This window comes from Hemitrygon akajei, chromosome 10, assembly GCF_048418815.1.
Source record: "Hemitrygon akajei chromosome 10, sHemAka1.3, whole genome shotgun sequence".
Taxonomy (NCBI): domain Eukaryota; kingdom Metazoa; phylum Chordata; class Chondrichthyes; order Myliobatiformes; family Dasyatidae; genus Hemitrygon; species Hemitrygon akajei.
The window spans coordinates 38,840,473-38,964,581 of record NC_133133.1 but is presented as its reverse complement, the minus strand read 5'-3'; the positions used below and the strand labels follow the sequence as shown (position 1 = coordinate 38,964,581).

General features: G+C 39.4%; 1 protein-coding gene across 2 annotated transcripts; it reads right to left on the bottom strand.

Moving 5' to 3' along the window:
• Window positions 1–3,677: 3,677 nt before the first annotated feature.
• Window positions 3,678–116,919, bottom strand: zc3h12b (zinc finger CCCH-type containing 12B). Of its 2 annotated transcripts, none has more exons than XM_073058055.1 (6): window positions 116,534–116,919; window positions 18,247–19,031; window positions 13,566–13,705; window positions 12,110–12,344; window positions 11,023–11,129; window positions 3,678–10,094 (listed from the first exon to the last, which is right to left on the bottom strand). In XM_073058055.1, exons 1-6 carry the CDS (start codon window positions 116,702–116,704, stop codon window positions 8,668–8,670), a joined length of 2,865 nt encoding a protein of 954 aa, XP_072914156.1. In that variant the 5' UTR covers window positions 116,705–116,919; the 3' UTR covers window positions 3,678–8,667. The 2 variants fall into 2 exon arrangements, with proteins under 2 accessions (XP_072914156.1, XP_072914157.1); XM_073058056.1 differs by lacking the exon at window positions 116,534–116,919 and adding an exon at window positions 28,035–28,123.
• Window positions 116,920–124,109: the final 7,190 nt, after the last annotated feature.

The window sequence follows — 124,109 nt, the reverse complement described above, 5'->3', positions numbered from 1 at the left end:
GAGGTAGGCCATTTAGAATGGAGTTCAGGAAAAACGTTTTCATCCAGAGAGTTGTGGATCTATGGAATGCTCTGCCTCAGAAGGCAGTGGAGGCCAATTCTCTGGATGTTTTTAAGAGTTAGATAGAGCTCTTAAAGATAACGGAGTCAAGGGATATGGAGAGAAGGCAGGAACGGGGTACTGATTGTGGATGATCAGCCATGATCACATTGAATGGCGGTGCTGGCTTGAAGGGCTGAATGGCCTACTCCTACATCTATTGTCTATTGCTTTAAGTTTTCCGTATAGCAGGGCAAGCGTATCTGAATTAATACTCTTAAGTGCAACCACATCATGACCTCCCAAATTTTGTGCTCAGTGCCCTGCGATACTACCCTTTTGTAGAAGACATTCTTGCATATGAGTGAGATAATAAACAATTTGTAAGAAAAGTGGAAAAATGTGAATAGGCTCTTGAGGATGAGGCTTGATTATTATGTAGGTGGGAAATATTAAAACTGATTGCATATTTTCACATATATCAACAAACTTGGATAATTATAAATCAAATTAATAGAATTGGGAAAACATTGGCAAACTGAAAGATGTATTGCTTAAAAAGTTAGCTTTGTCACATGTACATTGAAACACAGTGAAATGTGTCATTTGTGTCAACAACCAAAAGTCAGAGGATATGCTGAGGGCAGCCAGCAAGTGCTGCCATCCTACCAATACCAATATTACATGCCTACAACTTACTATCTCTAACCCATATGTCTTTAGAATGTGGCAGAAAACCAGTGCACACAGAGGAAGCCCATAGTCAAGAAGAGAACTTGCAGTCTCCTTACAGAAAGTGGTGGGAACGGAACAGAGTTTGCTGGTGCTGAAAAGTGTAGTGTTAACTGTGCTGCTCCTGTCTACATAGCTTCAGAAGGGGAAATTCTGCTTAATAAATGTTTTTGAACTGTAATAAGCATGGGTTGCCAAATTGACTTTGGTATGCTCCAAAACATGAAGCTCCAGCATCTGAAACCTTCTGCAAGTCTATGATATGGAAGGTTAAATGAGCTGGGAAGTAAATAAAGAACAGCTGAATGCAAAATAGCAATTTCACTTGAAAGACTGTTGGGCCATTGTAAGGTAATTGGGTGATTTGGAGATGAGAGCTGGATTCTAATCATTTGTTCACTGTACATGACAGCAGACTAACATGTTCAACTAAATGAAGTGAAGATTACAAAATTTACAGGTCTGAACTCTAACAAATGGTATTACAGCCATGGATGGAAACTGCAGATTATTCTTCCAGGGCTGAGGCTTGAATTCCAAACTGCAGGGCAATAATCTAGTAGTTGCATTTCAGCTGAATTCATTTATGAGGCTGTGCGGCCCCTTGAGCATAGTCTGTCATTCAATAAGATAAAGACTAAACTTGTACATCAGCAAGTGTTATAACTGCCCCTAGACCACCTCCCTCACCACCATTCAGGACTCCAGTTGGGGCAACACTTCATCTGTGAAATTAAAAAGCAAACATGAGGAAATCTGCAGATGCTGGAAATTCAAGCAACACACAAAATGCTGGTGGAACGCAGCAGGCCAGGCAGCATCTATAGAGAGAAGCACTGTCGACGTTTTGGGCCGAGACCCTTCGTCAGGACTAACTGAAAGGAAAGATAGAGATTTGAAAGTAGGAGGGGGAGGGGGAAATGCAAAATGATAGAAGACTGGAGGGGGTGGGGTGAAGCTGAGAGCTGGAAAAGTGGATGGGGTAAGAAGGGGAGGAGAGGCATTAACGTAAGTTAGAGAAGTCAATGTTCATGCCATCAGGTTGGAGGCTACCCAGCTGGTATATAAGGTGTTGTTCCTCCAACCTGAGTGTGGCTTCATTTAACAGTAGAAGAGGCCATGGATAGACATATCAGAATGGGAATGGGACATGGAATTAAAATATGTGGCCACTGGGAGATCCTGCTTTCTCTGGCAGACAGAGCGTAGGTGTTCAGTGAAACGGTCTCCCAGTCTGTGTCAGGTCTCACCAATATATAAAAGGCCACATCGGGAGTGCCAGATGCAGTATACCACACCAGCCAACTCACAGGTGAAGTGTCACCTCACCTGGAAGGACTGTCTGGGGCCCTGAATGGTGGTGAGGGAGGAAGTGTAAGGGCAGGTATAGCACTTGTTCCACTTACAAGGATAAGTGCCAGGAGGGAGATTGGTGGGAAGGGATTGGGGGGGGGGGGGGGGGAGAATGAATGGACAATGGAGTCGCGAAGGGAGCGATCCCTGCGGAAAGCAGGAAAGATGTGCTTGGTAGTGGGATCCCATTGGAGGTGGCAGAAATTATGGAGAATTATATGTTGGACCCGGAGGCTGGTGGGGTGGTAGGTAAGGACAAGGGGAACCCTATCCCGAGTGGAGTGGCGGGTGGATGGGGTGAGGGCAGATGTGTGGGAAATGGGAGAGACTTCACCTGTGAGTCTGTTGGAGCCGTATACTGTGGCCAGTGCTCCTGGTGTGGCCTCCTGTATATCGATGAGACCTGACGTAGATTGGAAAAACCATTTTACCAAGCATCTATGCTCTATCCAGCAGAAGCAGGATCTCCCAGTGGCTGCCCATTTTAATTCTACTTCCCATTGTCACCATTCTCTTTTCCCCCTCTCACCTTATCTCTTTGCCTGCCTGATGCTCCTCCCTCCTTTCTCCCATGGCCTTCTGTTTTCTATCAGACTCGCTATTCTCCAGCCCTGTATCTCTTTCACCAATTAACTTCCCAGCTCTTAACTTCATCTCTCCCCTCCCCCCCACCTTTTAAATCTACTAATTTTTTTCTCCAGTTCTGCTAAAGGGTATTGACCCAAAATGTTGACTGTACTTTTTTTTCCATAAATACTGCCTGGCCTGCTGAGTTCCTCCAGCATTTTGCTTGGATTTCCAGCATCTGCAGATTTTCTTTATGAACCATATTTTCTGCCCCCTCGCTATCTCCAAATTTCTCCTCATCTCAACAAAGACAGAGACTGAACTCTACCAGATTTTCCAGTGAGAGACAAGTAACATTTGATGCTTTGCTTTGGTTACTTCATCTAGACTATAAATGATCAAGAATGACACATTAATTTGGAGGTACTACAGTATATTAATTGCAGACTATCACAACCCAAAATAGCTAATTTTGATTTTTCCCTGAAATTTCTCAGTTTTCCTAATCTTTTACAGTTGCTGTTTTCTGATATTATCAGTAACAAAGGAAGTACTTGAGCCTGAGAACTGGTGCGAGGGTGATTGCAAGACCTGAGAAAATTTAAAATGTGAATTAATAGAAACAAACAAAATAGAAACATAAGGATATTCTGTAAAGATTTTTACTCCTCGTGTATATGAAGGATGTAAGTAATAAAGTCAATTCAATTCATTGAACTGTAAGCCAATTGATAAACACAGGGCAATAAGCTAAATGTAAATAGCTGTCTCGATAATGCAAAAAATATTAATCAGGAAGATGCCAGATAACTTGAAATTTTGAATTTTTTCTCCTCTACTTTTAAGGATCACTAGCAACTCATGAATCAGAGATTTTGTAGTGCAGCTTTAGCTTAATTTGTGGTGCACACATTAGTAAGATAAGATTTTCTATCCACTACAAATGATACAAAAACATTAATATGATTTCCAGAAATTAAGTTTTATTGAAATACATGTCACATAAATTGAGTATTAAATTACAGTTTTAGAATTTATTTACTACAGTTTGGTTATATATGGCACTAATAATAATCGTGACCATGTAGGGGATTGTTTTTGGTAATTATAATCTTCATGCAAACATCAAACACTAAATTTCAAACATTCTTAAATTGCACACCTCATGGAACACATTCCGATGCACAGAGGTACCAAACTATTTAAAGTTGTGTCCATAATCCTTCTTGAAAAGGCACGGAAATCAATGTCACAACCCTGCTACTCCTAGAGTGCACTCACCATAAAGCTGTGAATATATTAATTACCTGAATACATACTCCATATTATCATTTTGATCCAAGGAAGGCAGCACTGCAAAATCATTGCTTGTATGCAAAGTAGGTTTTGAAGGCCACTTTCAATTAATGCCAAAATGACACTGATAGCCATGAAATATGATGCAAAATACTGTATTAAAGATTGCCAATCTTGCAGTGTTATCCTAAGACTTGTGTAAATTGTAGTTAGGAACGGTGAGGGCACTGTGTAATACTATCTACAAAGTGTGAAGCACATTGTACCATACTAATTACAGGGAGAACTGCCCTTTCTTAACTAGGACATAAAATACTGGAGTTTACAGGTCTGCCACTAATGGTTATTCAGATGGCATATCACACAGACATGAGTATTGCACACTAAACATATTTTAGCTATAGCAGACAAGTACAGTAAAGCTAGTGACAGCATGACTCATTTTAGAAATGGTCACTGAAAAATAAAACACTTGCAGTCTTAACAAGTTGCTACTGTGCAGCATAAACAAGCAACTGTAGTGATCTCTTATGAATGCACCCATTTTAATATTTACATTGTACAAAAGCCGCTTAGGCAAAAAAATTGCATTATGACAATGTGAAAATCATTAGCAGCCTTGTTATATTTATTAATACAATTAAAATAACAGCTAGTCAGCTGTGTGTTCAAAATTAGGAACATAATTATACCATTCAACACTTGGCTCAATTTATCACACATTATCCATAACGTGTTGTGCATTTAAAGGTACTGATTATATATAGAGCGCTTAAAAACATCTGCTTTTTTAATTCTCAAAGAGACAGAGACACATTTTGTCATTAAGACTTACATTTTGTTTGGGACTACAAACCCAAAGTTTTTTTTTTGTTTTACTACAGATAAAAGCCAACATGTTCATTTTTTATGGAGCAGAACAAAAACTAGATCAACCAGACTAATCTAATAAAATATATATATTATGTATATATATTTTTCCACACAATACCAAGCTATCTGTACGTAAGTTATCTAAACACAGCATATTTACCACAAACTATATGATCTCTTCAAACAAGATTCACTGAAAATTATACACTTCTTAGATTCTATCTGGGAACATGTACAAACTCCAGATATCTAGCAAAGAGAAAGCAGTTAATCAAGCAAAATAATTTTTACAAGCTTTTTACAGGAAAAAATAGAAGTCATTCAAGCTATTCTCTTCCTATTAATAGACAAAGATGTAAATGGGCTGAATGGCCTAATTCTGCTCCTATGTCTTATGGTCTACATGCAACCTGAAAAAGCAAGAACTGCAAGGGTGTCACTGAACAGCATTCAGAACATTCTACTAGTGTTTAACTTGAACAGTACAGTGCTTATTTTGCCCATGTTGCAGTTAATGCCATTCTTGCAATTGGTTGAAGAGACCATCCAACCCTCCTCACTTAATGCAAAAATAACCATTCCCAAATTGTAACAGGAAGGTTTAAAAGTATTGCCCTTTCACAGGGTTGCTGAATTTTTACATAGAATAAGGTCAGGTATTTAAGGGTACAGAATGTTCTATGCAAATACAGGGACAAAACAAAATCTCATTCTTGATATCAATATGTTGCTTAAAGCTGTAGCATTCCTTTTGTTTGGCTTCACCAGGATTTTTAAACCTACATGGAATTTCCTATACATTAATATAAGTAGCTACACATAGTTGTGTACTTACTTTTTTGACATTCTTTCCAAATTAATTTCTAAAAATCAAAAATATTTTAACTGTCATAAAAATTGTTTGAAGAGGCAATATAGATTCATGTCTGGTATTCTAATTAAGCCAACCAAAAGAAGAGGCTGTAGCTTGCTTAAACTTAGCCATATTTCTTTTAAAGAAACTTTTAAAAGATTTCCTTGCAGAGAGAGGAGCCCTCTGTTTCATAATAAGAGCAAGCATTATGCAGACAGTAAGTTTAAAAATATTGTTTCCATTAAAATTGACTGATTTTAATTATGTACATTAGACATCAATAAATGCAATAACCTAGTTCTGATACACAAAATTCAAGTCAACCCTACATGAATCTTTATATTGCAATGTTTTGAACAAAAAGTAAACAAAATACAAAACTCTGAATCATGTAACTCATTTTCTCGAAGAGGCTAAATGCATGATTCCCTGAGAGGAGGCAGTGAGTCTTAGACTAACACATACACTTAACCAAATGTGCTTATAATATTACATGTCATATTTTAATTTAACAATGTTCCACTTAAGGTAGATTAAAATGGATAACTTTATTAAGTAAAATATTCTTCATTGATTGGAACTGTGAAAAATATCCAGAAATATAGTTAAGGGCTCTCTCTCTCTTCTTCCAAAGTGAGGTGCAACAGTATTTTGATCCGTAAAACATTTTAATGATTTGGTAATTCTTTAAAAATTCTGAAGCAGGGGTGTTAGTATCTTGGCATGACACGAGAAACAAAGCAAAAATAAACCTTTTCAGGCATTTTTCCTGTAGAATAGTAAATAAATTCAGCTTAACAATTCTACTGAATTAACTGTCCATATTTCTCATGTCAGAGCAAATGCCTTTGTGAAATAGGTACACATTTATGGCATTAACAATCCTCATCTATGACTAAGATTTGCTGAACTCAGTCTGTAAAAAGAGGGGTACACAGAGAGAACAGGATGAGATAATGTCAGTGCATTATAGAATAGTGTCGAGTAAGCACACATGTGAAGGTGAAATTTTAAAAACATTGGTGGTTGGGGTATATCTGGTTTTAGTTTCAGATTTTAGGCTGCTAAAGTGAATATGGCTATTTAAAATAGCCAAGTGTTACATGAGAATAGCTGGTTGAGGTATCAATGGAAACAATATTTTTTAAATCCTAATAAATACATAACAAATAATGATACTAACACTGTACACAATGTGTGTGCACATATGAACATGAATTAAAAATTCAGGTCTACAAACTATTATGCCCAGTAAAAATTCATACATACCCATGGGCTACTCCCAGTGACACACAGTGTCACAACATTGTGGCAAGATTTGATAAAGCTATTCTACCGATGATAACTGTACATTTAATAAATAGTTTTCTACAATCAAGAAAAGAGATACAATTTGTATCAACAAACAAAGGTCATTTCTGATCATTCGAGGCATTGCTGTTTGCTGTATCGAATTGTAAATTACAAAATTAGCTTTGCTGTGTGTGTAACAAAATAACTGGCATCATTTTTAGATATCAACTCTATTATTGATTTTTACTACTCTTGTGCTGAACGTTGTTGGCATTAGCAGCACGCTAGAAAACTCACTGAAGTAAACAGTATATAGAGAATGCTAGAAACCGATGCAAAAGCAGGAAAAATCAAGTTGAAGCTGATGCTTTCCATGCTCTACACTGATCTTCACGATCTCTCCACAGGGAGTAATGAATACTCATCAGGACCAGGGTCCTGAATAACTTTATTGCCCCCCTTCTCTGAGGCACCTTCTACCTGTCTGGCTAGAATCAGCCAAATCAGCAGACCAAGATCTTAACCTTGGACTCTCATGGTCTTTATTCAATTACTAGTCATTACAAGAGCAAAGCAATTAGAACCATCTGCTAATTAGGTACAGAAAGGCCCAGATAATATTGGAATTTTAATCTATTCCTTCTATTTCTGGATAGGTACTAATTTAAGATGTTTACATTTTATAAATGTTAACATTTCTGTCAGTGTAATTTTTAAAGTAAAATTATATGACAAATTGGTAGTTCTAAGTTTAAACGATTGCAATATTATTGTAAGAAATACTACACAGCATTTGCAAGCCATTGGCAAAATGTCAGAAACAACCCTGACTGCAGCCTCACATTCCATGTGTTTCACAGTAAGAAACATTTAGGCAGTGTCAGACCTTCTCATGAAGAAACAAAGGCCCCTAAAGACCTCAACTTTCATGAAAAACTTTTTTCACAGACCTAGCTTGAAACATATCAAGCTCGTCAGATTTTAGCAATATACATTGCTTTTTAAAGATAGTGGCACATCAGTGCAGCCTGAAGACAAAAAATATAATGCTTTTAAAAAGGTGTTTTGGCTGCAAATTTTCCAACTGTATAAGGAGATTATGGTTTAAAGGAAATGGTGTGACATGCCATACACCAAGAAAGCTCTTTTTGTTGGAAACCTTAAACAGAAAATGGATACCTTACTGAACATGTAATCATGAAAATCTGAGTGGATACTTAAATATTTCTGGATTAGATTTTACACCGCCATCTTTAGCTTTTCAGTGCTTTCTTTTCTGCATGAGTTCCAAACATTGTACTACTAAAGATTTCATTTTATTTAGAATTTGTATTGTTTTAATATATAGACTTTGTTATTCATAAATGCTGAACACATTTTGAAATCAGACTGAATGGGAAATTCAAGAAAAAAAAATCAAATGGAGGGCAAATTTAAATTAGTTTAAAAAATTGATGAGACATAGCTCAAAAAGAGTGTAAGGTATTCATTTCCTCTTCAAAGCTGCCTTAACTCCCACAGATAATTGAACACCATTAAGATATTTATAACATTTCAAACCCACTGTGTTAGGCAACTCATATTTCACAAATGTTGTGCATTAAACGGACTTCTTTTTGTCTGTCCTGCATTTGGTCCTCAGCCTTCAAATAGTTTGTGTTTTACCTCCCAGATCGTAGTTGCTTGGCAACAATCTCTGCAGCAAGATGCTGCGGGTCAGTCACATGGGGGTTCTTTTCCATTACTGCATGCACTATGTCTGCTGGAAAGATGTTACAGAGGTTTCGATAGGTTTGGTACTGATGTTCTCGGATTGTCAGATGGTCCTGTTGCTCAGCAGGCATTCCTTGCCATGGTGACCTCCAGATCTGCTCTATCTTTTCTGGCATACTTCTGAACATGCCAGGATCATAATTGGGCTGCATCAGGTTATTAGTCAAAGGATATGAAGGGTACCTATAAGAGTCTGTAACACATGGCAAGTGGTCCCAGCTAGTATGCTGCTCTCTGCAGAGTGGAGGTCTTCGCTGTCTCATTGGATTACTCTCATACAGTCTTGAATCAGAAATACTGTCTAGCCTAGTCATGACAAGAGCCCGTCCTGTTTGATTATTAGTAGATGGATGAATTTTCTGAGGAAACGGATAATCTCCAGGACAACTGGAACGAGCTCCAACTGCAGAATGCTGGATATGAGGTACCAAGTGGGAGACTGACTGCTTACGCTGGGGCTGCTTTGGCTCCTCGGGCCCATAGCTCTGTACTCTTGTTATGGGCTCATGGTAACCATGAACAAAAGGTTGGAGTCTATTATGTGTCTGTGGTTGATGAGCTTTCACATTCTCTTCTGGGCCTGTATCCACAGTGCCTAGGTATGCCAAGTCATTGTATGAAGAATAGGAGTCATTTCCTGCAATGCAGGTTTCTGAATGAGGACTGGGGTTTCTGGAATACAAACCATGATCCGAATCTAACCCATAATAACTGTCGTGGTTACGCAAACTATTCATACTTAAATTTGAGAAGTCATTTATCATGGAATAATAGCCAGTGTCCAGAGTCGAGTCATATTTTGGATACTGCTCTGTGTAACTCACAGAATTCCCATGGCTGTTGGTTACAAGGATGGGAGGATAATGCAAGGTGGATATATGCTCTTGTGAAGATTTCTGGTGAGTGAATTGCTTGGAACATGGCACAGGGCTGCTTGCAGATCTTGTACTCATGGCACTGGCTGCGTGGTTTTTATTAGCTTGAAATGCAGGTACACTAGATGCAGTGACCAAAGAAGGCACAGAGTTAGTCTCGAGTCTGTGAGCGGGTGTCAGTCGCTCCTCTGGCTCACAAACAACAGATCGTATGCTGGGGTCAGACTGGCGCTTTGGTGCGACGCGCTTGATCTCAGAGACCGCTTCACCTTTCACACCAGATATAGCGATGCCACATTTTGCCAGGGCTCCTTCACTCATAGTTTTCACAGCAGATAACTTAGCACTTGCACGAAGCTCATCGGCAACTGAGCGCTGTAGCTGGTTAACACGTTCAGGGTGGTAGTATTTACACTTGTGTCCATAAGTGCACTTCTTCCCTATAAATCATAAGCAGAGCCCAGAATGATCAATACTGATAAGCATACTTCCCATCACCTGACATTCATCATCACAAGCTTGCAGGTGACACAATAATTGGCAGAGTTATGGATAGTGTGGAAAGTTGTCACAGGATACAGATCAATTGGAAATAATGGCAGAGAAATGATAGATGTAGTTTAATCCAGATAAGTGTGAGCTGTTGCAATTTGGGAGGTCATATGTAAGAGAAAAGTGTACAGTAAACGGCAGGATTTTTAAAAACGTTAATATACAGAGGGATCTTGTGATGTGAGTTCAGGAAAAGTGAAGTAAGCAGATGTGACAGCAGAATTTGAGGCACTTAAGACAAGCACACAAATAGATGATAGGACGGAGGGATGTCGATCATGTGCAGGCAAATGCAATTACTTTAAATTGGCATGATGGTCAGTAAAGGTGTCGTGGGACTAAGGACCTGCTGCTGTGATGTAAATAAATACTATCTTTAAAAAGAATTATTTCAAAATGTATTGATAAGGGTGATTTCTTCTTGCCTTATGGCCTAATGATTAATGGTATCACTCAAATCTGAAGCTTAATGCTTGATCATTTGGATCACTGGACTAGTGACATAGTCTCTTTTTTTTTCCTGATCATTATTGATCCCTCCATGTTTCATATCAAAGATTGTTTTTTGTAATTAATTGTGAACCATTTCACAGAAGAATACACCTGTACACATGTAACTGTTCGGTCATATATTTATGGAGTCATCACTTGGATGTGGCAAGACAGACAGCCAGCACCCATCAGGAGAGGAGAAGAGAGTGGTGTATTAAACCAGAAAAATTCTTGATACTTAGTGAACAATTGCAAAATTAATCAAAAGAGTGATTAGGTAACTAGATTTACAGGTCTAATTTGCAGCAAGCAGCTAATACTCACCATAAGGGCAAGGCTGTTTCTTATGTTCAGGAATAACGGGACGCTTTCGCAGGAAATTATCCAAGCTGGGACCATGACGTCCTAAAGGATCATCAGGTGGCATAAACCTTGAAGTGGTGAAACGACACTTTGGTCACTTACATTCAAAATATAAATTTTGCTTAGTGTAATGTTTACCCTACTAGCTTTCATCTTGTAACTCAGACTGAGCAAATGGCTCTATGTCACAGTTGAAAAGAAATTTACAATATTGTGCTGATGTCACATTTTTATTCATCTAGAAATATTAAATTGCAAAGGAGTTACAGCACAGAAAGGACCAATAAGCCTGGCATGTCAATGTCAGTAGAAAAACGTTCACTTTCAAAACTGAAGCTGAGCTTTCTTATTGGGGTACAGGTGTCCCCCGCTTTACAAAAGTTCGCTTTACGCCACATCACTTTTACGAAAGACTTACATTAGTACCTGTTTTCGCTAACCGAAAGAAATACGAACAGGATTTTCGCTTTTACGAGAAAAGGCGCCTGCTTTAAACTTGTGTTTACCCCGAGAAAGACTACCATGACTGTGAAGCCTTGTGTGGGCAGGTGTGTGCACGTGTGTACATGCCGATTTTTTTCTACAAATCGGTTTTGGTTGAATCTTCCCAATTCTAGTAAGTGAAACTACACTGTACGTATATAATTTCTACTTTATATAGGCTGTGTATTTATCATATTATTCCTGCTTTTACTATATGTTAGTGTTATTTTAGGTTTTATGTGCTATTTGGTATGATTCAGTAGGTTATTTTTTGAGTCTGGGAACGCTCAATAATTTTTCACATATAAATTAATGGTAATTGCTGCTTCGCTTTACGCCATTTCGGCTTATGAAAGGTTTCATAGGAACACTCTATTTTCGGATAGCGGGGGAAACCTGTAGTAATTTCTATCCCATCTATATCTTTATTTCATTTGGAAGGTTTTGATATCAGCACTAGATGTTTGAAATTCAAAGCTTTTCATTCAGCAGGCATTTTGATGAGTGTAATTTAAGAAAAAAATACTGAAAATATTTTAAAAATCCTTGTATCAACCTTACTCACTTATCATTCACGAACGAATACATTAGAAGACGTTCCTCTATAAATTTCTTCCACTCAGGTTTCTCATTCTGCAGATCCCTGTAGTTATCATTTGACACAATAATGCCATCTGATTCAAAGGCCAGCTTTACTATGAATCGATCGTCATAGCAGACCACTCTTCTCCCTTGCACCCTTCGGGATGGTGTAAAGACCAGGATTTTCTCTTTCTCAAGTTTCCGTAATATTTCTTGATCTGTAGAGTTAAGGAATTATTTGGCATTTTAGAAAATGCACGCACATTCAATATGGTAATAGTAGGATAGTCTTAAGTGCAACTCTTTGAATACACTAAAACCGTATGCATCAACTTATTCTCTACAATGCTCAGAAACAACTCTCATTGTCCCACTCTTGTATAAAACATAAAATGTGAAAATAGAAAGTGCAAAATGAAGATCCTGATCAGTTATCTTTCAGCTTGGAAACCTGACCAGTGCAGATTTAGCAAAATTTAGTTAGTGTTTTGCTAATGGTCTCTGGGATAGGGACAGATCAAAATAGATCTTTAACACACTGTAAAATATCTTTAACATTAGCCACTGTAGTTAATGGATTTGGGAGGCAGAGTACAACACAGTAACATGCTATACTATTCAACCAAAGGATGATTTTCTAGGCATCTTGATGTTGTAAATGATGTTACCTACAATAAATAATGCAAGTTAAGATTTGTGGACTAATTTTTGGTGACTATTCATTTGGATTGGTTCCACCATCTGCCAGCCTTGGCTGCCCTGATTCTTCCATACCTTCAGAAGGAAGACTAATTTGATCTTATGAAGCAGATTGTATTTCAGAAAACCTTTCCGCCCTTTATGGCTATACAATATGGCAAACCATGTAGGAATAAGAAATACATTTTGTTAGAAAGTAGCACTTCCATACAGCAGTAAGCATGTGATATAGTAGAAATACTCATTGAACTTAGCTTCCAATAACTTAAATAGAACTTAATTTCAAATGTTCGATTCAAAGTATAAAATTTAATACAATGTATAACTAGGGAACATAACAGTTTACCTACTCCTGCCCTTGTTTTTAAATGTATTTTAACCTTTCATTACAATAGGTTTTTAAGAAGTTATTTATCTACTCACTATTAGTGCTGGAAGCCAATGCCTTTACTACAGCCCGTCTAGATCCTACAAATGGTACATACCCACTAATAATGAGTGAGTAAACGTGTTCTCAGACATGTTCAGTGATAGTGAGTCATAATGCTGCCCATTATCCATTCTGAAACTGTGCTGATGGTCCCCGTTTGGAGAGTTAACCTTCCCCCACTCCACCCCAGGTCTCTTTTCAAATACAGTACTGCTGGGATAGAAGTACATTTCCAACCTTTTCTATTTTTACTTCAGGTCATTTTTTGAAATGCCATCGATTTTACGTGATCATGTTGATGCTGGACTACCTTTGATTGGTGCATCTGGTCTGGACTGTTCTTTTCTCCAAGCAGGAACAAACACTGTGATGTCCTTGTGTCCTTTTTCCAGGAAATACTCTGCAGCTAGCTGAATTCCCAGGCAAGAGAACACTTCCTTGTTTCCATGACTACAGGAGGAAATTAAGGTTTTAATCAATTGTGCTCTAAGTGTGACCTTGGCTGACATTCAAACTAATGAAATTGGTAAGCCACATAAGTGGAAAAACATGGGCACAAAGAATTATTTTAATTATTCAACATTTGTATGACAATTAACATAAATAACTACATTTTTCAAATGAAGAAAGGAAAGAGTTTTTAGTAAGAAATAATGTTTCATTATATAACATGAAGGTTTCATAATAGGATTTTAAATTAGATGCACAAGTTAATTGCAGTTTACAAGAAAAAGCTTCACGGTTTGTTTCAATAAATTAGGTTGCTTGGCATCTCATAGTTACATTCTGATTATGAGAAAAGGTTTGCGAAGACACAAAGAAATCGGTTAACTCAGTCACTCCAGAAAATTAGATCTAAGAGAAGAAATGTCTATTTCATTACCGAGTACCCAGAATTTTAGGGAAGACACAGATGATGTCATGAAAAGCATCACTATGCGTAGGCCTTTGTGGGAGGAATTAATTATATTCTCTGGAATATCAAAGAATCTATAAAAATAGATCCAGCTGGGGTATTATACGTTTCATGGCGTCATATTCAACCATTTTCTGCCTTCATTTTTTAAAGGACTGTTAATGCACCATCAACAATATATTATAGTCCTGCTTGTCACTATTTCTTGTCAAAGGATTTTTCCCTTTTGGTTTTTCATTTTTATTTTGTTGTATTTTATATAGCCCCTGGCCAGAAATGTGTTTTCCAGACAGATGTTGTATAGTCCATCCTAACTTCTACCAGTGGACATCTTGAGGGCTTGGATCGTAGGAAAAGAATTACACACAGAGGGCAAGGTGAAGTATCAATCAGGAATACAGCTTTAAAATAAGAAACAGAAATCATAGATATGCAACAATCAAATGTTGTGAGTATGCATGAAAAAAATTAAAAGGGAGTGGAAGTCTATAATAAACGTTCACTTTATTTGTTTGATAAGTTTCTCCTCTCTGGCTTGTTTAACCTTTCATTTATAAGCCAGGACAGAGTTAGCAGCCCACCATCACAAGCATAGTGCATCAGAGCCAAGCCTAAACTGTCTTCATGTGGCACCTACATTCACATGCTTTACAAGAGAAGAATGAAGATGATTTCAGGATAGCAAATAGATTTGTTCATTGTCTCAGTAAGTGGGTGTGAGTCGTACTACACCACCCACTTACTGAAATCAGCCACCTCAGCACAGAGGGGACAACCTAAGTGTGGCCTTATCACGACAGTGGAGGAAGCCATGGATGGACATAACGAAATGGGAAGTGGAAGTGGAATTAAAATGGGTGACTATCCTTTACTATCCAGGGCCCTTATTAGATATTCCAGGTGAGGCAACACTTCATCAGTGAGTCTGTTGGTGTCTTATACTGTGTTTGCTGCTCCTGGTATGTCCTCCTGTATACCCAGTGGAGATTGGGAGCCTGCTTCGCCGAGCACTTACACTCCATCGCCAGAACAAGTGGGATCTCTCAGTGGCCACCCATTTTAATTTCACTTCCCATTCCCATTACGCTATGTCCACCCATGGCCTCCTCCAATGTCACGAAAAGACCACACTTAGTTTGGAGGAACAACACCTTATATTCCGTTTGGGTAGCTTCCAACCTGATGGCATGAACAGTGATTTCTCAAACTTCCAGTAACGCCAACCTTATCCCCCCACATCATTTCCCATCCCCCTTTCCCCCTCGTATGCTATCTCCTTGCCCATCACCTCTCTCTGGAGCTCCTACCCCACCCCCACCTTTTTTCTTTTTCCTTGGCCGTCAGTATCTTTCACTAATCAACTTCCTAGCTCTTTGTTTCATCCCTCCTCCTCCTAATTTCACCTATTGTCTGGTGTTTTTCTCTCCCTTTCTCCCTCCCCCCCCCCCCTTTCAAATCTACTCTTCAGCATTTTTCTCAGTCCTGCTGAAGAGTTTCGGCCTGAAATGTCAACTGTGCTTTTTTCCACAGATGCTGCCTGGCCTGCTGAGTTCCTCCAGCATTTTGTTTGTGTTGCTTGGATTTCCAACACCTGCAAATTTTCTCTTGTTTGGGATTCCCAAATTAGTTTTTGGCAGAGAATAGGAATCAAAGCTGCTTTTTTTAAATTTAAGTTTGTAGAGAGCTGCACAAGATTAACAAATTATAACAGTATTTCTTAAAACAGAAACAAAATAATATTCATGTCACTGAAAATATGATATTAAACCAGAAAATACTGTAAGTATTCAGCAATCTGAGGGGATCTGTGAAAAAAGTAACACAGTTAACTTTTCAGATCAATGTTCTCTCATCAGTGTTGAAAGCATCAGGTGACAATACAAACTATAAAATGCAGAGGATGGCAGGTGAGATTGCAACTGTGGAAAAGAAACGGAGACAACCTTTCAGCAGATCTGGATTACAGAAAAAAAAAGTTCCATGATTCTACAAATAGCATTCTTCCACTGAAAAGTCAGAATCAGTATTGACTTCAAAGTTACAAATTAAATTTATTATCAAAGTACATGCATGTCACCATATACAAGCCTGAGATTAATTTTCTTGTGGGGATATTCAGTAGATCCAAGAAACACAATAGAATCAATGAAAGACCACACCCAACAGGACAGACAGACAAGCAATGTGCAAAAGACAACAAACTGCACAAACAAAAAATAATAAATAACTCAATGTGCAACACTTCATCACTATGTGCTCGCCACTCCCTCCTACAATTTAAAGTGTCCACAGGGCCCACATGTCCAAAGACAAGCTATCTTGTTTTTATCCGGATATATCTCCCTATTGCGATAGATGTAACAATGGAGAGGCTTCATTAATCCATATGTTTTGGACATGTCAGAGTCTTGAAAAATACTGGAAGGAAGTATTCCACACTTCTTCTGTACTTTTTAAAGTAAATTTTAAGCTTAACCCTTTGACTGCCTTGTTAGGTATTGTTGGAGAAAAAGGCATAACTTTGGAGACATCTGATTTGCATATACTGGCTTTCATTTCTCTTATAGCTAGGAGGGCGGTGTTGCTTAAATGGAAGGATGTTGCTCCGCCCACTCACGCTCAATGGTTACGTGATGTTATGTCATGCTTAAATTTAGAGAAGATCCGTTGTTCAATTTCTGATTCTAACCAAGATTTTCAAACATTGTGGGGACCATTCTTGAACTACTTTCAAAACCTTTGATTTGGTGATAAAGTACAGATGTTAGCTAATAACATAAATCACTATGTGATAAGGACTTTTTTCCGTCTTTCTTTCTTTACCATACAGCTTCGACTTTGGTAGAGGGTTTAGATTTTTTTAATAATAAAATTATTACAATTCAAATTACAATTTAATTATTGTACGTATTTGATTATGAATATAGGGTACTACAATTGCAAGTGTGATTTAAAAATAATGTATTCGGTACTATTCTATCTTTTTTTATTCATAATATATATCCTCATGTACTCTGTATTCTTCTATGTGAAAATTAATAAAAATATTGAAAAAGAAAGACCATAAGATGAAGAGTCTTGAAATTGAGTCCATTTGTTGTGGGAACAGTTCAGTGTTGGGGGCGAGTGAAGTTATCCCCACAGGTTCATTTTAACTGGTGAATTTTAACGATAAATAAAAGAGATAGATGTGAGTATTAGCATGTTCTTTAATTCGAAGGAATTTCAAGGGCAGGTAAAGATTATCCTGTGGAAGATCTGGTGCATTACAATAATACAACAAACCCAGTGTGGGCAAGCAGTAGATTAATTTAAGCACTCATATCTTTGTTTCCATTAGTCAGTGTTATGCTTGTGATGGATCCATGACTGGAACTGTACCTGTGGTGTATGGGATGAATAGAATTTACTTTGTATTGTCCATAGTCATGTGTACAAGCTAAGCTCATGTACCCATCTTCTCACTTTGCTGGAAATGTGCACAGGAAAAGTTGGAAGAGAGGGGTTGCAGAATTCAGTTGCCATGAGAGCTAACCATGACTCTGGCGAAGAAGAGCTTAATTATTCTATTCTGGGAGTGATCATTCGTAAATGAAATAATGACTTTCTGTATGGTAATTTCCCATGTTACACATGTAGGTAATACTGGATATCCAGTATTCTGGCTGCTGGAGGTGGGATAGAAGACTGGTGAACTGCATGATACACTGGGGGATCATAGTGATACCCCAGGAGTGCCCAAAGAATGTAAAAGTTACAGTTAATAACATTTTTAGCCACCAGAAAAGCATGGTCACCTGCAACCATCCAAAAAAAGAAACAAAAAAATTAGCGGGGTTTTTAGCTCCTACAAAATACTGTATCTACTGGCCATCTGCTACACATGAATTGTATTGGGTGGGATTCTGATGAACGTGTGTACAAAAGAATAGGTGATCCCCAATAATAGACCTATACCCCAAAGAGGAATCAACAGCTTGGAAACAAAATACAAAATACTCATTATTTTGTAAAAACAATAAAATAAAAATATACACATGCAGTGTGACATAACTTAAATTTGGTTTGGACATACCTCATTGCCACATTACTTCCATCGATGACTATAGGTCTCAAGTTGTCAGAATCATCCACCACTTCATCCTCCAAAGACAGTTCTGGGCTAGTGATCTCCTTCACACACTGGCCCCTTGGTACAAGGGTACCGGAATTACCCATGCTATTCGGCTGTGGCTCCGATTCACTTTTGTTACCAAGTCTGACCAGTTCCGCTAAAATGTCATTAATAAGAGCATCTGACCCCAGTTTATTGAGCACAGTTTGTATCTGTTCTCCTGAATATCCTAGCTTTAAGGCAAACTCCATCTTGGCCTGGTATTCTTTATCTAAACTTGTAGACTTGCAGCCTTCATCAAATTTGGATTTATTATCCTCACTCTGAAAATCCTGCAGGACACTGCACTTGGAAAGAACAGGTCGTTCAAGACAAGGAGAACGGCAGAGTTGTCTGTGTGGTTTGCTCACAATCTCATTCCCTTTTTTCTTATTAGGGAGTTGTTCTGTATCACTTTCGGAGCTTGTCCAGTCCTCAGAATCTGACCTGCAGTCACCAATGTCTAGATGAAGCTTCCTGTCTTCTTTGGAGGAGCTGTTCTCCATATTCAACTTCTCAAACATTGACCAGGCAGTCATTACGTTAATTTGTCCACCTGTTATTTCAATACTCTTCTCTTTTATTTCTAGTACGGCTTGACTTTCATATTCAATTGTATCCTTGAGCTCAATTAATTGTTTCCGCAAAGTTGATGTAATAATCTCGCACTTCTTGTGGTCTGGAGAGCACAAGGATAATACATAATCCTGGAAAAGGAAGGAGGATAATTTAGAAAAGTCTGTTAAATCCCCCAAGAAAACACACATATAAATTAGGAATTTTTATCCATCAGCCTTTTAACTTCACCTCCAAAAGATCTTGATATAAAACAAGAGGTGCACACAGTATTCTGGCAGGCAGATTTGACACTGAAATTACAGACTGAATGAATCAGCTGGCAGATACTGTAGAGTTCCTTCTAACTCCACATCGATTTCAGCCATTCAAAACAGTTCATTGCCATTTCTCAGTGATTAAAAATGAACAATAAATACTGATCTTAGCAACAAGAATCATAGCCTTGAATGATTAAAAAGTCAAAATGAGGTGGATGGAGAAGAATAGAAAATAGAAATGCTTAAAGATTATGAATAGAAGTTTATAATACAATCAAGTTTATAATATGAAGTTTACTGCAGAAAGGTTTTTATGAAACTTTTCCTTTGTTTTGTTCATAGCTTTTCAATTCTAGAGCTCCCTTTAAAATTAGTATGTCACCATAAGTAGTGCATAACCTTGTGATGACAATGTCATGATGAATATTGAACACTGACCTTGTTTGTGATATTCAGTGTATGACCACTAAGGAAAAACTACACCTAAAGTGGATTTTACGCACTGCTCTCTGCTTGCTGAGTGAAAAAGGAAGATGTGGTGAAGGCGCTATGTCAAATCATATGAGAAGTGAACTCAGGAAGAATTTGTTTCCATGATCTATTCAGCAACATTTTGCATTCCACCTTAATTAAACTACAAGAATTTTGTTTAATATTGTTCAGGTAATTTACTATTTCAGTGTTAAATGCTTAAATAACTGAAGTTGCCAAACTTCAAAATAATTATCTGTAGTGTGACATTTATATGATAAATCTGTCTTTAAAATAGTTTCTAAATCTGTATAATATAATAAAAAATCATTTAAGATTCACAAAGCAAATGAGGCTACCATTTAATCTACTAAGTCATTTCTAGGTTTAGTATCACTTCTCTTTGATTCCAAAGGTCAATCAGTAATAACTTTAGTGGTATTCTCTATATTTTGGAGATACATTGGGGGACAAGGAGAGAGAAGGTGGAAAGAGAGAAAAAAACTGAGATTGTTCAGTACCAGAAAGTTTTTTCAGGGAACTAAAAATAAAAGTGGCTAACTACTGTCAAATTACATCAGAATTTTGCAAAGCTATTGCAGTTTTCATCTATTTCCTAAATTTTATAAGGTTATATCTATAATTTTAATGATCAAGGCACAGGGAAACACTGAAGTTTATGTTGTGTTTCCTGACTGTCTAACAATAAAATAAATAGGAGTTGGTTCTAATTGGAATATAACATACCATTAATTCTTTATTACTTATTTATTCTTTGAAAGATAACTTTAATTGCCAAATTCTTTACTGTTTTAACCTCTGTTCTTATAATTAATTAAAGATTGTGTCTTAGAAAATTGACTTGCTGGCAATTAAGATAAATAGAAAACTTTTCTAATTCTCTCCCTCTCCCTTGCACACACCTGATGGGATTACCACCAAAACATCAACAACTCTCTCAACTCTTTACATATATTGGCAGGGCTGCCATTTCTGTCCAGTATTGCATACAAAATGCTGGGGGAAATCAGCAGGTCGTGCAGCATCTATTGAAAGGAACAAACAGTTGATGTTTTGGGCCAAGGCTTTATCACGACTCGAAAAGAAGGGAGAAGTTAGAATAGGTGGGGGAAAAGGAAGGAATACAAGTTAATAGGTGATAGATGATGCCAGATGAGGGGGAAGGCATGTGGGGAAGGAGGGTGAATTGAGAAACTATGAGGTGAAATGTGGAAAAGGTAAAGAGCTGAGGAAGAATGTATCTGATAGGAAAGGAAAGTGAACCGTGGGAGAAATGGAAGGAGTAGGGAATCTTTCCAGTATTTTATGGTTTCTGAATAAGAAAATAATCTGCACGAAATGTAAAACGTTCCCTATACAAGAAAGCTATTCCAAGTGGTATAAAGAAAATAGTCTCAGCGTTTTACTGCATGTGATAACATCAACCACATTTATTACAATAGCATGAATAAGATTTTATTACTGTGGATTCCAGTTAATTGGGACACGTCGGGACAGTGCATTTTCACCCAAATAAACAGCTGCCCAATTAGCTGAAGTTTCATGGAAGCAGTTAAAAAGGTATAAAAAAAAGGCAGGCTACCATTTAATTGAGTAACAAATTACATATTTAAATAAAGTACAGAACAAATTAGGATACTACCAATTCTACTACAGTATTATAAAGTTGTATATCGGTTCCTAATAGTTATCAACAGAGGAATTCATCCAGTGTACACTGCCGTTCTTCTGATTGACTGTAAATGAACAAAATCAGTGTAGACACACAGTGAAGATAATGGACTGCCTTCATACAATGCTATTGAGATTGCATCTTCCAAATCTTCATTTTCATTGTAACATCCAAGATCATTGTCAATACCTTCAAATTCTTCATTCTTCAACTTGCTGAAGTAGTGAAATAATTACATTTTCACTCCCTTAAGTTGCTGGCATTCCAAGCCAGAATGGTTAAAACTGCAGTGAACAAAACAGTTCTGGATTGTCTTACTGCTTGTTTCTCTCCAACTATCAGTGACAAAACTCACTTGTTTTAAAAAACACAAACGTACACAACTGATGTTATTTAAAAATTATTTGCTCTAAGCATGATGTAGTATCTTAATGCCCAGTCAGGTGCACGCGACTGATACTAATTAGAAACTGTTTGGCAACAGTCTTCTGTCCCAATTAAGCAGCAGTGTCCCAAATAAACAAAGGGAATTCTGGCTATTTTTTTCCAAATAATTTTTGTTCTTTAAGAGTTGTCCCAAATAAGCAGCTGCCCCAATTAACTGATAGCCCAGTTAACCGGAATTATCTGTATAGTATTAAACTGCAGCTGATAATACAAATATAAGAATGATATCTTTACAGCAGGTCACAACAGTAGCCAATAATTCTGAAACTGGTAGTCAGATAGATTATAGCCACTTTTAGAGGAATCCTATGTAAGAAACGTTTAGCTGGCATAAAAATGTGTTGCAAATATGACCTATTTAATAGCTACATATGAACTAGCAGGTTGTTTATAGATGTTATCTGTATTTTTGTAAAAAGTTGCAATTGGATGTTTTAACCTCTAGATTTTATTGAAGAGACTGCATAGGACTGTGAATTTCCTCATTTTTTGTTGATTATTTCCACCATACTGTTACAGTATTGGTTGTTTCATTTCAGGTTGAATAAGTGCACAATTAAAGCTTTAATTCCAAATCCCCACCCACATGAATTTATGGAGCAGACTCGATGGGCCAAATGGCCTAGTTCTGCTCCCAGATCTTATGGTCTTAAAACTGATATACACAGGACCCCACCGGCTCACCTCTCAGCCAATACCAAAGGATCTGGGTGGGCTATTGATGGCCATTAGTGCTTGCAGAACTGTGGCCTAACCAAACTTAATGTCTTCAGGTGTATCAAGAAAAGAGAAAACTGAAGTGAATATGAAAAGTGACTATCTTTTATCCATATAGAGTTAGAAGAAACAAGTACATGGCCTAAAGATTGTTCAGGAAGTTTTATTTTCTCTGCTTTCAATGCCATGAAATGCGTGTAGTGATCTTGTACTGTGAATGCATCAGCTGAGTGTGATTCACTCTAAATAATTATTTTGAAGACTAATGTCCAAGATATTCTGTATAGTTAATTGACAGATTCACTTCAGGATAAATTCCATTTTGTCAATGTACGACATAGGAGCAAAATTAGGCTATTTGGCACACTGAGGTCTGCTCTGTTATATGATCATGGCTGATTAATTTTCCCTCTCAACTTATTCTCCCTGGATTCTCCTGGCTTCTCTCTGTAACCTTTGATGCACTTACCCAATGATTTGGCTTCCACAGCTGTCTGTGGCAATGAATTTCACAGATCTAACACCCCCGACTAAAGAAATTATTCTTTATCTTTATTCTAAATGGGTGTCCTATTCTGAATCTATGTCCTCTGCTCTTAGACTCTCACTATTGTAAAAATCTTCCCCACATTCCACTCTATCTAGAATTTCTATATTTGGGAGGTTTCAATGAGATTCACCCTCATTCTTCTAAACTTCAAATGCTCCTCATACTTTAATCCTCTCATTCCTGGGATCATTATTGTAAACCTCCTCTGGATCCTTTCTCCAGTGCAGGCACATTTTTTCTTAAATATGTGACCCAAAAACTGCTCATAATACTCCAAGTGTGCTCTGACCAAAGCCTTATAAAGCTTCAGCTTATACTTATATTGCAACATCCCATCTTACTTTTGCAGTGATTGAATAAGTTTGATTCTGAATTTATCTCTTTCCTGCTAAAGATGTGATTACTAACCAGAGACCCAAAAGAGAGTGCAGATGCTGGAAATACGAATCAACACATACAAAATGCTGGAGGAACTCATAGGGTCAGGCAGCACCTATTAAGAGTCTCAGTCCAAAACACTGACTGTTCATTTTTCTCTATAGAAGTTACTTGACCCTCTGATGAAGGGTCTCGGCCCAAATTGTTGACTGTTTACTCTTTTCTACAGATGTCACCTGGCCTCTAACATTTTATGTGTTGCTTTGGATTTCCAGCATTTGCAGATTTTCTCACATACAGGTTTCCCCTGCTATCCGGAAGTAGAGTGTTCCTATGAAACCTTTCGTAAGCTGAAATGGTATAAAGCGAATAAGCAATTACCAGTAATTTATATGGGAAAAATTTTTGAGCGTTCCCAGACCCAAAAAATAACCTACTAAATTATACCAAATAACACATAAAACCTAAAATAACACTAACATATAGTAAAAGCAGGAATGATATAATAAATACACAGCCTATATAAAGTAGAAATAATGTATGTACAGTGTAGTTTCACTGACCAGAATCAGGAAGATTCAGCCAAAAAACGATTTGTAGAAAAAAATCGGCACATACACACATGCACATGTCACACATGTGCACACACCTGCCCACACAAGACTTCACAGTCATGGTAGTCTTTCTCAGGGTAAACACAAGTTTAAAGCGGGCACCTTTTCTCATAAAAGCGAAAATCCTCTTCGGATTTATTTCAGTTAGCAAAAACAGGTACTAATGTAGGTCTTTCGTAAAAGCGAAGTGACGTAAAGCAAACTTTCGTAAAGCGGGGGACACCTGTATGGACTTCTTCCAGCATTTTCTGTATGATTATTTATCAATCTCTTTTGAATCTGATGACTTCAATATTTCTTTTTCAACTTTTTTTTTACACACACTGTCAACATTTATAAAGTATTCTGTAATTTTCCTCATTCAAACTCAAGGTCAATGGATACTAGAATTAAAATCATCAATATATTGTCACCCTACCTACAGCTTCTCTGCATCAATCTGTCACTAATCACATAACTGAAGAAATTACACAAGCAATCTGGAAACATTGGTAGTTTCGTAATGGCAAATTTTGAACTGTAACAGCTGCTTTGGTAATATAGTTCCCAGTTATAAATTTGAATTGACTGATGACTATCAATTCTTGATCCTCTTCTGAAAGCCACAGTGCTTTCAAAACAATAATCATTTACTAAACGTACAAAATTCTAAATTCCTCCCCCACTTTAATCTCACAAAAATAACCCTAATTGCTTAGTAGGATATCTACTCTGCTGGGCAGTGTTTTCAATTACGTTTTCTTTCCCTGAATTTCACACTTGCACTTCTATAAAAATAAGTATCGCATATAACCTCATCATATTCATCATGAAACAGCATGAAGTTAACGAAGAGCGAAATTAAAAACACGCAAATTGATCCCCTTAGAAAGCCTATTTTTGCAGTGACATAAATCAAATTTCTCTAGCACTTAACAATTTTGAAGAAATCTTTGTCATCTTGATGTCAATAACACTCCCACATACACTGTATGTACTTCAGAAATCCTGTTGTTAATTACTTTAAAATTATGAAATATAAACTCACAACATTAGGACCAACAGAAATGTACTCATCAAGTTTAACTGTAATATTCAGCTGTTGACTTCAGCTCACTTAGATTAACAGGTACAAAAAATAATTTACAAATCTCAAGATATATTTCACATGGATTTGACGCAGGCAGTCAAAGTGTGGAATACAGAAGAAAAATTCAGCAAGAGTGGTCAAATGGTTCCATGTGAGCTTTTAGAATGAGGAATGCATTACCACAATGATTACTAAGCATTTGAAAAATTACCAAGTGCTGTGGGGAAAGGCCAGAAAGATTAATCGGCTCCAGTGAAGAGCTAGTATTGGTACAAGTGGGCTGAATGGTTTCCTCCAGTTCTACAACTGTTATTGATTAGTTTAGCACTTCTCATTCTCTTGACCAACAAAGACAGTTAAAACAAAAAGCCTCTTCTTAGGAAATAGAATAACATTAGGATACAGAGGAAAGGTAGTATCAGATGAACTAAAAACCTACTCTCCCTAATAAAAACACAAAATGTTGACAGAACTCAGCGGGCCAGACAGCATCTATGGGAGGAGGTAGTGACGATGTTTCGGGCCGAAACCCTTCATCAGGAGTGAAGTAATATGGGATGGTCGAGGGGGGAACAAGAAGTAGGGGGAGGGATGAAGTAGATAGCTGGGAAGTGATAGGCTGAAGGGAAATGGGCTAGGGGGAAGGTGGAGAATTATGGGAAATAAAAGAGAAAGAAAGATAGAGCTGGGGGAGATTATAGTGAGGGGGGAAAGAGAGAGAGAAAGAGAACCAGACTAAAATAATAGATAGGGATGGGGTAAGGGGGGGTGCAGGGGTATCAACGAATCTGCATCCGCAGATTCACTCGTGTTACCTACTCTCCCTAACTGCTCCAAACCATCCACTAGGCAAGGCAAATTCAAATCACTCATTCTCTAAAACTAGAGAACCTAGGCCTCTGTACCTCCTTCTGCAACTGGATCCTCGACTTCCTAACCAGAAGACCACAATCTGTGTGGATTGGAAATAACATCTCCACCTCACTGACAATTAACACTGCTGCTCTACTGGGATGTGTGGTTAGCCCACTGCTCCACTCTCTACACCCATGACTATGTGGCTAGGCATAGCTCAAACAGCATCTACAAATTTGCTGATGATACAACCATTGCTGGCAGAATTTCAGGTAGTGACCAAAGGGCGTACAGGAGTGAGATATGCCAGTTAGTTGAGTAGTGTCACAGCAACAACCTTGCACTCAACGCCAGCAAGACCAAAGAGCTGATATTGGAGATGAGGAAGGGTAAGACAAGGGAACACAAACCAATCCTCATTGAGGGATCAGAAGTGGAGAGAGTGAGCGATTTCAAGTTCCTGAGTGTTAATATCTTTTAGGACCTAACCTGGACACAACATATTGATGCAGCTATAAAGAAGGCAAGACAGTGGCTGTATTTCATTAGGAGTTTGAGATGTGGTTTGTCAACTAAAACACTCAAAAACATCTACAGACATACCCGTGGAGAGCATTCTGACTGGCTGCATCACTGTCTGGTATTGGGGGGGGGGGGGGGGGGTGCAGGGGGGGGGGGGGCTACTGCGCAAGATCAAAGTAAGTTGTAGAAACTTGTAGAATTAGTCAGCTCCATCATGGGTACCAGCCCCTGTAGTATCCAACATATCTTCAAGGAGCAAAACCCAGGACATGCCCTCCTCACACTGTTACCATCGGGAAGGAGGTACAGAAGCTTCAAAGTGCACACTCAGTGATTCAGGAACAACTTCTAAATTTCTAAATGGACATTGAACCCATGAACACTACTTCACTACTTTTTTATTTGTTATTTTGTGCTACTTATTTTTTAACTTAACTGTTTAATGGACATAAATATACTTAATGTAATTCATTTTTTCTCTATTTATTTAACATGCATTTCATTGTACTGCTGCCATAAAGTTTCAAATTTCATGAAATATGCCGGTGATATTAAATCTAATTCTGTTTCTAAAATATTATATTTGTGAACTACAACAAGCATTTAAAAAACTGAACAATAAGAACATCACTGTCTACATGCTTCAGATTTTAAATCTGGTGTGCAGCGGTGTATTAATAGTAGAACAGAAGATGCATTTACATTAATAGCCACTTAGTGAATCCATTAAAATAAAATCATTAGTAGTGTACTCGCTTTTAGTAAACTTTTTAAAGCTCAAGTTGATATTTAACAAGATATATTAAAAGTCCACCATTACATTTTACTGAAATGCTAATATATTAATATATCACAAGCAATATTTATTCATGAAACTTACAATATAACTCAGTGATCAGTATTATTAAACAGTTGGACAATAACATCAATATCTCTGTCATCAATAGCATTTTTAGAACTGCAGGAAGCCATTCAGTCTATGTATACCAATACTAGCTCTTCAATTGGAGCTCTTCTTTTGGGACTTTTCCATAGGAACTTATATATACAGTATTTTTCAAATGCTCAGTAGACATTGTGGTAGTACATTCCTCATTTTAAAATTTGGATCAAAATGTCTTTCACTTTCTTTTTTATTCTCTTAGTGAATACGTCAAAACTGTACTGCCTCCTATCAGAAACAAACTAGAGCAATACAACCTTTCAAAATAGTTTAGAATTTCAAAAATATCTGAAGCCTCTGGTTCAACATTCAAGCTTTTCTTCATAATAAAACCTAAGATCCTTGGAATTATTCTAGAGATCAAAATAAGTAAACAGAAAGTACAAGTAGGCTGCTGCTCTGCAAACTGAAATGTTAAAACCAAAGGAACAGAAGCCCTTTATATTTTAACAGATTAAAACAATTGATATAGTTAATTTCTATGTAATACTATTTCCACATGTTCCATTGCCTAATAATATATATTCTTTTAATTCTTGATGTTGGGGTGGAGGGAAAAAAAAAGCAATCTAAGTCTATTGAAAATGTATAGATGTTAGACCATAACATACTCACAGTAAAGCAGCAGGTCTAACCAGTGCTTTGTGGATCAGTAATTCGTGCTTGAGTACTATACAACTGTGCTTCTCCCGTTCTGGCAGGCAATCTCTAAATGCTTTGGGGGATTACCGGTCATTCCCCTTTATTACACTAGCATCCGCCCACGGCTGTGACGCAACTTAATTCACAACAACGAATCGTGCTCCTGAGCTATTTCTGTGACGTCTATATCTGTATCAGCACTTTCACATGCCAAGCCCTAAGATAAGTAATGAATACTAATTTGCTGTGGCTTACTCACAACATTGAGAAATAATTAGTGGACAGAAATTGATCAAATAGGCAATCTTAATTTGAGGAAAAAAAATAACAAGATTTCAACATTTAATGATTTTAGTATTTTCTACTAAACCCATAGTTTGTTACGCAATAAATCATATAGCTCATTCTGCTATATTGTTTTACATACTTGTGCATCTTCTGCTGGGAAGTATTGTTAGGATATAAAATATATAGAAGTTTCAACTTCTTTGCTCTTTGTCAAGTTGACAGATCTCAGCATAGTTGTCAATCATAAGCTCTAAAATGCAAACTTTTCCTGAGTTAAGTCACGTTGGGAAATGGACTAATGTAAATCATACAAGGACTGCTACAGCTGTGACGCCTTCCACAGCTGAATATCTCAACATTGTATTGACGTTTTCAGAAGCCCTGTCATCTAGTCCATATAATAAGTGACTTTTCAGGAAGCTGTGGCTTCAGCTATGTCTGCATTAAAAACAGAAAAATCTCAGGCCATTTCTCACAAATGTCACTTCCCACTGAGAGTGCCAAGCCATACAAAATCAACTCACATGCTCTAATATTTTACAAACTTAATACAAAGTATCAAGACAAATGAAACTCCAATTCTTGTATGTAGAATTTTTAGCACACAAGATAACTGACTATATATCAACTAATTCACCACAAATTAGGATCTGAGCCTAAGTAATTTCTGACTTTTCAACATGTAAATATTGTACATAGTTTTATTTGCTATAAAACAGTACTACCACTTGCCAGAATAAAAACTGCACTTGCAAAACATTATTGAGTATTTAATTCATTAAACATTCACAGCACACTAACACAGCTTAACTAGAATCTCCCATGCGACAGCAATCAAAACTAGTCAAGTTAGCAGGGGAACACGATAATGTAACTAAGAAAACAGTACCCACCTGGCTTCACCTACCACTTTCTAGTTCTTTTCCTTCCCCTCATCCCACCTTTTTATTCTGGCGTCTTCCTCATTCCTTTCCAGTCCTGAAGAAGGGTCTCTGCCTAAAGCATCAACTGTTTATTCATTTTTATAGAAGCAGCCTGACCTACAGAGTTTCTCCAGCATTTTGTGTGTGTTGCTTAAGAAAACAGTAATGTGACTCAAAATTAATTAATGTTAACAAAAGTCATTTAGAACTGCAATTTGCACATTTCATACTAATTTATATACAATTTTAACCAAATAAAATTTTCATTTCTAAAATAAATGACTGAAAAAGTTCCCTCTCTTTTAATCAGTTGTGCATCCTGACGAAGGGTCTCGGCCCGAAACGTCGACAGCGCTTCTCCCTATAGATGCTGCCTGGCCTGCTGTGTTCCACCAGCATTTTGTGTGTGTTGTTGTTTGAATTTCCAGCATCTGCAGATTTCCTCGTGTGTGCATCTGAGAAGCCTGGTGTCATCCTTAAGAATGGTTAAATTAAGCTGAGTACTGTATTTAGCAGGGCAGGACAGCAGAGATGGCATGCCAGTTGTGTGTGGCAGTCTGGCTCATCAAATATTAAAATACAGCTTATGATAATAAATTTGCACAAATATAATGTCATTGTGGATAATTAGGATAGATGATGGCTCAGGCTTGAGGGTATGGGTTTGGCATATTTAGAGAGGGACAATGGGTGGAGTGAGAACATTGTATTGTAGGGTGTTGTTAGGGGATTCTACTGTGAATACAAATATTGAGGACTATGCAATTGGCTATCAACAGCAGCAATGGAAATAGCAAAAGATGAAGATGGGATGTGGATGTCAGAGGTTGAGTGAGATACACAAAATGCTGGAGGAACTCAGCAGGCTAGACAGCATCTACGGAAAAGAGTATAGTCGACAGGTAGCTGTGAAAGTCCATGGATTTGTAATAGGCATCAGTAGATAAGCTGTTCCCAGAGATAGAGAGAGAGAGAGATTGAGAAAGGGGAGGGAGGCTCCCTTGTCCACTCATCCCTCCCCACTGATCTCCTGCCTGGCACTTACCCTTGCAAGCGGAACAACTGCTACACTTGCCCCTACACCGCTCCCTCACTACCATTCAGGGCCCCAAACAGTCGTTCCAGGTGAGGCGACACTTCACCTGTGAGTCTGTTGGGGTCATATACTGTGATGCTCCCAGTGTGGCCTCCCATATTTCAGTGACATCCGATGAAGACTGGGAGACCACTTGGCTGAGCACCTACGCTCCATCCGCCAGAAAAAGCAGGATCTTCTAGTGGCTACCCATTCTAATTCCACTTCCATTTCCCATTCCGATATGTCTATCCATGGCCTCCTCCATTGGCATGATGAGGCCACACTTAGGTTGGAAGAACTGGGTATTCCATCTGGATATCCTTCAACCTGTTGATTTCTTGAACTTCTGGTCATACCCCCCTCTCCAACCCTTCACCATTCCCCACCCCCTTTTCCCTCTCTCACCTTATCTTCTTGCCTGTCCATCGCTTCCCTCTGGTGCACCTCCCCCTTTTCCTTCTTCCATGGCCTTCTGTCCTTTTCTATCAGACTCCCCCTTCTCCAGCCCTGTATCTCTTTCACCTACCAACTTCCCAGCTCTGAACTTCATCCCTACCCCTTCTGGTTTCAGCTATTGCCTGGCGTGTTTCTCCCCCCCCCCCCCCCCCACCTTTTAGATCTACTTCTCAGCACTTTTTTCCAGTCCTGCCAAAGGGTTTTGGCCTGAAACACTGACTGTACTCTTTTCCACAGATGCTGTCTGACCTGCTGAGTTCCTCCATCATTTTTTGCATGTTGCTTGGCTCTCCAGCATCTGCAGATGTTCTCTTGTTTGTGATAGGATGAAAATAGACCCTTTTGGCCAGATCATCCATGTTAGTCACAGAAACAGGATTTTCAGTCCAAGAAGTCTGCAGCAACTATCAATCATTCATTTGCACTAACACTACATTAATCCTATTTTTTAATTATTCTTTCCACACTTCTATCAATTGCCTCCTGATTCTACCACTCACCTACACACCAGGGACAACATACAGCAGCCAACCAAGCTACAAATTTGCATGAATCCAGAGCACCTGCAGAAAACCCATATGGTCACAGGAAAAACATGCAACTCTACACAGAGGTTAGGATTGAACCTGATTCTCTGGTACTGTAGGAATGTCTGGATACCTTAAAAATCTTCCTGGCAAGGCAAAAATAGGCTCCACCCACAGGAAGATATGACTTTAACTGGCGGACTTGAGTTACAAGCAGAGACAGACCAGTCTGAGATATTGATTGTAGGAGGCTGGGTGGTGATTGTATATATGTGTGGCCTCCATCAGTCATGGTGGACCATGGGTACTGCACCCCTGGTAGTCACTGGTTTGTCGAGCAGTGTCGACTGCGGCTATTGAGGCCGATCCCGGAACGGTAGGCTCTACCACAGTTGCTGCATGTGTAGGGCATCATGGAATTGTTGCCCGCTGTCCATTGTGCTCTCCGTTTAGCTCTCTGCTGCTCAAACTGCCTCAGGATCACTTTTTCGCCTTGCTCTAGGTGTTGCTGAAGAGTACCTCGCCATTTGTTGCAGTCACCTGCTGTATCCTCCCAGCACTCTGTGTTGATTTTTAAGGCTTTCATGTCGCGCTTACAGAGGTCCTTGAAGCGAAGCTGGGGTCTACCAACGTTCCCCTTGCTGGTTGCTAGTTCTCCATAGAGGATGTCCTTTGGCAGTCTACCATCCTTCATACGACAGACATGGCCCAGCCAGCGCAGTCTACGTTGTCTTAAAAGCGTGAACATTGTGGGAAGTCCAGTGTGGGAGAGGACCTCAGAGTTTGGGACTTTGTCTCTCCAGGTTATGCCGAGGATGTGGCGAAGGCTGTGCAGGTGAAAACTATTGAGTCTCCTCTCCTGCTTGGAGCAGATGGTCCAAGTCTCACTACCATACAGGAGGGTGTTGATACGCATGCATTGTACAGGCAGGTTTGGTCTTTGTAGCAAGTTTCGGATTCTCCCAGACCCGCAAGGAGAGTCGAGCAAGGATTGATAATGCTTTGCCAATTGTTGATGGTAATGACTGGTGTCTCCACTACGTTCTGGGCAAGGACATTTGTTTTCTTTAGGCTGATGGTAAGACCAAAGTCCTTGCATGCCTTAGAGAAGCGGTCCATGAGAGTTTGTAGTTGCTGTTTGGTGTGCAAGGTTATAGCGGCGTCATCAGCAACGAGCATGTCACGTATTAAGATCTTTTGCACCTTTGTTCTTGCTCTCAGGTGCACAGGGTTGAACAGCTGCCCATCAGACCTGGTGTGCATGTAGATGCCTTCTGTCTATGTCCCAAATGCGTGCTTCAATAGCAGAGAGAAGATGCCGAATAATGTTGGGGCCAACACGCATCCATGTTTGAGTCCACTACGAGTAGCAAAGGGTTCTGATGAGCTGCCATAGTACTGAACAGTAGCCTCATGTCGTCATGGAATGACTGGATGATACTTCGGAGTTTTGGGTGATAGCTGATCTTGAGGAGAATCTGAACGAGCCCATCCCTGCTGACAAGTACTGGCTCCAGCTCAGTGAGGACATTCAGACAGCAGCTGTGACAGGCAACATCAGATCGATGTATGATGGTATCAAGAAGGCCCTTGGCCCATTGCAGAGCAAGACAGCACCCCTGAAGTCATCCAGCAGTGAAATAATCACTGAAAAAAGCAAGCAGATGGAACGCCGGGTAGAACATTACTCTCTCTACTCGAGGGAAAATGTTGTTGTTAGCTCAGCCATTGATGTCATCGATTGTCTACCAGTCATGGATGAACTCGACTCTGTACCAACCATTGAGGACCTCAGCAAGGCAATTGACAGTCTGGCCATGATGGGATTCCTCCAGACCTGATCAAACACTTCAAGAGCTCACTCCTCCAACCTTTACACGAGGTCGTCCGTCAGTGCTGGAAGGAAGGAGCTGTACCACAGGATATGCACAACTCCAAAATCGTCACTTTGTACAAGAACAAGGGTGATAGGAGCGACTGCAACAACTACAGGGGTATCTCCCTCCTCAGTATTGTCAGCAAAGTCTTTGCTCGTGTAACTCTGACACATCTACAAACTCAGGCAGAACAGGTCTACCCTGAGTCCCAATGTAGTTTTCGCGCAAGGTGGTCAACTGTCGACATGATTTTCTCACTCCGTCAACTTCAGAAGAAGTGCAGGGAACAATAGAAACCCCTCTATGTCACTTTCATCAACTTGACCAAGGTGAGTGTATACAGGTTTATAAAATCATGAGAGGCATTCATAAGATGAATGTCAGTGTTTTTACCAGGGTAGGGAAGACTAAAACTAGAGGACATAGAACAAGTACAGTACAGCAGAGGCCTTTGGCCCACAATGTTGTGCCAACCTTATAATCTACTTTAAGATTAATCTAACCCTTCCTTCCCACATAGCCCTTCATTTTTCTTTCATCCATGTAAGAAACTGTTATATGTCCTGAATGTATCTGCCTCTACTGCTACCCCTGGCAGCCTGTTGCAAGCACTATACATTCTCTGTGTAAAATCTTACCTCTGATATCTCTCATATACTTTCCTCAATCATCTTAAAATTACACCCCCTCATATTAACTATTTCCTCCATGGGAAAAAAATCTATGGCTGATTAATGCCTCTTATCATGTTGAACAGCTCTATCACGTCTCCTTTCATCCTCCTTTGCTCCAAAGACAAAAGTCCTAGCTTGCTCAATCTATTCTCATAAGAAAAGCTCTGTAATCCTGACAGCACTCTGGTTAAGTCATCTCTGCACCCTCTCCAAAGCTTCCACTATCTACACTGTCCATAACACCATCAACCTTCATATCATCCTTAAACCTACCAACCCATCCAAGTCATTTATAAAACACAAAAAGAACAGGAATTACAGAACAGATCCCTGCAGAGCACCAATTGATCATCAATCTCCAGGCAGAATACACTCCATCTACTACCACCCTATGCCTTCGACGGGCAAGCCAATTCTGCAACCATGCAGCTAAGTTTCCTTAGATTCCATGCCTCTTGATTTTCTGAATGAGCCTAGCATGTTAATCGCCTTACTAAAACCCATATATACCACTTCCACTGCTCGACCTTCAATTTGCTTTGTCACTTCCTCAAAGAATTCTATCAGGCCAGTACCAGATGCAGTCTGCCCTCTCCTCCATTCAGCCTGTTTGCCTTTGTGTCAGGAATCCTTATTGGACAGACCTAACAAATTCTGCCCCATCAAAACCCTTTCCACTTAGGAGGTGCCAATCAATATTAGGGAAGTTGAAGTCACCCATGACAACACCAGTTATTTTTGCATTTTCCAAAAGGTGCCACCTGATTTCCTCCTCAGTATTTCTGTTCATCTCTTCCTGTTTCTGTCTTCCACCCACACTGACTCAGTATATGACCCCTCATGAGATCTTCCCTTTCTGCAGCTGTTAGTACTAGCAATGCTGCTACCTCACCTCTTTTACCTTTGTCCCTGTCCCCTTTGAAATGCATGAACCCACAACATCCGGCAGCCATTTCTGCCGTTGACTGCCAAGTCTCTGTAATGGCCAGAATGCTGTAGTCCCATGTACTGACTCTTGTTCCTGATATATCTTGCATTAAAGTAGACACACTTCCATCCATCCAACTGACTTGCAATTACTCCACTTCCTATCCTGAAGACACACACTCAGAGATTCAGGACAGCTTCTTCCCTCTGCCATCCGATTCCTAAATAGACATTGAAGCTTTGGACACTACATACAGTATTTCTGTTTTTGCACATTTTTTAATAATCTATTCAATATACATAATTGATTTACTTGTTTATTTATTACGTTTTATTTTATTTATTATTTTCTTTCTCTGTCTGCTAGATTTATGTTTTGCATTGAACTGCTGCTGCTAAGTTAACAAATTTCATGTCACATGCCGGTGATAATAAACCTGATTCTGATCCTTCTTTACAGTCTCTCTATACACTGCATCTACCTTTACACCAACAGGTCCATCCTCTAACCTGTCATCTCTGGCTCCCATTCCCCTGCAAACTAGTTTAAACCCCCCCAACAGTCCCAGCAAACCTGCCCGCAAAGAAATTGGTCCCCCTCGAGTTCCGGCCTTTTTATACAGGTCATACCTACCCCAGAAGAGATGCTAATCATCCACAAATCTAAAACAATGACCCCTACAATAATTCTTCAGCCACACATTCATCTGCAAAATTATACTATTGTTATCCTCACTAGCACATGGTACAGGCAGCAATCCAGAGATTACAATGCTGGAGGTCCTGCTTTTCAGCTTCCTACCTAGCTCCCTATATTCCATCTTCATGACTTTATCCCTTTTCCTACCCATGTCATTTGTGCCAATATGAATCATGAGTTCTGGCTGCTCACCCTCCCTGTTAGAATGCTGTGAACCTGATCTGAGACATCCCTGACCCTGGCACCTGGGAGCAACACAGCATCTTGTTGTCTCTTTCAAATCCATAGAATCCTGTCTGTTCCCCTAACTACTGAATCCTGAATCCCCTATTCCCACTGCTCTCCTTTTCTCCCTTCCCTTCTGATCTGCATTGCTAGACTCTGTGCCAGAGAACACACAAAATGCTGGAGAAACTCAGCAGGCCAGGCAGCATTTATGGAAAAGAGTAAACAGTCGACATTTCAGGCTGAGACCCTTCATCAGGACTAGAAAAAACGATGAAAAGTCAGAGCAAACTTACCTTCTTGCTCTGACTTCTCGTCTTTTTTTCCAGTCCTGATAGAGGGTCTTGGCCCAAAGCGTCTCCCAGTTACTCTTTCCCATAGATGTTGCCTGAGTTGCTTCAGCATTTTGTGTGTGTTGCTTGGATTTCCAGCATCTACATATTTTCTCGTGTCAATGCCAGAGAGTTGGTTGCTGTGGCTTTCCCCTGGTAGGTTGTACCCCAACAATGTCCAAAATCATATACTTATTATTGAAGGGACAGCCATGGGACTACTCTGCAATAACTGACTATTCCCTTTCCCTCTCCTGAGAGATACCCAGTTATCTGCTTCCTGCAACTTAGTTGTGATACCTCTTTGAAACTCTTGTAAATCACCTTCTCTTTCTTCCGAAGGAGCCAAAGATCCTCCAGTTCCAGCTCTCAGATCCACTTCACGCAGACACTGCAATCTATATTTTTTTCTGTGTTTCAATGGCTCACAAACTAAATTGTTATTTATTAACTGAGCAGCTGTTGCTTATAAATTCAGTGACTTTTCCATGATGCTGTTAAACACCGTGGAGGATAAGGAAGTCAGAAAATAGGATGGAGTTGCCATATAGGGTGGACAGGTTTAAGGTGAGAGGAGAAAGATTTAAAAGGGATCAGAAGAGAAACTTTTTTTTACACAGATGGTGAGGGTGTGAATGGAACAAACTGCTAGAGGAAGTGGTGAAGATAGATATGATTACAATGTTCAAAGGACATTTAGATACGTACATGATAGGAATGGTTTAGAGCAGTGGTTCCCAACCTGGAATCCACAGACTCCTCAGTTAATGGTAAAGGTCCATGGCATAAAAAAGGTTGGGAATCCCTGGTTTATAAGGATATGGGCTGAATGCAAGCAAATAGGACTATCTCAGGTACACCTCTTGGTGAGCATGGATGAGCTGGGCTGAAGGGCCTACTTCTGTGGTGTACAGCTCTACAACTCTATGACACACCCAAGGTCTGAAGTACATCACAAAAAGACTGAAGAGAACTCGCCCTGCTCTGCCAGCTCCAACCCATTGTCTGACCTCTACTTTGGAATGTAACCTTCACAGTGTTTACTGGCATCTTGCAGAGGTCACTGCGTTAGTATCAATCAGCAACTGGAATCTATAAGCAACAGCTGGGCAGTAAATAAAAAAACAAATTATTTCATGACCCACTGCCACGCAGAAAAATTATAACTGGATCAACATAATAATTGTAAACCTGGGTACAATGCCATTATCTTCCTATTGAGTGAATGAATGCTCCAGTGAGCAGAGTACAACAAATTATAACATTGCTTCAATGGCATATGTTTATATTTCTGCAACTAAACTGAGAGAACAAACCCCTGATTATATGAACATATGATCTAATTCTCAGCTTTTTTAGTTACTTCAGCAGCCTTTCCTCAGTTTTTTCACATAAGCTATAAGCAAACAATTTTTATCTGGAGGATATGCTGCAGGATAGGGAAGGGACAATCACTTTGGAGCTCTCGCTGTGTCAGGCATGTGGCAACAATCTACTCCAGATTATAACAAAATTATCTTTAAAAAAATCCCTGATGAAGATGGCTGAGTTTGTCATCAAAATGTTGGTTAAAATCAATACCTGTACCCAGCTAGAAGCCCAAGAGTTTATTTGATCAAAATTATCTCTGTTACAGAGACATCCCTCAAGCCTGCTCAGGAAAGCAAGGAAGCATTTGCTTAAAAAAAGAATGACCTTTTAAAAATAATTTCATAATCCATGTGACATTAATCCCAGAAACTAGAGGTACTCATTCGTAGGGTGCCTAGGGCAAATATCTAGGGCAAAATGAAAAACTAATAATGACCTTGAATGAAAAATGAGCATCAGAATCCCATTTTGACAAGTCCAATTTGAATTATTACGCTGAAAGTGGGGATTGGAAAAGTGAAATCGTCATGACCACTGTACATGCTTAATCACTTAGTTACAGTGCCAAATATAACCAAGTGTTACAGATATAGCAGTCAGATAGATCAGAAAGTTAGTGAGCCACCTATAATCGACGAGATTGAAGTGATAAATTTAAATTGACACCTTTAAACAACCACTAATGACACCTTCCTGACCAGTGTCTTGATCATTATTAGCAAAGACTAACTTTACAAGCAATTCTGATGAGGAGTCCAGGATGTGATACGTTAATTATTAGTCATTCCACAACCTCACAATCTACCTTGTTGCGATCTGGTGTCTCATTGTTTACTTGCACTGCACATTTTATGTGTTTGTTACTCTTTATTCTGGATTGCTATTGCTTTACTTTGTTCTACTTCAATACACTCAGTAGTGATTTGATCTATATGAACTGTAGCTCGGTACATATGATAATAATGAACCAATTTTTGCTGCATGCTACTTTGACTTCAGATTTCCAGTATGTGGGTTTTTTTAACATTTTCATTTCCAGGGAATTTGCTGATGTCATTCCCACAGTATCAATAGGAGTATTAATTTCACAGTCCAAGAAGAATGAAAAATGAATAATCAGTTCTGAATGGTGATGTAGAGAATAAATATCAGAACATCCAAACATCATAACACTGAAAGAAGAAGCATACAAATATCATTTACAGGCTTTAAAATGCCAAAATTAATAGAACTTCTTTACTATTTTTAGTGTCTGTTGCTCATTTTGGTGTTTTTTTTACTTTTTGGGAGAATGTCCAAGAGACAAAGGGTTAATCTCTCAACCCCATCACTGATCTTTTTCTCCACGATTACAGTTATAATGTGTGCAATTTGTTGAATTCTTAAGATCCTGGCGAACTTGTGACATTATTGGGTGATTCATTTTATTGTGCTCTTGTTTTTCAGCATTTGTCTGCTAAAGCTCAAGTAAGTTTTAAAATAGCCATTTGTAAATTTTAATGCTTTTAAAGTACAATTTCAGCAAGGAAATTATAACAATCACTGTACCTTTAGAGAATTATGGGAAAAAGTGCAAACATGATTCAGATCACCACATCTCTCAATTAGTCTTCTGAATATAAAGCAAAATAACAATTGGAAAAATGATCTAAAAAAAACCCAAATGCTGGCATAACTCAGCAGGCCAGACAGCATCTATGGGAGGAGGTAGTGACGAAGTTTCAGGCTGAAACCCTTCATCAGGAGTCAGGAGGGTTTCGGCCTGAAACGTCATCACTACCTCTTCCCATAGATGCTGTCTGGCCTGCTGAGTTCTGCCAGCATTTTGGGTTTTTTATTTATTTCCAGCATCTGCAGATTCATTTGTGTTGCCTTGGAAAAATGATCTACCAGTCTAGATTTGCTATCAATTATCATATTTTAGCACAGCAAGATGGCAGTAAATTTAATTGTTCTTGACTACAGAAGCACCATGCAAGGTTTGCTATGAATTAGGAGATATACATTTTCAGTATGTTCTGAAATACAATGCCAACAAAATGGAAGAACATTATTAACAATTTCATAAGCTTTAATTTCATGGATGGTGTCCTTATTACCTAGTATCTTGCATGCAGGCAGTCTGGGGACACAAAAAATCCTCAGAAAATAAGCAGGAAAACCAAAAAGATTGTTTCAGGAATGATCACCAGAAATTCTCATTGCTGATCAGTACCACAAGATAGGACAGGTAGTACTGAAGAAGCAGGGAGTCTGCAGAAGGACTAAAACAGCTTGCGAGAATGGGCAAAGAAGTGTCAGATGGAATATACAGTTGCAAGAAAGTTTGTGAATCCATTGCTATTTCCTGGTTTTCAGCATTAATTACTCATAAAATGTAGTCTGATCTTCATCTAAGTCACAATAATAGACAAACACAATCCACCTAAACTAACATCACACAAACAATAATACTTTTCATGTCTTTATTGAAGACTTTGTCTAATTATTCACAGCCCAGGCTGGAAAAATTATGTGAACCCTTGTATTTAATGACAGGTAGAAGAACATCCTTAACCAGCAATAACCTCCATCAAACGTTTCCTGGAGCTGCTGATCAGACTTGCACAACAGCGAGGAGGAAATTTAGACCATTCCTCCATACAAAACTGTTTCAGTTCATCAATACTTCTGGGATACCTTGCATGAACAGCCCTCTTCAGGTCATGTCACAGCATCTCAATTGGTTGAGGTCTGGACTCTGACTCGGCCATTCCAAAACATTTTTTTTAAACCATTCTGTTGTTGATTTACTCTTGTGTTTCGGATCATTGTCTTGTTGCATCATCCAAATTCTATTAAGCTTCAGGTGACAGACCACTACCCTGACATTCTGCTGTAAAATGTCTTGATACAATTTTGAATTCATTGTTCTCTCAAAGATTGCAAGCTGTCCAGGTCCTGAAGCAGCAAAGCAGTACTAAACCATGATGCTCCTTCCAATGTGCTTCACAATTGGGATGAGGTTTTGGTATTGGTATGCAGTGCCCTTTTTCCTCCAAACATAGCAACTATGCATTTCTACCAAAAGTTCAACTTTTGCCTCATCTGTGCATAGAACATTGGCCCACAAGCACTGTGAAACATCCAGGTGATCTTTTGCAAACTTGATACATGCAGTAATGCTTCTTTGGAGAGCAGTGTCCTTCTTGTTCAGTGTTTTTTTATATAGCAGACACATGAACAGAGACTTTAGCAAGTTCTAGAGATTTCAGCAGATATTTTGCTTTTACCCTTTTACTGGGTTCTTTTTCATTTCCTTCAGCAATGCACATTGTGCTCCTGGTGTGATCTGTGCAGAATGCTCACTCCTAGGGAGAGTAGCAACAGTACTGAGTTTCCTCCATTTGAAGACTATTTCTCTTACTGTGGACTGATGAACACTCAGGTCTTTAGAAATGCATTTGTAGCCCCTTCCTGCTTCGTGCATCTCTACAGTTCTTCTATGATCCTCTGAAAATTATTTTGATCGAGGCATGGTGCACAGAAACAGACCTTTCTTGAGAAGAGCAGGCTCATCTCCAATCTCATCTCACTAATTGGAACACCTGACTCCAAAGAGCTTTTGTAGAAGGCTTTACCCCGGAGGTTCATATAATTTTTTGAACCTAGACCATGGTTGTTTAAATGGAGTACTCAGTATTGACGAGAAGTAGTACAATTGTTTGTGTTATTAGTTTAGGCAGATTGTGTTTGTCTATTGTTGTGACTTAGATGAAGATCACACCACATTCTATGAGTGGTTAGAAACATAGAAACATAGAAAATAGGTGCAGGAGTAGGCCATTCAGCCCTTCGAGCCTGCACCGCCATTCAGTATGATCATGGCTGATCATCCAACTCAGAACCCTGTTACCTGCTTTCTCTCCATACCCCGATCTCTTTAGCCACAAGGGCCATATCTAACTTCCTCTTAAATATAGCCAATGAACCGGCCTCAACTGTTTCCTGTGGCAGAGAATTCCACAGATTCACCACTCTCTGTGTGAAGAAGATTTTCCTCATCTCAGTCCTAAAAGGCCTCCCTTTTATCCTTAAACTGTGACCCCTCATTCTGGACTTCCCCAACATTGGAAACAATCTTCCTGCATCTAGCCTGTCCAATCCCTTTAGAATTTTCTACCTTTCAATAAGATTCCCCCTCAATCTTCTAAATTCCAGTGAGTATAAGCCTAGTCGATCCAGTCTTTCTTCATATGAAAGTCCTGCCATCCCAGGAATCAATGGTTAATGCAGAACACCAAGTAATTGCAAATGGTGCACAAACTTTTTCTTGTAGCTGTAGTGTAGGGAAATGTATGGCCATGCACATTGATAGAAGGAATAAAAGTGCACACTATTTTCTAAACGGGGAGAAAATTCAGAAATCAGAAGTGCAAAAGGACTTCAGAGTTATTGTGCAGGATTCCTTGAAAATTAACCAGCAGGTTGCATCAGTGGTTAAGAAAGGCAAATGCGATGTTATCATTCATTTTGAGAGGACTAGAATATAAAAACAAGGATATAATGCAAACACGAGGAAATCTGCAGATGCTGGAAGTTCAAACAACACACACAAAATGCTGGTGGAACACAGCAGGCCAGGCAGCATCTATAAGGAGAAGCACTGTCGACGTTTCGGGCCGAGACCCTTCGTCAGGACATAATGTTGAAGCTTTATAAGTTTTTGGTCATGTTGCACTTGGAGTATTGTGAGCAGTTATGGTCCCCTTATCTAAGAAAGGATGTGGTGGCACTGGAGATGGTCCAGAGGAGATTCATGAGAATGATCCCAGAAATGAAAGGGTTAACATTTGGGGAGTATTTGTTGGCTCTGGGCCTGAACTCACTGGAGTTTGAGGAAATTTAGAAGAATCTTGTTGAAACCTATCTGATACTGAAAGGCCTAGATAGAGTGGGGGCAGTATATAATGCTGGCATTGGAGCCTGCTGACACCGAAGGAGCAGCTGCTTAGCATGATGTGGATATATCCTGCATTGCCACAGTCCACAGCTGCCAATAGCAGGGCAGCTGGTATTAACAAAACCGTTTAACACTGGCAAGCCCCTAGTATTGTGAGTTTCATTTATACCCATTGCATTAGAAACATCAAATCCCACTAAATTTGCATACAGAAGTTACAGGCTTCTTGAAGGCACACTTGTTCAACAATGAGGCCAATCTTGACATACATGACAAAAGGAACACCAATTACACCAGTACCATTATGCAGGCAGGCCATGTATATTAACTCACTGAATCCTGACAAAGCAGTTGATTAATGCGATGGGTCATCAGTAATCCACTCAAATCAGAGTAAAACACATAAGGAATACCTGGAGCAATTGACCAAAGCAGTGGATCACCAAAACAAATGCACAGACTATTCAAATCAAGGCATAGGTACTGGCAGTCATCTCTTAGGCAAATATCGTGTCCACCCTTGGTCCCAAGTTGCATGCAGCCAGACGTTGCAGCTGGGGTATGGGCTGTTGCTATCATCTTACTACCTCAGGCCACCAGACACCAGGCCAAGAGATCAAGCAGCTGGGACCTTGAGAAAGGCTGGAAAAAACAGTGATGAGGCCAACATGTGAGCTAATATCCTTGCAAGTGGAACAAGTGCCACACCTGCCCCTTACTGCCATTCAGGGCCCCAAACAGATCTTCCAGGTGAGGCAACACCACCTGTCAGTCTGTTGGGGCCATCTATGTATCCTGTGCTTCTGGTGTGGCCTTCTGTATATTGGTGAGACCCAACGTAGACTGGTAGACCATTTTGCTGAGCACCTACACTCTGCCTGTCAGAAAAAAGCAGGATCTCCTGGTAGCCACCCATTTCAATTCTCATTTTCATTCTGACATGTCAGTCCATGGCCTACTCCATTGCCATGATGAGGACACACTCAGATTGGAAGAGCAACACCTTGTATTCAATCTGGGTAGCCTCCAACCTGATGGCAGAATAATAATTTCTCGAACTTCCGGTAATTCCCCCCTCCCTTTTCACCATTCCCAATTCCTATTTTGTTCTCTCCTCATCAGTCCATCACTTCCTTTTGGTGCTCCTCCTGCTTCCCCTTCTTCCATGGTCTTTTATCCTGTCCTATCAGACTCCCCCTGCTCCAGCCCTTTATCTCTTTCACCAATCAACTTCCCAGCTCTCACCCCTTCCCCTCTCTTAGTTTCACCTATCACCTACCACCTTGCACTTCATCCTCTACTCACCCCACCTTCTTACTCTGACTTCTCATCTTTTTTCCAGTCCTGATGAAGGGTTTTGGCCCAAAATGTTGACTATTTGTCTTTTCCATAGATGCCGCCTGGCCTGCGGAGTTCCTCCAGCATTTTATGTGTGCTGCTTTGGATTTCCAGCATCTGGAGATTTTCTCATGTTTGTGCAGTTATTACTGTTGTTCTTTAAAGGTGGATGAGATATTTGCTCATGGATATCTGGCCACTATTGAAAATGTGGATTTTGCATAATAAGTGGACATGAACGTCAGATTTTTTTCAATGTTATCTGTACAAGAAAGTAACAATGTACTGAAAATTATTACAGTATTTCTGAACTTTTCAAAAAGGCTTCACAGAAGAAAAAGTTCACTAAATCTGGCACCATCACGAAGTCAAACAGTCATAGAGAAAACCAGCACAGAAACAGGCCCTTTGGTCTGTCACTATCCATATACCTATCAAAGCTTCTCCTAAAAGTTGAAATCAAGTTTGCATGGACCACTTATGCTGGCAGCTCATTCCACACTCTCATAACCCTGAGTGAAGAAATTTCCCCTCATGTTCTCATTAAACTTCTCACCGTTTATCCTTAAACCATGACCTTTGTTTGTAGTGCCACTCAACCTCAATGGAAAAAGCCTGCTTGCTTTTACCCTATTTATACCCCTCATAATTTTGTATACCTTTATCAAATCTCCTCTCAATCTTCTATGTTCTAAACAATACAGTCCTAACCTATTCAATCTTTCTTTATAACTGCACCCAATACTCTAAATTAGACCTCACCAATGTTTTATAGTACAATTTCAACATAACATCCCATCATCTGAACTCAGCACATTGATTTATGAAGGCCAATGTGTCAAAATCTGCCTGTGACACCTCTTTCAATGAATTATGTACCTGTGTTCCCAGAATCCTTTATTCTTTGTTCCCTTTGTTCAAACACACTCCTCAGTGCCCTACCGTTCACTCTGTAAGACCTACCCTGGTTTGTCCTGTCAAAGTGTAAAACCTCGCATTTGACTGTATTAAATTCCATCTGCCATTTTATTAGCCCATTTTTCCAGCTGATACAGGTCCCTCTGCAAGGCATGATAGCCTTCTTCACTATGCAGTACAGCCCCAGTCTTGGTGTCATTCACAAATTTGCTGATCGAGTTAAACACATCGTCATTTAGGTCATTGATACAGATGACAAACAACAAAGGACCTAGCACCAATCGCTGCAGCACACCACTAGTCACAGGCCTCCAGTCAGTGAGACAACCCTCTACTTCCACTTTCTGGCTTCTCCCATAAAGCCATAAGTCCAAGTAGACAACATCCACTGCCTTGCCTTCATCCACTTTCCTGATAACTTCCTCAAAAACTCTGTAAATTGGTTAGACATGACCTACCATTCACAAAGCCATGCTAACTATCCTTAATCACTTCATGTCTATTCAAATATTTATATATCCAGTCCCTTGGAATGCCTTCCAATAACCTTACCATAACTGGTCAGACACACTGGCCAAAAATTTCATGGTTTTTGTTTAGAGCATTTTTTAAACAGTGGAACAACATTGGCTATCCTCCATATCTGTGTTTTAAATATCTCTGCTAGGGCCCCTGCACTTGCCTTTGGTAAGGTCCGAGGGAACATCTTGACAGGCCCTGGGGATTTATCCACTCTGATTTGCCTCAGGGTAGGAAACATCTCCTCCTCTGCAATCTGTACAGGATCCATGAAGTTAATGCCACTTTGCTTCACTTCTATAGACTCTGTATCCGTCTCCTGAGTGAAAGCAGATGCAAAGAATGCATTTAACATCTCCCCTATCTGTTTTTGCTCCACACATGGATTACCATTCCGGTCTTCCAGGGTACCAGTTTTGCCCCTAGCAATCCTTTTGCTCTTAACATACCCATAGAATCCCTTAGGATTCTCCTTCATCTTGTCTGCTAGAACAACTTCACACCTTCTTCTAGCCTTCCTGATTTTTTTCTTCAATGTTCTCTTGCATTTCTTGTACTCCAAAAGCACCTTATTTATTCCTACTTGCCTATACCTGCTCTGCACTTCCTTTTTTTCTCTTAACAATATCTCATGAAAACCAAGGTTCCTTATACTTATCTTTACCTTTTATTTTGACAGGCACATACAAGCTTTGTACTCTCAAAATTTTGTTTTTGAAGGCCTCCCACTTTCCAAGTACACCTTTGCCAGAGAACAGCCTGTCCCAATCCACACTTGCCGGATAATTTCTGATACCATCAAAATTGGACTTTCTCCAATTTGGAATCTCAACCTGCGGACCAGACCTATCTCTTTGCATATTTACTTTGAAATTAAAGGCAGTGTGGTCACAGGATACAAAGTGTTCCCCTACACAAACTTCTGTCACCTGTCCTATCTCATTCCCTAATAGGAGATCCAGTATCGCACTCTCTCTCTTTGGGCCTGATGAAGGAAACTTTCCTGAACTCATTTGAGAATCTCCATCCAACCTAGTCCTTTACAGTTTGCGAGTCCCAAACAACATGTGGAAAGTTAAAATCATCTGCTATAACAACCTTATGATTCTTGCAAAAGTCTGCAAGCTCATAACAAATTTGTTTTTCTAAATCTCAGGGACTGTTGGGTGGTCTGTAATAGTGCTCCATTAATGTGGTTATATCTTTCTTACTTCATAGTTCCACACAAAATGGCTCACTAATCTGTCCTGAAAAGAGGACTGCCATGACATTTTCCCTGACTAGTAATGCCACAACTCCTCCTTTAATCCCTCCTGTTCTGTCACGTCTAAAACAACAGAACCCCAGAATATTAAGCTGCCAGTCCTGACCCTCCTGCAGCCAAGTTTCACTAATCACTACAATGTCATTATTCCAGACGATGATCCATGCCTTGAGCTTATCTGCCTTTCCTACAATTCTTCGTGCATTGATATATAAGCCGCTCAGGACATTAATCTCACCATGCGCAACCTTTTGATTACTTACTTTGTCTGAGGTCTTACCAACATCTGCCTCCACAACCTCCTCACTACCTGTTCTGGCACTCTGGTTTCCATCCCCCTGCTTCTCTAGTTTAAACCCCACCATGCAGCACTAGCAAACCTTCCCACTAGGATATTATTCCCTATTCCAGTTCAGGTGCAAACCATCTCTTCTATACAAGTCCCCCATTCCCTGGAAGAGAGCTCAATGAGAGCTCAAAAATCTGATGCCCTCTCGCCTACTCCTTTGCCACATGTTAAACTGTATAATCTTACTATTTCTGGCCTCATTAGCACGTGGCACATGGTTGTAAGCGTGAAATCAGAACTCTGGAGGTCCTGCCCTTTAACGTAGTATCTAATTCACTGAACTCACTTTGCAGAACTCTGTCACTTCTCTGGTCCAGATTCCAATATCTGCAGTTCCTTGTGTCTCAAAGGCCTTTGTTTCTTGTTTTTCATTTACATTAATAGAGGGACAAATAATTGTCAGATGAAAACTCCCCTGCTCTTCAAAACCAGTCTTTATATCTATCTGCATGACTGGGTAGGATCTCAGCATAGCATCTCACCTAAGAGGCAATAAATTAAACAATGTTGTATTCATAGGTGTTCACATCCAATGTTAATAGTCAATCCCATACTTGGTGCCATGGTAGCATAGTGGTTAGTACGATGCTATTACAGCACGGGGCATCCCGGAGTTCAGAGTTCAATTCTGGCACTGTTCTTTAAGGAGATTGTATGTCCACCCCATGGGATGCATGGGTTTCTCCTGAGTGCTTCCCTTCCTCCCACAGTCCACAGACATATTGGGTAGGTTAAGTAGTCATTGTAAAATGTCCCGGGATAAGGTTCGGCTTAATTGGGTTTGTTGGGGTTGCAAGGGAGACGAGGCTCAAAGGCCCAGAGGGGCCTCCTCCGCCCAGTATTGCTAAATAGATTAATATCCATTTAAATAGTTTTATATGCTTGATTCCAGCAATGCTGTAAATAGATATTACTGAAGTGATTCATTCTGAATCTATTGCGACAGTTCAACAAACACAATAGCTTAATTCTTTCTATGTTTCTGAATTTTGGATCTGATGGAAACATTTTAAATTGTATTGTGCAAAGGGAAAGATATTAACATGTATACATGTGTGACTGATGGTTATAGATGCAGTTAAACCAGGAAATAACAGATGCAGCCTATATAAATGATGCGACTAAAATATGTTTTTTATATTTGTTCAGACTGGTTCGGCAATCAGCACCTCCACTACTTCAGGTACTTTTTTCTCTAAAACATTGATAGTGAAACTATGATAAATCTGGTAAGTTTAGAAATTCACATAATCACTAGACATAGTTAAAAGCATATTATAATGTGTCATCCATATGATTAAAAACTCTGGCACATTGGCAACCATCCCAATACTGCTGAATTGTCTGTCGTTTAATCCATAGATACAATTAGTGGCTGGAATTCCAAATGATTGAAACTGCATCGTAATTTTACATCAGCATTTACGGATCTATCCATTTGGAATATATCACTGTGAAGAAACACAGGGAGTGACAAAGGGAATACCTATTAATGAATCATGAGGCAAGAATCCATTCACAAGACTAACATACAATTACAAACCAGTACACCTAAGGCTGAACCAGTGGCTGAAATAAAAGACTGTGTTTTATTGTAACTGTTCTATAAATATACATGATAATCTTTTAATGTTTTTAAGCACCTGAAGTACTGTAATCTACATTACAACTGATGAATGACTAGAAAGTGGGATTAGTCTGGGCAGCTCTACTCATGTTGTCATGAACACAACAGTTTTATTCTGCACCAGCAAAATGTATATGCTACATGCTAACATCCTTCAAGTAATTAAAGCGGCCATTCTCACTTCAAGCAGTGACTGGAACAAGCTGTTCAAATACTCAAATTACTAAAAATAAGTGCATATGCTAATAAAATGATAACTCTAAAATCAAGAGGTTGAAATGAGGAAGTGAATAAATTCCTCATGAACCTGTTAGTTAATTTTTAAATACCTTATCTCTTTGATAAAGAGGAACAGTGCAGATTCACTAGAACGAGCGCTTAACTGTCAGGATAGGAAAATCTGCATACATTCAGCTCATATTAACCTGAATTTAGAAGACCAAAGGGTGATCAAATTGAATGCTTGAAACAAATTGACAAGTTGAAAAGGATGAACATAAATAACCTATTATCTATCTCCAACTTCAACCTCTATTCCCCTGACCTGACTCTGTCAGCTTCTCCTTATTTGCCTTCATCTATCATTCACCTGTTTTATTCTCCTTCCCCTATCCCAATCAAGCTTGACCTGCCCATCATCATTCACCTCTCCTCAGTCCACCAATTACCTCAGGCTTCAATCTCACTGTTCCCTCTCTTCTCTTTATCCTGGCTATCTCCACTCTATCATCTCAATGCAGGATTTTGTCAACAATTTCTTTTCCAGCACAGATGCTTTTCAACACCCTGAGATCCTCCAGCAGACTGTTCACTGTTCTAGTTTACACATCTGCAGCCCCTTACATCTCCAATCAATCCTCTCCATCTGAAAAGGGAGCAGCTGCCAAATCTAAATCTTACTATCTTTTATCTCAGCTAATCCTTTCAAGGTTTTAAAATCCTATTGATAGCCATTGGCTTCTTCAGCTTCCCTAAGCATGTGCCTCATGTTAAACACTGCAGGAAATAAAGTGACAACACTTTCATTTGAGGAATAAAACAGAGAGGTGAACAAGACAAAAAACATGAAATAACAAGAGAGAGAGTGAAGTGAGAGAGAGAAGAGAGACAATAATTTGTAAAAAATAAACTAAGAATACAAAAACCTGGACAAAAATGGACAAAGGTGAAGAACAGTAAATGCAAAACAAAAGAGGAACGAATGTTCAGAAACTGGGGGGAAAAACTTTTATTTTTTGCTGACTTGATACTATTAGGAAGTGACGCATAGGAAGTGATGATTTTTGGGTGAGTTCCTTTCAAAAAGTCTGGGACATTTATTATCACCTATATCAATGATCTGGATGATAATGTGATAAACTGGACCAGAAACTTTGCAGATGATACCAAGATTGGGAGTGTAGAGGAGAACAAGGAAGACAATTAAAGCTTGCAATGGGATCCGGACCAGCTGGAAAAATGGGCTGAAAAATAGCAGGTAGAATTTAATGCAGACAAGTGTGAAACATTGTACATTGGAAGGACAAACCAAGGTAGGACTTGCATGGTGAGTGGTAGGGCATTGAGAAGTGCCGTAGAATACAGATCTATAATTCCTCAAAAGCAGTGTCACAGTGTCCAAAAGGAGAGCTTTTGGCACATTGGGAAGTAATGTTGAAGTTATATAAAATGTTGATAAAGCCTGATTTCGAACGTTGTGAGCAGTTCTGGTCATCCACACACAGGAAAAATAAGATAGAAAGTGTACAGAGAAAATCTCTTGCAGAAAGATTGAATGGTTTAGGAGAAAGAGGGCACCATGGTAGTACAGTGGTTAGGACAACACTATTACAGCTTGGGGTATTCCGGAGTTTGGAGTTCAGTTTTGGCACCATTCTGTCTCTGTACGGACTCCCCGTGGAATGCGTAGGCTTTCTCCAGATCCTCTGCTTTCCTCCCACTGTCCACATATGTATGGGTAAGGTAATTGGTCATTGTAAATTGCCCCATGATTAGGTTAGGGTTAATCGGGTTTGTCAGAGGTTGCCGGGGCTCCAAGGGTCGAAAGGACCTATTCCACACTGTATTGCTAAATAAATACATAAATAAAGGTATACAAAATATAAATCATGTAGGCTTTTTTCCACTGAGGGTGGGTAACACTAAAATTAGAGGTCAGAGGTTAAGGACAAAAGGTAAAACAGTTGAGGGGAACCTAACCAGGAACTTGTTCACTCAGAAGGTGGTGAGAGTGTGGATCCAGCTGCCAATGATGTGGTGGGTGCAGATGTGATTTCAGCATTTAAGAGAAATTTGAATAGGTACATGGACGGGAGGGGTATGGAGTACTAGGGTCCTGGTATGGATCAATAAGACGGCAGAATAACAGTTCAGCATGGACTAGATGAGCCAAAGGGCCTGTTTCTGTGCTGTGGTACTCTATGACTCTATTTCCTCTTCAAATGCTCTACCAGTTACTTTAAGGTTCTGATTCTTTTGTTAAGGAAGGAAGGTCCTTTCCTATTTACTTCTCAAAGAGGCTCATAATTTTTATAGCTCAAGAAAACCCCCCTCAGTCTCCTTTTCTAAGGAATCTATTCTAGTTTACCTGACTTTTCCTCATGACTAAAATACTCCAGTTCTGACACATCCTAGTGAATCTCCTTGACAACTTTTAAAAAACAACCAGATTTTCCCCAATATAGTGACCAGATTTTGGAGTACTCGGTGTCCAACTAATGCTCAATGTCATTCTAATATAATCTCCCTGCTTATACGTATATCCTATGTTACATAAAAGGAAGCATCCCATTTATCTTTTTAACCATCTTATTGACCAGTCCAGCTATCTTTAAAGATCTGTGGGCATAAATTTCAAGGCCCTTGTGTTCACTCACATCGCTCAATACACTTGCATTTATTGTATAATACCTTGTCTCTAGTACACCCTCAAACATTGTATGTCCTCACTTCCCTGTATTGTATTCTGTGCCATTTTGTTCAACTGATCAGACCACCTGCACTACCCTGCAGTCCGGAGCCTTCAGGCACAGCTATAATCATCTGATTATTTCTGCTGCCAGAGTCCCGAGCCTCCATCTTAACTACTTTAAGGTCTCTAACATGCTGCACAGAGCTCATCTCCAACTCAGGTCCCAGACTGGCCATTTTTTTTATAGAAGACCTTGAGAGACAAACCAATCAGTCCCCACATGTGAGCTATAAACTGACCTATATCAAGGAATCTCTACAAAAAAGTTGTAACTAACATAAAACTGACCCACAAACATAATTTCAATGCATAATCTAAGCAGTATTTCCTCTCCAGCAATAAACATGCTGACTGGCATTTGCAAATTAACACAATTAATGATTCTTCTAAACAATTTTATCTGTCTGCAACTGAGCTGCTGCTTTATTCCACAATTTTACTTTGTCTCAATCCAGTAAAACTAACATTTCTCCAATTTAAAATCTTCACATATATTTTAACTTTGTCCTTTTCTATAACTATACTTAATCTTATTGAGTTACAATCATGACCACAAAAATGCTCCTTCCACCAGCCCAACTTCATTCTCCAAAACCACATCCAGAATTGCAGCCACATGCCATCTTCATACTGTTTGACTGGCTACATATTGTGTAGAAAAAGTTTCCTGAACCCAATTAAAAAATTCTGTGTCCTCTGCGCCATTTACACTGATTACATCCCAGTTAATGTTAGAAGAATTGAAATCCACCATTATTAATATCCTGCTAGTTTTACACTTAACAGAAATTGGCCTGCAAATTTACTTTACTATCTCCCTCACACTACTTGGAGGTCAAAAGTATATCCCAACACTAAGTCTCCCCTTTCTATGTTCTTTTGTCCAGCAAAAAGCTTCATATTTGATGATCCTAAAAATATCAACCCTACATACTTCTAAATCCACATTGATGTTATTATCAGCTCGTTCCACACTCACACCACTCTCTTAAGTTCCCCCTCATGCTCCCCTTAAACATTTCACCTTTCACCCTTATCCCTTGACCTCTAGTTCTAATCTCACCGAACCCAGTGGAAAAAGTCTACTCGTATTTACCCTGTTTATGCCACTCATAATTTCATATACCTCTATCAAATTTCATGTACCTCATTCTCTTATGCTCCAGAGAATAATGTCCAAACCTATTTTACTTTTCCCTGTAACTCAGTTCCTCAAGCCCTGGCAATATCCTTGTGAATTTTCTCTGTATTCTTAATCCTATTGATAATTTTCCTGTATGTAGGTGACCAAAATTGCACACAATACTCCAAATTCTTAGACCAATGTCTTAGACAACTCCAACATAACATCCCAACTCCAAAACCCAATGTGCTGAAGGTTCTCATCATGAAGCGAACCTATAATGCCACTTTCAAGCAATTATGGATCTGTATTCCCAGATGCTTCTGCTCAACTGCACTCCTCAGTGCCCTACCATTTACTGTGTAGGTCCTACCCTGATTTATCCCCCCCGTCTGCATTTGAGGGATGTCACAGTAGCATCGCGGTTAGCATGATGCTATTACAGCCCAGAGCATCGGAGTTCAATTCCGGTGCCGTTTGTAACAAGTTTGTACGTTCTCCCTGTGATCTGTGTGGGTTTCCTCTGTGTGCTCTGGCTTGCTCCCACAGTCCAAAAACACCACTTGGTAGGTTAATTGGTCACTGTAAATTGTTCTGTGATTAGGCTAGGGTTCAATAGGTGGGCTGCTGGGTGACATGGCTCTTTGGGTCAGGAGGGGCTGTTCTGTGCTGTATCTCTAAATAAAATTAAAAATGAATTCTATATGCCATTTCTCAGTCTATTTTTCCAGCTGTTCCAGTGTTAAGTTCTTAAACATCTGTGGAAAATGAGTAATGCAACCCACATCATTGCAAGATCCATGGGCCTGTTGCACCTCCGATCGACCATCTGTATGCTTCCAGCAAAGGCCAGGGGCTGGACAACGGTGACAATGTGGGATAAGGCCAGGAATAGGGCCTAGTATACAGCATGGAGCTGGAATCTAGATGGTATCAGAGCCAGTCTTTGACAAGGAATATGGGTAATGCCTAAATTCAGAGAATGCAGAGTGCCACGGAATGTGGGCAGGTGTCCTTGTGAGGGAAAGTGTGTAAATGCTGAAAGTCGAGGATCTCTGAAACTACTTCATTAATCCACTTTGATTCCTCCCAGTCATATTTTGCTTTTCTCAGTACTTGATCTGTAAGATTCCAACATTTTCCTTCATATTGACATCAGACATATTAAACCAAAGTTCCTTTCTCTTCTCTCACTATTCTTCTAAATAACTGGAAACAAAGCACAAATTTTCTACCAACTTTTCTTTTTCCTTAAGGTTTCCCAGTTTCCCAAGGAGCATATAATCTCTAAATTTTACACCTCTCTGGAAACTTTTATGATCTGTCATCCTCTCAATGCTTTACTCTCACATTGTTTTCTCATTATGAATTAATTGTTCATAATTTACACATTTCCAAAATTCCCTTAAGCATTGCTTTTTTTGTACTACCGGTAATATTATCAACGATGCCGACAGCATTGCACAACGTGTTTAGTGGTATTTTATTCCAAAGTAATGAGTGTTCCTTATGAATCATGAGTTGTGTCTAAGAGATGGAGTGATGAAATGAGAGAAGGAAATGAAAAGAGAGAATAGGGCTCAGAAAACAGTAGGATGTAAGGAAGAGCAAATAAGATACAGAATGAGAAAAGAGTCTGAAAGAAAAAGAGAGAAGGCAAATACAAAATAATTCTGAGCAATGGGAGTGGGATAATGTGAAAGAGAAGGTAAAGAATGCACATAGAGAGACAGAGAGAGAGAGAGGAGAGAGAGGGGAGAGGGAGGGAGAGGGAGAGAGAGGAGAGAGGGAAGGAGAGAGAGAGAGGAGAGAGGGAGGGAGATAGGAGAGAGAGGGAGGGAGAGGGGGAGAGAGACAGAGAGACTGAAACAAATCTAAGAAGTGATAAACGTATACACAGGGACACAGATATGTACAAGGAAGAAAAAGTGAAAAAGGGCAATGAGAAAGTGAGGCAAAGAGTTGGGGGCAAGACGAGGAACGGGGGATGGGGTAGGAAGAATGGGAAAAAGGTACTTCAGAAAGAGGTCAATTTAGGTCAAGACTGTGTGAGAGAGGCATCATGCATTGGGGAGAGATAGAATGAGTGTACAGAATAAAAAGAGATATTGAGCATAGTGATAGAAAGGCTGAAACAAATATTAACTGAAGGAGAATGGTAGTTTGGGTGATAAAAACCAATGTGAGCAGGCCATGTGATACAGAAACATAAGTGAATGGACAAAAGAAAATACAGAAAAGTAGATAAACAACAAGAGCTAGAAATTATGACAAGAAGGGAAGGAAATTAGGTTGACAATGTGTGAGGGGAGGAAAGAGAGGGGAATAGATAAAGAAAGAGTCAGGCACAGAATGGGGTGACGTAGGATTTTTTTTAAGTACAAGTGGGAGAGCAAGCCCTTTAAGGACTAGTAAATATTAAATTAAGTTAATAGATAAACTATTAATGTGGCTCTCACACTGAAGGTTTCTCAAAGTGGCTCCACTTGAAAATTACTGATGATCACTGAAATATAGTATTTAGTTTATATTGGTTAGAAAGCTCACTTGCACCCCTTGCTGGGAAAAATATAGAGTTACAATCATATTTTTACATTCTAATTCCACCTGAATTACTAATATTTTTTTCTAAAAAGTTTCCAATGTTGTGTTTAACTGTATTAATATCTCAAAACAGTGTGAAATTTAAATATAATTAAATTATGAACCATGCCAATAAACTATCAATACCTAAAAACCAGCAATCAAATTTTGAAAACACTCAAAATGAAAACAGAAAACAACAGAAATATTCAGCATGTCAGGAAGCATCTGTGGATGGACAAATAGAATTAAATGTTTTAGATGAATGATCTTTCATCAGAACTGACTTAAAGTCATCAATCTGAAATGTTAATTCTCCCTCCTCAGATGCTCTTGATTTGCTCAGTTTTCTAATTCTTCATGTTTCTGTTTCAGATGCACAGCATCAGCATGTTTTGCAATTACTGCATTAATGTATTCAGCCTTTCAACTACTTATATTGAAAATGTTTAGATTATTAAGAGGTTTGTGAATACAGAGACCATAACACTACTTTTCTGCTATCATATGACCCATGATATATTTGATTTCTACCTTTAATTGGCCCATTGCCCGATACAATTCCTACCAATAACTAATGAGACAGGACAATTTAATGCATTTGAATAGTAGTCCCTTTGGTCATATAGAGGATCCCATGGGTCACATTTCCAGAGTCCACCCACTTGGAGTGGCTGTTGACAAATTCGAGGTAGTTGTATCCTTTGGTGTAGCCTCATTTAACAATTCCATGACTGATGTGGAATGGATGGGTAAATTGTCCATGTCTTCAAATATCTTCATCAAATCCATGTCAATAGACAAATCCACATACCACCACCATCATCTGCTTAGATGCTGGTTATGAAGCTCACTTAAGACTAATCCTTGCCAGCTGATGGTGCATCAGTACCGAACTTCAAGGCGAATGGTCCCAAACATTCTCACCATAACCAGGTGGGTTTCCTCTGGGTGGTCCGGTTTCCTCCCACATTCCAAAAACCTACCGGCTGGTTGGTTAATTGGACATTATAAATTGTCCTGTGATTCGGCTCAGATTAAATTTGGGGATTGCAGGGCGGCACAAGTCGAAGGACCTACTCCACGCTGTATGTCAATAAATAAATAAATCTTAAAAAACACAGGAGCCGGGATACTTTGGTCCATTTAGTCTTTTTAGTGGGGCACAAACATATGACACATTGGCGTAATGATGTATGTCATTCACTTACTTCTTACATCTAACCCATAATGACTTATGTAAACAGAGAATGCTTAATCAAACATATTTACAATATTATTCAAATATTACTGAAATATTGAATACACTACACTCCTTCCTATTTAACTATAAACTCCAACTCAATACAGAATACATCTCAATTCAAATAGGTAATATACAATAAATTTTAAATAGGTCCATTCAAGCCCAAAAGATTTAATTGCTGTGAAGGATTTCTTACTCTTGTGGGATAATGTCTTTCCTAACAAGGAGGTCACTCTGCTTGGCAAGTGAGACTTGTGGCTGTGAAACAATTTCAGGTTCTGGGGCCTCTTCATCATCCATCATGTGTCGTGTTGTATGACATAGGCAATGATGGTCTTCCATCTGTCTTTAACCATATAACCATATAACAATCACAGCATGGAAACAGGCCATTCTGGCCCTCCTAGTCCGTGCCGAACTCTTAATCTCACCTAGTCCCACCTACCTGCACTCAGCCCATAACCCTCCACTCCTTTCCTGTCCATATACCTATCCAATTTTACCTTAAATGACACAACTGAACTGGCCTCTACTACTTCTACAGGAAGCTCATTCCACACAGCTATCACTCTCTGAGTAAAGAAATACCCCCTCGTGTTTCCCTTAAACTTTTGCCCCCTAACTCTCAAATCATGTCCTCTCGTTTGAATCTCCCCTACTCTCAATGGAAACAGCCTATTCACGTCAACTCTATCTATCCCTCTCAACATTTTAAATACCTCGATCAAATCCCCCCTCAACCTTCTATGCTCCAATGAATAGAGACCTAACTTGTTCAACCTTTCTCTGTAACTTAAGTGCTGAAACCCAGGTAACATCCTAGTAAATCGTCTCTGCACTCTCTCTAATTTATTGATATCTTTCCTATAATTCGGTGACCAGAACTGTACACAATATTCCAAATTTGGCCTTACCAATGCCTTGTACAATTTTAACATTACATCCCAACTTCTGTACTCAATGCTCTGATTTATAAAGGCCAGCGTTCCAAAAGCCTTCTTCACCAACCTATCTACATGAGACTCCACCTTCAGGGAACTATGCACTGTTATTCCTAGATCTCTCTGTTCCACTGCATTCCTCAATGCCCTACCATTTACCCTGTATGTTCTATTTGGATTATTCCTGCCAAAATGTAGAACCTCACACTTCTCAGCATTAAACTCCATCTGCCAACGTTCAGCCCATTCTTCTAATCGGCATAAATCTCCCTGCAAGCTTTGAAAACCCACCTCATTATCCACAACACCTCCTACCTTAGTATCATCAGCATACTTACTAATCCAATTTACCACCCCATCATCCAGATCATTTATGTATATTACAAACAACATTGGGCCCAAAACAGATCCCTGAGGCACCCCGCTAGTCACCGGCCTCCATCCCGATAAACAATTATCCACCACTACTCTCTGGCATCTCCCATCTAGCCACTGTTGAATCCATTTTATTACTCCAGCATTAATACCTAACGACTGAACCTTCTTAACTAACCTTCCATGTGGAACTTTGTCAAAGGCCTTGCTGAAGTCCATATAGACTACATCCACTGCCTTACCGTCAACATTCCTCGTAACTACTTCAAAAAATTCAATAAGGTTTGTCAAACATGACCTTCCATGCACAAATCCATGCTGGCTACTCCTAATCAGATCCTGTCTATCCAGATAATTATAAATACTATCTCTAAGAATACTTTCCATTAATTTACCCACCACTGATGTCAAACTGACAGGTCTATAATTGCCAGGCTTACTTCTAGAACCCTTTTTAAACAACGGAACCACATGAGCAATACGCTAATCCTCCGGCACAATCCCCGTTTCTAATGACATCTGAAAGATCTCCGTCAGAGCTCCTGCTATCTCTACACAAACTTTCCTCAAGGTCCGGTCAGGACCCGGAGATTTATCCACTTTTAAATTTCTTAAAAGCGCCAGTACTTCCACCTCTTTAATTGTCATAGGTTCCATAACTTCCTTACTTGTTTCCCACACCTTACACCATTCAATATCCTTCTCCTTAGTGAATACCGAAGAGAAGAAATCGTTCAAAATCTCTCCCATCTCCCTCGGCTCCACACATAGCTGACCATCCTGATTCTCTAAGGGTAATCTGAGAAGTTCTAATAAGCTCTTCAAAACCTTAGCCTGTCCATCCCCTGATGTAACTCATGAATGTCATTGCGCTGTCTACGCTCCCTGGCGCGTAGAAGAATGAGGGGAAACTTGATAGAGGTATATAAAATTATGATGGGTATAGATAGAGTGAATGCAAGCAGGCTTTTTCCACTGAGGTTAGGGGAGAAAAAAAAACAGAGGACATGGGTTAAAGGTGAAGGGGAGAAAGTTTAAAGGGAACATTGGGGGGGGGGGCTTCTTCACACAGAGAGTGGTGGGAGTGTGGAATGAGCTGCCAGATGAAGTTGTAAATGCAGGCTCACTTTTAACATTTAAGAAAAGCTTGGACAGGTACATGGATGAGAGGTGTATGGAGGGATATGGGCCAGGTAGAAAAATGGTTCGGCACAGACAAGAAGGGCCAAAGGACCTGTTTCTGTGCTGTAATGTTCTATGGTTCTATGATTCTATATCGACTATGACTTTTTCTTCAATCAGTTTTTCCCATGACTGCAATTTGTTTGAAAGCTCAAGGTAAAGTTCAAAGTGAGCTTCTCTTTTCTCAGAACATGTCCCAGAAATACCAGCTGCCACTTCCTGATTGATGATATCAGCTCTCTTCTAATTCCGGCTTTTCGTAACACTTGTTCATTTGTTACTCTGTCCTTCCACAGTATTTTCATTATTCTCTCAAAATAACCTTTCTACAGCTCTGAGTCTTCCCTCATTTTGCTTTGACATTGTCCAACATTCACTTTCATATGTTCATGTGGAATAAATGTAGCACAGCAATACTCTTGAGTTTCATACCCATAGAAATTATGTTATTTCTGGGGCCTGCTCCTTAAAATTACCGTAGCTCCTGACAGAACCATCCTTCTTGGCTACAGGGGCTACGGGTGTTGCCCATGGCCTTCACTCTACCTTGGAAAGAATCCTTTCAGCCTCCACCTGATCGTGCCCACTGGCTACTTTATCACAGATGGCAAGGAACTGGACAGACTTTGTAAACCTTGGGTGTGGCATTTTCATTTAACAGTATTTTACCCTTGATATCTTTGATCTTTTCATTACCAACATCACCTAGTACCATTCTTAATTTGATTTCAGTTGACTCTTTTGCAGGGCTTGTGGCGTACAAATGCCGGACGGATCTCCAATCAAGTTATAGTTGTCTCAGCTAATCAGGGCCCCACATTGTTAGCACTCCTGCTTTTGTGGCTTGTGGATTGTTGTATTTCACTGTTATTTATGTCATGCCACAAGTTATCTTTTCTCCAGTTAGCACAGCAGCCAATCAGAGATTGATAGCAAGAGAAGAATTGACTCACACAGTCTGGCAAGTGGGCATTAAATAGCAGTGCTTCACTGGAGTTTTGGTGTTTGAACAGTGACCAATCAAAGACTGGGATTCATTAGCAAGGGTAAATAAACACAAGGCAGGGGCAAGTAGAGTGGCCTTTGTTGGAGTGGACAATGGAGTGGGGATTTGAGGATTTAGATTTTCAAGGCTTCATCAAGGAAAGGCTTGGGTGAGAGAAAGTGAAAAGCTGTAGGCAGATTTTTTTCAGTTTATCCATTTTTTCCTTCTTTATAATTGCATAGTTACAGCAGTAGGAATACTAGGCACTATAATTGAATGTTCTTCTTGCAGGATTTGAGAAGGCAGGAAGATATTCAATGTCCCTGATGACTTCACCTGCATGAAGTACATCCAACTGCAGCTTCTAACACATCGTGTTCCAATATAACTCGGAGTCCTGCCATGTGCAGAAATTCGCTGATGACACGGCCATAGTGGGGTGTGTCAGGAATGGACAGGAGGAGGAGTATAGGAAACTGATACAGGACTTTGTGATATGGTGCAACTCAAACTACCTGCGCCTCAATATCACCAAGACCAAGGAGATGGTGGTGGACTTTAGGAGATCTAGGCCTCATATGGAGCCAGTGATCATTAATGGAGAATGTGTGGAGCAGGTTAAGACCTACAAGTATCTGGGAGTACAGTTAGACGAGAAGCTAGACTGGACTGCCAACACAGATGCCTTGTGCAGGAAGGCACAGAGTCGACTGTACTTCCTTAGAAGGTTGGCGTCATTCAATGTCTGTAGTGAGATGCTGAAGATGTTCTATAGGTCAGTTGTGGAGAGCGCCCTCTTCTTTGTGGTGGCGTGTTGGGGAGGAAGCATTAAGAAGAGGGACGCCTCACGTCTTAATAAGCTGGTAAGGAAGGCGGGCTCTGTCGTGGGCAAAGTGCTGGAGAGTTTAACATCGGTAGCTGAGCGAAGGGCGCTGAGTAGGCTACGGTCAATTATGGAAAACTCTGAACATCCTCTACATAGCACCATCCAGAGACAGAGAAGCAGTTTCAGCGACAGGTTACTATCGATGCAATGCTCCTCAGACAGGATGAAGAGATCAATACTCCCCAATGCCATTAGGCTTTACAATTCAACCGCCAGGACTTAAGAACTTTTTAAAAGCTATTATTAATGCTTTTTGAGATAGTGATTTAGATGCTTATCATATTTTTTACTGAGTTAAGTATTGTATGTAATTAGTTTTGCTACAACAAGTGTATGGGACATTGGAAAAAAAAGTTGAATTTCCCCATGGGGATGAATAAAGTATCTATCTATCTAAGGAGTTGGAGCTGAAACTGGATGCTAAGGGGTAATAGATAGGACATATTGAGAGATAGTTACACCAAGGTGCAGGACACAGGAAACTGGGTGAGAGTCAAGATCGTGAAGGGGGTTAAACAGCCAGTGCAGAGTTCCCCTGTGACCATCTCCTTCAATGACATTTTGGATACTGTTGTGGGGGGGGGGGGGGGGGGAGTAATCTAGAAGAGAAAAGTCACAACGTTCAGGTATCTGGCACTGAATCTGGCTCTATGGCTCAGAAGGGGGCAGGAGAGAAAAGGCAAGCAGTGGTGATAGGTGATTCATTAATTAGGGGAACAAAAAGGAGGTACTATGGACAAGAATGAGAATCAGGGATGGTACATTTCCTCCAGCATGCCAGGGTTCGGGACATCTTGGATAGAGTCCTCAGCATTCTACAGTGGGAGGATGAGTAATCAGAGGTCACGGTCTATTCATGTACCAATAGCATAGGAAGGAAGAGGGACAGAATTCTGCAAAGTGAGTTCAGGGAATTGGGTGCTAAGTTAAAGCACAGGACCTCCAGGGTTGTGATCTCAAGATAGCTACCTGTGCCACATGCCAGTGAGGCCAGAAACAGGAAGATCGTACAGTCTATCCTGTGGCTAAGGACTCGGTGTAGGAGGGAGGGCTTCAGAATTTTGGATCATTAGGCTTCCTTCCAGGGAACTTGGGTCCTGTTCAGAAGAGACAGTTTGCACCTAAACTGGAGGGGAACTAATATCCTAGCAGTAAGATTTGCTAGTACTGCATGTTTGGGGGGGAGGGGTTAAACTAGAGTTGCAGGAGTATGGGAACTAGAGTGCCAGAACAGATAGTGGAGTGCTTGTGGACACAGATGCTGTTAAGACCTCAGACAAAGTCAGGAGTCAAAAGGTTGAGCACCGTGGGACTAATGTTCTGAATTGCGTATATTTTAATGCAAGAACTATTGTAGAAAAGGAAAGGCAGATGAGCTCAGGGCATGGATCAACAAATGTAAGGATGATAGTGAGAACTGGTTACAGGAGGGGAAAGATAGGCATCTGAATGTTCTGGAGTTCCATGGTTTTAGAAGTGATATAGTGGGACGGTTCAGAGGGAAAGGGGTGCCATTATTAGCCAGAGAAAATGTCACGGCAGTTCTCAGTCAAGACAGCTCATCCAGTGAGTACGGGTGGAACTGAGGAATAAGAAAGAAATGACCACATTAATGGGACCACCGTACAATGAGCATGATTTAGAGGTATAAATCTGTAGAGAGATCGCAGACTGTTGCAAGAACCATGAGGATGTGATGGTAGGTGATTTTAACTTCCAAAGATTGACTGGGACTCCTATACTGTAAAAGAACTATATGGGCTAATATTGACAAATGTGTTCAGGAAGCTTCCTTCATCAGTATATAGATGTCCCAAAAAAAAGTGTGCAATACTTGATTGCCTATTAGAGAATGAGACAGGGCAGATGACAGAAATGTGTGTAAGGGACCTCTTTTCATCTAGATCATGATGCCATTAGTTTCAATATAATTATGGAAAAGAATAGGTCTGGTCCTCAGATTAAGATTCTAAATTGGAGTTAGGCCAATTTTGATGGTATCAGAAAGGATCTGTCAAACGTGATTTGGGACATGCTGTTTTCTGGAAAAGATATATTTGGTAAGTGAAATTTTGAAAGTACAAAACTTGTATGTGCCTGTCAAAATAAAAGACAATGAAAGTATCTTAGGGCACCTTAACCAGGGTTATTGAGGCCCTAGTTAAGGGAAAAAATAAAAAGAGGTGCATAGCAGGAAAAGGCAGGTAGGAACAAATCAGCTACTTGAGGTACACAAGAAAAGCAAGAGTACACTTAAGAAAGAAATCAGAAAGGCTAAAAGAAAGTTGTTCTAACAGATAAGCTAAAGGGCTTCTACAGGTATGCTAAGAGCAAAAGGATTGCAAAGGACAAAACTGGTCCTTTGGAAGATCAGAATGGTAATCCATGTGTGGAGCCAAACGAGATGGGGAAGATCTTAAATGAATATTTTAAATCTGTATTTACTTGAAAGATGAACACAGAGTCTATAGAACTGAGGCAAAGTCATGGACCCTAAAAAGATTACAGAGGAAAGGTGTTTGCAGTCTTGAGGAAAATTAGAGTGGGCAAATCCCCAGGGCCTGCCAAGGTGTTCTCCTGGACTCTGGGGGAGTTAAGTGCAGAAATTACTGGGACCCTAGCTGAGATATTTAGTGACAGTTGAGGTACTGGTGGACTGGAAGATGGCTAATTTTGTTCCAATGTTTAAGAAAGGCTCTAAAAAGTAACCAGGAAATTATAGGCTGGTGAGCCTGACATCAGTAGCAGGAAAGTTATTGGAAGGTATTTTAAGGAACTGTTTGGACGGACATGGACTGATTAGGAATAGTCATCATAATTCCGCGCATGGTAGGTTGTGTCTAACCAATTTTACATAGTTTTTTTTAAAGGAAGTTACTCGGAAAGTTGATGAAGGCAAGGCAGTGCATGTTGTCTGTATGGACTTCAGCAAAGCACTTGACAAGGTTGTGTATGGGAGGTTGGTCAAGAAGGTTCAATGACTTGGTATTCAAGATGAGGTTCTAAACTAAAATAGACATTGGCTTTGTGGGAGAAGCCAGGGAGCAGCAGTAGATGGTTGCCTCTCTGGCTGGAGGCCTGTGTCAGGTAGAGTGCCACAAGGATCGTTGCTGGGTCCATTGTTGTTTGTCATCTATATCAATGACCTGGATGATAATGTGGCTAACTGGATCAATCAAGATTAGGGGTGTAGTAGACAGCGAGGAAGACTATCAAAGCTGCAGCAGGATCTGGACCAGCTCCAAAATGGGCTGAAAAGTAGTAGATGGAATTTACTGCAGACAAGTGTGAGGTGTTACACTTGGGAGGACCAACCAGGGTAGGTCTTACACAGTGAGTAGCGGGACACTGATGAGAGTGGTAGAACAAAGGTATCTGGGATTACAGGTCTATAATTCATTGAAAGTGGTGTCACGGGTATAAGGTTGTAAAGAAAGCTTTTAGCACATTGGCCTTCAAAGACCAGAGTACAGGAGTTGGGATGTTATGTTACGTTGAAGTTGTATAAAAAATTGGTGAGGCCTAATTTGGAGTACTGTGTGAAGTTTTAGACACATACCTACAGCAAAGATGTAAATAGTTGGACTACAGTATAGATTTTTTTATAGTGAGATGCTTACATATGATGTGGTGTCATAATGACACATGCCATTCACATACTTCTGACATCTAACCTATAATGAATTATGTAAACAAAGAATGCTTAATCAAACAATCTATTTAGCATATTATTCAAATATTACTGAAATATTAAATACACCATCGCAATTACTTTATAAATTTATATCCTTGTTCTTTGCATACTGTGACTGCTTTTTGCACCCCTGCATTTTTTTTTTGTCTTTACAAACTTGTATCTCACTTTGTTACAATGGAAAGAGCTGTTCTGAATGGACACAGTCCAGATGAATGTTTGTACTGACAAAGATGACAGACAGGGTTTCCTGCCTTTCACATCCAAATGACCCAAGGAAGAAAATGTCACTGTTACCACACCCAGTGGCCTGGACCCAAAATACACATTTGTCTCCTGCAAAGTCCTCTTGTTAACTAATATCATCTTCATAGCAACACAATCTTCTATTTCTTATCAAGTGGATTCTCCTGTATTGTAAAAAGCATGTCCTGAATATATTCATGTGTAAGCCTATAAAGAAATATTTTTCCAACAACGTTCTCTCCAAATCAAAGAGTTAGTCGAAGACCACTGAAAGCTGCATATTTTCCCCAAACCTCCTCTGAAAGTACCAACCCCGCTTCTTTCTCCCATTTCTCTTTAATAATACAATGTGTTTTCATTTTTAGCAGGTAAGAGTATATTGTATAATCGAGAAATTGATTTACTTGGCATCGAACTGTAAGCAGAATACAGAAACTTGAAAAATTCTAATTCTACTGTTGATAAATCTGTATGTCTACCACACTGGTTAACATAATGTCGTATTTGAAGGTACCTAAAAAAGTCATTATATTCTAGGCCATGTTTGTCCTGTAAGGATTGGAAACTTTGTAATACTCTTTTCTGTGTAAATGAAAGATAGGTTGTAAGACCTTTCTTTATCCATAGTTCAAATCTTTTATCTACTCTGTTGGGAAGAAATTCGGTATCATATGCACACCATCTAAAAAGTTTTAACATGTTATTAATTCCACATGAATTAGCCACCTTCTGCCATACTTTTAATGTAAGATTTATCCAGCTGTTTTTAGACTTTTCCAATTGGGCTATCAATCCTTTGTCTGCTATTGAGGCCTGCAGAAGAAAACTGTCAATCAATCCAAATTCTATTTCCTTCCATTTAGCCTTATATTCCTTATTACACCAGTATAACAGAGGGGTTATCTGTGAAGTACAAAAATAATTTCTCAAGCAAGGAAGTGCCATACCTCCTCCTTCCTTCCCTAACTGTAAGGTGTTAAATCGAATTCTAGGTTTCTTTCCTTGCCAGATAAAGCAGGAAATCCATTTGTCCTATTCCCTGAATTGATTATCGTCCACCTCTACAGGTAAAGTCCGAAAAAGATAAGGTAACCGAGGGAGAATATTCATTTTTATAGTATTTATCCTTGAATTTAAACTTAAAAAGGGTATAAAATTCCATCTATGTATATCTGCTTTTATCTTTGAAATTAATGGCCCATAATTTACTTGTGATAACGCTGAAAGATCCTTTGGCAGGGTTATTCCTAAATATTTTAATGATTTAGCTTCCCACTCAAGATCATATGTATCCTGCAGTTTTTTGGATACTGTATAATTTAGGGACATAACCTGTGTTTTCTTTACATTTATTTTATAACCTGATACTTTCCCAAACTCATCCAACAGTGTAAACAATCCTATGAATGATATTATAAGCTACTTCAAGTCCCCATATCAGGAAAAATATAAAGACACAAACGTGACGTGTTGGAGAAGGTGTGGCTCCAAGGAGGCAAATCATTTCCATATTTTCTGGGATTGCCCTAAATTAAGTTTATATTGGAAAGGTATTCATAGAACTTTAGGTCGGGTATTTAAGACCCAGATACCACTGAATTTGAGACGCTCTATTTGGGACATGTACTGTTTTTGGATCAGAAGAAAGACATAAAGTTGCTACAGGTCCTCTTAGCGGCAAGTAAGAAATCAATCACCAGAAAGTGGCTAAATCAAATATCACCTACATTAGAAGATTGGCATGAAATTATTTTGGAAATATTTAAAATGGAAAAGATGACCTACTCTTTGAGAATTCAAAAAGAAAAATTTAATCAAATTTGGAAAAAATGGATTGAATTTATAACCCCAAAGCGAGCAGACTCTGGTTGACTCTCCTAATGATTTATACCGCATTTCTCATCAACACAGTAATATTGCTAATGTAAGCACCCTTGGTTTGATTGTTTACTTTTTTTTTGAAAATAGGGAATTAACACAAGTAAAGGAAAAGATTTGAGAAAGGGGAAAAATATGGAAAAATTAAGTAAATTAGTACATAGGGATTGGATAATTATATTTAAGGGTAGGAACAAACATGAACAAGTTAGGATATAAAATTTTACAATGGTAGTTACATAGGGTTATATATAATATTTTGGACCAGAAGTAATGGTTCAGAAGAGATACATGGAAATTATTATTAATCCACTATTATTACTATTTTTCTTAACAATTATTGTCATTGCTTAGTCTAATAGGGTGGAATTACAACTGCACATAATTATCTATTTAAGCGCCTTATTACTTTTTATATTATCTCAATGTGTACTTATGAATGTATAAAAAATTATAGATTAAAATTAAATTTTTAAATTTTTTTTAAAGCTTATAAAGAAATAGATCCTTTAACATATGATCTAGAAAGATACTCAAATTACAACGTTTTGATAAATTCATCACTTCAATGATATAATCTCCAATCTTTTGACAGTGGGCAAAAAAATACAGTTCTGTGCAATATTAGACACTTACATAGAGAGTGGATACCTAAGACTTTTGTAGTAATTTTATGTTTTGCACTGTACTGCTGCTGCAAAAAAAAACAAATTTCATGACATACATGAGTGATAATATACCTGATTCTGATAGGGGTCTCTATTGTGGACTGAGAGTGGGAAAGGGGGAAGGTTGGGAAAAGGGGAAGGGAGAGTGGAGCACCAGAGAGACATTCTGCAATGATCAATAAACTAAATGTTTGGAATCAAATGACCTTACCTGGTGTTTCAGGGCTGGGCGTGTCTGCACCCGTGCCACCTCCTACCCCGGTACTCCTTCTCTGTCACCTGTCCTGCACCCCTTCTGTGGCGCTCCTCTCTCGCCATTCCCAATATCCTTTGCTCCCACCATATTTGCAAACTCACACTCCACATTAACAAATACGGTATTGTGCAAAGGTCTTAGGCACCCTAACTATATATACTTGCCTGAGACTTTTGCACAGTACTGAAGCTTTCAAAAATTCCTGGGAGCTTTTGTGTTTAAGTATTTACAAAATATTTTGCCGCTGTCACTGAGTTGTCTCGCAATCATTGATTGTCCCAGAAGGTGGCGTCACAGGTAGATAGAGTAGTAATGAGAGCTTTTGGCACATTGGCCTTTATAAATCAAAGTACTGAGTATAAGAGTTGGAATGTTATAGTGAGGTTGTATAAGACATTCATTGGTGAGGCCGAATTTGGAGTATTGTGAGCAGTTTTGGTCACGGAATTTCAGGAAGGATATTAATAAGGTTGAAAGAGTACAGAGAAGGTTTACAAGCATGTTGCCGGGACTTGAGAAAGTGAGTTACAGAGAAAGGTTGAATAGGTTAGGACTTTATTCCCTGGAGCATAGGAGAATGAGGGGATACTTGATAGAGGCATATAAAATTATGATGGGTATAGATAGAGTGAATGCAAGCAGGCTTTTTCCACTGAGGTTAGGGGAGAAAAAAACCAGAGGATATGGGTTAAGGGTGAAGGGGAGAAAATTTGAAGGGAACATTAGGGGGGGCTTCTTCACACAGAGTGGTGGGAGTGTGGAATGAGCTGCCAAATGAAGTTGTAAATGCAGGCTCACTTTTAACATTTAAGAAAAACTTGGACAGGTACATGGATAAGAGGTGTATGGAAGTGTATGAGCCAGGTGCAGGTCAGTGGGACTAGGCAGAAAAATGGTTTGGCACAGTCAAGAGTGGCCAAAAGGCCTGTTTCTGTGCTGTAATGTTCTATGGTTCTATGGTTCTAAGGTACCAACTGGATTAATGTTTCTAATAAAATAATAACTTGAATTTGGGAACAGCTTTATTCTGTTCATTACAACATTCTCTGAATATTCCTACAGTTGTTGGCATAAGATATTTTCATTCATTGCAAATATTTACTACATACTTCCCATGTCTTTCCATACCTATTTTTTTATTGTATTCATTCCAAGTCAGTTTGCCATAATATCCAAGCAAATCCAGTCTTTTTTTTCTTTTTATTTCCTTCTCTACACTAATGGGCATGTCTTCTTGCTCTGTATTCCACAACTTCTGTATTTTTTTTCTAAATTCTATTGCCCATGTTCTCATTCATTAATGGCTTCCATTCACTTACTGACCAGTTAACCTTGTTTACAGGTTATCCTCATAATCTGCCATTTTACCCTATCGGGGACATCCACCTCTTCTAATCTTCCTGAAGTTCAACAAACTTCTTTTATCTTCTTTCCAGTTCTGACATTTCAGACTGAAATGTTAGCTCCATCTCTCTTCCCACATATATAGTCTGACTTGCTCAGTATTTCCCAGTATTTTCTATTTTTAGATTAGCAGCGCAGTCTTCTGACTTCAGTCAGTACAGCATTAATGAAGTTCATTTTCCCAGATCTGGGAAAGAAAACCAAAGAAAAAAATACTTAGATTGCAACTTCAAATTATGCACTGCAGGTTAAATTCTGGGTAAATGAATTTCAGAAGGCAAGATATGGCATATCAAGGTAGTGCAGCAACAATCAAGTAATTTTGAAGCAACACACACAAAATGCTGGTGGAACGCAGCAGGCCAGGCAGCATCTATATGAAGAAGGCCCGAAACGTCGACTGTACTTCTTCCTATAGATGCTGCCTGGCCTGTTGCGTTCCACCAGCATTTTGTGTGTTTTGCTTGAATTTCCAGCATCTGCAGATTTCCTCATGTTTGCATTTTTAAATAATTTTGATTTTTTTTTTGTCGATTCCCTCAGCAGCCCAAGAGCAGCTGACAAATCTGTCCTACCAAACTCTCGAGAGCTTGTACACATGTTCAGGCTGTATACAAGTTGTGCTTTTGTAAGTTGGGAAGAACCTGTACACATATTAATTTATAATTTGGATAAAGTATGTCACAGAAATTGGCATCTATCCAATTTTATTTTCATTCTGTCGGGTAGGTGGATGGGGAGGGTAAGAAGAACTCTTTAAAAATTGTTTACGTGAAACAATAAAGAAAATGATTAGCTGACATACCTGTGGATTATTTTACCATCAACCAATGATGATGCATGTAACATCTTCAAGCTGAACCGCAAAACCCATTGCTGTAGATGGGAACTTAGGAAATGCATTGCAGTTGAATGATCTTTACTGCCTAGCAACAAGATTGCAAGTATTTGAATATTACCTGATTAAAGTCACGAATCACTAGTAGACCATATGACACATCAGTGTGATTTTTTTGCTTCCTGAGCAGTGCAAGATGACAGGGATTGAATACACAGAGAGTGATGAAAGAAAGCTGCTGTAAAGCTTGGTAAAACACAGTGGAAATGTTAATATAATGTATGTCAAATTACCTGTAATGTATTTGCATGAATGCTGGTCAAAATAATACTTGAAGAGCCATGCTTTTGTTATGAAATGCACTGTTACCTGTATTCTATTCGAGATTCGACTTATTGTACTAGCATGTGCACATATACGAGAATATTTGGTGGATGAAGGATGACATGTAATTATCAAATGGTGTGATAAGAATATATTCTAAATAAAATATTTCATAATTAGAAAAAAGTAAAAATAATTTTCAGATTAATATTTACAGTTCCAAATATCACTGATACAATTTACCCACCCTTACCATTTGCTTGATGATTTTCATTCTTGAATTATAATAATGCTACTGGAAAGACAATTAGACCACATGCTGTGTTTTAGGTTATCCTCTCAAATTTCCTCAGGATCACCTTCAAAAGCAATCATACACTCCATATAAAAGAAAAGAGACTTGTCGGAGGACCACAGAGATTTCTCGAACTTCTGGTAATTGCCCCCTTCACTGTTCCCCATTCCTGCTTCCCTCTGTCATCTTATTCACCCATCATCTCCCTCTGGTGCTCCCATTCCTTCCCTTTCTTCCATGGTCTCTACCCTCTCCTATCAGATTCCCCCTCCTCCAGCCCTTTATCTCTTTCACCTGTCAACTTCCCAGCTCACCACTTCCCCCACCTTCTTGCTCTGACATTTCATCTTTTTTTCCAGATCTGATGAAGACCCAAAATGTCAAATGTTTACTCTTTTCCATTGATGCTGCCTGGCCCGCTGAGTTCCTCCAGCAGGCTGTATGTGTTGTTATAAAATAGAAATTGCTTTTATTCATTCAATTACATATAGGCCTAATGAAAATTCTTGTCAGCACTTTTTTTATTGGCTCTGCAAAAAAAAATTGTCAACTCAGATTTTCGGGAGAGGTAGAATAAATCCTTGAGTGTAAAGCATGCTAAAAAAAAATCAGCAGGAAAGCAGCAGCTTTAGAAAATGCAGAATTGTGTCCCTTCCATCAAAAGTAACAATGGGACTTTTGGTAAATTAGTTTATTATTGTCACATATACTGAGGTATTAGGAAAATTTTGTCTTGCATACCATACATATAGATCAATTCATTACAAGTATAAGGTAAAACAATAACAGTGCAGAATAAAGTATTATGGCACAGAGAAAGTGCATAAAATAAGATGCAAGATTATAACAAAGTAGACTGAGGTCTTGAGTCCATCATTTCAACTAGTGAACCAGTCAATAGTATTGTAACAGTGGGATAGAAGCTGATCTTGAGTCAAAACCTGTCCTGAAGTGTAGACTGAGTCCATGGAGGGAAGGCCAGTTTCTGTGACATGCTGAGCTGCATCTACAACTGTCCTTGTAGCTACCATTTTGTGAACGGTTGGTGAATTGATTCTTGCTCTGGGATAACTTCATCAGAGCAGTTGAATGAAGACTCAAAAAGTTTCTGCTGCTAAACCTGGACCATTCTCAGATAAGAAGCTGTATATTATGTAAAATGGCATGTTTGCAGAAGGAACAACCTGTGAACTGGTTGAATGGGTACAGCATTTGGATGACCTGGTTAGACTGGTTTGAACCAATCCAAGTTAGACAGAACAAAAGAAATCACCTAAGGCACAAAGCTGAATGCAATACTGCTGTAGCCCTGGACAACATCCAATCAGAAGCTGACACAAGTTAGTCAGAAAACCTCAAGGCAATGAAACTGAAACATCAGAGACTGATCTGAAAAGGGAGGGAATAAGAATGAAGGATTTGGGAACACAAGCAGCAACAACTCTTAAGAGACCAACCATCGAAGATGTGCAAGATACCCCATCGGACACGAGGAGATCACATTGGGACCATGAGGAACACCTGGCCAGCATAGATGCTGTATCACCAAGTATTACATTTTCTCTTCTTTTACTGTTCATGGAGGATCAGGAAACTTAGTAGTTGTGTACACAGGATGCAGTTGTGTAAATTCACATGCTTGTGAGTTAGGTTAATAAAGGTACTTGCCACTAAATAAAGTCTCTCTGTGTCTAACTGATAATTATTTCAGAGGAGGTAATCCTTCTAAGAATGGTCAAAGGAGACATGCCAAATTTCTTTAGCCTCCTAAAGAAATAGACTTGCTGATGAACTTCCTTGGTCATGTCAATGTGGATGGACCAGGGCAATCTATTAGTGATGTTCACTCCTCAACCAAAGCACCACCGACATTAACACAAGTGTGCCCTGCTTTGTGAAGTCAATGCCCAGCTCATTGAGAGAAAGACTGCTGTCATGACACCACATTGTCAAGGAAACATTGAATGCCTGGCTCAGAGTTGCTGAGAACTCTTCCCAGAAAGAGAGGGGTTCATTGAGGCAATACAGGACCAGGAGGTTAACAAAAAAATACATAATAAAAGTAATAAATTCAAGACTATAAATGCAGAAAATGCCAAGCAAAACCAGAAACAATCCAATACAATACAAGATCCTATAGCAGTTTAACTCAACCTGATTACATCATTGACCAAAATCCTATTTTAAAATACAAACTCATAAAAGAAACAATACCTTACTATAAATAATCTGATCCAGTTTTAGAGCCAGAATCCTACAAATTATACTACAGCTGATCTATTATTTGAGATAGGACAATCATAACAGGATAAACAAGCAAGAACAACTTACTTAAAAGATATAGCCATTCCAAAGACATATAGCCTACAGAAATCACTAAGTGAAAAATATGAGAAATTTGCTGAATTAAAAGAGAAAATTGAAAGACTACAAAACATGAAAAGGGTATACATTGTCCCATTAGTAATATCTACAACTGGTATCATCCCAAGTCACTACAGAATGGCTTAAGACAATTAAGCCTACATAGCAAAAGTTATGTAAATCTTCAGAAAGCCAAACTACTAAATACCACTCGAATAGTCCAAAGGTTCCCTGCAATTGACAAATGAGTGTGCTTGGCTATGCCTATACCTCAGGTTTTACCAGCTTGAGCTGAGAAAAAATAAAAACAAACAAACAAATATCAGGAACATGAGATGAAGAGTCCTTGAAAGTGCGTCCACAGGTTGTGGCAACAGTTCAGTGACAGGGCGAATGAAATAGCGTGAAGTTATCCCTTCTGGTTCAACAGCCTGCTGGTTGAGGGGTGATAACCTGGTGATGTGGGTTCTGAAGCTACTGTACCACCTTGCTCACAGCAGCAGTGAGAAGGCAGCATTGCCTGGATGGCAGGGATGGATGCTGCTTTCCTGCGACAGCACTCCTTGTAGATGTGCTCAATGGTGTGGACAACTTTACCAGTGATGGACTTGGCTATATCCACTACTTTTTTATCAAGCTGTGATGCAACCAATCAATGTGCTCTCCACCACACATACCAATCTTTGCAAATTTCTGAGAAAGTAGAGGCAGTGACATATTTTCTTCATAATGAACCCAGCAAGAAAGTTAAAGTTGCTGACCCTCCCCACCTCTGATCCCTTGTGAGGACTAGCTCATGCACCTCTGGTTTCCTCCTCCTGAAGCCAATAATCACCTCCTTGGTCCTTTTGACATTGAATGAGAAGTTGCTGTTATGGCATCATTCAGCCAGATTTTTGATCTCCTTCCTAAATACTGATAGTGTGACATCACACTGATACTATGACACCACAGTAGTGTCATAGCATTAGTGCTATGCTAAGCCTCACAATCATAAGTATTAAGTGGGTAGAGCAGTGGGCTAAGCACAATGCCTTCCTAGATGGCGACACAAAACCTTCGGACTGCACACAAAACTTCTAGATAAACCTTTCCTGAACTACTATTGCTACATTCTGCAGCCTGTATTTTCCCTTTTAAGTAATGTACTTTTAAACTGGCTTAACAAACTAGAAGTTTTACAATCTTCTAAAGGATTGCTGGACTTAATATTCATGAATACAGGTATGGTACCTTTAAGCAGATGAAGGTACATTGCCATGACTGCAGAGAGGGAAGAGGGGAGGACTCTAAGTCGACTGAAACATTAGGGTATGAAACTTCTTCTATCCAGTGTCTTGTTAGCAAATCTTCAATGTCAGGAGAATAAAACTGAATAAGGTAAAATACAAGTCCAGGTACAAAGTACAGAAAGCTATTTTAAGAGTAAGAAAATAATTCCAATGAAGTTAGAGACAGAATGGGATACACGTCAGCTCAGGCAGGGTTTGCAAGCTACTCCTTCCTACAAGGCAAAACCTAACATCGTGAATGGCTGTGATACTTCACTCCCAGATGAGCTCAACACTTTTTATGCAGGCTTTGAAAGGGAGAATAAAACTACACCTGTGTAAAACCCTGCAGCATCTGGTTACCTTGTGATCTCTGTCTTGGAAGCAGACATCAGAACATCTTTCACGACTGTAAACCCTTGCAAGGTGTACCTGGTAGGGCACTGAAAACCTGTGGCAACCAGTTGTGAGTGGTCAAAGACAATTTTAATCTCTCACTGCTGCAGTCGGCGGCTCCCACCTGCTTCATAAGGGCAAATATCATAGCAATTCCAAAGTAGAGGACAGTGAGCTGTCTCAACAGCTATCGCCCAGTTGCACTAACGTCTACTATGATTAAATACCTTGAGAGGTTAGTCATGACCAAGAATCAACTACTGCCTAAGCAAGGACATGGACCCACTACAAGTTGCCTACCATCACAACAGGTCTACAGCAGGTGCATTCTCACTGGCTCTCCATCTGGACAATAGCAATACCTATGTAAGGCTGCTGTTTATTGATTAGAGCTCAGTGTACAACACCATCATATACTTAGAACTAACCAACAAGCTCCAAAAACTGGACCTCTGTACTTCCCTCAACAACTGTATCCTTGACTTCCTCGTCGGGAAACTACAGTCAGTGCGGATTGGAAATAACATCTCCTCCTCACTGACATTCAACACTAGCACACCTCAAAGATGCATGCTTAGCCCACTGCTCTACTCTCTCTGTACCCATGACTGCTCAAATGACATCTATAAATATGGCAATGACACAACTATTATCAACAAAATTTCAAATGGTGACAAGGAGGCATACCATGAGATAGATGAGCTAGTTGAGTAGTGTTGCAACAACTGTACACACAAAGTCAGTAAGACCATCGTGGACTTCAGGAAGCTGAAGTTGACACAACACACGCTAGTCCTCATCAAGGGATCAGCAGTGGAAAGGATGAGCAGTTTCAAGTTTCTGGGTGTCAACATCTCTGAAGGTCTATCCTGATCCCAACATATTGATGTAATTACAAAGAAGGCACGACAGCAGCTGTATTTCATTAGGAGTTTGAGGAGATTTGGTATATCACCAAAGACTCGGGCAAATTTCTACAGATGTACCATAGTTGCATCATTGTCTGGTATGGAGGAGCACTGCACAGAATCTGAAAAAGCTGCAGAAAGTTGCAAACTCAGCAGCTCCCTCATGGACAATGGCCTGACCAGCAGAGGCCATCTTCAAAAACTGATGCCTCAAAGGGGGTGGTATTCATCACTAAGGACCCCCATCACCCAGGACATTTCTACCATCAGGGAGGACATACAGGACCTTGAAGATGCACACTCAATATTTTAGGAACAACTTTTTCCCCTTCGCCATCAGATTTCTGAACAGACAATGAATCCATATACACTACCTCATTATTTTCTGCTCTTTTTACACTATTTATTTAATTTAATCACACACACACACACACACACCCTTATTTTAATTTATAGTTTCTCTTTGTAAGGTATTGTACTGCACCGCTGCTGCAAAACAGCAAATTTCACAATATATACCAATGATACTAAACCTGAATCTAATTCCGAAATTCGTAGACTATGTTATTCCCATGCAACTGCAGCCCTTGTTCTTCATTGCTGAGGTTATAAGACCATAAGACATAGGAGTGGAATTAGGCAATTCAGCTATTGAGTTTGCTCCACCATTCCACAGATCTACCACCCTTGGGCTAACAAAATTCCTCCTCATCTAAATTCTAAAGGTCTATCTTTGTCCTGTTATGAGCTTAAGAGAAGGGTGAACAAGAAACTGTACCGCCTTTGTAGATGGTGTTAACATAGCCACTGTGTGCCAGTAGTGGAGTGAATAAATCATGTGGTGAATGAAGTCAATTACTCAGACTACTCTGTTCTATGAATATCAAGCATGTTTAGTATTATTATTTAGCTGCACCCATGCAAATGAGTGGACAGTATTGTGTCCCTGTCCTGGTGTGCCTTACAAATGATGAGGAGCATTTATGAAAACATTTTTCTAATTATACTATCTTCAAAAGTAATACTAACAGATAAAGCCTGAAGCATTAAGCAAATTGGGAAGCATTTGTGGAGAAAGAAACAAGATTTAAGGCTTTCATTTCTTGTTTATGTATACTTCATAGGTGCTTCTTTGACAATTAAGTCATTAGGCACATTGAGAATTACTGCAGTAGCAAATCAGAATAAGTTTATAATTTAGTATTTCAGGTTTGGTGGCTATTAGTTGTGCAATTTAATTGAACATCTTTAGAAGAATAGACTGGATTGCTGTAAATGCCATTATTCAGCAAAATCTCCACAAAGCTTTGCTAAATGGACAATGGCAATTGGGGTATTTCTGCCACTATTACTGATGCAAAGCTTTAGAAAGTAGAACATAAAACAGTGCAGTACAGGAGCAGGCTTTTTGGCACACAGTGTTGTCCTAAACCAATTAAATTACTCATCAAATGTCTAATTAATCTCTTCTGCCTACACAACGTCCATATCCTTCCTTCTCCATATCCATTTTCTTCTCATTCTGACCTAAACATCTCTGAAAAGTCCCTAATGGTTCTGCCTCAGCCACCACCCTAGGCTGCATGTTCCAGTCACCCACCACTCTCTGTGTAAAAAACTTATCACTCACATTTCCTTTGGATTTAACCCATCTCACCTTAAATGCATGTCCTCTGATATTAGACTTTTCAACCCTCTAAAAAACATACCCTCCTCTCATAATCTTACAAACCTCTGTCAGATCTCCCCTCAGCCTCCACTGCTCCAGAGAACATAACCCATGTTTGTCCAACCTCGCATTATATCACATGCCCTCTAATCCAGGTAACATCCTGGTAAACCTTTACAAACATGATACAATCTTCATATACTGGAAATCCAAGCAACACACAAAAGGCTGGAGGAACTCAGCAGGCCAGGCAGCATCTGTGGGAAAAAAGTAAACAGTTGAAGTTCCGGGCCGAGACCCTTCATCAGGACTGGAAAGAAAAAGATGAGAAGTCAGAAGAAGAAGGTGAAAGGAGCGGAAGAAGTACAAGATGGTCAGTAGTGATAGGAGAAACTGGTAGAGGAGGGGTGAAGCAAAGGGCTGAGAAGTTGATTGGTGAAAGAGATAAACGCTGGAGAAGGAGGAGCCTGATAGAAGAGGGTAGAAGACCATGGAAAAAAGGGAAGGGGGAGGAGCACCAGCGGGAGGTGATGGGCAGGTAAGGAGATAAGTTAAGAGAGGGTAACGGGAATCAGGGAATGTTGAAATGGGGTTACTGGAAGTTTGAAAAATCGATGTTCATGTCATCAGGTTGGAGGCTACCCAGACAGAATAAAAGGTGTCGCTCCTCCAATCTGAGTGCGCTTCATCGGGGCAACAGAGGAGGCATGGACTACATGTCGGAATGGGAATGGGAAGCAGAACTGAAATTGGTGGCTACTGGGAGATCTCACTTTTTCTGGCAGATGAAGCGTAGATGCTGAGCGAAGTGAATTCCTATTCTACGTCAGGTCTCACCGATATACAGGAGGGCACACTGGGAGCACAGGATACAGTAGATGATCCCAATAGACTCACAGGTGAAGTGTCACCTCACCTGAAAGGACCGTTTGGGACCCTGAATGATAGTGGGGGAGGGAGGGAAAGAAGTGCTTGGTGGTGGGATCCTGTTGGAGATGACGGAAGTTACTGAGAATTATGAGCTGGACACAGAGGCTAGTGGGGTGGTAGAAGGATGTGTTGAAGACAGACGTGGGCAAAATGGAAGAGAAGCAGGTGAAAGCAGCATTGAGGGTGGAGGATGGAAAGCCTGTTTCTTTGAAGACGGAGTACATCTCATTAGTTCTGGAAGAAAAGACTCATCCTGAGAGCAGATGTGGTGGAAACTGAGGAACTGAGGGAAGAGGATGGCATTTTTACAAGTGATAGGGTGGGAAGAAGCATAGTCCAGGTAGCTGCACAAATCAGTGAACCATTTGTGGGTTTAGTGGGTGGGTGAAAATTTTTCTCTACATAGCTATGCACTTTACTGTTATTCCTCCTTTTCCCCCCCCCCCCCCCCCAAAAGCAACTACAAGTGACAAATACTAAAGTGGCTTTCTATAATGAAGAATGGAAAGAAAAACAGCAGCCCACAGAAAATGATATGAAAGCTAACATGACATTATAAAGCAGCAACAACATAAAAAGTAATAAATAAACCTCCCACAAATTCTAGTGATCTAACTGCTGACCACTTCAAAAAATATACGTTTTGCCATTTTTCTGGAGTCACTAACCATAGTTTCCTCTTTTTATTGGCAGTACTAAGGTGCACATGATGAGAATGTGAAAACAGCACATCATTTTGATCTGTTCAAAAATTGGATATCACTGTTTCCCAAACTACAAGTAATTGTATACAAGTAGAGCGGATGTTAAAGTAAGCCAGAGCCAAGGTCAATTGCTCCTGTATATTTTCCCCTCCTGGTTATCTTACTTATACCCATAGATGGGTTTCTCCAAGCTAAAGATTCTTGATTTCAAACACTGTCAATAAACAATCAACATACTTTCAAATAGTGGTTTGCAGCAAAATTGCATGAAGCTTTAGGTGTCTATTCAAACAAACCATTTGTTCTGCAGTATTGTTTGTAACATGTCACCTAAAACACTCCAGCACACCAGAACCAGTAGGCCATGTAATAGAATGAATTACGTAATAATGTGGACAGTATTTGCACTTTGCTCACCTTTTCCAATTACGGTAGCTTAAATTGAGGTTGTGCCTTAAGCTGCGTCCTTCTGCAAGAGCACAAAATATTCTGGAGTTCCTCACCAGGAGACCACGGACAGTACAGATCAATAACAACACCTCCTCACTATCAACAAAGTACACCTCAAGAACATGTGCTGAGTTCACTGCTCCATTCTTTCTGCATTCATGACACTTTCCTCTCTCTACAATCAAGGCTAGACACAACTCAAACACCTTCCACAAACTAACTGACACTATTGCTGGTAGAATTTCAGATGGTGATGAGGAGGCGTACAGGAGTGAGCTAGATCAGCTGGATGAGTAATGTTGCAACAACAACCCCGTATTCAATGTCAGTAAGATTATGGACTTCAGAAAAGGGAGGTCAAGGGAACACACATGGTCTTCATCGAGTGATCGGCAGTGGAAAGAGTGAGCAGTTTCAATTTCTTAGGTGTCAACATCGCTGAAGATCTATCCTGGTCCCTACGTATTGATGCCATTGCAAGGAGGGCATGAAAGCAAATTTATTTCATTAGGAGCATGAGGAGACTTGGTATGACACCAAAACAAAATTTCTGCAGGTATATCGTGGAGAGCTTTCTAACTGGTTGCATCGCTGTCTGGTATAGAGGGATGACTGCACAGGATTGGAAACAGCTGCAGAAAGTTACAAACTCAGCCAACTCCACCTAGGAGAAAGTATAGGCACCTGAAGAGACACACTTAATGTTTTAGAAATACCTTCTTTCCCTTCACCGTCAGATTTCTGAATGGACAATGAATCAACCCATAATCATTAACTCAAACTTTTTTCCTCTTTTTGTACTACTTATTTAATTTAATTTTTATAATATTTTTCTTATTTTAATTTATAGATTTTTTATGTATTATAATGAACTGTTGCCGAAAAACAACAAATTTCATGATATTAACCTGATTCTGATAACTGCGTGGCTCAGCACAACTCAAACACCATCTGTAAGTTTGTTGATGACACCACTGCTGTTGGTAGAATCTCAGACGGCGACAAGGAAGTGTACAGGATTGAGATAGACCGGCTGGCTGAGTGACGTTGCAACAACAATCTTGCATTCAGCCAGAAAGATCAACAACTTTCAGAAAGGGGAAGAAAGGAGAACACACACTAATCCTTATCGAGGGATCAGCAGTGGCAAGGGTGAGCAGCTTCAAGTTCCTGAGAGTCAGCATCTCGGAGGAACTATCTTGGGCTCAACACATTAATGCAATCACAAAAGCTGCATGCAGCCAGCTCTACCTCATTAGGAGTTTGAGGACATTTGATATGTTACTATGCGTGGTGTTCTGCATAGGTACGTTTCAATGAGACAGGGAAAGGATGGTAGGGTGCAGGAACCATGGTGTACAAAGGCTGTTGAAAATCTAATCCAAGAAGAAAAGCTTATGAAAGGTTCAAAAACTAGGTAATGATAGAGATCTAGAAAACTATAAGGCTAACAGGAAGGAGCTTAAGAATGAAATTAGAAGAGCCAGAAAGGGCCATGAGAAGGCCTTGGTGAGCAAGATTAAGGAAAACCCCCAAGGCATTCTACAAGTATGTGATGAGCAAGAGGATAAGGCATGAGAGAATAGGACCATTCAAGTGTGACAGTGGAAAAGTGTGTATGGAACCGGAGGAGAGAGCGGAGGTACTTAATGAATACTTTGCTTCAGTACTCATTACGGAAAAGGACTTTGGCGATTGTAGGGATGACTTACAGCAGACTGAAAAGCTTGAGCATATAGACATTAAGAAAGAGGATGTGCTGGAGCTTTCAGAAAGCATCAAGTTGGATAAGTCACCGAGACGAGACGAGATATACCCCCAGGCTTCTGTGGGAGGCGAGAGTGTAGTTTGCTGAGCCTCTGGCAATGACCTTTGCATCATCAATGGGGACTGGAGAGTTCCCAAAGGATTGTGGGGTTGCAGATGTTGTTCCCTTATTCAAGAAAGGGAGTAGAGATAGCCCAGAAAATTATAGACCAGTGAGTCTTACTTCAGTGGTTAGTAAATTGATGGAGCAGATCGTGAAAGGCAGGATTTAATAACATTTGGAGAGGCATAATATGATTAGAAATAGTCAGCATAGCTTTGTCAAAGGCAGGTCATGTCTTATGAGCCTGATTGAATTTTTTGAGGATGTGACTAAACACATTGATAAAGGTAGAGCAGTAGATGCAGTATATATGGATTTCAGCAAGGCATTTGATAAGGTACTTCATGCAAAGCTTATTGAGAAAGTAAGGAGGCATGGGATCCAAGGAGACCTTGCTTTGTGGATCCAGAATTGGCTTGCCCACAGAAGGCAAAGAGTGGCTGTAGGCAGGTCATATTCTGCAGGGAGGTCGGTCACCAGTGGTGCGCCTCAGGGACCACTTCTCTTCATGAGTTTTATAAATGACTTGGATGAGGAAGTGGAGGGATGGGTTTGTAAATTTGCTGATGACACAAAGGTTGGGGTTGTTGTGGATAGCATGGAGGGCTGTCAGAGGTTACAGCGGGACATCGATAGGTTGCAAAACTGGGCTGAGAAGTGGCAGATGGAGTTCAACCCAGATAAATGTGAAGTGGTTCATTTTGATAGGTCAAATATGATGGCAGAATATAGTATTAATGGTAAGACTCTTGGCAGTGTGGAGGATCAGAGGGATCTTGGTGTCCGAGTCCATAGGACGCTAAAAGCAGCTGCGCAGGTTGACTCTGCTGTTAAGAAGGTGTACTGTGCATTGGCCTTCATCACCCGTGGGATTGAGTTCAACAGCCAAGAGATAATGTCAGAGCTGTATAGGACCCTTGTCAGACCCCACTTGGAGTACTGTGCTCAGTTCTGGTCATCTCACTACAAGAAGGATGTGGAAACCATAAAAAGGGTTCAGAGGAGATTTACAAGGATGTTGCCTGGATTGAGGTGCATGCCTTATGAGAATAGGTTGAGTGAACTCGGCTTTTTCTCCTTGGAGCGACAGAGGATGACAGGTGACCTGATAGAGGTGTATAAAATGATGAGAGGCATTGATCATGTGGATAGCCAGAGGATTTTTCCCAGGGCTGAAATGGCTAGCATGACAGGGCACAGTCTTAAAGTGCTTGGAAGCAGGTAGAGAGAAGATGTCAGGGGTAAGTATTTTACACAGAGAGTGGTGAGTGCGTGGAATGGGCTGTCGGCGATGGTGGTGGAGGCGGATACGAAAGGGTCTTTTAAGAGACTCCTGGATAGGAACAAGGATCTTAGAAAAATAGAGGGCTATGGATAACCCTAGGTAATTTCTAAGGTAAGGACATGTTCAGTACAGCTTTGTGCTGTAGGTTTTCTATGTTTCTAAGACTCTAGCAAAAATTCCTACAGATGTATCGTGGAGAATACTCTGTTTTTGTAAAGCATCCAAAATGTGGCTCATACGCAAGGCAGGCTCACTACGAAAGACCAGGATCTCAAATTACTTCTGCACATTAAACTGACCAGTGTTTTGTTCAAGTATTTTGCATGCAGGGCCAGAATAAAAATCTGAACCATATGAGGACCATGAATTGAACAGCGAAGTCTCTCAATCCTTCTGATCCTTGGTTTTATTACTCAGAAGCCAGATAGCTCCTGGAGTCCAGTGTTAGAATGGCAACTTACTGCAGTTATCTAATTGTTACACTGGGAAGTCTGGTTGCTGCACATTCTGCAGCACAGCTTATGTATTCTCATGAACAGTAACAGCTTCCAAAGAGAAAGGCAAGTTTCAGGTCTTTTACTTTTTTAAAACATATTTCTTCGGTCAATTAATTCAAGTTCATTGAATTGATTTTGAGTATTTCCTAATGTAATTAATCTTCAGGATTTTTAATCATCCAGCTATCAAAGTTCCACAAGGCCTCTGATTAACGTTGATTTCAGCAAATAGTTTGAGTAGAATTAGTTTTTTTATAAAAATCACTACCAATCAATGTCAAACATGCTGGGATCTTACCTCCCAGGAGGTATTATGCAAATACAGGTATAACAGCAACACTTGGGTAGCTTGCTCCTCACCATTGTGGGACAGTAAGTAGAGAACTGTGCTATAGTCTATATGTCATGTGCTACAGCATTGGATTGATATTGGTTGGCAGAGCTATGCAGCTTTGTACAAGGCAGCAGAAGAGTGATTTTCCAGTTCTTGAGTCATGCAAAACATTACCTGCCTTTGAATCACAAACCACAAGCCTCCTCAATGTAATGCATAATTACATGAAAAGCACAAACCTTTTGTAAAAAACATAGTGCCATCACACATTAAAATGGCAGATCCCATTTTAGAGTGTGGCTACTTTAGGCCAGATTTGCCCTAAATTTGCCAATTGTTGGGAATGCGAACCATACAAATCTACTGGCCAATGAAAAATCCTGCTGTTAAATGGGGATTGTTGTCAGTGAAGTGCTCATCAAAAATAGCAATGAAACTGGGATGTCATCACGAAAGATCTTGAAATTCCCAGTGTTTCAATTGAAACTAGTCAATTCCAATTAACTATAGTACTACATTCACTGATAGTATTAGGCCCTTTAGCTAACATTTTGGCTGTCCTATACCCTATAATTAAGACCTGTGTCTGAATTTCTGTTTCAGGCCACCACCAAAAGTGCAAATTCATGCTAAAATACTCTAGCAATAAAGTGAATCACATTCTATGAAGATTAATGTCAATAATATGCACCCATTGACTTCTTCCAGGTCCATTCTACAATTTTTTTCATATACATCTTAAAAGGAGTTGCTAATTATGTTCAAAGATCAGTTTGCAAATTTAAAAAATCACATAGTGCCTAAAAATATGTTGTCACAGAGTTCATAGACTAATATATTTAGGTATATTTCACACATTGTTTTAAATGAAAGAAATAATACTAAAGAACACTTCTTAAATTTGATACAGTTCCACCACCTGCATTAAAATGTCCAAATTCCATCTCCCCAGTGTGGGCTTTAATATAACCCTTACTAATGGTTTATAATTAAACTTGAAGTTTATTTTAAAAACATGTGATTTCAGTCACACATATCATTGACACTTGAAAATGTTAATCTATATTTCATAATTGTATTTTTACTGCCATGTTACAACTGCATTATAAAAATGAAAACTATATGGTGAACTCTTAAAGCTCTGAAGTGGTCTCACTTAGAAAATAAATATGAAACAAGATCATAAAATAAATGCTGGATAAATTTCTCAGCACTGGATAAGAGCAAATCAAGTGACAGTTCCTACCTTCTAAATTCACCAAGTGTGTACTGATAATCAATTTGGAAGAATGTGTTCAATACCATTGCACTTTGAAAGTTCTATCTGCACACAACATCAGATTATTCTATTATATTCAACATCTTCTTCTATCAAATGGACGGATCCATGGAAATGAGTCAGAAAAAAACTGAAAATGATCTTAGAAGACCTCAGCAAAGACCTTGAGTCCCAATTAAATATATCCCAATTCCCCTCACACATATGCACTAGATTAACCTGGAATACAGACATAGAAGAAAGAGAAGTGACATGGCCCATGAAAACCTTGATATTGACTCTGAACCCCATAATTCTTATGGCTTCTGACTAAACAAATACAAGGAAATCTCCCAGTAATTAACATATACTGTATTTACATGACAATGTACACCTGAATGTTAAATATGTACACAAGAGCTGGTCTTCAATGTTCTTGAAGCTCTTGGCCATTGAACCAATCCTCATCTTAGTAAGATCACATGCTAATTGGTGTTAATGTTAAAAGAATTCACACAGGAATCTTCCACTCATTAAATTTGAAGGGGAAGAAAGTTATTGTTAACCATAAGGGAAGATGACTTCATTTGCTGTAACTCAGACATTAATGGGGCCAGGTTGAATATAACTTGAGAAAGCACAAAACAGTATATATTCTGAACAGTAGTGGTATCATAGACTATAAAAAACACTTCTGCATTACTGGTGGACGTGGCACTGCTCCATAATAACCCAAAAACAAACTCTGTTTAATATTCAGAGTAAATATAGAATCTGCTGTTTTGAAGAATGAGGCACAAAAAGTAAAGCTATAAAGCAGAAAATTATATGCAAATGAACAAAGATAGGTGGACAGAATTATGTAGATCCATGATCAATAATCACATCAAAGCTTCCAATGAGTGAAAGAAATAAGTGGAGCAATATCAAACAGAATGTTAAAAATTAGTGGTAATAAAGGAATAAATGGAGTTTGAGCTGTGGCTATCTATAAGTCTATATATATATCCACATCTATAAATTTGCTGATGACATAATTATTGTTGACAGAGTTTCAGATGGTGACAAGGAGGCATACAGGAGTGAGATAGATCAGCTGGTTGAGTGGTGTCACACTCAATGTCAGTAAGGCCAAGGAACTGACTGTGGACTTCAGGAGGGGACATTGTAGGAACACACACCAGCTCTCATCAAGAATCAGAAGTGTAAGGAATAAGCAGTTGCAAGTTCCTGGGTGTCAACATCTCTGAGGATCTATCCTGGGTTTGGCCCAACATATTGATGCAATTAAAAAGAAGGCACGACAGCGGCTATTTCATTAGGATTTTGAGGAGACTTGGTATGTCACCAAAGACACTCACAAATTTCAATGGATATACCGTAAAGAGCATTCTAAATGGTTGCATCACTGTCTGGTGGGGAAGGGCTACTACACAGGATCGAAAAAGTTGGAGAAAGTGGCTAACTTAGCTATCACCATAGTGGGCACCAGCCTCCAAAGTATCCAGGACAGCTTCAAAAGGTGATGCCTCAAAAAGGCGGCATCCATCATTAGGGACCCCCATCACCTATCAGGCTCCTGTACTTCCTTCTTGCTACCAACAAGGATGTGGTACAGGAGCCTGAAGAGACAAACTCAATGTTTCAGGAACAGCTTCCTCCCCTCCGCCATCAGATTTCTGAATGGACAATGAACCCATGAACACTTCCTCAGTCTTCCTCTTTTCTTTCCCTCTCTTTTTACACTATTTTTTTTGTAAGATGGCAACGTACTTAGATGCAGCAGCACCTAAGGGGCCAACCAAAGGTGTTATTGGGTTTTTTTAAACATATTTTTCATGATCGCAAGACCTTAAGAACTTAAAGTACTGCAGGTCTATCCCACCAGTGAGTTGCTCATCAGCGGATAGACTGAAGGAGCTAGACTTGATGCGGAGTGTGTTTCTGGAGAGGTATTGGAGGTGTCGGTGCACAAAAGCTGTGTGCAGTCTAACAGCGAGTGATCATCTTAGTCACTTTTCTCTTGATCGCAAGACTCTGTTGGACATTGTTAATGTGGAATGCTGCAAGTCCAATTCATTTGTTTATTGGCACACAATAGGAGTAGACAGTGGGGAATCTGCAGCCTCAGTCATTGGGAAGACTACACCTCAAGCCAGTGTCGTTTGTATGCAGCTGCCCAGGGAGAGGCATCAGAGCCGGGCACTCTGCCCGAGTGCCAGAGGTGGCATCTATGCTGGAGTCGGTGCTCTCCCAGTATTCATTTTGAAGGAGACAAGTTGTATTGTGTGCAACATTCCATGGACTCAGCAACTTGCACTACTTTTTTGTGTGACTGTATTTTACTGCTATCTTATATGTTCTATATGTACCTTGTGCTGTGTATGACTGTTGGTACTGTGTTTTGCACCCTGGCTCTGGAGGAATGCTGCTTCATTTGGCTGTATTTATGGATATTCTCATATAGTTGAATGATTATTCAACTTGAACTTTATATACTGTATATTTCTTATTGCAATTTATAGTTTTTATTACTACATATTATAATGTACTGCTGCCGCAAAATTTCAAGACATATGCCTGTGATATTAAAGCTGATTCTGATTCGAATTAAAACAAGGGAAACATGAAAGTTGTTGTACTACAGCCAATTAAAATTGTAATAAATTGCCTTGGATAATTACTTGATTTTCTATATCAGCTTCCTGTCGTGAAATTATCATTCTCGAGAAAAAATATCCATCTAGAATCAGTTTAGTTAAATGGGTGGCGTTATTAATTTCTTTGCTAAGAAAGAAACACAGTAAAAATAGAACTCATGCTTAACTTGAAACTTTTACACAGTCATAAAGTTTCAAAGATGGGTATGCTATAGGAAAAGGTCACAGTACAGTTTTGAATGACATTTACCTATCAAGAATTGTGGCATGGAGCTACATAGGCTCAAACAAGAAGCTTTCAAGTAATCATGGCTGCAGAAAAAAGAAAATTAGAAAACTGTCACAAAAAATGAACTTAATGATTGTTAGAAACTACAGCTAAGGAAAATAAGTTACATAAGTAATACTTTCATGTGGAAGAAAAATAAGAAGAATTAGAATCAGGTTCATTATCATTAATAGTCATGAAATGTATTGTTTTGCATCAGCAGCAGTATAGTGCAAGACAACTTGTTATAGAAACATAGAAAACCTACAGCACAATACAGACCCTTCAGCCCACAAAGCTGTGCCGAACATGTCCTTACCTTAGAAATTACCTAGGGTTACTCATAGCCCACTATTTTTCTAAGCTCCATGTACTTATCCAGGAGTCTCTTAAAAGACCCTATCGTATCCACCTCCACCACCATCACTGACAGCCCATTCCAGGCATTCACCACTCTCTGCGTAAAATACTTAACCCTGACATATCCTCTATACGTACTTCCAAGCACCTTAAAACTGTGCCCTCTCGTGCTAGCCATTTCAGCCCTGAGAAAAAGCCTTTGACTATCCACACGATCAATGCCTCTCATCATCTTATACACCTCTATCGCGTCACTTCTCATCCTCCATCGCTCCAAGGGGAAAAAGCCAAGTTCACTCTACCTATTCTTATAAGGCATGCTCCTCAATCCAGGCAACATCCTTGTAAAATCTCCTCTGCACCCTTTTTATGCTTTCCACATCCTTCCTGTAGTGAGGTGACCAGAAATGAGAACAGTCCTCCAAGTGGGGTCTGACCAGGGTCCTATATAGCTGCAAAATTACCTCTCGGCTCTTAAACTCAATCCCATGATTGATGAATGCCAATGCACCATATGCCTTCTTAATCACAAAGTCAAACTGCCCATCAGTTTTGAGTATTCTACAGACTAGGACTCCAAGATCCCTCTGATCCTCCACACTGCCAAGAGTCTTACCATTAATACTATATTCTGCCATCATATCGGACCAACCAAAATGAACCACTTCACACTTATCTGGGTTGAACTGCATCTACCACTTCTCAGCCCAGTTTTGCAACCTATCAATGTCCCGCTGTAACCTCTGACAGCCCTCCACAATATCCATAACAGCCCCTATTTTCTGTATTCAGCAAATTTACTAACCCATCTCTCCACTTCCTCATCCAGGTCATTTATAAAAACCACAAAGAGTAGGGCTCCCAGAACAGATCCCTGAGGCACACCACTGGTGACTGACCTCCATGCTGAATATGACCTGTCTACAACCACTCTTTGCCTTCTGTGAGCAAGCCAGTTCTGAATCCACAAAGCAATGTCCTCTTGGATCCTATGCCTCCTAGCTTTCTCAATAAGCCTTGTATGGGGTACCTTATCAAATGCCTTGCTGAAATCTATAAACACTACATCTACTGCTCTACCTTGATCAATGTGTTTAGTCACATCCTCAAAAAATTCAATCAGGCTCATAGGCATGACATACCTTTGACAAAGCTATGCTGACTATTCCTAAACATATTATGCCTCTCCACTACATCTACCACTCTACCGTCATCAATGTGTTTAGTCACATCCTCAAATTGCAATTATAAATTGCAAAATATAAACAAACAGTGCAAAGGAGGAACACATGGGTTCATGCACTGTTCAGAAATCTGATGGCAGAGGGTAAAAAGTTGTTTCTAAAATGCTGCATGTGGGTCTTCATGCCACTGTATCTCCTCTCTGATAGTAGTAATGGGAAAAAAAGCACGTCTAGTGTGGTGAAAATCCATGATGATGCTGCTGCCTTCTTGAGGAATTTCATCTTGTTCTCAGTGGTGGGGAGGGCTGTACCTGTGATGGAGCTGGCCAAGTCTAAAACACTCTGAAGACTCTTGTAATCATGTGCATTGGAGCCTCCATACCAGGCGGTGATGCAACCAATTAGAATGCTCTCTACTGTACATTGGTAGAAATTTGTAAGAACCTTTGGTGACATACTAAATTTCCTCAGGTTTCTAATGAAGTGGCATTGCCTTCTTTGTGATTGCATCAATGTGTTGGCCTCAGAATAAATACTCTGAGATGTTGATGCCCAGGAACTTGAAGCTGCTCAAGCTTTCCACCAATGAGCCCTCAATGAGGACTAGTCAATTGCTTGGTCTTGTTGATGTTGACTGTGAAGTTGGTGCTGCAACACCACTCAACCAGCCAAACTATCTCATTCCTGTACACTTCCCTGTCGCCATCGGAGATTCAAACACCAGTGGTATCACTGGCAAATTTAAAGACCGCATTTGAGCTGTACCTAGCCACACAGCCATGAGCGTAGAGAGAGTGGAGCAGTGGGATAAATATGCATGCTTGAGGTTATGCCCGTGTTGACAGTAAGGAGGTAATGTTATTATCTGTCCACATGGACTGTGATTTCTACACCAGAACTCCACAAAACAAACCAAATGGGTCTTCATCTGCTTGAAATGATTTATTACTCTTTCTCAACTTATTCTTGGAGCAATATATTCTCTGCCTTATCAAGACGTACAAAAAAGCAGGATGAACTCAGCAGGTCGGGCAGCATCTGTTGAAAGAAGCAGTCTGACTAGTTCTTTCAACGGATGCTGCCCGACCTGCTGAGTTGATCCAGCTTTTTTGTACGTCATGATTTGACCACAGCATCTGCAGTGCTTTTTGTGTTTAATATTCTCTGCTTTAACAGTTATTTAGAAAATTCTTTCTGGAGAAACTTGCATTAGATTTTCAAACTAATGACAGATGCACAAAAGATTATTGCTAGGACCATTGATATCTGTGATACATTGGATGTGATAAATGCCATACAGCCCATCTAATCCAGGCAAAACTGTTTTCTGCGTCCAATCAACCCATACCTGGACCATTGCCCTCCATACCCCTTCAATCCATTTACTTCTCTAAAATACTATTGAATGTTGCAAGCAACCCCGCTTACCGCTCATTCCACACTCACAACACTCTACAAATAAAGGAGCTCCCCCTCATGTTCCCTTAAAAATTTCACCTTTCACCCTTAACCTATGATCTCTTGATCTATTCTCACCCAACATCTGGAAAACCTTAGCTAAACCCCTTATAATTTTGTAAATAAAGTCCTGTCCTATTCAACCTTTGCCTATAACTAAGGTCCACAAGTCCCAGCAATATCATTGTTTTGTACTCTGAGAAAAGCGTGTTTTCAGATACAAATCTGGTGGTTTTGTACACAGAGAAGGAAGTCATTTAAGGTTATTGCATGATATAACAAAAAGGCTATAACAAATTTCTACAGGTGTACCGTGGAGAGCATTCAGATGGGTTACATCACCACCTAACATGGAGACTCCAACACACAGGATTGAAAAAAGCTGCAGAGTATTGTAAACTCAGCTAGTTCCAAATTGGGCACTAGCCTCCCCAACATTGAGGACATCTTCAAAAGGCAGTGCCTCAAGAAGGCAGCATCCAATAATAAGGAGCCTCACCATCCAGGACATGCATTCTTCTCAGAACATGCAGGAGCTGTACTTCCATGTACCTGCTGTATTTGTCCTTCCTGGTGGTAGTGGTCATGAGTTTGAGAGATACTAAAAGAGTATTCTGAGCAAGTATCTACATTTCATTGTGTAGATGGTACACGCTGTTACTGTTCCATGCCGGTGATAGACGGCTACCAGTCGAGAAGATTGCCTTGTCCTGGATAGTGTTGAGCTTCTTGAAAATTCTTCAATGTGTATTCATACAGGAATGACTAAAGTATTCCATTACCCTCCAGTCTTGTCCTTATAGATAGTGGAAAGATTTTGGAATGTCAGGAAGTCGTTTGTTGCAGGATATATAGTCTCTGACCTGTTGTAGAGATGGCATTTATGTGGCTGGTCCTGTTGAGCTTCTGGTCAATATGATCCCAGGATGTTGATTGTGAAATACTGGGTGATAGAAATTCAACTGAAAGTTTATGGTAATAGCTGGACTCTCTTGTTGGAGATAGTCACTGCCAGCTCTTTAGTGGCATAAATTGCCACTGTCTAAATGTGTTAAGGTCTGTGACTTACAGACACAGGCCGCTTTATTTGCTGCAGAGCTGTGAATGTATTTGAATATAGTGCAACTATAATCAAATATCTTCTTTTCTGATCTTATGGAGGAAGGAGGGCTACTGACGTAGCAGTTTAAAATGTTTGGTCTGGGACACTGCCTCGAGGAACCACTGCAGTATTGTCCTACTACTGAAAGACTGACCTCTCTCAACTATATTCCTTTGTACAAAATATGACTCCGACCACTTGTTTTTGTTTCCTGATCTAAATGACTTCAATTTTATAAGGACTCCTTGATGTCACACATAGTCGAAAGCTGCCTCGACGACAAAGATGATCACTTTCATCTTAACATTGTAATCCAGCTCTGTACAAGGCTATCATCTGGAATAGTATGATCCTGACAAAATGAAAACTGGGCATTGTTGATGTCAGCTTCCATCTTCTAGCAATTTTTGATGACAGCATAGTTGACCAATGGGTAGTATTTTGTGGGCTCCTTTTGTCTTTTTTGTGAACAGGACATATCGAGATCATTTTCCATGTTGTTGGTTAGACACCTGTGATCTAACAGTGTGGAATAGCTTGGTTAGTTCTGGAATACATTTTCAGTTCTAAAGCCACCATATTGTATGGTCCCAGAGTCCTTATTATATCCAGTGCTCTCAGCCTTTTTTTGGAACATGAAACAAAGAGAGAATCAAACCGATGAAAACTGGCTTCTGTGATTATGTTTTTCTTTGAAGAAAGATCAGATGGATCATCCACTCAACACTTCTGGTTCATCACTGTTACAAATGCTTTAGCCTTATCATGAGTATTCACTTGCTGGGACCTGACGTTGTTGAAGATTAGGATGTTCTTGAATCACCTCTGCCAACTATTGCTTATTTATCTACCACTATTCATGACTAGGAGTAGCAGGATTGCAATCCTTTGATCTGATGGTATGAGATTTCTTAACTCTTTTCACTGTATGCAATTTTTGCTTTTAGCAGATGTGTTGTCCTCTGTTGAATATATACTAGACTAGAATTTCACTTTTAGTTAGGTGGATGGGATGCTGCTCCTAGCATACCCCTCACTGAAATAGGACTGGTCCCTTGGCATGCTAATAACAATGGTGTAAAAAGTACACTGAGTCATAAGGTTACATTGATTATGTAAGGTTCACAGTACTTTATAGAAACTCAGGTTTCAGCTGCTAGATCTCTTTTGAGTCTGTCACATATGGCATAATGTAATGGAGGATGTTCTCAGTGCCAAGAGATATCTTTATCCCTATAGGGACTATGTGCTGCTCACTTCTTTCAATGCCATCATAAATTCTTAAGGACATGGCAGTTTGATAAGGGTGAAACTGCCAAATCACTCATGGTGAGAGACATTGAAGTACCTCATGGCATGCTCTTGTTGTTTTTGCTACTTCTTCCAAATACTGTTTAATGTGAATTATTGATTCACCAGTTGAGGAAAAAAACCAGCATATGATCAGGAGCTTTGCTTTTGCCATGATATTTCACAGGATAAAATGTTAATGTTGATTATGGCTATTCCCGCTTGCTTGTATACCACTGTACTCTTATATTGCTCCCAGAAATTGTGATAGAAGAGTCTGCTACAAAATCTGTAAGTGTTTCTCTGAGTATGGGGTAATGCTAGGCTATTGCTTAACTAGTAGGACAGCACACCCAACTTACAGACTAGTCTCGAGTTATTTGTAAGGAGAATTTTGTAAACTCAGTTTTGCATATCAAAGTCTAATGGCTATGTCAATGCTGGGTGGTCCATCAAATTCTGTTTATTTTCTATTTCAGTATAGCACAATTGTGCAATCGAGTGGCTTTATTAATCTGGAATCATGTACAAGTCAGACCGGGTAAGGATCTTGAAGAACTTTGGTGAGCCAGATGTGTTTTACTGACAATCTAAAAGTGCTATCATCATTATTACTCATGATGTGTTTGTCTGATTTTGAAATTTTAGTTCCATAACTGCAATGGTGGGATTGGAACTTGAGTCTTTGGCTCATTAGACAAGATAATTAGTTCAGTAAAATAACTGCTTGGCCTGCACCATTTCCTCCTCCTGTTTGATTTAGCTATTTAAAAACTGAGCATCCCTGGTTGTTAACACATCTAAATTTTACTTTGAATGCTTTACATATTCATCCACATGACAGTTAATATTCTATCTAATTTTCTGGAATGTTTTCTCTGGATTTGAAATTCAGATTTTGATATCATATTCCATATCAATACGCACTGATATCTCCAAAGACCATTTACAGATTTTTCTTTTAATTTTTCCATGTTATATCAATAAGGAGTTATTCAGACAAATCAGCAAAAAATTCAAAGGGGTACAAGGAGCGTCCCTAACTGGATCTCTCATTTATTTTTTGGTAAAGCATTTGGGTTTCCATTTTTCATTGCCTTTCCTCTCCAGTCTAAATCCTGTATTTTCCCAGCCTCAGTTACATTCAGTAACTACACTCAGTTGCTGCTTTGCTGTTCGATTTACATGCTCCATGAGTAACTTCGACAGTTTTCCTTGTTCCATACTGCCACAAAGGTATGTGTTGCCCTTACTAACTGGCACTTCATTAAACTGCCCCGCAAAAGAGGCTAGAAATAACTCATGGATTACATCCTGAAAGTGTTTTATTTTTAATTGCAGGTATTACTTTAATTCATATTGCATGAACTCATATTCTCCTCTGATTAGCTCATGCACAACATTAAAAAGCTAACTTTCAGCTCCCATTGGTGTTCCGTCCTTTATTGATGTATTTCACCCTGAAACCAAAGAGGTAATACATAATCTACAACTACAGAAATGCCATTAGTATCAATGACCACAGAATCATTAGCAACCATTCACATTTTTTTCAAATGCTGCCTTTTACCACAGAGTTGGCTAAAAAGCAAAGAAAGTGCAGCACTGGGAAAAAAAGGCAATATCTTCTTAATCCCCAAGGGTACACAGAATCAGAATTAACATCAGTGGCATATGTCATGACATTTGTCATTTTACAGCAGTAGTAAACTCCAATACACAATTTTTAAAAAAACTATTAATTACAATAAGAAAATATAAAAAATTACGATAAGAAATATATAATTAATTGTAAAAAGAGAACAAAAAGAAAACAAATAGTGAGACAGTGTACATGGGCTCATTGTCCATTCAGAAATACGATGGCGGATGAGACGAAGCTGTTTGTGAAATGTTGAGTGTGTGTCTTCAGACTTCTGTACATCCTCCTTAGCAGCAGCAGCGTGGCGAGGGTATGCTCTAGGTGATGGGAGTTCTTAATGATGGGTGCCACCTTTTTGAGGCACTGCCTTTTGAAGGTGTCCTTAATGCTGTGAGGCTAGTGCTCGTGATGGAGCTGCCTGAGTTTGCAACATTATGCAGCTTTTTCTGAACCTGTGCAATGGCCCCTCCGAACCAGAAGGTGATGCAGCCAGTCAGAATGCTCTCCACAGTACATCTGTATTGAATGGAATTGACTTGATTTCTTACATCCTTCACATACACGAGTAAAAATCTTTAAGTTATTTCTCAGTCTGAATGTGCAATATATAGTAATTTGTAATAAATAGTATGTACATCAGGACAATCAATATAGCATAGAAATACAATTAGCGTGAATTAATCAGTCTGATGGCCTGGTGGAAGAAGCTGTCCCGGAGCCTGTTGGTGTTGGCTTTTATGCTGCAGTACCGTTTCCCGGATGGTAGCAGCTGGCTCAGTTTGTGGTTGGGGTGACTTGGGTCCCCAATAATCCTTCGGGCCCTTTTTACACACCTGTCTCTGTAAATGTCCTGAATAGTGCAAAGTTCACTCTACAGATGCGCTGGGCTGTCTGCACCACTCTCTGTAGAGTCCTGCAATCGAGGGAAGTACAGCTCCCATACCAAGCAGTGATGCAGCCTGTCAGGATGCTCTCAATTGTGCCCCTATAGAAAGTTCGTAGGATTTGGGGACTCCTGCCAAACTTCTTCAGCCATCTGAGGTGAAAGGGGTGCTGTTGTGCTTTTATGACCACACAGCCACAGTGTACAGACCATGTGAGATCCTGAGTGATATGTATGCCAAGGAACTTAAAGCTGTTCTCCCTCTCAACCCCAGATCTATTGATGTTAGTAGGGGTTAACCTGTCTCCATTCCTCCTGTAGTCCACAACCAACTCCTTTGTTTTTGTGTCACTGAGGGAGAGATTGTTTTCTTGACACCACTGTGTCAGGATGATGACTTCTTATCTGTAGGCTGCCTCATTAGTACTGGAGCTGCGGGTGGTGACACAATCATGAGTATATAGAGAGTAAAGGAGGGGGCTTAGGACACAGCTCTGAGGGGCTCCTGTGTTGAGGGTCAGAGGGGCAGAAGAGAGGGAGTCCACTCTTACCACCTGCCGGCGATCTGACAGGAAGTCCAGGATCCAGCTGCACAAGGCAGGTAAAGGCCAAGTTTTCTGAGCTTCTTGTCAAGCCTGAAGGGAATTATGGTGTTGAATGCTGAACTGTAGTCCACGAACAGCATTCTCACATAGGCATCCCTCTTCTCCAGGAGTGTAAAGACAGTATGTAGAGCTGTGGCTATTGTGTCATCTGTCAATTCATTGTATCAGCAGGCAAACTGTAGGAGGTCCAGTGTGGGTGGTAGCATGCTGCAGATGTAGTCCAATGGTGGATGTTTTGAAGCTGGAGGGCATTCTACACCGGGAGAGGGAGAGACTAAAAACGTCTGTAAACACACCTACCAGTTGTTCCGCGCATATCTTGAGTACCCACCCTGGGATACCGTCCGGTCCCGCAGACTTGCGAGTGACTTTGGTGACATACCAATTCTCCTCAAACTCCAAATGAAATATTGCCAGTGCCAAGCCTTCCTTGCAATTGCACAATATGTTGGGCCCAACATAGATCTTGATGTCCAGGAATTTGAAACTGCTCACCTTTTCCACTGCTAATCCCTTGATGACATCTGGTATGTGCTCCCTTGACTTTCCCTTCCTGGAGTCCACAAACATTTCTTCGGATAGGCCACCAAATAGTAGCCAAAATGATATGGGATTGAGATTGCAAAGGGAGCTGGAAAGGGCATGTAATAAGGGTAATGTCACAATTGTAATGGAGGACTTCAATATGCAAGGAATTGGGAAAATCAGGTTGGTGTCAGATTGCAAGAGAGGGAATTTGTTGAATGCCTACGAGATGGCTTTTTGGAGAAGCTTGTGTTCAAGCCTACTAGGGAAAGACTATCTTAGGTTGGGTGTTGTGTAATAACCCAAACTTTATTAGTCAGCTTAACGTAAAGGAACCCTTAGGAGGCAGTGATCATAATATGATTGAATTCTTACTGCAATTAGAGATGGAGGGACACAAGTCACATGTATCAGTATTACAATGGAATAAAGGAAACTACAGAAGCATGATAGAGAAAATAGCCTAGGAGGATGGAAGAGGGATACTGCCAGTGATGATGGCAGAACAGAGATGGCTGAAGTTTCTGGGAATAGTTCTCAAGGCACAGGATAGATATGTCCCACAGAAGAAGTAGTTCTCAGATGGTAGGGCTAGGCAACTGTGGCTGACAAGTGAAGTTAAGGACTGCATAAAAGTCAAGGAAAGGGCATATAAGGGACAAAAGTGAGTGGGAAGCTGGATGATTGTGAAGCTTTTAAAATCCAACAAATGGCAACAAAAAGAACTATCAGGGAAAAGATGGAATGAGGGCAAGCTAGCTGATAATATGAAGTAGGATACTACGTTTTTTTCTGTTAAATAAAAAATAAAAGTGAGGCAAAAGTTGATCTGGAACCACAGGAAAATGATGCTGGTGAGGTAGCAATGGGGGACAAAGAAATGTCAGATGAACTTAATAAGTACTTTGCTTCAGTGTTACTGTGGAAGACACTAGTTGTATACCAGAGCTCCATGAGTGTCAGGGTACAGGAGTGAGTGTCATTACAAAGGAAAAAGTGCTACATAAACTCAAAGGTCTTAAGATGGCTAAGTCACCTCGACCACATGGACTACATCCCAGAGTCCTGAAAGAGGATGTTGAAGAGATAATGCATGCATTGGTCATGATCTTTGGCATGGTCCCAGAAGGCTGGAAAACTGTAGATGTCACTCCACTCTTTAAGAAGGGAGGAAGACAAAACAGAAGAAATTATGGGTCAGTTAGCCTAACCTCAGTGGTTGGGAGAGTGTTGGAGTCCATTACTAAGGATGAGATTTCAGAGTACTTGGAGACTAATGATAAAATTTTAAGACAAAGTCAGCATAGTTTTTGTAAAGGAAAATCTTGCCTGACAAATCTGTTAGAAGTCTTCGAGGAAGTAACAAGCAGGGTGGACAAAGAGCAGGCAGTGGTTGTCATTTACTTGATTTTCAGAAGGCATTTGATAAGGGCCTCACATGAGGCTACTTAACAAGATAAAATCCTTTGGCATTACACGAAAGAGGAGTAGCCGACAGGCAGGTGGCAGCAAGTGGGAATAATGGGGCCTTTTCTGTTTGGCTGCCAGTAACTAGTGGTGTTCCTCAGGGGTCAATATTGGGACCATTACTTTTCACATGTTCATCCATGATTTAGACAGTGGAATTGGCGACTTTGTGGCAAAGTTTGCAGATGATACAGATAGGTGGAGTGGTAGGTAGTGCTGAAGAAGCAATGCAGTTGCAGAAAGACTTAGACAAATTGGAAAAATGGGCAAAAAAGTGGCAGATGGAATAGAGTGTTGGGAAATGTACAATAATGCATTTGGGTAAAAGGAATAGTAGTGTAGACTATTATCTAAAAGGGGAGAAAGTTCAAACCTCAGGAGGTGCAAAGGGACTTAGAAGTCCTCGGTGCAAGATTTCCAAAAGGTTGAGTCTGTGGTAAAGAAGGCAAGTGCAATGTCAGCATTTATTTCAAGGGGAATAGAATATAAAAACAAGGAGATAATACTGAAGTTTTACAAGACACTAGTCCGGCCACACTTGGAGTATTGTCAACAGTTTTGCGAAAGGATATCTTGTCATTGGAGAGAGTCCAGAGGAGGTTCATGAGGATGATTCCGGGAATGAGGGGATAACATACGAGGAGCATTTGGCAACTTAGGGCCTGCACTTACTGGAATTTAGAAGGCAGCTTAGGGATCTCATTGAAAACTGCTGAAAGACTGGATAAGGTGGATGTGGAGAGGATGTTTCCCTTGGTGGGGGGTATCCAGAACTAGAGGGCACAGTCCCAAATTTGAGAGGCCACTTTTTAAGAACAGAAGTAAGGAGGAATTTTTTCTAGCCAAAGCATCTGTGGAATGTTCTACCACAGACTGCAGTGGAGGCCAAGTCTTTGGGTATATTTAAGGCGGAAGTTGATAGTTTCCTGAGTAATCAGGGCGTCAAAGGATATAGCAAGAAGGCAGATGTACGGGGTTGAATGTATCTGGGATCAGCCATGATGAAATGGTGGAGTGGACTTGATGGGCTGAATGGCCTGATACTGCTTCTATGTCTTAAGGTCTTGTGGTCTAACTTGCTAAGTTCCTCCAGCATTTTGCTGGAACCTGGAGCATCAATCTCGTGTGATTTCATTTTATGACCAACTTTGCTTTAACTTCAGTTATCTATTGAATTCCGCCTTTAATGCAGTTCTATTATAGTTGAAATTTTAGAGCTCATCAGCATTTCCCACTTTATGGCAGGTTGTTCATTTCGAAAACGATGTGGATTTTCTTAATAAGACAGTGAATATATGCAAAGCAATCACAAGGTGAACTCAATGATCAAATGAACTACTTCTGTGCAACAAAAGTTATGAGAGAAACAAGAGATTTCTCTATCACAAACAAGAAAGCAGGGTCTCAGCCAGAAACGTCGGCAGTACTTTTTTCCCTGGCCTGCTGAGATCCTCCAGTATTTTGTGTGTGTTGATTTGATTTATCTCCCACCGCTGGTTTGCTTTTTTGATATATTGTGTATTTCAACCAGTTATGCTGGGTTCAGTTGCCTTACAACCCTCTGAAACTACTGTCCAATATATGGGAGGCCATTCGGTCAAGTCGGAGTTTCTACAAAGTATATAATTGCCACTTCAGTCAGATGACAAGAGATTTCTTTCTGCAGACATTTATAAAACCTTACAACTGTCTGTCCCCAGAAAACTGTGGATGGTCAGTGAATGAATATATTCCAAGTCTGAGTGACGTAGATCTCAAGATGGAAAATAGCAATCTAGATAGAAAAATGAGCTTGAGGATAAGACACGGTGATATTAAATGATAAGGTAGGCACGTGATTGGCCACTTATTATTTTTGTTTATTCTCTCTTTTTTATGTTAACTGAGAGTCCAGTTTTTCAAAGGCTATTATTGTCCAAATGTTCTTCTCCTTGGCCCCCATACTTTAATCATATCAACTGAACAATAATAGTTTTGAATTTTGTCTTTTGGTAATTGTATTGCTGATACTCTTATTATTCACCACCTATAGTAGGGGTTTCCAACTTTTTTTTGCCATGGACCCTTACCATCAACTGAGGGGTCCATGGACCCCATGTTAGGAACCCCTGACTACGAGGCACCATCTTCCTCTCTTTTCAAAGCACTCCTCTGGTCTATCTCCAAGTCTTGGTACATTGGAAATCTTTAGCTTGTTGTTAACTAATTGCTCATTGGCTATTTGTCTCAGAATATAATGCATCGCTCATCTGGCTTCTTCTTACTCAGCAATCAAACCACTCCGACACTCTCACAAATGATATTGTCTACATGTAAATCGGATACAATATCCTTCTTCATCATCCTTAACTACTCCAGTGTATATCACTGTCGAATATACCATCTTTTTCCTTCAGTATTCCTCCAGTTTTAGCTAATTTTTATTTCTAATCTGGCCACAATTTTGGTATATACCTACTATACTTCTACTCCAGCATAAAGGCAGTAACTAAAGATTGCAGTACCAGTGGTGAGGACCTAGAAGGTATGGTCAAGGGAGGCCTGCAGTATAGCTTTGTGTCAGTGGACTGGACAAGATTCAGGGATTCATTTTTGAATCTGAATTATTACACCACAGTTGTCACCGACTTCAAGATCTGTGTGAATAACTGTGTGTCTTCAAGAACATACTGGCTATGCCCAAACTAAAAGGCATGGATGAACCAGGAGATTCACAGTTTGCTGAGGGCTAGATCTGCAGTATTCAAGACCTGTGATGCCACAGATCTACACAAGTAGTCCAGTTATGACTTATAGAATGCATTTTAAGAGTGAAAAAACAATTCCAATTGAACTTAGAGGTGGAATCTGTTGCACATCAGCTCTGGCAGGGTTTGCAGTGCATTACTTTCTACCAGGTGAAACCCAACATAATAAATGGCTGTAATGATTCACGCCCAGGTGAACTTGCCTTTTACGCATGCTTGAAAGTCAGAATAAAACTAAACTTTTGCAGATTCCTGCAGCATCTGATTACCCTATGATCTCCACCTTGGAAGTAGATGTTAGAACATCTTTCAAGAGGGTGAAACCTGGTAAAGCATCATGCCCTGATGGTGTACATTGTAGGGCACTGAAAACCTGTGCCTACCAACTGGTGGTAGTGTTCAAGGAGATTTTCAATCTCGCACTGCTGCATTCGGAGGTTCCCTCCTGCTGCAGAAGGAGGACAATCATACCAGTGTCCAAGAAGAACAGGGGAAGCTGTCTCAATGAGGAAGTTCAGAATCAGAATAGGGTTTATTATCACCGGCATGTGGCGCGAAATGTGTTAACTTAGCACCAGCAGTTCAATGCAATACATAATCTAGCAGAGAGAGAAAAAATAATAAATAAAATAAAACATAATAATAAATAAACAAGTAAATCAGTTACGTATACTGAATAGATTTTTTAAAATGTGCAAAAATAAAAATACTGTTTATTAAAAAAAGTGAGGTAGTGTCCAAAGCATCAATGTCCATTTAGGAATTGGATGGCAGAGGGGAAGAAGCTGTTCCTGAATTGCTGACTGTGTGCCTTCAGGCTTCTGTACTTCCTACCTGATGGTAACAGTGAGACAAGGACATGCCCTGGGTGCTGGAGGTCCTTAAAAACAGACGCTGCCTTTCTGAGACACTGCTCCCTAAAGATGCCCTGGGTACATTGTAGGCTAGTGCCCAAGATGGAGCTTGGGACTCACATCTACTGTGACAAGGTGTATTGCGAGCTTGGTCACAGCCACAATCAATTCCTGCCTAAGCAAGGACCTGGACTTATCACAATAGGTCCACACTAGATGCAGTCTTTCTGGCTCTCCATTTGGCCTTGGATCACCTGAACAATAGCAATACCCATGTCAGACTGCTGTTTATTGACTGCAGCTCAACATTCAACACAAGCATACACTAAGGTTCTAAAAATAAGCTCCAAAACCTGGGCCTCTGTAACTCTTTTTCTTTTCAAATCTTTTTATTATTATTATTCAAAAGTAGCACAATTACATCAATGTAACAACACTTACAATGCCTCAAAAAAGAAGAAATTATATCTTAAGGATTGAAAATTTTTGTGAATAAAAAAAAACTACTAAGCAAGAAAAGTGAGGAAAAAAAAAGAAACCCATTGGTGGTACAACCCCGGAGCCATGCGTCATTCAAAAAGCTTCTAAAAATAAACATCAAACCGCCAACAAGAAAAAAAATATCCAAAAAAATTTACATTTAGATCGTGGAGGAAATCTATCAATTAACTGAAATGATAATAACGAGCAAATGAGCCCCATCTCTTCTCAAAATCAAATAAAGATCCAAAGGTTCAACTTCTACTTTTCTCCAAGCTAAAACACAGGATCACTTGAGAGAACCGTTGTGACAAAGTAGGAGCTGATATATCCTTCCATTTCAACAAGATGGCCCTCCTAGCTATCAACGTAACAAACGCAATAACATGTTGGTCATACACAGAAATACATGAATATTTTGAGGAATTATTCCAAAAAGCACAGTCAATTTATTAGGTTGTAAATTGATTCTGAGTGCTTTAGAAATTGTCGAAAAGACTGACTTCTAAAACTGTTTTAATATAGAACATGACCAGAACATATGTGTCAGTGTAGCTATCTCAGTTTTACATCTATCACAATACTTGTCAACATTGGGAAATATATTAGAAAGTTTCTCCTTCATCAAATGGTAACGATGTACAATTTTAAAGTGAATCAGTGAACAACTAGCACAGATCGAAGGGTTAACCAGCTTCAGAATCCACGTCCAATCCCCCCCCCCATATAAAAGTCAAATTGAGTTCCTTCTCCCAATCCTGTTTAATCTTGAGTAAAGGACGCTTATCCCATTGTAATAATAAATTATAAATTCTTCCAATAGAACCTTTCAACGAGGGGTTCATATTCATAATAGTATCTAACAAGTCAGCCTCCAATAAAATTGGTAAGGAAAATTTTATTAGTAAGGAAAATTACTAATTCTTGCTTAGTAAGGAAAATTACTTAAATATTTTTGTAAAGAATGTCTAACTTGAAGATATTGTAAAAAGCGTGAATGAGAGAGTACTTATCGACTAATTGTTCAAAAGACATCAATCTGCCTTCTTTAAATAAATCCAAAAAAGAATTAATACCTTTATTTTTCCAAAGTAAAAAAATTGGATCACTCCAAGAAGGTTTAAAAAAAAATTACGATAAATTATACTACAAATTAAAAAAATTATGGAACTGAAGCCAAATTTGTAAAGAGTGCTTAACTACAGGATATAGGTTTAAATTAGCAACTTTAGCTAATTGTATAAGTAGAGCAACTCCGAATAACAAAGTTAAGTAAAACTGTTTCACAGCTCTCAGTTCCAGGTCTACCCAAATTGGCCGATCATTCCTATCACCCCAATATAGCCAAAAGGACATATACCGTAAATTAACAGCCCAATAATACATTCTTAGATTAGGCAAAGCGAGACCTCTGTCCTTTTTCAACTTTTGCAAATGACATTTACCAATTCTTGGTCTTTTATTATCCCAAATAAAAGACAGAATAATAGAATCAATCCAATCAAAAAACTTCTTAGTCAAAAAAACAGGAATATTCTGAAATAAATATAAAAATTTTGGTAAAATCATCATTTTAACTACATGAATATGACCAACAAATGAAAATGTAAGTGGGCTCCATCTACTAAATGAATACTTCATAAAGTCCACTAAAGGAGGAAAATTGGCTTTATAAAGATCCTTATATTTTTTAGTAATTATAACACCTAAATATCTAAAAGAATCCATAACTTTAAAAGGAATATTATCATATATAGAGACAGATTAATTTAAAGGAAGTAATTCACTTTTACTAAAATTTACTTTATATCCTGAAAAGTCTCCAAATTTGTCAAATAATTTTAGCAAAGCAGGAATAGATTCTTCAGGCTTAGATATATATACACCAATAAATCATCAGCATAAAGACAGATCTTGTGCATGGTCTCATTCACAAAAATCCCATGAATGTTTTTGGCTTTATGAAGAACAATAGCAATGGGTTCTAATATTAAATTAAATAACAAAGGACTTAATGGACAACCTTGTCTTGTCCACGGTGATAGCTGAAAAAAAAGGAGACCTACAGTTATTAGTGACAACAGTAGCAATAGGAGCTTTATATATCATTTTAATCCAATTATTAAAATTAATACCAAAACCAAATTTTTCTAAAACATTAAATAAATATTTCCATTCGACTCGATCAAATGCTTTTTCAGCATCAAAAGATGTAATGCATTATTGAGTTTTAGAAGAAGGCGAATATATAATGTTAAATAATCTCCGAACATTTGAAAAAAGAATAACGACCCTTTATAAAGCCTGTTTGATCTTTAAAAATAATTTTACCCATAATACTCTCCAACCGATTGGCCATTATCTTTGAGAGAATCTTAGCATCAACATTCAATAATGAAATAGGTCTGTATGAGGCACTATCAGTAAGATCTTTATCCTTTTTGAGAAGAAATAGAAGCTTCATAAAAAGTAGAGGGTAAATCACTTTTCACAAAAGAATCTTTAAACATCTCCAACATATATGGAGAAAGCAATTTTCCAAATTTTTTATAAAATTCTATAGGTTAACCATTAAGTCCCGGGGCCTTACTAGATTGCATTGAAAAATAGCTTTATGAATTTCGGATTCAGTAATTTGGGCATCAAGAGTTTTTTGATCCTCAGCAGAAATTTTAGGAAAAACAATCTTTCGTAAAAAAGCATTCATTTCAGAAGAGTCTACTGGACACTGAGATTTATAAAGTTCAGTATAAAAATCTTGAAAAATCTTATTAATTTTTCATATTCCCGAGCCAGGGTACCATCTTTTCAATGAATTTTCAAAATTTGCCTCTTGGCTCCAGCTGATTTTAATTGAGATGCAAGTAGTTTATTATTTTTATCCCCAAACATATAAAATTGGCTCTTTAACTTAAGTAGATAACCTTCAATTGGTTGAGTTAATAATAGGTTACATTGTGATGGAAGTTCCACCCTTTTTTTAAATAAGTCAATATTAGGGGAAGTCACATAGATATTATCTAAATCTTTAGTTTGTTTTGAAATTTTATCTAATTCTGCTTTAGTCTGTTTTTTAAGTTTAGCTGAATAAGAAATAATCTGACCACGTAAAAATGGTTTGAATGTATCCCATATAATCAATTTAGATATACCTCCTATATCATTAAGAAGAAAAAATTCTTTTATCTGGCTTTCAATAAAACTGATAAAGTCAGAGTTTTGCAATAAAGTCTGAGACGTGCGCCATGGTGGACGGCCAAAAATGACGACATCACATTCAAAGGACAAACTCAAAGGTGCATGATCAGATACAGCAATAGTGTCATATTTACAGTTTTTAACATTAGGCAAAAGGCGGGGATCAACTATAATATAATCAATCCTTGAATATTTTTAATAAACATGTGGAAAAAAAGGAATATTCTCTGTTATCAGGGTGTAAATGCCTCCATAATTTGATCAACCCAAAATTGGTCAAAAAGGAGTTAATAACTGACGCAGAACGATTTGTAAGTCGCTGATTAGTTCAGCTCATCCCCACACATTATCAACATATACTCATTTAAATCTGGCAGTAAAGCAAATATTTTTTTAAGAAAAGGATCATCTAAATTAGGACCATACAAATTAACCAAAACAATCTTTCTATTACAAATCACTTCTTTAACAATTAAAAATCTACCATTAAAATCTGATTTGATATCCTCTTGAGTAAATATATTAGATTTAATAAAGATAGACACACCCTTAGTTTTGCTCTGGGAAGTAGCATGGAGCTATATTCCATTCCACCAGCGAAAAAATCTATTTTGATCTCCTGCCTTGATATGCGTCTCCTGAGCAAAAATTATATCAGGTTGGAATCGATTAATAATTTTAAAAGTCTTTTTTCATTTAATAGGATGATTCCAACCACGTACATTCCAACTTATTACATTAATCCGTTTAGCGGCCATACTATAATTTTATTCCAATTTACTTTATACACGCGCAGAACACATATCAATACGGGATTATCAAAGATGGCGGTGATGAAGAATACAGCCATATAGAAAACACGCATGCTCCGGAACCACCCAATGGGAAAAAAACTCCTAACTCTAAACCCACCCACCCTCCCAAAAGCCCGGAAAAAAGGCAAGCGAACTAAGATAGAATTCAAAGTCATGGGCCACTCTGTCAGTCTCCTCTCTCCCTTGCCCCAGCCAGTACACAAAAAAAAAGACCTTGCAAGAAAGACAGTAACGTCTTGACAAAAGAGAGTGTTTACATTCCATCATGTATTAAACAGAAAAAGAACCAAAATAATATCATCTCTTAGAGAGAAAAACCAGCGCCATCTTAAGTTTAGCTTCAAATCCCTAAGAAAACTTTAAATTCGGTTATAGGGCGCTATAATAAAACAGATTAAAAAAAAGGTTAATAGTATATTTAACTGAACTAAATTTACAAAAATATTAATTAGTAATATCATAGTAACTAAACCCTCCCAGATATATATGTATATAAAAAGAAACCCTATTGGTAGGAAAAAATACCACCAGTTAGTAAGTTAAGAAACAACAAAAAAAAACATCAAACCAAATATTAGATAAAAGGAACAAATCCTTTTATCCTCTTTTCTCAGTCAAATATGTAATTAACCATTTAAACGGTCAAACTTGAACCGTAAATCTTCTTTCCAAAAAAAATCCAATAGGATGTAATGATGAGCAAGTTTTCTTATCTTGTTTTATTAATCTGTCAATGAAATATCCAAATAGCCTTCATATATCTTCTTTTCAAAATGTGAGTAATATACTGATAATCAAACAGCTATTCGGTAGTAACGTCAGTGGCAGTTACAGATATAGCCTGGACAAAATCCAGCGCGACTTTTGGGTCAAAGGAAGTACGTGGGGAAGAATTAGGAGGAAAAACTTTCATTTTTGTCGGGTAACTCAAAGAGGGAAATAGTTTCTTATCATATGCTTGGTTCATTACCAAAGCAAATCTTGCTCTTTGTTCCATTACTTCTTTCAGATGATCTTCATAAAAACAGAGCTCAGACTCATTGAATCTGAAAACTCTCTGTTTTCTTGCCTGTCGCATTATTTGATCTTTAATTTTAAAGTGATGACAACAAACCAAAATAAATCTTGGTCTGGTTGAGTCTTTAAATTTCAAAGTGGACAGTCTGCACGCTCTTTCAATAGCAGGCGGCTGTGATGAAATAGTCGGAAATAGATCATGAAAGAGCTTACCAAAGTAAACCGTTAAGTCTCCATTTTCAGCTCCTTCTTGCAATCCAACGATTCGTATGTTGTTTCAGCGGGACCTAGTTTCCAGATCAATAATCTAATGATGATAATTTTCCAAATGGGTTGTAGTTTCAGACAGTTTTTGCTTAGTTGACTTCAATTCCTCTTCATGTTTAGTAACTTGAGTTTCCACATCTTTAAGTTTTCACAGAAATAGCTTCATTTCATTATTATTCTTGTCCAGTTGATCTTTAATTGCCTGATTCCGATCTTGAATTGATTTCAGTGTCCGAATGATATCTTCAGCCCATGCTGGCATTTCATCAGATCTTTCCTTCGGCATCTTTCCTTTTCCATTACTTTTGTCAGTAGGTTCATGCGGATTCTTCCCACTCCTCGTAGACTCCCTTTCAAGATTCAGCAATTAAAAATTTTAAATTCAAAATTTAAGCTGGGGGGAGAGAGAGAAAACTAAGAGCAGCACAGAATTAGTGCTACTCCATCGACAGACAGAGGCAGTGTCCCCTGGGCCTCTGTACCTCCGTCTGCAACTGGATCATTGACTTCCTCACTGGGAGACCACGGTCAGTGTGGATGGGAAATAACATCTCCTCATGAACAATCAACACTGACACACCTCAGGAATGTGTGCTTAACTCTCTGCTATACTGCCTCTACACCCATGCCTGCATGGCTAGACACGGCTCAAAATTTGGCAATGACATCTATTAACAGAATTTCAGATGGTGACATGGTGGTGTACAGGAGCGTGACAGATCAGCTGGTTGAATGGTGTCGTAGCAACAACCTTGCACTCAATATTAGTAAAACTACCCACCACAGGAAACATCCTGTCCACATGCACCCTATCTAGTCCTTTCAACGTTCAGTGGGTTTCAATGAGTTCCCCTGCATTCTCCTAAATTCCAGTGAGTACAGGCCCAAAGCTGCCAAATGCTCAACGTATGTTATCCCTTTCATTCCCGGAATCAACCTCGTGAACCTCCGCTGGACTCTCTCTAACAACAACACGTCCTTTCTTAGACAAGGGGCCCAAAACTATAGACAAAACCCCAAGTGCAGCCTGACTAGAGTATTATAAAGCCTCAGTGTTATCGCCTTGCTTTTATATTCTATTCCCCTTGAAATAAGTGCCAAAATTGCATTTATTTTCTTTACCACAGACTCAACCTGTAAATTAACCATCTGGGAGTCTTGCACAAGGACTCCCAAATCCCTCTGCACTTCTGATGTTTGAACCTTTTCCCCATTTAGATAATATTCCACACTATTGTTCCTTTTACTAAAAAGCATCATCATACATTTCCCAATACTGTATTCCATCTGCCATAAATCTTCCAATTTGTCTAATCCTGCTGCAATCATATTGTTTCTTCAGCACTACCTACCCCTCCACCTTTGTTTCATCCGCAAACTTTACCACAAAGCCATCAATTCCATTATCCAAATCACTGACAAACAATGTGAAAAGTAGCAGTCCCAATACTGACCCGAGAAACACCACTAGTCACTGGCAGCCAACCACAAAGGGCCCCCCTTATTCCCACTCACACTGTCCTACCTGTCAGCCATTCCTCTATCTGTGTCAGTATCTTTCCTGTAACACCATAGGATTTTATCTTGTTAAACAATCCCACCTGAGGACCTTATCAAATGCCTTCTGAAATTCGAGTACTGTAAATGACATCCACTGCCTCTCCTTTGTCCCCCCCTACTTGTTACTTCCTCGAAGAATAAACAGATCTGTCAGGCAAGATTTCCCTTTACAGAAACCATGTTGACTTTGACTTATTTTATTAGTCTCCAGGTACCCCGAAATCTCATCTTTAATAATGGACTCCAACACTTTCCCAACCACTGAGGTTAGGCTAACTGACTTATAATTTCCTGTTTTGTCTTCCTCCCTTCTCAAAGAGTGGAGTGACATTTACAATTTTCCAGTCCTCTGGGACCATGCCAGAATCTACCTCTCTCAGGACTCTGGGATGTAGTCCATCTGGTTGGCTGCCAGTGACTTTTCCACCTTAAGACTTTTGAGTTTGCCTAGCACTTTTTCCTTCGTAATAGCAATGGCACTCACTCCTGCTCCCCAACACTCGCAGACCTTGGCACACTGCTGATGACTTCCAGCATTGTTGAGCAGCATTCTTGTGGGAGAGGAACCATCGACATTTCAGGTTTCTGCATCGGGCTTCGACCAAAAACACTGACAAGTCCTCTCCCTCGCACAATTGGTGCTCAATCTGCAAAGTTCTTTCAGCAGACTGGTGCAACAATAAAATAATCCTAGGTTGTTTATCATATGAAACTAGAAAACATACAGCTTAAGAAAACTAAACAGATTGTATGAATGGTTGTCAATTAACATGGAATGAAATACAATAAGCCAATACATAACCAATAAAAATCTGTAACTAATTAGAAAAGAAACATCAGGCACTCTTGTGAGGGCATAACAGATGGTGTACTTCGACTTCATTTTACTGAGGAAGGGAAAATTCTATTGTAGTAAGGCCAAGAAAAAATCGTGTTACAAACATATTTGACTACATGCAGAAATTTAGCATTCTAGAATAATGAGGTAGAAATCAATTAAAGTTATATTAACATTCCAAAATTTAGGGGGAAAAAAACTTGTGTTACAGAATGAACATACAAGAAGACTGTTTGGGGGAGGAACAAGTAAGGAAATTATAAGCCATTTAAACGCACTCAGTTGTGGGTGAAACTTTTCTATCGGAAATGAGACTGCATGCACTGAATGAGATAGCTTCCAGAAAAAGTTAAAAGAAAGTTCATGCTTGAATTACTTTTTTTTTTAAACTGAGGGGAATTTTGGGATACGTGCAGAAGCTGACCTCTTGAGGTACAACACAAGCCACTTGGAAAGAAAAGAAGGAAAATGTGTAATGGCATGTCATATATCTACACCAAAGTCTTAGATAAATATATACACTAAAGGAATAAAATCAAAATATCCAGACAATATTCAATGAACTGAGTATGATAAACTGATATAGGATGCAGGAAACTGCAATAACGCAAGGGCAGATTTACTGAAAAGGTGACAGATAGTTAAATGTAGAATTTAAACCAGTCCACTTAGAAATGCATAAATATAAAGACCAAATGGGTTAACCTGTGCCGCTTCATTCCATGAAGGCAGCATACCAATTAACTTCTGCAACATTTTAATATGCAGTTATTGCTAACTGTATTGTCACAGGCTTGTCGTCACACTTGGGCCTAAATTTGAGAGTGACTATCACCAGTCATAATTAGCCTGTATGATGTAAACAGCAGTCTATACTCACCCACAGGCATTCTGAAACTGGTTTCAATCTTGAAAGTTTTCAGTAATGACTCTACACCAGGCTGTATGATTCCTCACAGTCTGACAATGCTCAAGGTGAAGGGGCAGAGATGACCAAGGGGCCAGGAGATCCTCTACATAGAACCTCTAAAATCAGTCGGAGCAAATAGTGTTGGAAGACAATATAATCTTGAGCACCTGAATGAATCATCACAGTAACGCCAATGACCTCACATTCTGGGTCAAGATCGCAAACATAGCATATTAGCAATTAATCAATATAACTGCATCACAGAACTTCCAGTTATTTAACAATAATCAACATATCACCGAAAACATCATAGGACACTAATGACACACTTCTCATAATGCAAATTATTGCAAGCATATCCAGCATGGGAGGAGTTGGTTTATAAAGTTCGTGGCCACAATGACATTGACAGTCACTGTCAAAGTAGTCCTAACCCTACGAGATATTGGAACTGTGACCAAAGAAAGTGAAATACTTCAGTAAGCTGTCCTGACTTAATTTTTCACATATCTCACATACAGTTTCTTTGTGAAGTTCAGGTATGAAAACATCTACACGAGGACCCATCATTATGGGGTCTTCTGCGGAGAGCCATGGTCTCACTCTTCTTTCAGCATTTTGTACTGACATTTGTGTATTCTGCTCATTCTTCCTGACTTGGTATGGTTCCAACAGAATTACTACAAATGTCCCTGTGCTTCGTGCAACTGATTTGTACAAAACTCAAACTCATGGTAAAGTCTTTCAGCATTTTTGAAGACCTCAGTAACTAAAAGCAACTCCAGAACAAGTCTCAATGGTGTGTAGTGGGAGACGGAAAGTCTCTGGCCGTGTGCCCAGAGACCCGAGTCCTTTGAGCACAGAGTTTAGAAAAAGCGATGCAATGGACTTTTAACATCGTAAATCAGCGAGTCGTTATGTTATGTCTCCCCTCTCGTGGTGAAACAGACACAGCTTTTTTTCCCTTGTTATTCCCTGTGGCATGTCGAATTACCAGGTGAACGAGCAGTCTTTGGGGTACTGCAAGTCTGTGTCTTTATTGATACTTTGCTGCACGCTTGAGCGCTAGGTGAGGTCACCAATGCTTTTTTTTGCTGGTGGGGGGAGGGGAGACGAAAAAGAAAATAAATCGCTATTTTGCTGCTGCTTACGCTTGGGAGGGGAGAACTGGGGGTGGGTTTTGGGGTTCTAACATTTAACTGTCATTCATACTTTCTGGCACTTTTTTTCATGGATGATTGCGAAGAAAAAGAATTTCAGGATGTATGTTGTACAGTCAGCCCTCCTTATCCACAAGTCCTGCATGCGCGAATTCAACCAACCGCAAAACGAGAAAACCCGGAAGTGCTCTTCCAGACTCGTTGTTCGAGCATTGTTTGCCTTGTATCTCATTCATTCGCTACTTTGTGCCTGTGAAAAAATGGCTCCTAAAAAGCAATTAGGTGGTCAAAGCAATTCCTCAACGGCTAAGAGGAAACGTAAAGTGCTATCTCTCGCTGAGAAAGTAGAAATATTCAATCTTTTGAAAAGTGGCATGTTGCATTCCGAGGTGGGCTGTAAGGTCGGCAAGAACGAATCGAGCATTCGCACAATAAAGCAGAAAGCAGCTGAAATTCAAGGAAATGTTAGTGCTGCCCCTACAACGGCAAAAATAGTCTCTCTGGTTCGTGATAAAGTGCTTGCGAAGACTGAGAAAGCATTAAGTGTGGCTAGAGAGCCTGTCACAGAAGCATATACCTTTCGATGGCCAAATTATATGTGAAAAAGCTCTTAGTCTCTATGAGCACTACTGTGACGGGGTTGATGAGAGTGTGAGAGAAGAGCTTAAGGCTAGTAAGGGATGGCTGGCTGGCAATGTAAAGCGCTACAGCCTCAAGAACGTAAAGATCACGGGAGAACCGGCATCAGCTAATGCCGAGGCCGCAGCAGCGTTCCCAGAGGAGCTCAAGAAACTCAAAGAGAAAGGCAACCTTCCAGAGCAAGTCTTCAATTGTGATGAAACGAACTACAGGTATTACAAGTTTTACTCATTGTTTGATCATTGTTCGCCTTGTGTCTCGTTCGTTCGTTGCTTGCGTTATGAGCGAGAGGAACAAGTACAGTTTTTTTCTTGTCAATATTCCCTAAACATTACAGTATAACAACTATTTACATAGCAATTCCATTGTATTAGATATTATAAGTAACCTTGAGATGATTTAAAGAATACGGGAGGACGTGCATGGGTTATATGCAAGTACCACGCCATTTTATATAAGGGACTTGAGCATCTGCGTTTTTTGGTAACCGCGGGAGGTTCCAGAACCAATCCCTCATGGATAAGGAGGGCCAACTATATACGTTTGACATTAAATGTATCTTTGAAATGTGCAATGGATTTGCAGCACCTGCCCAGATACTGCCACATGTCAGCAAAGATCACGAAATAGTGATTGTGTGAGGACTCTTCCTGCTTCTGACCAAAGTGCAGGATTAAAGAAACCTTTAGGCAGAGCATCTCATGATATTCCATCACACATCAGGTGGAAACCTTGCTAAAATTGTTCAATTACTGTGTGCAATAATAGGAGCCTTGCGTAGACAGAAAATTAAAATAATTCTTTTCATGTAGGTAATAAAAGGAAATAAGAGTATTGTTAAATTTGTAAAAGGCAATGGCTACATCTTAAACATTACACAGAACTTTTAACACACCTTTTTGAAAGAATACTTGTGCTAAAAAGGAGCAACATTTTTACTACAGGATTAACTGGTCTGGCTGCAGCACAGGAATCAAGATGACTAAAGGGGTTCTGAAAAAGACTTTAAATGTTCAAATCCACAAAACGCCTACATGGAAAATACATGATTTTTTAAAAGAATTTGAATACCTTGGTGACAGCTCACCAATTAAGTACATAGGGAAATATGATGCTGCAATTGCTTATCTGATTTCAGATCCCAGTCTTTCAATAAAGATCTGACTGTTGGCCTGTAGGAGTTCTAAATGAAATGTGCTAAGAATTGTGCCAATAGAATTCTAGAAGCATGGGCCCAAAACAAAAAACTGCCTTTAACCAACAAGAAAATAGTTTTCTTCCCCCCCCCCCCCCCAAAATCTACTGCAGTCAATGAAAAAAAATTATCACATTGATAAATAGGTGGTCTTCCAAGAACTACAGTGCAATGTAAATGAACTACAGTGAGTGTGATGCAAATGAAACAAATTCATCAATATTACTATGCAGAATGAAATAACCAAGACTAAAGAGCTAATACAAAAAAAGTTTAGAATTTATTGATTAATGATGAGAAACACGAAGAAAAGACTTGTCGGTTCTACAGGTTTCAAATAAATGAATGAATGATGTTTTAAAAATTGTGATAATGTTTACAAAGTGGACAGAGCAACAGGCAATAAGTTATTCGAACATCAAACAGACTGCATTAATTGATGTTAATAATAACTACTAGGCATTTTGGAGGTCAATAACTTTTACCTAATATTCTAATATGAAAACATGTAACAAATATTTGCGATTTTTCTGAACTTGCAGAAAAAAAAGGATTTGTAAACACTTCCACAATTCAAAATAAGTTATTCTTACATGATATTTTTCCAAACTGCTATCATTTTTGTTTCATTTATTACAGGGAAACAAACACATTATTAAACAAATTATTTCCACATTATAAGCAGATATTCGAAATATTTATTTTTAATTTTTTTTTTAAAAACACGTACTTAAATATGTGTTGAGTGACCAGTTTATTAGGTACCTCCCTGACCTGATACAGTGGCTGTTCATAGTCTTCTGCTGGTGTAGCCATTCACTTTAAGGTTCGACATGTGCACTTAGAGTTGATCTTCTCATACCATTGTTGTGAGGCGTGGTTATCTGAGTTACTGTCACCTTCAACCAGTTTTGGCCATTCTCCTCTGACTTCTCTCGTTAACAAGGCATTCCCCCCCCCCCCCCAACAGAACTGCTGTTCACAGGATTTTTTTTTTGTTTCTTCTACCATTCTCTGTAAACTCTATAAACTGTTGTGCATAAAAATCTCAGATCAGCAGTTTCTGAGATACTCAAACCACCCCTTATAGCACCAATAACCATTCCACAGAAACATTCCTTCCCCATTGTTGTTCCATTTGAACAACTGAATCTCTTGACCATGTCTGCGTGCTTTTGTGCATTGAATTGCTGTCACATGATCCGCTAATTTGCATTAACAAGCAGGTTTACAGGTGCACCTAATATAGTGGCCACTGAGTACATGTTCTAATAATATAATCTTGTTACACATCCCACAACTCAGCAAGCCAATTCGCTCCAGACCTGTCCATTATGCCAAAAGTTGGATGGGGTAATTTCCAGCAAACGTCTGACCTCATTACTACAAAATAACCATTACTTATTTTGAAGAATTCAATGCTTGTTTTAAACCAAAATTATCTTTAGAAACATGCTTAATAAAAATTTAAAAGATTTTATTAAAACCATTGTTCAGAGGTTAACTCTTCTAAAACTGAAGATATGTTACCATTGTGCTTAAAAGAATGGTAGTACTGTCATTTTACAAATAAATACATTTATAATCTGGAGGAATTAACAGTTTTAATAATTTCTATTCTGACAGTTTATAGCATAATTATTGACCATAGAACTTATGGTTTACTGTGGAGTCTCCAACTCATGCAACAGCACAACTTTCTATGTCCTTTGCCTCAACACTATTCAAACATGTAAAACAGTTCTTAATATCACAATCATTAATGGGTTTTCTCAGTTTTTTTCCTATTTTATAAATCGCTTTGGTAAGCAAATTCCCAGGATGGGCTTTTTCAAAAGAATCAAGAGTGCTAATAAGATAGCTTCATCTTTTACTTAAGAATATTGAGCATTCTAATTGTTTCATGCAAAATAATGAGAAATGGAAAAACTCCTACTCCAAAATAAAGTGTTAGTAGGAACTACACTTGAGGTCAATATGTGCAATCATCCATTTAAATCTTAAACAAACACCCTTAATGTTTTTCAAACATACTTTTTAAAATCAAAGGAAAAGTAAACACCACTAGTACCTAGGTCATACAAAATGCTTACAACACTGAATGAGCTAATTACTCAGAGTTTAGAAAAATAGTAAATCATTATGCTTGAGAGTTAAACTGTTAAAAATACCATCAGTGATATCAACAGAAATTGCACAGTGTTCAGGATAACAATGGAATTTAAAATTTGTAATTTTCCTTCACTGATAAATAATCTTTTACTTCCTGCCCATTTCATTATCAAAAATACTAATTATTAAAAGAGAATATCACAAAATTACAACAGTACATTCCAATTGATTAAGACATAATACCCAATTCAATAAAGACTGTCATAATTTGTTTTCTAACTGAAGCGGGGAAACAACATTGAACACATCAGGCCACAAATCACTTCAACTCAAGGCCTCAAACAAAATAAACCCAAAACCTTTCAATCTGTAAGTCTCCATTATCTGGTTGGTAGCAACAGATTATGTTATCTTCCCAGAACATCTTTCTTTCCCTCCAAAGATAAAGTTTCAAATAGTCATTATCTATTTCCAAGTTTCACAATTTTCACATTGTCTTCTGATATAACAACTTATGAACTGTAATAAATATAAAAATCAAAGTCAACTTTTACAGAATTTTTAAAACTACTTAACTATAAGACAGATTCACTAAACATCATAAAATTATCTAACTATTAAATCAGAATTTATCAAGCCATTTAATGGTGAGTAAATCCACGTTGATATATAACAGCAATTAAATGTAAAACAGTTTTATTTTTGAAGCACAGATTTAAATTAATATCAAAGATAGGAAGAAGATACAAAAATCAGCCATTTCATAACGAACTGTTTATTTATCTCGACCCTTAAAGCACTTCCCTTTCACCAAATACACTGCCATTACCTCCAGCTCAAGTACAAAGCCAAAAATCTAGCAAAAGCCACTAACAGGGGCCTGGATGATTTATGGAGCACATAAGGCCCAGCCGGTGCTACTTGTGCGTCTCATAGCAACAAGTGCAGTTTCCTATCTCTCTACCTCCCCTCAAGCACAGCAAAGCCTTCATGCCATTTCAATCCATAAATGAAGAGATTAAATGATTTGGGAAGCTGTAGATGTGGTGGGGCTTTGCAGGGAGACTCACCTTTGCTTTCCTGGGCCCCTCCTGTACCTCTGCTGCCTGCTCTATGTGGACCCATCTGCTGCTCTCTGCCGCAGGCCCGACGCTCACTCTTACTCTGAACAGCCTCTCTATGTGAGGGATGAGCTTCTCCAGCCTGGCGCTGCTACTCAACGGGATCACGAAATCCAGCATTATCCCCTTCACACCTCGATCGCGCAACCGGGGGGCTTTTCTATCCACAAGATGACAGCTCAAAAAAAAAAGAACCCCCACCGATCCGGCTTCAAACCTCCTGCTCGTTTTCCCTTTGCCCCGTTATAGCTGCAGCAGGAAACGGCGGATCCTCTGCCACTGCCTCCTCCTCTTCCCCTCGCTGCTACCTCGCTCGTTCATGATCCTGCGGCTCTTTCTCCCTGCCTTTTTTTTATGCCTTGTGTAGACTTCAATACTCGATACTTCCCTCTACAGGTTCAAAATTTGCCTATTTGTTTACAACCCCATGCATTGACTTGCTCATTTTGCTTGGTTATTGGCCAGCTAACATTCGTGGATTAAATTTAAACCTCTCTAGAAACACGCCAAAATGTTTATTTCAGTAATAAACTGCATTGAAATTTATAAATAATATTATCATATCAAAACATGATTATTTCTATTCACTTGAATATCACGTTATGGTTTTACATTATACTGCTTAGTGATTGTTTTATAAATCCCTTTCACTTACAAATTCAATCCCCACATTACCAAAACCAAAAAAAAAATCAGCTGCTGGAGAAACTCAGCAGATCAGGCAGCATCTGTGAAGGCAAAGGGAGAGTAGACGTGATGTAGGATCTCGACAAGAAACATGAACTCCTCCTCCATAGATGCTGCCTGACCCACTGTGTTCCTCCAGAAGCCTGATATTTGGTTCAAACACCAGTATCTGCAGTCTCATGTCCCACAGTGCCAAATATCAAAATTGCATAATCTTAATAATCAATTTTGATTGCTATCAATAATGAAACATTGAAATGACAGCATTTAATGAATTGGATCAACAACGGACAATACCTCATTGTGCCTCTCAGAGATGTTTCAAAGAGCGTCACAATAAAAAATATTTTGAAATTTATTGGAGCTGTAATCATTGACAAATGTGATCATCACGCAAGCTAGTATTCAGCCAATATAAAGAAGCAGCTACACATGGAATTTATCTACTTCATCTAGGCTGTGCTCTTCAAAACTTATGCTCCAGAAAAGGCTGACCCTCAAATCAAGCTGTTGCTGTACAACTTACAGCACTGGCTTCTTTCTGAGAAAAAAAAATGTGCAGATTTGTCCTCTCCGCAAAAGCAATGACCAAGCCAATCCAACCAGTGACTATCCCAGCAAACTACTCTTACATTATAAGCAAAAGATTTGCATTTAAATAGCATTCTTCACATCTCTGTAAATATGCCAACTTGTCTTACAAACAATGAAAACAGAAGTGGCTCTCAATGACAGAACATGGAGGCACTTTCATGACCGGAAGAATTGGATCAGCCCGCTATTGAATGGCGGAGCAGACTCGATGAGCCGAATGGCCTACTTCTGCTCCTATATCTTACGGTCTTATAAACTCCCCGTCTCTGATGACCCTGTGATGTCAGTCTCTGAAAGACCACATGAGAGCTTCCTTCAAGAGTGCGAAAAGCAAAAGCACCTGGACAAAGTGGTGTACCTGGCTGAGTACTGAAGACCTGTGCTAATCAACAAATAAAAGTGTTTACTAACATCTTTAACCTCTTTCTTCAGCAGTCTGAGGTACCCAGCTGCTTCAAGTAGGCTTCAGTTAAACCAGTAACCAAGAAGAATATGCCTCACTGAGAGCACATGCATCCACTGCGATGAGGTGCTTTGAGAGGTTGGTTATGAAGCATGTCAAAGCTTGCATGAGGGGTGCCTAGGATCTGCTCCAATTTGCCCATCATCATAACAGGTCAACAACAATGCCACTGCACTCAACCCTGGAACATCTGGGCAGTGAAAATGCGTACATCAGGATACTCTTCATTGACTAGAACTCAGCATTCAGCTTTATCCCCTCAAAACAAATCATTAAGCTCCAAGACCTATGCTTCAATACCTCCTTGTGCAACTGGATCCTCAATTTCTGCACTTGCAGACCCCAATCAGTATGGACTGGGAACAACATTTCCTCCATAATCACCATCAGCACAGGTACACCAGAAGCCTTGGATAAATAGTTCAATGCGTGTGGCTCTCAGCACAAGGGATAAAGCCTTCGCCTCCGGAGACAAATAGGAGCTCAAGAGATGCCACTATGATTTATGCAGAGCCATCAAGGGGGCAGAAAAGCAACACAGGGACAAAATTCAATCACAACTGTGACAATGACACATGCAGCATACGGCAAGGACTGTACACCATCACAAACATCAAGAGGAAACACAGCAGTACAACCAACATTGCGGCCTTGTTCCCAGATGAACGAAATGTTTTTTTATGCTTGATTCAGGGTTGATAGGATTGAACCCCCAAGGAGAGCCACTGACGAGACCTGCACCTTGGCCATCTCCGAGGCTGAGGTACATAGAACACTCCATCGTGTCAACAGCTGCAAGGCAGCGGGGCCAGATGGCATCCCGGGGTGGGTCCTCAAAATGTGTGATGAACGGCTGGCTGGTGTGTTTAAGGACATTTTAAATCTCTCACTCTCCCAGTTTGCAGTGCCCTCCTGTTTCGAATCATCCATCATTGTTCCTTTACCTAAGAAAATCAAGGTAGCATGCCTAAATGATTGGGACCCTGTTGCACTCACCTCGATTATAAGCAAATGCTTTGAGAGGCTGGTTAAAGACTACATCTGCAGCATGCTACCACCTACACTGAACCCCCTACAATTCGTCTACAGCACTACACACCTGGACTACAGTTAGCATTCAACACCATAATTCCCTCCAGACTTGACAGGAAGCTCAGAGACCTCGGCCTGCACCCCACCTTGTGCAGCTAGATCCTAAACTTCCTATTGAATCACCGACAGGTGGCAAGGATGGGCTCCCTCACCTCTTCCCCTCTGACCCTCAACACAGGTGCCCCCTAGGGCTGTGTTCTGCATCCCCTTCTCTACTCCCTTTACACCCATGACTGTACTGCCAGACACAGCTCCAATCTACTGATCTAATATGCAGATGACAACTTTGACCGCCTATAGAGGAGAAGTTGACACTCTGACACAGTGATGCCAGGACAACAACATCGCCATCAATGTCCCAAAAACAAAAGAGCTGATTATGGATTACAGGATGAATGGAGACAGACTTAGCCCAATCAGCATCAATGGGTCTGCAGATGCGAGGGTGAGTAGTTTCAAATTTCTTGGGATACACATCACTGATGATCTCACCTGGACTATACACACCAACTTTGTGGCAAAAAAAAGCACAACAGCATCTCTTCCACCTCAGTTGACTGAAGAAGTTCAGCAGGGCCCCCATATCCTCAAGACCTTCTACAGGGGCACCATTGAGAGCTTCCTTACTGACTGTATCACCACCTTACGGGAACTGCACCAACTTCGATCGCTGGGCTCTGCGGAAAATGGTACAGACAGCCCAGCACATCTGTGGATGTGAACTTCCCTCCATTAAGGACATTTACAGCAGCAGGTGCACAAAGGCAATCATTGGGAAGATCATTGGGGACACCAGTCACCCCAACCATAAACTGTGTTAGCTACTTCCGTATGACAAAAGCAACTGCAGCATTAAAGCCAGGACCAACAGGCTACTGGACATCTTCTTTCTACAAGCCATTAGATTTTTAAATTCACATGTCTGTACATTACAACGGAGACATAACGCAAATGTTTTATTCACTCACATTGTGGGATGGATGTAAGATTTATACAAATTCTATTCAATCAGGAAAGAATTAAAGGATCGTTGGGCCCCACACCACCAAGTTCGGGACCAGTCATCACTCTTCAATCATCATGGATAACCTTACTCACCTCAACTCTGAAATGATTCTACAACCTGTGATGTCACTTTCAAGGACTCATTATTTATTTACATATGTATTATTATCATCATTATGTAGTTGCTTAGATTTTCTTCTTTTGTCAGTTGTTTGTCAGTCTTTGAGTATAGTTTTTCCATTGATTCTATTGTATTGCAGTGAATGCCTGCAAGAAAGTGAATCTCTGGGTAGTATATGGGGACTTTGATAATAAAATTACTTGGAATTTTTTGTGGTGTCGGCGCAGAATAACAATCACATTCCACTAAAATAAATAAAAACAGTTGTTTTGGCAGCAATTGAGAGAAACTATTAGAGTAAATGTCTCAAGCCCATAACCTTACATCATAATTTGGAAGAAAAATGATAAAGGTAAAATGCATTGAATGGTGGGGAGGATAAAAAAAAATGGGAAAGAACAATCAAATAAAGAAGTAAATAATAAAAGGTAAAAGTGTTTAAGCTGATAAGCGTGAGATAGCGATACAAGAAAACATAAGAAATAGGACCAGGAATAGATCCCATTATCCTAATCCCCCTGGTACTATACTCCCTACATAGGCAACAATAAAATAGTTGTCTTTGAACAGAGCTAAATGGCTTAGGACTATCTGGATACACATTCTCCATTTAATGGAACTGATCCTCATTAAACCAATTTTAATTTCAATTATAAATGGAGTACAATATGCAAAGATGATTCCATAGATCTACTTAGTACATGTCCGAAAACAAACTCTACCTATATATTTCAAAATATCACACTGCAAGTTCTGTAGAGAACCTGTACATTACACTTACTTGTATAGGTTAGGGATATACAATTACTAAATACTAATTAAATATGAATTCATTATTAGTGATTATATTGATGTTTGAGAGTGGTGGTGTTGTGCAGCTTGGCTACTACACATCCTTCATTACAAAACTGACACTGTTCATTATCTTGGGCCACAAAGTTACATAGGATATGTGGCCCAAAAATGGGTTACAGGAAAAATTAATATTAAACCCAAGGAAAAGGTCTATCGAGTTGGCAGAAAAAAATAGCTAGCTTGATATTTAGAAGTATTGGAATTCAGCAATGGATAACCAAGACATTGATAAAGAAAGGTAAAACAGAGTACGAGAGTAAAACTGTACAGGAACATAGAACCAAACCTTTAAGAGCTTCTATAGGCATGTAAAAGGGAAAAATGCACACAAGGACAAATATGGATGGATCCCTTACAAACAGAAATTGTAGAATTTATAGCGGTGAATAAGAAAACAGTGGAGGAATTAAACAATAATTTATATTAGTCTTCATTGAAGAAGCACAACATAAAAATTACTGGAGATCCATAGGTCCAGTACAAATAAGGAAAAAATAACAAAAACTTAATAACAGTAAAAAAAAATACCACTGGGCAAGTTAATTGTCCAAAAAAATTTTAAATCCCAAGGGCATCTCAGAGGAAACGATGGAGATAATTGATGTTCCAGTTATCATCTTGCAAAATCCTATAGATTTTGGAAACGATCCCAAAAATTATTTTTAAAAAGTAGGACTGAGAAAAGAGGGAATGACTGACTTGTTTTTCTGACCAGTAAATGGTAAAATGGGAATCTTTAAGAACAATATGATATCAAGACACCTAGAAAATAATATAATTGAGCTGGATCAACGTGGAATTATGAGAGGGAAATAACATTTGAATAATTTTTTCGTGTGTCTCACATTGTATCTACATCGTCTCAAATTAATCTAACTAGAATTCATGAGGGGGGGGAATCACTGGAGTTGGTGCATTTGGATTTTTGGAAAGTTTTTAATAAGACATTACTGAATAAAGTTAGAGCATATCCATGATGGAGAGCAAACAGTGTAGAAATAGTTCATTCTCGGGTTGCCACACAGTGATCAGTGGTGTACTGTGAGAATCAGTGCATAATCCTCAACTATTCATTGTCCATATCAATGATTTGTGTGAATAATACAAATAATATTTCCACGTCTTTGACAGCACAAAATAAAATGGGAATATGGGTAATGATGAGCACACAAAGAGGCTGCGATAGCATGGGCATAAATTGAATGATGTGGTAGATGAAGCATAGTGTGGGAAAATGCAAGGTTATCTACTTTGGTAGAGGAAACAAAAAAAGCGAATATTTTTCATGATGAGAGATTAGGAAATGCTGATTCTCAAAGCGACGGTGTGTTCTTGCACATGTGTTGCTGAAAGCTAAGCAGGTGCAGCAGGCAGTTAGGAAGACAAATGCTATCTTGGCCTTTATTGGTAGAGGATTTGAGTAGAAGAATAAAGACATTTCACTGCAACACACACAAAATGCTGAAGGAACTCAGCAGGCCAGGCAGCATCCACGGGAAAAAGTACAGTCGATGTTTCAGGCTGAAACCCTTCATCAGGACTGGAGAAAAAGTGCTGAGGAGGAGATTTAAAAAGGGGGGTGGGGGACGAGTACTAGAGGGAGCAATGGGTGGGCAAGGAGATAGCATGAGAGAAGGACAAGGGGGTGGGAAATGGTGAGGGGAGGGGGCGGTAGAGGCATTATGGAAGTTTGAGAAATCGATGCTCATGCCATCAGGTTGAAGGCTACCTAAATAGAATACAAGGTGTTGTTTCTCCAACCTAAGTGTGGCCTTATCCCATTGATAACTGTTGATAACTAATTTCTCTATACTGAAGATTCAGCCTTTTGGGTGGCGCTCAGTTTCTTTCAGGATAGCACCTTTGGACCTGTGGAGTGGCATCAGGTTTGGCTGGTGTCCTGTCAAAGACAACTATCTCTGTTGTAGGTGTCACGTTTCTGTTGGTGACATGATCATCATTGAGTGGCAAGTCTGGTCTTGCATTGTGTCCGTCTTGTTGGATGCAGTCAACTCAGGTTTGTCTTTCGGTTGAGCACCCAGTATCTGATCCACATGCCATCTCTATGTATGATCTCCAGCATCCGCTCTATACATCAGCAGCCCAGCTTTTGTAGGTATTCTACTGGGTGTCCACTTGTCTTCTTGGTAATCATGTGCTAAGACTTCCTATCCAACCTCCAAGCTCCTTGCTGCTTCACTTGGCAACTGGCTGAGTTGTTTATTCTGCACTTCCCTCTGTAGTCCTAGCTTCAGGGGGTCTAGGCAAGATCTCAGATCCCTGCTCATGGACAGCTTTGCAGGTGTTTGATCTGTCGTCACGTTAACAGAGTTCCAGTACACAAAAAGGAAGTTGTCCACCTTGTGCTGTAGAGAAATGTTCTCCTTTACCATTGCTTTAATAGACTTCTTGAAGGTTTAGATAAACCTTTCACCTAACCCATTCATTGCAGGTTTGTGAGGAGATGACTTGAAATGTCTGATGCCATTTTTGTTCATGAATAGTCTGAACTCTTCTGACATGTATCGTGTTCTGTCGTCACTCACTGTTTGTTCTGGTAAGCCATTTCTGGTGAAAACCGTCCTCAAAGTGGAGACCATCTTTTCTGACGTGGTTGACTTCATTGGTATGACTTCTGGCCACTTAGAATAAGCATCCACAGTAATTAGAAACATGGAGTCCATGAATGGTTGAGCAAAGTCAATATG

Bases quoted from the DNA above. Each gene is read 5' to 3' on its own strand.
- zc3h12b (XM_073058055.1), bottom strand. From the start codon at position 116,704: ATGCTGGATTTCGTGATCCCGTTGAGTAGCAGCGCCAGGCTGGAGAAG. The intron at 19,032-116,533 runs GTGAGTCTCCCT...TTCCTTTTCCAG, and splicing joins AGGGGCCCAGGAAAGCAAAG to GATTATGTATTATCCTTGTG. The intron at 13,706-18,246 runs GTATGTCCAAAC...TTCCTCCTGTAG, and splicing joins GGAAGTAATGTGGCAATGAG to TCATGGAAACAAGGAAGTGT.